General features: G+C 48.8%; 1 protein-coding gene and 1 pseudogene across 24 annotated transcripts; one reads left to right on the top strand and one right to left on the bottom strand.

Moving 5' to 3' along the window:
- The first annotated feature begins 6,534 nt into the window (after positions 1 to 6,534).
- LOC309794490 (zinc finger protein 541-like) lies at positions 6,535 to 43,070 on the top strand (annotated as a pseudogene). The gene is made up of 16 exons: positions 6,535 to 7,069; positions 17,536 to 17,940; positions 21,830 to 22,073; positions 23,727 to 25,588; positions 27,337 to 27,395; positions 27,603 to 27,762; positions 27,920 to 28,087; positions 28,980 to 29,300; positions 35,532 to 35,595; positions 36,190 to 36,332; positions 36,738 to 36,841; positions 38,081 to 38,156; positions 38,715 to 38,803; positions 42,326 to 42,466; positions 42,650 to 42,831; positions 42,949 to 43,070. The product of its transcript is annotated as a zinc finger protein 541-like (transcript).
- Positions 18,266 to 103,538, bottom strand: LOC309794496 (BRD4-interacting chromatin-remodeling complex-associated protein-like). Of its 23 annotated transcripts, none has more exons than XR_014292079.1 (7): positions 103,061 to 103,532; positions 99,987 to 100,132; positions 51,405 to 51,574; positions 51,216 to 51,316; positions 49,104 to 49,149; positions 48,955 to 48,997; positions 37,158 to 38,941 (listed from the first exon to the last, which is right to left on the bottom strand). XR_014292079.1 is itself a non-coding variant. In XM_082606059.1 (7 exons), the coding sequence occupies exons 4-7, from the start codon at positions 49,142 to 49,144 to the stop codon at positions 38,843 to 38,845; spliced, it is 252 nt and encodes an 83-aa protein (XP_082462185.1). In that variant the 5' UTR covers positions 49,145 to 49,149; positions 51,216 to 51,316; positions 100,003 to 100,132; positions 103,061 to 103,530; the 3' UTR covers positions 37,158 to 38,842. The 23 variants fall into 23 exon arrangements, 4 of the variants coding, with proteins under 4 accessions (XP_082462185.1, XP_082462184.1, XP_082462186.1 ...); XR_014292080.1 differs by having other exon boundaries at positions 100,003 to 100,132; positions 103,061 to 103,531; XM_082606059.1 differs by lacking the exon at positions 51,405 to 51,574 and adding an exon at positions 46,885 to 46,953 and having other exon boundaries at positions 100,003 to 100,132; positions 103,061 to 103,530.
- Between the last annotated feature and the right edge of the window lie 640 nt (positions 103,539 to 104,178).

The following is a 104,178-nucleotide window of genomic DNA, read 5'->3' as shown; positions in this document are numbered from 1 at the left end:
GCATTTCTAACAAGCTGTTGATGCTGCTGGTCTGGGTACCGTGCTTTGAACAGACAGGTTCTAAAGCACCCAGACCCTCTCTATCACACTGTCGTGTTCATTTCTTTCATAGCTCTCATCTCATTTTGGAGTTCAGTTGTTATCTCTTTCCTTGTTTATTGCTTGTCTTCTGCACAAGAACATAAATTCCATGAGACCAGGGAGATTGTCTGATTGTTTACTGCGGTATTCTGGCACAGAGCAGGTGTTCAATATTTGTTAAATGTTTGACTGCAGGAGACTCAAAGATAAAAAGAAATGGTGTCCATCTAGAAGATACTGAAGGGCAAATGCACTTATAAGATGATGGAGGTGTGGCAGAGTACAGCAAAGACTTGCCTAGTGTTATTTTTAATCATGGCCAATCCTAACCTTGATCATTGTTCTTTATTATTTTATGTGGCTCTTTTTACTTCTCCAACCTTATCTGACAACAATTGTGAAGCTGGAAAGGGTGTGTCTTAGTCCATTCAGGCTGCTATAGCAAATATACTACAAACTGGTGGCTTATAAACAATAAACATGTATTTCTCATAGTTCTAGAGGCTGGAAAGTCCAAGATCATGGTGCCGCCAGATTCAATGTCTGGTGATATTGCTTCCTCATGGACAGCTGGTTTTTTTTTTTTTTTTTTTTTTTTTTTTTTTTTTTTGCTATAACATCACATGGCGGAAGGGGTGAGGGAGCTCTCTAGGGTCTCTTTTAAAACGGTACTAATCCCATTCATGAGGGCTCCACCCCCATGATCTAATCGCGTCCAAACATGGATGAGCCTAGAGATTATCATACTAAGTGAAGTAAGCCAGACAGAGAAAGACAAATATACGATACTGCTTATATGTGGAGTCAATAAAAAGATACAAATGAACTTACATACAAAACAGAAAGAGACCCACAGACATAGAAAACAAACTTATGGTTACCAAAAGGGAAAGGAGAGGGATAAATCAGGAGTTTGGGATTAACATGTACACACTACTATATATAAAATAGATAATGAACAAGGACCTACTGTATAGCACAGGGAGCTATACTCAATATTTTGTAATAACCTACAAGGGAAAAGAATCTGAAGAAGAACATTTTATATATATATATATATATATATATATATATATATATATATATATATATATATATATATATATATATATCTGAATCATTTTGTTGTACACCTGAAACTAACACAACATTGTAAATCAACTATACTTCAATAAAAAAAATTTAATAAAAAATAAATTAAAAGGGCACTAATCCCATTCATGAGGGCTCTACCCCCATGATCTAATCATATCTCAAAGGCCCACCTCCTAATACCATCACATTGGGAGTTAGGTTTCAGCATATGAATTTAGGGGGGGGACAAAAACATTAAGACCTAACAAGGTGGGACAATTTCTTGGGTCTTTGTCTATAATCTCCTTTGGTGCTTAGCTTACTGGAGATATAGTAGAGACTTAGGAAATACTTGGTTGAATCATTTATTCAGTAAAATGGCTGAATGTCAAACTTAAAAATAATTTAATAGCATGGCGGTTGTTGTTTACTGTCAAGGCAAGCACCACCCAATTCTCCTTTAGTGCAATATGGCTGGCAGCTCCCCTCCCCTGCTCCCATCTGTTCAATTCATGTGAATACCCAGATACTCCCATACACAAACCTGGGGGAGAGGAAAAAGCACAGGTCCAGGAGTCAACATAGCTGCATCTGGCCCTGTTTCTGCCACTGACTTGCTGTGTAACTTTAGCCAAGTCCCTTGCCCTCTCTGGGCCTCAGTCTCCTGATCTGCGTATATTGAAAGGGTTGGACCAGATGACATCTCTGGTCCTTTCCAGTTCTACAACCTATTTCGCTTTCCTAAATTGAGGTGAGTTTTCTCTGGGGGTTTGGGGGGAATTCTGAGACTCCACCGGAGATAATGGGACATGTCTTCAGGGTGGGAGGCCCTGACCCAAGGAGCTGACCCCCCTCAGAGTCACACTGCCCCCACCCATGGGAACCAGCATTACCAGAAGAGTGCCCTGCCCTGTGGCCACCAAGTGGCACACTCACTAAGCACCAGAAGGAAGAAGGCTGCTCCAGGAGGCATCCAGGATTCAGGCACAAACACACCTCACTCCCCATCTCCTGTAGCAACTTCCACACAGCCATACTGGCCCGGCCTTCAAGGTGAGGCCTCAGTACCTTTGCTCCTGCCTTCTTCCCTGCCAGGACTGCCAGCCTCCCTCCTGGCTCTTTAACCATTCACATATGTTCAGCATATGTTAGGATTCAGTGAGGGCTTTCTTCCAAGTATTCCCATTTTCTCTTTGTGACCTCCAACACAGTGGGTCGCTGTCCTCAATCTGTGGGGCAGAAACTGAGGTTCGACTGAGGCCATATAGCTTGTGGGTTAGGCTGGGTTCAAATCCAGGTCTTTGGATCCTGACTCCTCCATTGATTCGATGAGTGTCTCTGTGCCTCAGTTTACTCATCTGGAAAACGGGGATAAGAATACTATCTGCCTCATAGGGTGCTTATAAGGATTCAAGTGAGTTAATATATGTAAAGGGCTTCAAACAGTGCCTGGCACATGGCAGAGATGCTGCTGCTTCTGATAAATATTTGATTCAGAGCTCATGCTCCTTCCACCATGGCGTGTGGTCTCTGGCAAGAGGTTAGCATCCCCAGCTTCTAAGCCTGAGCTCACGTCCTACCTCGAAACTCACCCATCAGAGCATCTCCCATGCACCAGGCCCTGCATTTGGTACCTTCACACACATGTTGCATGAATTCCTTTCATTGTAGAATTAAAATTGTAAAACATCATCTGCAGAAAATGTAATTTTATAATTTAAAATTTAATTTTAATTCACTGTTTACTTTTATTTACTACATTTTAATCAAAATTTAGTAAAAAAGGATAATCTAATCACTAACATTTAAGTTTAATGTGACTACCGAATTTTAGTTTAACTTTCATCAATAATTTAATTTTTTTTTTCTTTTTTGCCTGCGTTGAGTCTTCGTCGCTGCACGCGGACTTTTCTCTCGCTGTAGCGAGCGGGGGCTGCTCTTGGTTGCGGCGCGCAGGCTTCTCATTGCGGTGGCTTCTCTTGTTGCAGAGCACAGTCTCTAGGTGCGTGGGCTTCAGTAGTTGTGGCACGTGGGCTCAGTAGTTGTGGCTCGCGGACTCTAGAGCGCAGGCTCAGTAGTTGTGGCACACGGGCTTAGTTGCTCCGCGGCATGTGGGATCCTCCCAGACCAGGGCTCAAACCCGTGTCCCCTGCATTGAATTTCAGTCTTTAAGATATCACTAGTTTTTCCACTAATGTCCTTTTTCTGTTCCAGAATCATCCAATCCAAGTTGGTTTTTTTGTTTGTTTTTATTACAAACCTTGCTGCTTATGACTATTCTTGTGCACATCTCCTAGTGCATATGAGCAAGTTTCTCTACCGTCAATCCCTGGATTGCTGGGGCATGGGACACATCACATCTTTTATTTTATTCAATATCTTCAATTTGTACTCCACTGTGATTGTACCAAGTTTACCCATGACCAGTACTGTGAGTTCCCCTTGCTCTGCGTGATAGAAAAAAGGTACAAATTTGCCAAACTGGTGGGTGTGACCTAATATCTGTGGTTTTAATTTGCATTAAAATCTTGCTACAATTAGGCCCCTTTTCCTATGTTTCCTCTTGTAGGAAGTGCCTCTTCATATCTTTTATTTGTTCATTGGGCTGTCGCATTAACTTGTAGTCTTCTAAAATAATTTCTGAATGCTACTTTGTGTTAGGTGTTGCAAGGATCTTGTCTCTGTCCATAAAGTGATCAATGTTTGTCAAAGGACAGGAAAATGTCAGTGTCCTTCAGGAGCTTAAGTCCTGTTCTTTAAACTCTCATCTACCCATTGGCCAGGGTTCTCATTTCTTCCACCAAGAGATCACACTGCTGAAACTCAGTATTTTTTAGTGTTTGCTATATAAATGAAGAATCCCTCCTAAAACGAAGGCAGGTTTTTAATCCCTGTCTTTGCATAACCTACAAGGCCCTACATAATATGCCCCTAGTTTACGCTTTCCTTTACTCACATCGTTCTAACCACACTGGTCACTGCTGTTCAAATGGATCCCACCTCTTCCTGCCTCAGGGCCTTTGCACTTGCTCCTCCCCCAGATATTTTTATAGCTCCCTTCCTCATGGCTTTCCAGTCTCTGCTCAGTGTAACTTTGCCAGAGAGGCTTTTATTGACCTATATAAAATAGAATCCTCGGACAGTCTCTACCTTCTTTCCTTACATTTTCCAAAAAGGATAACCACATTGCATTCTAAATGTATTTGCCTGTCCCCCACTAAAGGTATGCTTGCTCTTCAGTACCAAAGCCATTAGCTGCATTGGGCTATGGAGCCTTTGAAATGTGGCTGGTCTGAACTGACATGTCCTGTAAATGTAAAATATACACCAGATTGTAAAGTCTCCCCCAAAGTAAATTATCTCATTAAAAATTTTTGTATTGATTACCTGTTGAAATAACATTTAGGGTTAAATTGTATTATTAAAGTTAATTTCACTTTTTTTTAACCTTTAAAAAATATGCCTACCAGGAAATGTAAAACTTTGTGACTGGCACTTGGGGCTTGTATTCTATTTCTACCAGACAGCGTTGCTCTAGAACATAAACCAGAGCAGGGATGTTTGACTCGTATACTGCGGTATTTCAGAACAAAACGGAAACTCCATAAACAATATTTGTTGAATGAAGGAATCCAAAAGTGGAATGCCAGTCCTTTTCCTCTCCTCTCTGCTCTACCTACTCCAGGGATCAATTTTTTAAAACATCAAAACTTTATTGGGATAGAAGTTACATGAAAGTCACCCATTTGAAGTGTAAAATACAAGGATTTTTAGTAAAGTCACCACGTTGTGCGGCCATTGCTACAACCCACTTTCAGAATATTTCCATCACCCCAATCAGATCCCCTCGAGTTTGTTTACTAGTCGATACCCATTCCCGCCCCCAGGCAACCACAAATCTGCTGTCTCCATAGGTTTTCAGTGCGTAATTTCTAAGGAATGAATTCCCTTTCTAAGTCATTCCACGGTTCAGACTTCTTGGCCGATCAGCACGCCCCCAACTTCCACCCCGGGCCATTGCTCTTCCCGGTTTCCCTCTGTCCGGCGGCACAGCTCAGGACATAGCCGGACCCACAGGTGGTTCAGGGTTTGCTTAAAGAAAGGCGGAGCAGATCGCGTCCCGCTTTGTGCTTCTGCAGCCCCACATCTTCCCAACCCACTGCCAGGAAGGCCTCGGTGGCCCCTCGGGAGCACGGGGGACTGCCTCGCTCGGCCCCACGACAATGCGAGGGCGGCCCCTACTCTCAACACCCTCCTCTGCATCGCGGGAGGTTGCAGCTCAGAGCGGCCCGCGGGGAGCCGCAGCTCCCCATGCTGCGTCTCAAGGAACAATGGCCGGAGCTGCCCGGCTCTCGGCCTCGGTGTGTGGGTCGTGGGGGGCCGGCCCCGCCCCACGCAGCTCCTTTCCCGCTGCCCCTTCACACTCTCCCGCCTTCAACCGCCCTCCTTCCAAAATGGCGACCAACCGCCTCCTTTCCCGCCCGCCACTGGTCACCTGACCACGCCAAGACCCGCCCCCCGCGGGGCCCCGCCCCTCGGCGCCGGCCTAATAGCCTCAGAGCATGCGCGGCCGGGCGGCACGCGCCGGAAGCTCGGGCGCTGCGAGGCGGCCAGCGGCCACGCACGCGCGCCTGCGCTGCGGGTGAGCGGGCAGCCCCAGGAGCGGGCCCGGCTGCGGCCGGCCGGCGGGCGGCGAAGGGGAGGCGGCGGCTGCCGGCAGGCCCGCAAGGCACGAGGCCCGGCGCGCGAGACCCCAGGGTCGGGTAAAACCCGGTTGCTGCTGCCCCTGCCCCCCTCCCCTTCCTCCCTACCCCGTCCTTTCCCGCCCCTTCCTCATTCTTCAACCCCTCCCCCCTTTTAAAATCGAATGCGTTTATATTTCTTCTTCAGGGGGGCCCAATCTCCCTTTCGAGGGGCGCAGCAGGCGCGGCGGGTGCCCCTCGCACCGCGTCACGCACCGTCTGCATCCCCGCAGCCCCTTCCCCCTTGGAGAAGACTCTCCTTAGAGGCCTGGGCCGACTTTTCTTTCCTATCCCGCCCCGCCCCCGAGGCCCCAACTGCCCCCTCACAGCTCCCCAGCTCGCGCCGCGGGCCCTACCCGACCTCCGCACTTTCTGCATGTCGGCCTTGCATTCGCCCTCTGCTTTCTAGGCCCCTGGTGCTAAAATCTCCTTTCCTTCTGAAGAGACCCCCTCCCTTTAGGGGACCCAGATTTGTTTCCTTGTAGGATCTTCCAGCAAAACCAAAGAGCCCTCCCAGACTCCTTGATTACGCCCCTCCCGCTCCTTTTAGGAGCTTCCTCTAGCAAAGAAATTATTTTTTCTTTCCCAGATTCCTCCTGCATTGAGGATCACTTTCCAGCAAAAATTCTTTCTTCCCACCAAGAGTCCCCCTGTTTGGAAGATGTTTCCACTGATAACCAACCAGCTCAGTCCTTCCATTTTCTCTCTCGTCTAATATTTATTTTTCCAACCGCCTTCCCCAACTCTCCATCGAAAACCCCTTTTCCTCACCAGTTCCACCTCTATTAGGCTTCTCCCAGCAAAGCTCTCCAGGTTCCTTCCCAAGGGAGGAAAAATACGGAAAGAAAGAAGATAACTCCTCTAACGACAAAATCCCTTTTCCTACCTAGATCTCCCCGGTTCAGTATTGCTTTCTTCTTTCTTCCCCAAATTGCCAATCTCCCCCAGTTTTACACCTGTGCCCTTGCTTTGGCGACCCAAGTTCTGATTGCCCCTGCCTTTCCACCACCTGCTTTCAGGGCAAAAGAAGTTGGATGAGTGTCCCGAATTGATTATCCAGCATTCCAGGAGGAAATATCTAATGGTCTGTCACCTGAACCCCCTTCACTGTGCGACCTAAACTGGGCCCTCCTGTTCCCTCGAGGTTCTTTCATTCACTCGCACTTCTCCTGGTGAGTTTCCTCCCTTTGCATTTGTCTGAGGACATCCACTTTGTCAGATGGATTCCTTTCTTTCGCAGAAGGGTTTCTCATCAATGCAAGGGTCTCTGTACCAATGGTGAAACCATTAGAAGTTGCTGCTTTGGGAGGTCAGATGAGGGAAAGGGTTATTTCTCGTACATGTTGACTGCTCTGTAGGAATGCAGACATTTATTCGATTGGTGTATGTGTTATCATTTATTGCAAAGAAACCCTTTTTTTCCCTCTAGCTCAGCAACTTAGATACCTGCAGGGGATGGGCAGGTAAAGGCCCAGACTGGCAAACCTAAGATTGTGTTCCCCATCTAAGCGATGCCAGCCAGTGGAAATGGCCAAGTGGAAATGTCGGGGCAGTGTTGCCAGAACTTTTACTTTCTTTTTTTTTTTTTTTCCAGAAGAAACCAGAACACTGTCTTTATGTGAAGCTTTTTGATCTTTAAATGTTGACAACCAATTTAATAAGTATTTAAAGACCTTTATTTAAATATTTAATATATTTATTAAAATTATTAAATTTTAAATTATTAAAGTATTTAAATATAAGTATTTAAAGACCTTATTAAAGACCACACCAAGGTGTGGGAGCTTGCAAAACACGTTACTGGCCACCAGTTTGGAATTTTGGTTTTAGGTTAGACACATATACACACCTATTTGGACCCATGCGGCCATGCTGGACTTTTTCTCTTCAGAGCAGCAGTTCTCAGACTTTTTTATCTTAGGACCCGTTTACACTTAAAAATTATTGAAGACCTCAGGGTATTTTTGTGCATGTGAACTGTATCTGCTGATATTTGCTGTATTAAAAGTTTAAACATAAATTTTTAAAAATTAATTCATTTAAAAATAGCAATAGTAAACCCATTATATATTAACATAATTGACATTTTAATTAAAAAACTATATTTCAGAAGATAAAAAATTTAGCAAGAATAGTGGCATCGTTTTGGGGGGTGCTGCGTTCGGTCTTTGTTGCTGTGCGCAGGCTTTTCTCTAGTTATGGTGAGCGGGGGCTGCTCTTCATTGCAGTGAACAGGCTTCTCATTGCAGTGGCTTCTCTTGTTGCAGAGCACGGGCTCTAGGCACATGGGCTTCAGTAGTTGTGGTTCACGGGTTTAGTTGCTCTGTGGCATGTGAGATCTTCCCGTACCAGGGCTCGAACCTGTGTCCCCTGCATTGTTAGGCGGATTCTTAACCACTGTGCCACCAGGGAAGTCCCGTTTTACATTTTTAGAGTGATCTGGAGTCTTATATCTGCTTCTGCATTCAGCCTTTTGAGATAAGTCCTGTAGCCCCTGGAAAGTTTCACTGAATGGGAAGGGCAGATAACATCTAAATATTGTTATGAAAATAATTTTGACCTCAGAGACTCCGTGAAAGACTCTCGAGGACCCCGGGGGTCCTCTCATTGTCCTCACTATGAAAATGTCTATTCTAGATTTTAACGATTGTCTGCATTTTCTGGTAGGAAGAGCTTGTGGAGTGAGAAACTTTGATGTCTCTTTTCCTCGTTTAGTTAATTCTATGTAAGAAGTCTCTCTGGCAAGTGCAATCATAGCCTTCTGATTCCTCTATGTCGTTCTGTTTTCCAGCATAAGCTTTATATCTGCTTTTTAAATGAGCGATCAGAGGAAATGAGTGAAACTTACGGTTAAAATTATATATTGGTTCCATGGCTAGAGGAGGAGTTTTCCTTGGTTGTTCAACTGAAGAATGTAAGTGCAGAGTATAGGGCAGGAATCCCAGCGTCAAGCGTGGAATCACAGCACAGTGAGTGGTTAAGGGTGAGGGCTTTGAAGTCAGACTTCCCAGGGTTGAATGCTAAGCTTGATTTGGGACAAGTTACTTGTGTGGACTTTATTCACCTCATCCATAAAATAGGGTCAATAATACAGTTTATGCCTCAAAGGGATGTTGTGGGGATTAAATGAAGTGATATATAAGTGATTGCAGTGATGCTTGAAACATGATAACGCTTTGGTAAATGTTTGCTGCTATTCTTAGTCTTATGATGGTGGTTATTATGGGGGCCAGGCCGGAAGGTAAGTGGGGACTGTGGGACCTGGAGGCCATTGCCCCATCCAGAGATGGCCGTTGTCCCTCACTCTATCCTATTATTACCTATCCGGGAATATCAAATCTAATCATTTTCAAGAGAAGCCAGAAAGTCATATCTCTAAGTGTAATCTCCCCATTAAAAAAAATGTTGGTGGCTGATCCAATTTTTATTTATTTTTTATTTTGGGGGTATTCAGGCAATCTTATCCAGTTTTTTTTTCTTTTCTTTTTTTTTTTTTTTGATCCAATTTTTTAAAACCCTGTGTAGGTTAAACAAAAGAAGCCTGTAGTTTACAACAATGTTTGGAGTGGGAAAATAAGGAAAGAATTGGCATCGGCGGGGTAAAAGCTGCAAGTCTCTCCTACCTCCCAGCTCCCAACAACCTGATGTTACTGAGACATGATCACTGTCTCCCTGGTAACACTGATGCACAGAGAGGAAGAGAAGGTGGCTCTTGGTGGGGAGGGGGAGGTGGCAAAGCTGACACACCAACAGGTTAGGGCTGCTCAAAGAGGAAGAGAGGTGGCCCAATGGAATCCTGTCACTCATAAGGAAAGGGATGCTGAGAGCCTTCTTTGATCAGAGTGCTGTGACCAGCAAGATGCTATAAGAAGTATAGACACATAAGGTAGAGTCAAAGTCATCCTAGAGCTTATAGTCCGTGGGAAAATAGAAGAACCTGAAAGATAATTAAAATTTGAAGCCATTCAGGATGAGTGTTACATGGATTTTCAGACAAGTGCTTATCAGAGTTCAGAGGAGGGGGAAATAATCTCAGACTTAGTTATGTTGGGAGTATTCTCTGCAGTAGAGGGGGCGTTTCGGTCTTATTTGGAAGCGTTTCATTTGGTAAAGCCGAGTGAAGAGAAGGTGGTCAAGGGCAACGGCACAAATCCGTGTCATAAATTCAGATGTCTCGAGGGGCTGGGCAGGGCATATAGATGAGCGTTATGGCCAGGCGTGAGAGGTTAGGGAGTGGTGAGGACTGTGGCAAACTGGAGAGTGCATGCTGTGTCTAAAGGCAGCTGTGGCTTCTCAGCTCCAGCCAGTTGTTGCTTTGTGGACTCAGTGTTGACAGAGCATCAGATATTTTTCCCCAGGTTTTTAAATAGAATTTGGATAACCTGATTTTCAATGCAGTGTCCCAGGTGGTAGCCACAAGCCATTTGTAGCTAACTTAATTAAAATTCAATAAAATAAAGAACTTAGTCAGTTCTTGTCAGTTGCACTAGCTGCATTTCTAGCTGCTCATTAACTGCACGTGCTGAGTGGCTGTCATTGGACAATGCAGATTTAGAACATTTCCAGCAGCTCAGAAAGTTCTTTTGGACGGTGATACTCTGTCCAAAGAAACTCTGACAGATTTTTCAACTTGGTAACTAATTGAAAAATATTGAAATTTACTGCAGGCTGAGTAAAACATTTTTATAGAACAGGTAGATATTGAAATTGTTCTCTCCCTTCCCTCCAAACAAGGCCTCAGTAAATATTATTTACCTAATTGTGGATTTATGGCTGCGGTCTAGAATCTATGGTGGGTTACTTTCCCACGAGGTTGTAGCATTTCACAGGAGAATCTCTTTCTCCTCCTACCCCACCAGTCGTGGAATGATAGGCCTTTTTATTATTTTTATTTTTATTTATTTTATTTTATTATTTTGTAGTACGCAGGCCTCTCACCGCTGTGGCCTCTTCCGTTGCGGAGCACAGGCTCGGGACGCACAGGCTCAGCGGCCATGGCTCGTGTGCCCAGCCGCTCCGTGGCATGTGGGATCCTCCCGGACTGGGGCACAAACCCGTGTCCCCTGCCTCGGCAGGCAGACTGTCAACCACTGTGCCACCAGGGAAGCCCCGATAGGCCTTTTTCAAAAGAAAAAAAAAATTTCTTTGGATCCTCAGTGTTGACTTAAACTGTTTTTTAAACAATTAAACAAGGCCTAAATGATGCTAAAATGAGGCACAAGTTCCTAAAGCTTACAGCTCTCATGCCACCATAAAGCCAGTCAATTTGCCAATCAAATAGAAACAAAGCAACCAAACTAATGTAACTCAAATTACAAACATTAATTTAATGAGAGGGCTGCTATTTTGCTGGAATTTAACGGCTTCCTTGAAACAAATACTTTGCAGACTGCCACACCGGGCCCTTTTGGGTTTAACAGCCCCTGTGGTATCTCAGATCTCCCATCCCTTTTTCAGTTTGAACTGCAGCAAAACCTCCACTTGTACCATGATGTCCACTGGCTTTAGTTGAGCCCAAAAGCATTATCATGAGCTCAGTCCACCTCTGTCCCCTTCTCATTAGCCTGCGGCAATTAAAGTAGTCCTAGTCAGCGTCAGTGGCATTAGTGCAATCATAAACAAAGCCCGGGCATTGAAACCAAATGGTCGTATTACTGGGTTACAAAGTGGTAATCCAGTAATCCAGATCTACAGATTTTCTTGTTTAGATTGTTCTCAAAACGAAAGCACAAAATTACAAAATTCTTGTAAAGAGTAGTTGGACGCTTGGGAATGTCTCCCGGGGACCAGAAACCCTGCCCTACAGGGAGTAGCGGGGAGCTCTGTGCATAGAAGGTGCTAAAACTTGTTGAATTGAATGTATCTGTTGACAGAACAAGAGCAAGTTCAGTACTGGTTGAGCGGGGGGGCGGGGGGGGTGTTGTTTTACTCTCTGGAAAAGGATGTAAATGTCAAAGCCCAGCCTTTGGACTTCTGGCGTGCCTGCCTGAGGTTGTAACCGGACCAGTTTGTTCTATGGACTGTAGGAGTATGTTGGAAGGAAGGCGATTTCGGCATTGGGGAAATCCCGAGACATAATCCTGTGTTCCACCCCGCCCCCACTGGCACCTTTTGTGTTTTCTAGTATAATTGGTGCAGTGCGGTCTACAGATTAATTTATAGGGAATCAGTATTGTGCAGCGGGTAAGAACACAAGCTCTAAAGTCAAGATACCTGGGTTTGGGCTTCCCTGGTGGCGCAGTGGTTGAGCGTCTGCCTGCCGATGCAGGGGACACGGGTTCGTGCCCCGGTCCGGGAAGATCCCACATGCCGTGGAGTGTCTGGGCCCGTGAGCCATGGCCGCTGAGCCTGTGCGTCCAGAGCCTGTGCTCCGCAACGGGAGAGGCCACAACAGTGAGAGGCCCGCGTACCGCAAAAAAAAATATACAAAAAAAAAAAATAATCTGGGTTTAAGATCTGGTTCAACTACCTGTTAGTTGTGTGGCTGTGGACAAATGATTTACCCTCTCAGAGTCCCTTTTCTTCTCTGCAAAGTGGGAGTAATGATAGAACCGACCTCGGGGTCGTTGCGAGGGGTGAGTGAATTAAGGCCCGAAGAGCACTTGGTGTGCTGCCTGACCAGGAGAAAACGCTTACAGCTTTACTTTAGAAGACGTTGCTTTATGTTCCTTTTAAGTAATGCTTTATGTTTTATATTATTTGCTTGTTTTTATAGTCGGGAGGTGAAGGAGATGGGCTCTTTTCCCCTTGGAGTGCTGGGAACACTTTAGAGCAGCACTGTAGAAGAAACTTTGGAATTGGCAGAGAAATTCACTTTGCCTTAAAATATAAACTTCTGTCATCCACATTCCCTTGTCTGCAATTTAGAATTCCCAGAAGCTCTGAAAATGCTGAGGTGGCTCAGACCTCTTTGTGGCCACACCTGAACTCACATATTGCTCGTTCCTGTCTTTATTTATTCTGTTTACTCTGAGCTGTCAGGGTTTCAATGCAGAAAGAATGATTTGGTCACCAGGTGCTGCCCTGGACCCACTGGCGGTTACTTACAGTGTGGCGTATGCATTGATTTACCTTTCTGAATCCCTCAGATTGTGAATTCTGAAACTCACTTGGGTCCCGGAGTTCTGGTACAGGATTTCAGACCTGCACTGAACTTTAATTTGAGCCCCCTCAGTAGGCTACTTAACACAGACACACAGGTGGACACATAATGTGACACTCAGACGTTACACTTGCAGCTAGTCTATTCCATTGCAACATGAAAGGTTTAAAAACAGTCGAAACCTATGGTCTAGGAAACTAGCCCAAACTCCAGTTATTCTAGGATCCACTCGATTTATCAGTGAGTCGTCAAGCGTTTATTAAATGTCTCGCTGTGGACAGAATTACGCGTGATAGCCCAGAATGGAAACAACCCGAATACTCATCAGCAGATGAATGGATGAAGAAAATGTGTTCTATCCACACAGTGGAATAGTGTTCATCCATAAAAGGGAATAAAGTGATGATATGTGCCCCAAGGGGGGGATCAAACTCGAAAATGCTATGCTTAGTGAAAGCAGCCGGACAGAAAAGGCTGCATATTGTTTGATGCCATTTATGTGAAATGGATGGCCCTCTCCATACTTTGCATATGTCATAACTTTTTGTTGAAAAACTGGACATTTTGAATATTATAATATGGTACCTCTGGGAATCAGATCTCCCCCGCACCTCCACCCCAGGCTTTGCTGTTGTCCAGTGTGGGTTCTAATTGTTTGTTCGTTTAGTGACTTCTCTAGGCTATTTTTAGAAAGACTGTATTTTTTGTCATGTGTGGTCAGTGAAGTCTCTCTTCTGAGATTTGACAGAGATTTCCTTAAGTGTCCAAAGAGACATTTGACAGAGATTTCCTTAAATATTCAAAGCAAAACAAACAAACCCCACATCAAACAACTCACAGTCTCTGCAGTTGACATCTGGGTGAGTGTTGGGACAGGCCTTCAACATTCAGCAGGCAGCTTACAGCTTACATCGGGTCTTCATTGCTGTGCGCAGGCTTTCTCTAGTTGCGGCGAGCGGGGGCTACTCTTCATTGCGGTGCACGGGCTTCTCATTGCGGTGGCTTCTCTTGTTGCGGAGTGTGGGCTCCAGGCATGCGGGCTTCAGTAGTTGTGGCACGTGGGCTCAGTAGTTGTGGCGCACGGGCTTAGTTGCTCCGTGACATGTGAGATCTTCCCGGATCAGGGATCGAACCCGTGTCCCCTGCAGCGGCAGGCGGACTCCTAACCACTGCACCACCAGGGAAGTCCAATAGCTCTTTGTTTTTTATTACTGGATAATATCCCATTATATGATGTACCGCAGTTCGTTTATGCATTCTTCTGTTGAGAGACATCTTGGTTGCTTCCAGTTTTTGGCAGTTACGAATAAAGCTGCTATAAACATTTGTATGGACATAAGTTTTCAGCTTATTGGGGTGGATACCTAGAAGTGCGATGGCTGGATGGTATGGTAAGGCCCTGTTTATGTTTAGCTTTGTAAGAAACTGCCAGTGTGGAGCCCTTTCAGAGCCCTTGTTCCCCAAAGCATCTCACTCTCCAGCTTTTCTCCCTGGCTTTCAGTGCTGTCTGTTGTCGGCCTCAGTTAATATCCTTTGCCCCAGGCTGCAGTGACTGGTTGACTGCCTTGAATGTTTTTGACAAATGCCTTCCCCATGGCCACTCTCTGCTCTGAGCAAATTCTGAGTTAGACACAACTCAGAAGGCAACTCCCAAAGGCAACACCTTTTCATTAGACCTTCAGCAGCTATTTGACAGGTCAGGACAGACAGCCTCAGTTCTTTGAGAACAAGGTCCCGTCTGCTGCCTCCCACACCAGGAACCCACAAGAGAAGGGGGGTGCTGTCTTCAGAATCACTGCTGAGCTGGAGAGTGGGGAAGCGGGGGTGGTTCATTCACCTTTCTCTTGATAAGTGTTTGCTTGGTTGCTGTAAACCTTACTATTTTCCACAGTTCAGACAAGGTAGATTGTTTTCACTGTTTCTATGCTGGCATGGGTGGGAAGTTTTTCAATTAGTAATTCAAGCTTTTTACCCTTATAGGTCTTTTCAGATAGTCTGTTTCCTCGAGTCAGTTTTGGTAATTTCTATCTTTCTAGAAATCTGTCCGTTTTTCTCTGAGTTGCCTAATTTGTTGGCATGCAGTTGTTTATAGTATTCCTTTACAATCCTTTTAATTTTGTAAGATCATGAGTGATGTCCCTTCTTTAATTTCTGATTTTAATATTTTGACTCTTTTCTCTCTTTTTCTTTTTAGGATCAGTTCTACTAGTTTACATGTTACATAGTTTATTCCTTTTGTCTGGCGGTTACGGTTAGATTCTTTGAGTGTGAATACTTAAAGTATGAAGTTAATCTTCATCTTTCTTTTTGTTTTTACTAAATGATTCAAAACCTGTGGTAGTGTTTGAGCCAAAGTCTACAAGGTACAGTCTTATGCCTTGTCTGGAAAAGTCTGTGTAGACTCTTGAATACTGGTTTTCCTGTGCATTGAGTTCTGCGCTGACTCCTGCCTTTCCTCAGTCTGCAGGTGGTGGTAGTCCTTGTCTTCTAGCCTCGTTTCTGTTGAGAAGTTGTAAATGCTCTGCCTGGTCTTCCTGGTAGTCTTTAGGGTTTTCTCTTGGTCTTTAGGGTTCTGCAGTTCTGCTTGTGTGTCGAGGAGTGAATTCATTTTTTTTTTTTGTCCTGCTCTGGCCTTGCAGTGCTTGTTCATGATTAACCATATACCTTCAAGAATCATATCTTTAAGTCTGGAGCCCTGTGTTTCCGCAGTTCTGGAAATCCCTCCGCCATCCTGAGGTACCATGTCTTCTCCATCCTCTCCTCTTCCCTTTCAGGACCCCGTTTAGGCATATGTTGGGCTTTTGCATTTGCTTCTTCATTTGTATTTTCCATTTGTTTCTCTCTCTGCACTGAATTCTGGGGGAGAATTATCTTCAGATTGCTCTGCCCGTTCATTATTTGTCTCTTCAGCACTGTTTATCTGCTGTTTAACCCTCCCAGTGAGTTTTAAATTTAAAAGTCTTTCATTTCTAGAAGTTTCATTTGTTTCTTTTAAAAAAGTCTTTGCCCCTTGTGTCTTCTTCTTTTCTCTGCTAGGTTTTGTTGTCTCTCGTCCTGTTTTGAACTAGTTCTTGTGATGCTTTTCAAGGCTTGTGTGCGGTGTTTTTCTTTCATTTATTTAGTTTTCCTGTGGATGGCTTGGCTCTTCCAGGGTCCCAGGTCTCCCTTGCCTGTGAACTCAAGTCCCTGTTTCCTTTTCCATGTGTTTGTTACAACCTCAGGTCCCAGCCTCCAGGGTAGTGCCCTTTAAGAGAAATATAATATGAGCCATGTATATAATTTAAAATTTGCAAATAGCCACATTAAAAAATAAAGAGGTAGATGAAATTAATTTTAATAACATATTACGTTTAAGCCAGTAGATCCGAAATATTCTCATTTCAACATGTAATCAATATGAGAATGAATTATTTGGGGTACTAAGTCTTCCAAATCCAGTGTATTTGACACTCACAGCAGGTCTCAATTCGGGGCCACATTTCAAGTGTGTCATCACCACATGTGACTGGTGGCCACCATATTGGATGACAGTTCCAGGCCCTGTATTGGAGTCTGACTTTCCCCTTGGGCCAACTTGTGCTCGCACCTGTGGCTTTGAGTTTCCTCATTGTTGCTGGCACTTGGGGTCTTACCTGTCTCTTGAGCTTGACTCTGTATTAAAAATGGTCTTTTCTCATATCTCTATGTGTTTATAGTTGGAGAAAGAGGTCAGTTTAGTCCACCATGTTGCCAAAATCCTTTCATTTATTCCTTACAACAATCTTTTTTTTCTTCTCCTTCTTTTTTTTTTAATTTTTATAGGAGTATAGTTGATTTACAATGTTGTGTTAGTTTCAGATGTACAGCAAAGTGAATCAGTTATACATATACATATATCAACTCTTTTTTGAGATTCGTTTCCCATATAGGCCATTACAGAGTATTGAGTAGAGTTACCTGTACTATACAGTAGGTTCTTATTAGTTATCTGTTTTATATATAGTAGTGTGTATGTCAATCCCAATCTCACAATTTATCCCTTCCCCCCACCATCCCCTGGTAAACATAAATTTGTTTTCTACATCCATGACTCTACTTCCGTTTTATAAATAAGTTCATTTGTATCCCCCTTTTTTTAGATTCCACATATAAGTGATATCATATGATATTTGTCTTTCTGTGTCTGACTTACTTCACTCAGTATGACAATCTCTAGGTCCATCCATGTTGCTGCAGATGGCATTAGTTTGTTCTCTTTTATTGCTGAGTAATATTGCATTGTATATATGTACCACATCTTCTTTATCCATTCGTCTGTTGATGGACATTTCGGTTGCTATTTCCTTACAACACTCTTATGATGGAGGTACTCTTACGCTCAGTTTACAGATGAGGAAACGAGGGCTCATGGACCTTAAGTGACTTGCCCAAGGTCATGTGGCTGTTAAGTGGCCTAGAACAAACCCCCATACAGATCTGTTTGAATTCCAAGTCCACGCTCTATCCACCATGTGTGTTGCCATCTCATAATTGTGATTCCTCCTCGTTCATTCTCAGGAAATAAACACCACCAAGAGCTCTCTCCTCCCTGACTCCTTACACAGCCTTGCTTGTCTAGAGAGTAGCTGTTGGCTGAGACCTGGTAGTGGAGAGCCATGGACCAGTGCAGCCTGGGGGACAAGGGCACCCTTCCATCCGAGATGCACCTCCCTTCGTTTCCCGAGAGCCAGGCACTCAAATGCAGTGACACCCTCAACCGGGATCTGGGGCCTGGCTCACGAGACCTGCTGTACGACGGCCTGAGCCACTTGGACCTGGAGCCCAGCCTCCTGATGCCTGACGCGCCCAGCGAGATGCTGGAGGACAACTTGGATGCCCTGTCCGTGTATTCAGGGAAGGACAGTGACTCCACGAAGCCGCTGGTGGAGTATGCAGATCCGGAATCTCAGACTGCCTTACAATAATACCCACTCTGCTTTCCCCCCAGAGTGCCAGCGGTAAGAAGCAAAAGAAGAAATGAAAGTAAAAGCGCTTTGCAGGCTGGGAAGCACTGGACAGATGGTAGTGATTTTTACCACTACTGTTAGAATACCTTCCCACAGTCCATTGATGCAGTTCTAAGTCTTTCTCTTCCGCAGCGGAGGAGCAAAGGGAGAACTAGTGGAACAGTCAGAGACGTTGGTTACATCACCTTTTGGTTTACCTTTGTTTTTAACCCACTTCATGGGTTCTTGGGTAAGTTGCTTAGAGCTCCTTCGTATTTATAATCACACCACACGCATGGAAGGCCACATCCGGAACAGCCCTGCAGAACAAATGTCAATGTTAATTGGGATCAGCAGCTCAAGAACTGTCCTGCATACTCGCTAGAATGAAAGACTGCCGAGGCCCGCACTCCACACAATGTAGACAGGCCGTTAGCCTTGTCCCCGTGTTGGAACCATGGCTAAATGTGAAATCCTAGAAACCAAGGCCATCCTTGGTATTGCAGGTGCTGGGCCAGGCCTGGTTACAGTAATTAAGGTTCTCAACCTGAACCACAGAAATTACCTAAAAATGCTGCTAGGGTGAGTACGTGTGCGTTTTGCTGGGCAGAGAAACTGTGATATTTCACCAGATTTTCATATGGGTCTGTGCCCCCCAGTGAATGTTACAAAGCATTAATCTAGTTCAATTTTTCCTAATTTGTTTTAAACTTGAGGATTTTTTTTTTGGTTACCTTATTTAAAAAAATCCACTGAACGTTAAATTTTAACTCTTTACACTTCTCTAACTTAAATTCAGATTCATACAAATGGACATGCTTATATATTTTAATTAGAAAGTGATATATATTTGTATAGAAAAGTTAGAAAATAAAGAAAAGTAATAACAATTAAAATCCCCACCATGGCTCCCACACGTGGATTTTTAAAAAACGTAGGTGAGGCCACTAGGGTACACATGGTTTTGCAGAGATGTATTAAGTGTCTAATTCATTTGAAGTTTCTAAAACTTAGTGAGTCTGCTTTCTTATATGAAGGTAGACTATTCGGTTGTCATTGTAATGGTTATTCCATTGTATTGCCGGACCATATTCTTGCCTGATAGACTGTTAGAGTGGATCTGTGAATAACTTTTCCATTGACTTTTCTCTTGGATGAGTTCTTCGCACATATTCCTCCCTGTAGGCTTGCTGGTCGGAGAACACACACAGTTTTAGAGCTTGTGCACATGCTTTCTGGGAAGAGCAAGTGGCTTCCCGGGCCAGTGACTCAATGTGCCTGTTTTTCAGTGTCCCTGCCAATTTTTTTGAAACCACATTTTGTTCTCTAGTTTAACAGTTGCTTTAATAAGCATTTAATTAATTTATTTATTTTTAGAGAAAACCTTCTGTTTGTTTATTTAGGCTGCGTTGGGTCTTCGTTGCTGCACGCGGGCTTTCTCTATTTGTGGCGAGCGGGGGCTACTCTTCTTTGCGGTGTACGGGCTCTTCACCGCGGTGGCTTCTCGTTGCAGAGCACGGGCTCTAGGTGCACGGGCTTCAGTAATTGTGGCACGTGGGCTCAGTAGTTGTGGCTTGCGGGCTGTAGAGTGCAGGCTCAGTAGTTGTGGCGCACGGGCTTAGTTGCTCCGCAGCATGTGGGATCTTCCCAGACCAGGGCTCGAACCCGTGTCCCCTGCATTGGCAGGCGGATTCTTAACCACTGTGCCACCAGGGAGGTCCTAATGAGCATTTGATTTGATTTGATTTGATTTTTATTTATTTATTTTAAATACTCATCTTTTAAAAAAATAATACTTATTATTTATTTATTTGGTTGCACCAGGTGTTAGTTGTGGCAGGCGGGCTCCCTAGTTGTGGTATGCGAACTCTTAGTTGCCACATGCATATGGGATCTAGTTCCCTGGCCAGGGATCGAACCCGGGCCCCCTGCATTGGGAGCGCGGAGTCTTATCCACTGTGCCACCAGGGAAGTCCTCTAATGAACATTTTAAAAGTAAGTTATCAAGGCAAGGACTTTCCTACATGGGAGTCCTATTTTCCCTCATTTAAACTGTTAGAATCATTCGACCACTCAACACAGCAGCTTTTCGTATGAAGAAGATGTAGACCAGACAGGTTAAGTGACAAATGGCCAGAGACAGAGTTGGGATGAGAGTCAAGGTTCCTTTCTGCTGTGTCTCTCAAGCTACATCTCAGCCACAGAGAATTAGCATTTGGGGTCCTTTAGTGCAGTATGCACGCCCTGACCTGTTGGATTCTTGGGTCCAGCCTCTGCTGCATCCTAGATGAAGGGCAGTTTTTAAACTTGCTATCACGTGAGGCAGTCTAATCCATCTTAAGGGGTAGAAAACTCTTCCATGATTCATCCATCCAATAGTTACTGTGTGCCTACGAGTACAGGAATGGGAATCCCAGGAGCTAGGAACACAGCAGCAAGCCTGCAGAGTTCTTAGGTCTTGTATCCACTGTCCTTACGTCTCTAGTGATTTAAAATCAGCTTCCCTATACTTTTTTTTACACATCTTTTTAATATAAATTTATTTATTTATTTTTGGCTGCATTGGGTCTTCGTTGCTGCATGTGGGCTTTCCCTAGTTGCAGCAAGCGGGGGCTACTTTTCGTTGCGGTTCACGGGCTTGTCATTGAGGTGGCTTCTCTTGTTGCGGAGCACGGACTCTGGGCGCGTGGGCTTCAGTAGTTGTGGCTCGTGGGCTCTAGAGCGCAGGCTCAGTAGTTGTGGCGCACGGGCTTTGCTGCTCCGCAGCATGTGGGATCTTCCTGGACCAGGGCCCGACCCCATGTCCCTTGCATTGGCAGGCGGATTCTTAATCACTGCGCCACCAGGGAAGTCCCTCTCTTTACCTTTTATTCATCAAATCTAGCTCTGCCCCTTGTAGCAAGACAGAAGCAGTGTGCTCCCTCCTCCACATCCTGGCCCTTCAGCTACTTGAAGACATCTCCCTCTCCCACATGGACATTCCCAGCCTCTTCACCTGTTCCTCTGATGAGGTGATTCGTGGAAATACCTTTTATCATTTACCCAAGAAGTACATAAACATGGAAAATTCAGATATACAGGAAAAGGAAAATTAAGTTGATCCATGATGCTACCAATGAATCCCATTCTGTTTGTTTGTATTCAAATTTATTTGTCCCTTCTAAAGACTAGATCATTCCGTTTTTCAGCAATCCTCTTGTTAGTGGCACAGCACTTAGTGGTATGGCATGAACATCCTTTCACGTCATCAGATATTTTCCTACAGTTGTATCTTAAATGCCTGAGCCATAGACCATTGAGACCAGAATACAGTCACCCACCTGCCCTCGTGTCAGTTATTAGGTGGTTTCTCACATTTCACCAGGAAAAACAATGCTGCAGTTAACTCGCTTGCAGTTCACTGCAAGATCTCCGTTAATTTGTACAGATCTGCCTTAATTTCCTTAATTAAAAACCCAGAGTGGAATTGGCTGGGAGAAAGGACTTAAACTTTTCTAAGATTTTGCATTGTGCATTTCTGGATTGCACTTGCAAGTGTGCTGTTGATGTTACTGTCATGAAGTCCTGCCTGTCGAGTCACTCTGTCCTGGAAGCACTCAGACTGTTGCTGTCCCCTCCCTTACGCCCCAAGTGTGGCTTGAAGCTTGGGTGCTGCCCTGGAGGAGTGGCCTGACCAGGGTCCCTTCTCCCCCTCACCTGGTGCTAAGCCTGGTCTTCTCTGCGAGTGAAGCTGCTGAAGTTGGGGTTCTTGGCCAACTCCCTGAGTTGGACTCGGCTGCTGAAGTTGGTGCGAGGGTGGTAGAGTGCTTCCGCCTGGGCTCCGATGTCCCCGGATGTCATAACCTGTGCTTTCTCCCTCTGTCTAGACCTGGGGCTAGGCGTGTTCAAGGTGCCCAAAGAGGCTAACGAAGGAGACAGGGCCACGTCTGGGAGCACAAGGAAAGGAAAGCGGCAGCACAGGTCCCCTCAGAACCCACTCCTGGACTGCAGCCTCTGCGGGAAGGTGTTCAGCAGCGCCAGTCCTCTCAGCAAGCACTACCTGACCCACAGCCAGGAGAGGAGACACGTGTGCAAAATGTTCAGCAAGGCCTTTAAGCGTCAGGACCACCTGTATGTAGGAGTCTGGTCGGGACGTCTATTCAGGGGGTTGCTGGGGGCTGGGCGTGTTCCTGGTTCTTTTGCATCCCCTCCCATCCACCTGCACCGCCCCCCACCGTCAGGTGTCCCAGGTGTGTGCAACCTGTTCTCCTCCCACGGCCAGTGTTTGTGGGGGGCAGGGCCTACACTGCCCTGGACAGCCCGCCCTCCCCAGCCTCCAGATTCACTCCAGTGAGGAGAATGCTGCTGCGATTTGCAGACAGGACCCTTGTGCTTTAAAAACACACTCCAGAGGCTATTTTGTCATGGAGGGAGTTTGGCTAACTCTGTAGAGAACTTTTCAGAGTCCCTGGTAGGTGTCTGAGCAGAACAGATATGCACTCCATGAGGAATATATGTTGGGATAACACCAGGGCATAAGGGGTTCTGAGATGCCTGTTTCTAGAACATGGCAATGGAGTGTTCACTCTTTTTTTTTCCGTTTTTAATTCCCCCTTTTATTAACTCAGTTTTTGTTTAAACTTGACTTTACAAAGCAGGATCAGTGCAAGAGGAGCAGAATTCCATTTGTTCTTCATGTCTTAGAAATGATAAGCTTTTCTTGCTGCCGAGGGAGGAGAGACAGACTTTCAAACTGAGAGACTGGTACGTGGGAGAGGTCGATCCCTTGCATGTTTACAGCTCGCCCAGCCTTTACTGACGCTTCGATGGATCCCGCTTTCATTGTATCCTCTCCCCTCTCGCCATTAAGGATGGGAAATGATTTACTCCTGTCACAAGCTGGTAACAGGGCTAGAAAGTGGGTCTCCAGATGCCCTCTCTGCTGCTTCCTTCAGATGGAGGCCAAGGGTCCACGTTTGGGAAAGGGTTTCATTATTTACTGGGTCCCATTGATTAGAACCATCCGGAGTAGGATTGTTGGGAACCCAGAGGGTGATTTACCCATTTGTTTATATTTATAATATATTAATGCAGATATAAGTATGATGTAAATATAATACATACTTGCATTCGTTTATGTTTGCAGAAATTATAGGCAAATTTGGCTTTTTCTTTTTCTTTTTTTTTTTTTCTGCTGTGGGGCTCCCAGGTCACTGTCTAGAGGACTCCTGTGGGAAGGCAAAGACTCTTTGTTCAAGGAAGGATCATCCCCAAGTTAGCATTTCCTCAAGTGCGTTCTCAGAACTCTGGTTCTCTGGTTCTCGGGGATGCTAAACGGGTCTATTTAAAAAAATGGTTTTGTGGGCAAATAAGTTTGAGAGACATGGAAAGTTCAACAGATCTCTCCTTATCTGCTCTGTGGCTTTTCAGTTTGCTCCTAGGAACCTCCAAGAAGTAAAGAGTGTTTTTCCCAAACTTATTTGCCAGCTGAGCCCAAGTCCTCAGGGAGCAACTCTGGAGACTGGTGTTCCTTAGGAACCCACTTTGGGGAACTCTGACTTGGCTCCCACTGATTTTTTTAATCTCAGATTAGGGGTTTGCTTAGGGGTGAGGGCAAGAGCTCCCCCTTCCAGAGGGCTTTGGCCGTAGCAGGGGTCTTTCCTCATAGGGTCTGAGCACAGTTTCTGAGTTGCGATGCTACTGCCCCCTGGGGACACACCTGGGTTCCTGCAGTTAGTGACCCTCGCCAAGACACCCACTAACTTTCTCCTCATGTGATTCCAGGACTGGGCACACGCTCACTCACCAGAAGACCAAGCCCTTTGTGTGCATTGAGCAGGGCTGCAGCAAGAGCTACAGCGACTACCACTCCCTGCACCGGCACTACGAGGTCCAGCACGGCCTGTGCATCCTCAAGGAGCCCCCCCCCCGGAGGAGGAGACCTGCGGGAACTCACCCCATACGCACGAGGTGGCAAGCCAGCCCGCACCCGCGAGCCTGTGGTCCCTGGTGTCCCCGGAAACCCCATTCCCCAGCTCCCTCTTGCCCAACCGAGACCTCCTGTCCTGTATCATGAGCAGCATCGTCTGCCAGAAGATCCCTTCTCCCGGGCCAGCCCCGGGAGGGCCTTCAGACAGCGGCGAAGGGAGGAACACGGCCTGTTCCTCCCTTCCCTCGTCAGGGTCCTCCTTCTGGGGCCCAGCCAGCACCCCGGCGGCCCCAGGAGCCCTGGGCACTGAGGTTCCCTAGGAGCCCCGTCCCCCACGGAAGGAGCCGGGCACGGACGTGTTCACAGCCATCCACTCGTGGGCAGCGGAGAACAGCGGCCCAACCCAGCTGAGCCGGAGCTGCCCCTGCTCCAGCCCCCATCATCCCTGGAGAGCTGGCCCGAGGGCGCTCCCCTGCCCGCCTGCCTGCCTCTGTTCCATAGCCAGACTGTCCCCGCCAGTTCCCAGCCATCAAGCCACAGTTTCCAGTGGCTCTGAAACCTGTCGGGCTGCCCTAAGAGCAAAGGAAACAGTATGTTTGTCGTCCACAAGCCCTCGGCAGTGTCGTCCCGGGAGGGCTCCGAGCCTGGCCCCGGGCTCAGCAGCGACTCCCCTGCGGGGGAGCCCTCACCCAGTCGGGGCACCTGTCTGGAGGCCATGCCGCCCTTCCCTCTCACGCTCCTGAAGGCACCAGGGGAGGCCGCCCTTCCCTCTCACGCTCCTGAAGGCACCAGGGGAGGCCTGGGCTTCCAAGAGGCGCAAGTTCGACTGCGACTCCTCGCGGCAGAACCCTGGTGAGCCTGTCCCCCAGGGCAGCCCAAAGTCCAGCGGCCTCCCGTCCGATGCCACTCCGCTCTTCCGGCAGCTGTTCCTGAGGTCTCAGGAGTCTCTGGTGAGCCACGAGCAGATGCAGGTGTTCCAGATGATCACCAAATCCCAGCGGATCTCCTCCCACACCCAGGTGCCGCCGCCTCCTCCCAGCTTCCCACACCCGACGGCAAGCAAATTGCCCTGAAGTCACTGCAGGGGCCGTGGCCACATTAGCCCCCGCCTATGGCGCCCACTGTTGACTTTCTCCATGCTGGCCCCGTGAACCCTGAGCCAGAGGGATCCCTAACCCGCAGTAGAAAATCCAAACCTGCTTTCCCCACAGAAGCCTCCCCCAGCAGCGTGAGCCAGGACACAAAGGGAAGACCAAAAGTGGCTGCTGCTCCACCTGCCCTCACAGTGTCGTCCCTGGACCCTCCTGGGAAGCCAGACATCTCTCTGGCCAAGCAGTTGAGATCCTCGAAAGGGACCTTGGGCCCGTGGGACATCTTCTCCCCCGGGGCCCTGCGTCAGACCCAGTTAGGAGGAGAGGAGCCATCCAGAGCCCACCTCACAGGGAAGCAGGCCCAGGCTGAGAATTGCATGGCTTCCAGGGCCACAAAAGGTGAAGAGGGCCCGGCCTGCTCCAAGGGCCGAGGATACAGGCTCATCTCTGGCAACTCCAGGGCCCAGCACTTTTCAGGCTTCCGGAAGGAGAAGGTGAAAATGGATATGTGCTGTGCGGCTTCTCCAAGCCAGGTAGCCATGGCCTCATTCTCATCGTCGGCCGGGCCTCCAGCGGATCCTCCCTGGGACTCCAAGTCCAAGCTGACGATATTCAACAGGATCCAGGTACCAGGGCCCTCTCACGGGAGCTGACCATGCGGGAGGCAGAGTCTCGTCCTTACCTGTGTCCGTGTTTCTGACTTGTCCAGGCACTGTATTTAACCTCAGCAAATCCTCAGATGCAGTTTGTTTACAGAGGGGGGAATGAAGGTCCAGAGAAGTGATGGTTCCTCCCATCACCCTCCACCCTGCAACACACACACACAAAACAGAACAGGGCTTTAGAGTTGTCAGAGACACTTTGCATCATGTTTCTTCACTAACCTTTTTCTATTTGCTTTCTTTCTGCCTTTCGCTTCCTTTTGGATTTGCCTCCTTCACTTCTTCAGAGAATGTAAAGGCAGAGCTCCTTTGCCCTTGATATTTGTACGTGAAATGCTGTGTCTATTCTGGTTGTGAATCACAGGTCCATAAGTCCGACTTGGCCCTTGCTGCAGGCCTGGCGCCGGTCCGCCCTTGTGGAGCAGCTTGGGTCCTCCCACATCGTGCCCATGAGGTCCTGGTCGCAGAGAGCTCGGCCACGTCTCTTCGTGATGTTCCGAGGTCCAGCATCCTTCCTGTCGCACCACAGCTACCTCCTCCTCTTTTTTTTTTCACAGCTTTAATATTCACGTGCCATCTAATTCGCCATCTTGAAGTGCACCATCCAGTTTGTTTACGAGGTTGTGCACCCATTGCCACTCTTTGCCAAAACACTTTCATCACCGCAGAAAGAAACCCGACACCCTTGGTTGTCACCCACAATCTCTCCATCCCTCCCAGCCCCTGGTAACCATGCATCTACCTTCTGTCTCCATGGATTTGCCTATTCTGGACACTTCATGTGATTGGAATCATAATGCTGCGTGGCCTTTTGTGTCTTTTGCTTCTTTCACTTCACATGATGTTCTCAGAGTTCCTCTGTGCTGTAGCATGGGTCAGAACTTCAGTCCTTTTTATCGCTGGTAAGTTGTTCATTGTATGGATACACCGTATTTTATTTATCCATTCATCAGCTGATAGATATGTGGGTTGTTTTCACTTCTTGGCCATTGTGATAACGCTGCTATGAACATTTGTGTACAGATTATTGTTTACACATATGTTTTCATTTCTCTTTGGAAATACCTAGGAGCGGAATTGCTGGGCTCTAGGGTAATTCTATTGGAGGAAGTGCCAGACTTTTCCAAAAAGCTGTGCTGTTTTATATCCCTACCCAGAGTGTATGAGGCCTGCAGTTTCTCTGCATCCTCACCAACACTTGTTATTGTCCAGTTGGTTCTTTTGATTACAGCCACCTTAGTGGGTGGGAAATGATAATCTTATTATGGTTTAATTTGCATTTCCCCGATGGCAAATAATCCTGAGCATCTTTTAATGTGTTTATTGGCCATTTGTATATCCTCTTCGGATAAGTGTCTCTTCAGAGTCTTTGCCCATTTTTAAATTGGGTTGTGATTTTATTTTTGAGCTGTGAGAGTTCATTATGTATCACAGATACAGAAATATACAGTCCCTTATCAGATACATGATTTGCAACTTCTTTCTCTTATTCTGTTCTTTCACTTCTTGATGATGTCCTTTGAAGCACAGAAGTTGTAAGTTTTGATGAACTCCAATACGTTTGTCTTTTGTTTGGTTTTGGAGTCATCCGAGAAACCACTGCTTACTCCAGGGTCACCAAGAATTATACCTGTGTTTTCTTCCAAGTCTTATAGTTTTCACTCTTGCATCTCATTTCTTTTATGTTGGCTCAGATGTATTTTCGTCTTCAGGGCGGAAATATCTACCGGCTCCCGCACCGGATGAAGGAGGAGAACGTGGAGGGTGGCTGGTAAGTTCCGAAGCCCCTCGGGAATCCTCTGGTGGCTTTGTTGTGCTAGCCCTGGGTGAGCGAGCTCTGGATGCTTCACTGCTGAAGGGGCGAGCACCAGGTCACAGAGAATCGGGGGCATCATCTCCATTTCTTTAGGGTTCGTCCAAATCTGTCAGAGGATCAGTGTTTGGGGACAGAGTCCCATTCTCCCTTTCTTCCCCACAGTAACCAGCACAATGGTGTTCCCACAGACTGGGCAGAGCCAAGGAGCATTTACGTCTGCAAGAATTGTAGCCAGATATTTTATACCGAGAAAGGGCTGAGCAGCCACATGTGTTTTCACAGCGACCAGTGGCCGTCACCTCGAGGGAAGCAGGAGCCGCAGGTGAAGGGGCTCGAAGCTGCCATTCATCTCAGGATGGAGCCGTCCTCCTGCGGGGAGCCTGGCTGGGGGCCGGGAGTCAGGGCTGTGCTGCTCTGGAGAGGCCCCTTTCTCCCTACGTACTGTGTCTCTTAAAGGGCTGGCTCTTCTCTGTGTGTAGGTGTGTGGCATGGAGTTTTGCAAGCCACGAAGACAGGTGCTGAGGCCGGAGGGGGACAGGCAGAGTTCCCCGAGAGCCAGGAAGTCCTTGGACAACATGACCGCCGCCCCTTTGGTGGTCCCTGTGTCGGTGCCTGTGGCTCCAGCGAACCATCCCCCGGGGAGCAAGGTGGGTGCACTTCCTTCCAGCTGCTTTCCAGCTGCCAGTGGGAGCTGTGAGAAAAGCCCCCAAATCCTGACTCCATAAGAGCTTGATTTGCGTGTTCATTCATCCATTCAACCTCCAGTGAACTTCTTTTGTGCCTGGCCCTGTGCTGGGCAGGGCTGGGGACACTGCAGCGACCACAACAGGCCTGCCTCCGTCTCCTGGGGCTCCCAGCCCAGCGGGGTAGATAGACCCATCCCCGGACACTGACGACCCAGAACGGGCCGGGCTGGGAGAGGGAGCTGTAGGAGCCCCGAGGGCACCAGAGACCCTGCCTGAGGAAGGGGGTGTTGCAGCTGAGAGCTGGAGGGTGAGGAGGGGTAAGATGGGCAGAGAGGAGGGGAGATTGCGTGGAGGTAAGAGAGAGTGTAGCAAGCTCAAGCCGTCGTCTCTTCAGCCTGTGCTGGAAGACCCCACCTGGAGAAGTCCATGCTGGACTCGGGTACGGGGTGCATGGAGCCCACTGTTTGTCTCCCAGGAGCTGCTGTCATTTTGAGGGCAACAGGTTTTCCTTTTGTCATGCTGTTGCATCCGTCTGGCCCCCACACTTTAAGTGCCAGTCACTTTAACAACGGACATGAGTTTCCAAAATGGTCTGAGTGAGGGCCTCTCCTTGCGGGGTGTGGGTGCCTGAGAAGGCCCCAGCCTCAAACATCGCCCGGCTTAGGGTCTGGAGTCTGGCTCAGGCGTGGTGGCCCTGCCCGGCTTCCTGTGCTGAGGACTCTTTGCACGGCCATGCTGGGTGTGCGTCTGGCTGGTCAGTACCCTTTCCCAGTCTCAGGCCATCTTGAGGACTGAGCTGTGGGGCCGGTGGCCTCAGGTGACCCCTGTGGTTCTGAAGTCTCTTCTTCTCCAGGGACAGGAGAAGGACGGGGAAGAGAGAGACAGGAGAGCAGCCAACACAGGAAGCGGAAGAAGCTCCCACGGCCCAAGGCACTGCTCATCCCTCCTCCGCCCTCCATGTCTGGGGAGCCGGGCCCGGGAGGATGCCGCCAGAGCTGCCTGTGCTCGCCCGTGTTCCTGGTGGACCGTCTCCTGAAGGGAGTGTCCCAGTGCCCTGCCTACACGCCGCCCCCGATGCTCAGCCCCATCCGGGAGGGCTCTGGGCTGTATTTCAACACTCTGTGTTCCACATCTGCCCGGGCCCGTCCCGACAGGCTCATCAGCGCCATGCTTGGTGAGTGAGCTTGATCACCCCATGATAGGCCTGTGGGGGGCCAGACCCCCGCCCCCTGTAGAATTCGGTCCAGCCATTCCCTCTGGCCTACGCTTGGGTCTGGTCTGGGTGTCCTGTTGCTGTTCAGAACTATCCCAGGACCATCTGGGACCAGCAGCCTTCTAGGTGCTTATAATTTTGTAGCCAGAAAGAAAATAGACGCAATTTAGCCTAACCACCATTCTGCCTGCCCTTTCGAGTAATTGTTTAAACAGCTTTATTGAGGTATAATTCACATGCCATATGAATCACCCATTTAAAGTGTACAGTGATTTTTTAGTGTATTCTTAGGATTGTACACCCATCCCACAATCTAGTTCTAGAGCATTTTCATCACCCCAGAAGATTATATCCACGAGCGGTGACACACAGGCCCTGTAGCCCCCAGCTCCTCTGCCCTGGGCAACCACCAGTCTACCAACCTACTTTTTCTATGGGTCTCCCTATTCTGGACATTTCATATACTTGGGATCATACAATATGTGCCATTCTGTGTCTAGTTTGTTCACTTAGAATAATGTTGTCAAGGTTCATCCATGTTGTACCATGCATCAGTGCTTCATTTCTTTTTATGGATGAATGATATTCCATTCTCTGGAGAGACAACATTTTATTTATCCATTCATCAGTTGAGGGGCATTTGGGTTGTTTTCGTCCTTTGGCTATTGCAAATAGTGCTGTTAAGAACATTTATGTATAAGTTGTTTTTGGACATAAGTCCTCATTTCTCTTGGGTATACAGCTCAGAGTGGAATTGCTGGGTCAAAGGGTAACTATGTCTAACCGTTTAAGGAACTGCCGGACTGTTTTCCAAAATGGCCGGGTCATTTTAAATTTCCGCCAGCATTGTATGAAAGTTCCAGTTTCTCCACATCCTTGCTAAACACTTCTTATCTGTCTTTTTCATTATAACCATCCTAGTGGGTGTAAAGTGGTAGCTCGTTGTGGGGTGTTTGTTTATTTGTTTGTTTGTTTGTTTTGCGGTACGTGGGCCTCTCAGTGTTTGTGGCCTCGCCCGTTGTGGAGCACAGGCTCCGGATGCGCAGGCTCAGCGACCATGGCTCTCGGGCCCAGCCGCACCGCAGCAAGCGGGATCCTCCCGGACCGGGGCACGAACCTGCGTCCCCTGCATCGGCAGGCGGACTCTCAACCACTGCGCCACCAGGGAAGCCCCCTCATTGTGGTTTTGATTTACATTTCCCTGATGGCTAACGATGTTGAGCATCTTTCCATGTGCTTATTATCCATTTGTATATCTTCTCGGGAGAAATGTCTGCTCAGATCCTTTGCCCATTTTTTAAATTGAATTCTTATCTTTTTATCATTGAGTTGTCTCAGTTCCTTATATAGTCTGGATGCAAGCCCCTTATCAGATATATGATTTGCAAATTCTCTCCAATTTTGTGGGTTGTCCTTTCATTTTATTTATGATATGGTTTGCAGTACACAAGTTTTTAATTTTGATGAAGTCCAACTTATTCTTAGGCCTGCGATCAATCTTTGGTGAACTTTTATATACTGTATGAGGTAGGAGTCCAAATTTATTCTTTTGCATGTATGTATCAGTTCTTCCAGCACTTGAAAATACTGTTCTTTTCTCATTGAATAGTCTTGGTACTTTGTTTTGTTTTGTTTTCTTTTGCGGTACACGGGCCTCTCACCGCTGTGGCCTCTCCCGTTGCGGGGCACAGGCTCCGGACGCGCAGGCTCAGTGGCCATGGCTCACGGACCCAGCTGCTCCGCGGCACGTGGGATCTTCCCAGACCGGGGCACAAACCCATGTCCCCTGCATCGCCAGGCAGACTCTCAACCACTGCGCCACCAGGGAAGCCCTGTCTTGGTACCTTTGTGGAAAATCAGTTGACCATAAATGATTTGAGATTTTTCTTCTTTTTTAATACAGGCATTTTACAGCTATAGATTTCCTTCTGAACATTGCTTTAGCTACATTTTGTAAGTTTTAGTATGTTGTGTTTTTATATTCATTCAGCTAAAGTATTTTCTAATTTATCATTCCACTTCTTGTTTAACACACTGACTATTAAAGAGTGTGTTGCTTAATTTTCACATATTTGTGAATTTTCCAAATTGCTGCCTTTTATTGATTTGTAATCTAATTCTCTTGTGGTCAGAGAACATACTTTGTTTCTTTTTCAATTGAATTTATTTAATTTTTTTTTTATTTGTTTGGCTGTGCTGTGTGGTTTGCAGGATCTTAGTTCCCCCACCAGGGATCGAACCCATGCCCCCTGCAGCGGAAGCGTGGAGTCCTAATGACTGGACCGCCAGGGAATTCCCTTAAATTTATTTTAAAATTTAAAACTTATTGAGGCATGTTATATGGGCTAGAATCCGGTCTGTCTTGAAGAATGTTCCATGTGAATTTGAGAAGAATGTATTCTACTGATGTTTGGTGGAATGCTGTATTTTGTCTGTTTTGTCTAGTTAGTTTCAATTTCCTTGTTGATCTTCTGCCTAGCTGCCCTATCCACTGTTGAAAGTATTGAAATCTCCAACTATTATTTTGTAATGGTTTATTTCATCCTTCAGTTCTGTCGTTTGTTGCTTGGTGTATTTTGGGGTTCTGTTTTTAGGTGTGTATATGTTTGTAATTGTCACATCTTCCTCACGGCTTGACCTTTTACCATTATGATGTGATTGTGACTTCATTTGTCATTACTACAATAATTTTATCATTATCTCTGGTAATATTTTTTTGTTTTAAAGTCTAATGTGCCTGACATCAGTATAGTCATTCCATTCTCTTTTTTGGTTGTTGTTTTCTTGGTATATATTTTTCTCTTCTTTTACTTTCAGCCTATTTGTGTCTTTGAAAATAAAGCATGTTACCTCTAGACACCATTAGTTGGATCATGTGTTTTTTTATCCAGTCTTAGAAACTCTGCCTTTTGGCTTGGTTTGTTTAATCCATTCTTGTTTACTGTTATATTGATATGGTTGCATTTACATCTGCCATTTTGCTTTCTATTTTCTATATGTTACATGTCTTTTTCTCCCTCTGTTCCTCCTTTCCTGCTTTCTTTTGTATTGTGTAACATTTTAATTCTGTTAATTTTTCACTTTTTCTTAGTCATTTCTTAGTGGTTGCTCTAGGACTTAAAATATATGTCTTATCAGAATCTGTTAGGATGTGTAATAACTCACTAACAATGAAATATAGAAACACTGCTCCTATCTAGCTCTCTTCCTTCTAACTCTTTTGCTATTATATGTGAGAGACCCAGTAATACCTTACTGGTCATGTTTCTTGCTTTATATACTTTTATTTCGTGTAAAAACACTGAGAGAATAAAGGAAAACAAGCATGATTTATAGAGGTTGTTATATTAACCTTCTTACTGACCATTTCTGATCTCTTCATTTATTCTTGTGGATTTGAGTTACTGTCTGAGGTGATATTCCTTTACTCCAATGCAGCTGTGCTCCTTGTGCAGTTACTGTCACATATATTATATTTCTATATGTTAGAGGCCCACAATACATATTGTTTTATGCAGTTATTTTTTAAGGCACTTAAGAAAAGAAAAGAAATATGTAATCATACTGATTTTTATAGTTACCCATATTTACTAGCGCTTCGCTTTTTTTTTTTTTTTTTGGTTTGAATTCAAGTTACCATCTGATGTCATTTGCTTTCAATCTGAAGGACTTCCTTTACTATTTATTTTTATTAGGGATATATAATTCACATACCATACAATTCATCCCTTTAAAGTATAGAATTCAATGGTTTTTAGTATATTCACAGAGCTGTGCAACCATCACTACCATCCGTTTTCAGAAATTTTCATCATCCCCAAAAGAAGCCCTGTACTTATTAGCAGTCCCTCCTTTCCATCCTCCCCGTCCCCAGCCATGGGTAACGACTAATCTACTTTGTCTCTATCGATGTGGCTATCCTGCATATTTCATATGAGTGGAATCATACAGTATGTGGTCCTTTATGAATGCCTTCTTTTAGTTAGCATGATGTTTTTAGGTTTCATCCAAGTTGCAGTATGTATCAGTACTTTGTTCCTTTTTGCGGGCTGAATAATATTTCACCTTTAATATTTCTTGTAAGACAGGTCTGCCAGCAACAGGTAGCCTCAGTTTTTATTTATCTGGGAGTGTCTTTATTTTACCTTCATTTTTGCAAGATAATTTGCTGAATATAAGATACTTGGTTAACACTTTTTTACTTTCAGTAATTTGAATATATTATCCCATTGCCTTGTAACCTACATCGTTTCTCTTAAAAAGTTAGCTGTTAATTTTACTGTAGTGCCCTTGTATGTAACAAATTGTTTTTCCCTTTTTGCTTTCAAGATCTTATCTTTATTTTTGCTTTCCACATTTTGCCTATGTTATGTCTGGATGTAGAGCTCTTTGTGTTTAATCTTTCTTGGAGTTTGTAGAGTTTGCTGGATATACATATTGTTTTTCATCAACGTTGGGAAATTTTCAGCCATTAATACTTTAAATATTCTGTCCCTTTCTCCCCTCTTTCTGGTACTCCCACTACATATATATTGTTGCATTTAATGACATCTCACATTTCTCTGAGGCTCTCTTCACTTTCCTATATTTTTTTCTCTCTGTTCTTCAGATTTCATAGTCTCCATTGTTCTATCTTCAGGTTTGCTGATCATTTCATCTGCCAGCTCAGATCTACTGTTGAGCCTTATTTTGGTTATTGTACTTTTTTAACCCCTGAACTATTTCCATTTGGTTCTTCTGTTTTTTGGCTGCATCGCACAGCATGCAGGATCTTACTTCCTCTACTAGGGATCACAGCCATGCCCCCTGCAGTGGAAGCGTGGAGTCTTAACCACTGGACCGCCAGGGAAGTCCACATTTGTATCTTTTTAAAAAATAATTTCCATCTCTTGATGGCATTTTCTCTTTGATGAGAAATTTTTATTTTATCTTACTTTAATTCTTTAAGCATGGGAGCCAGGGGAAGAAGAAGCCCCCATCTCCTTGGCTGCACCTACCTGGGTAGAGCTTCCTTTACAAAGAGCTGGGGGCTAGGTGGGTAAGGGAGTGGGCCATGGCTCCAGTGCCACAGACTCTCACTGTTCTTCCCGAGATTTAGTAGATTTTCTTGAATGAGTATTTCTTAAAATGCTGTATGCCTTTAGGACAACTTGCAGACTTTAGCTTACTGTTCTTTTTTTTTTAATGATTTTTGTCAGTAAATCTGTTGTTTTGCCGAGTTCCTTACTCTACTTTTTCAGAAGTCTTATCCCACTTCCATGCAATCTTTTTATTTTATTGTGATGTGAACAGTTAATCTGTGATCTGCCCTTTTAACAAATATTTAAGTGTGCAATACAGTATTGTTGACTATAGGTACAATGTTATACAGCAGATTTCTAGAGCTTGATTAATTGAAACTTTATGCCCATTGATTAGTAACCTCCCATTTCCCACTGCCCCAACCCCTGGTAACCCCTATTCCACTCTTTGATTCTATCAATATGAATTCAACTACTTTAGATACGTTATATAAGTGGAGTCATGCAGTATTTCTCTTTCTGTGACTGGCTTATGTCACTTAGTATAATGTCCTCAATGGTCATCCATGTTGTTGCATATTGCAGAATTTCTTTTTAAGGCTAAATGGTATTTCATTGTATGTTTATGTCACATTACCTTTATGTGCTCATCTGTCAGTGGACATTTAGGTTGTTTCCACATCTTGGCTATTATGAATGGTGCTGGAGTGAACATGGGAGTTCAGATATCTTTTTGAGGTCTTGACTGCAGTTCTTTTGGATGAATACCCAGAAGTGGGTTTGCTGCATGATATGGTAGTCCTACTTTTAATTTTTGAGGAAACTCCATACCATGCAATCTTTTTTTTCCAATTTTCAATTTTATATTGGATTAGAGTTGATTTACAATGTGTTAGTTTCAGGTATACAGCAAAGTGATTTTGTTATACATAATCACATATCTATTGTTTTTTAGATTCTTTTCCCATATAGGTTATTACAGAGTATTGAGTATAGTTCCCTGTGCTATACAGTAGGTCCTTTTTGATTATCTATTTTATATACAGTAGTGTGTGTATACCATGCAATCTTGAAGAGCCTGCTTTTAGCTGCTCTGGAAAGGCAGGCAAAAAGGGCCTCATGGGTCAGTTGTAGCCAGTCTCCTTGAGCCTCTTCTTTGGGCGTTTTCCAGATCACATGGACGGCTCTTTTGGCATCAGTGTGGTGAAGGACAACAGCAAGATCAGCACTGAACCGTGAGTTGGAACAGACTTAGAACCTGAGGGTCCTTGCAATGTGGGGATGCTTTTACCCTCCTTGCATTCCAGTGTCGGTTTTTCCCAAGGGAGCCTTCATCACGGGAAAGTCAGGTCTAGACCCAGAACCTCTCTAGGAGAGAAGTGGTGGATTTCTCCAGGTGTTTCCCCAATATTCCTTCTGTCCAGACATACCATAGTTGGATGTCTGCAGACAGAATGCCCAGCACCCTGGGGTTCTAGATAGAATTGGTGATGGCGCAGTGAGATACTGTTTTGTAGCTTGGATGTTACCTTGGATACAGCAGAATGCCAGGTATCAGCACATACCTCCCCTGTCCTAGACCCCAAACGCCTGAAGCCAGAAATCTGGCGATAAAGCAAATTGGAGGAAGGAAGGAAGTATCCCTCAAGAGGTCTCTGGAATACCAGAGCGTGTCTACTGGGCTGATGAGCACTCCCTGTGTCTGAGAGATGGCCAAAAGGTGGGTTCCACAGCCCTGGTGAGCAGGGCTCACCGCACATCTCTCTTGTATTTCCCATCTTGGTCACACACATATGCCTTTTATGTCCGTGTGTGTGGCCTCATTTCAGACACATCAACATAGGGAGCCAGTTTCAGGCTGAGATCCCAGAGCTCCAGGACAGATCACTGGCTGGAAGTGACGAGCATGTAGCTACTCTGGTCTGGAAGCCATGGGGAGATGTGATGACCAACCCGAAGACGCAGGATAGAGGTGACTGAGACTTTGGGGCCAGGTTCCTGAGAGCCCTCCTCCATGTCCAAGGGGTTTCTCCTCCCAGTTCTCACCTTGACCAAGAAGCAGTGATCCCCAGGCGGGGGTGGGGTGGGCAGAGCTGGCCTTCAGCGCAGGACTGCTTTGCTGTGCTGCAGTCCCTTGCCCCACCTCTCCTCTCACCCAGTAGCTGGCCAGGCCATCCAGAGCAGGTGCCAGGAGCAGGGTTTCTGCCCATCCTCCTTGTCCCTCCCTTCCCTCAGCCTGCTTGTAACAGAGAGGTGAGGGAGATGGTGACAGGAGCCCCCCACCCCATCTGTGCTGTTGGGGAGGTTTCCTCTCTGGCACTTGCTGACCCTCTGTGTCTCCTCTCCTTCTCGCTGCCGGGCTGCCTGCTGGAAACAGTGACCGAACTCTGCAACCTGGCCTGCTCCAACGTGATGCCGGGCGGGGGCACCAACCTGGAGCTCGCTCTGCACTGCCTGCATGAAGCCCAGGGCAACATCCAGGTGCGGTGCAGGCGAGGGGGGTGCTCAGAGGAGCTGTGGGAAGCTCCCTGCTCTCTTAGGGCCAGGGGCTCTAGGCGCAAGACACGTGCCTTCTACCTGGGGCTTTGCAGCTCACGAGAACCAAAGGCTGGCCACCCACCCTTCTCCCTGGTCGCTTTGGGACTGGTGGTGTCCTTTTGAACGTAGGGGAAATGCACACATACGGGCTCAATCAGTTATTTCTCTGGGGTGACAGCAGAGCACCAGGGTTCCTCCAGCGTTACCTCATCTCAGCGCAGCACTGGGGAGGCGGTGCCTAGCAGAACCAACTCAGGGCCTGCATTAATCTGGTTTATTTACTGAACATTGACTTTTGGATTAAAAATGGTGTATGCAAACCTCTGATGCAACAGAAATGCCTCTGCCTCCTCCAAGGACCCTCCTCACAACCCTGAAGTTTAGACAATGAAGAAGTCCAACTGTGTGTAGTGGGAGAGGAAGTCACGTCACCCGAGTTGGAGACCCAAGAGTCAGGGCTACATGGTGCTTTTTCTCAAGCTGAGAGGCAGTGGCTGGCACGTGGTGGGTGCTCAGCAGAGTAATCAGCACACGTTTACTGGGTCCTCCTGATACCTGGTGATGTCATGGTATCAGGCTGGGGCCAGCTCAGGGGCCCATTCTTGGTTTAATGCTCTGCTGCCACCATCTTGAAATTCTTAATAGTTTCTGAGCACAGGGCCCCGTGTTTCCATTTTGCGCGGGGTCCTGCAAACTGCATAGCGAGTCCTGACCGGGGTTATGCTGTTGAGCAAGACAAATGCCCCCTCTTTGCAGGGCTTACATTTTAGGAGAGTGAGCACATGAAATACATTTTTTAAAAGTGATAGATAATGATGAGTGCTATGAGGACCATAACATGGGGTAGGGCGGGGGCAGTGCCGCTCCAAATGCTGCTCCCTGAAGAAATAAGGAGCTTGTGCCAGAATAAGTCCACACACTGTTTCGTCATCAAGTAAATCTTGCTATGAAAAAGGTAACGTCAGCTGCACTCAACAGTCCGCTTAGTGCTGTAGGCAATGTGTCCCAAGTGGTTCACAGCTGGTGGCCAGTCCACAGACCGACCACACTTTGAGTCGCCCTGGGGTAGGGGTGGCTTTAGGGAGGGCTGCACATATTTTCTGAATGGATGAAAGAATGAAGGCGGGCCTCTACCTCACCTTCCCTCCCTCAGAGAGTTGCCCACCACTCCTCTCGTTCCAGGTTGCCCTGGAGACCCTGTTACTGAGAGGACCCCAGAAGCCACGGACTCACCCTCTCGCCAACTATCACTACACAGGTAACGAGCGTGGCTGCCCGCGTGGTTTTGGCCTGGCTGAGGCCCCTGCGAGCCAGTCACTTTCCATGGCAAGCTCTGCACGTGCCTCCCGGAGTTCTCTTGGGGCCTACACCTGCCCTCCCAGAAGGGCCCGTCCTCTCTGGGGGACTCAGTGGGTGCTGTTCTCTAGTTGGATCCAACCTTCCCCTTTCCACTGGTTCCCTCGTGGGCTCTTCCTGGCCAGAAGGGGGGTGCCAGGTTGGGGTGGGCTCAGGTTTCCCAGTTGAGCACTCCAGCCTTGGAGTCAGGCAACCAGGGGCCCACGGCTGCCCTTGGCAAGTCTCTTAACCAGAGGAAGCCTCAAGTTGCTGCACCTGTCAAGTGGGGATGGTAATAGCCCCTACCTGCTAAGGTTTTTGTGAGGATTGTGTGAGATAAAGCAAGTAAGGGGCTTAGCAGAAATCTTGGCATATAAGTGGCGCTCAGTGGCCTGAAAAAGGAGGGGAGTCTGCACTTCAGCCGTGGCTGTGGTCCCAGAAGGAGAAACAGCCTTCCTCCTCTTGGCTGTTTCTCCAATAGGTTCGGACATCTGGACCTCCATGGAGAAGAGGCTCTTTAAGAAGGCGTTCTGTGCCTACAAGAAGGACTTCTACTTGATACACAAGATGGTAAGGCGAACATGGCAGGCTGGTGTAGACAAGGCTCCTTCACACGGCCGAGGCGCTAGAACTGCAGGGCCTGTCAGGGGCGATACTCTGCTCATGCTGTGAACAGTTGACAACTGAAATGCCATTGCTTGGAACAACCTGAAACGGTACAGAAATGAATCCCATGTTCCAAATAAAGCCCTCCAGACCCCTCCCCACAATCCTACTTCTGATTGATAACCTGACAGGTATTTACTGCCCATACGGATTTTACACACCTATATGCACTTTCTCAAAAAAGGATGACATCATATACTTAATATCCTGCTGATTAATTTGTTTTTTAACTTGATGTACGCAAAATTGCACATAATCGAAGTGTAAGATTTAATGTTTTTGACATAGTTATACACTTGTAAGACCACCACCATGATCAAGATAATGAGAGTATCCTTCACCCCCAAAAGTTCCCTCCTGCCCCTTTGCAACCCTTCCTTCCTGCCACCCGGGTCCCTAGTCAACTCTTGTCTACTTTCTGTCACTCTAAATGAGTTTGCATTTTCTAGAGGTTTATATAAATGGAATAATCATACAGCATGTGATCTGCTTTGTCTGGCTTCTTACACTCAACCTAATGATTTTGAGATTCATCCATGTTGTCGTGTGTACCCATAGTTCATCCCTTTACTGTTGAGGAGTATACCACTGTGTGGACGGACCACCGTTCATTTAATCATCCACCTGTTGGTGGTTTCCCGTTACTGATGACTACAGATAAAGCTGCTCTGCACATTTACATACAAGTCTTTGTACGGACATGTACTGGGTTTTTTTTTTTGTTTTTTTTTTTTTGCGGACACGGGGTTGGGATTATAAATACCTAGGAGGGGAATGAGGGTAACTTATAGTAGATGTATGTTTAACTTTTTAAGAAACTGCCAAACTGTTTTCCAAAGTGGCTCTACCACTTCCCATTCCCACCAGCAGGTTATGAAAGGTCCAGTTGCTCCACACCCTCGTCGACACGTGGTATGCTAAGTCTCTTTAATTTTAGCCATTCTAATGAGTGTACAGTAGCATCTGACTCCATTTTCCTAATGACTAATGATGCTGAGCATCTTTGTGTTTTTTTGCTCTATGTGCACCTTCTCTGGTGAGCTGTCTGTTCATATCTTTTGCCTCTGTTTTTATTGGAGTGTCTGTGTTTTTATTGAGCTGTAGGAGTTCTTATTTTGTTCTGAACACCAGTCCTTTATCCAGATATATGCTTTGGAAATATTTTCTCCCAATATGCCATTTGTCAGTCTTCTAACAGTGTCTTTTGAAGAAAAGTTTTAAATTTTGCTTAAGCATAACTTACTAGTTTCTCTTTTATAGACTGTGCTTTTCGTGTTGTATCTAAGAAATCTTTGCCTAACCCAAAGTCACAAAGATTTCCCCCTATGTTTTCTTCTGGAGGTTTTACAGTTTTAGGTTTTATTTCTAGATTTATGATCCATTGTAAGTTTATTTTTGTATGGGGTGCGAGGTGAGTTCATTTTTGCATATGGATATTTATTCCAATACCTTTTGATGGAAAGACCATACTTTCTCCACTCAGTTGCTTTTGTACCTTTGTTAAGTATCAGTTGGCCATATATATATGCATCTACTTCTGGACCCTGTATTCTGTTCCATTGATCTGTTTGTCTTTTATTAAGCTATTCCCATACTGTCTTTATTACTGTAGCTTTATTCTAAGTCTTGAAATTAGAAAATGTTAGTCCTTCAACTTTGTTATTCTTTTTCAAAGTTATTTTTTGTATTCTACATCCTTTTTAATTCCCTATGAATTTTAGAAATAACTTGTCAATTTGAAAATAAACATTCCTGCTAGGAACTTGATTGGTACTGTTTTTGACTCTCTACGTCAACTGGGGAGAGTTGTTACCTTAACAATATTGAGTCTTCTGACTCGTGAACAGGGTATATCTCTCTATTTCAATCTTTAATTTTTCAGCAATGTTTTGAAGTTTTCAGTGTACAGTTGTTGCATACATTTTGTCAGATTTATTCCTAAGCGCTTGGTTTTTTTCTGTTTTGTTTTTGTTTTTTCTTTTGCGGTATGCGGGCCTCTCACCATTGTGGCCTCTCCCGCCGCGGAGCACAGGCTCCGGACGCGCAGGCCCAGCGGCCATGGCTCACGGGCCCCACCGCTCCATGGCACGTGGGATCCCTCCAGGACCATTGCACGAACTCGTGTCCCTTGCATCGGCAGGCGGACTCTCAACCACTGCGCCACCAGGGAAGCCCAGTACTTGTGTTTTTTATGATGTTATAGAGTTCTTTTTTATTTCAGTTTCCAATGGTTTGTTGCTACTATGTATAGAAATAAAATTGATTTTTATATTGATCTTGTGTTCTGAAATGTTGCCAAACTAACTTACTAGTTTTGGTAACTTTTTTGTGGATTCCACTGAATTTTCTACATAGACAGTCATATCATCTGTAAATAAAGACACTTTTCTTTCTTCCTTTCCAACCTGGATGCCTTTACTTTTTTTCTTGCCTTTTTGCACTCTAGAACCACCAGTACAGTATTGAGTAGAAGTGGTGAGAGTGGAAATCCTTGTGTTGTTCATGATATTTGAGGGGAAAACACTCCACCGTTAGCTGTAGGGATTTTGTAGGTATCATTTATCAGGTTGAAGAGAAGTTCCTTCTATTCCTATTGTGCTGAGAGTTTCCATCAGGAATGGACATTGGATTGTATCAAATGCTTTTTCTGCACCTATCAAGATGCTCATATGATTTCTCTTTTTTAAGTTTAATATGATGAATTACATTGATTTTCGATTGTTAAACCAACCTCACGTTTCTGGGATGAGCTCCACTTAGTCATGGTATATTCTCCTTTATATATATATATATATATATATATATATATATATATATATATATATATAGTTGGATTCTGTTCGTTAAAGTTTTGTTTAAAAATTTTCATCTATGTTCATGAGGGACATTGGTCTGTAGCCTTCTTTCCTTGTAATATCTTTGTCTGGCTTTGGTATCAGAGAAATGTTGAACTTACGGACTGAGTTGGGAAGTATTCCTTCCTCTTCAGTTTTTTGGAGGGCTCTGCCTAGCTGTCGCATAAGGCTATGAGGTATCCAACACGTAAGGACACTCTGGTTTAATTAGTCCCAGTCGGTAGTCATGTGGCTCCACATGTCGTCACAGTGAGCGTCCTCGTGTGTACCTTTGTGTGCGTTTTCCTGGAGAGAAGCCTTCTTGGGCCAGCCTTGTTGCTCAGAGCGTGCAGAGCTTAGATGGTGTTGACTCTGGTGGCTTCTCTCTGAACTCCTTCATCCCCAGGAGGACTTTGTGATTCTCTGTCTCCCGTAGCAGTGGAGCATACCAAGCCGTAGGGGAGACACGTTTCAGGAGGGCTTTCAAAAAGTGGCGGCTGGCCCCATGGGGAGGGGATTTAGGGCGTCAAGGCCATTCTCACTGCTACTCCTGAGGCACTGTCCTTAGTCGGCTTCTGTCTTCCTCCACTAGGTCCAGACAAAAACAGTAGCCCAGTGTGTCGAGTTCTACTACACGCAGAAGAAAATGATCAAGTTTGACTGCGGCCGAGCCCCAGTGCCGGAAAAGAGGGTCAAGAGAGAGCTGGGTGAAGCAGACAGGACAGAAGCGAAGGTAGAGGGTCTCGGGATAGGGCTTCAGGAGTTCAGCACGGATCTGGATGCCCGGTGCCCATCCAAGCTGGGTGGCGGTGGGGGGGTGCACCCCGCGACGTCTGGACGCTCTGGACACCTGCTTCTCCCTTAGAAGGGCGGCGGGGCGGTCAGCACCCTTTCATCACCTCTGCCCCCTGTGCAGGTCACTCGTAGCCCTTGGAGGAAACCCAGCCACCGCCCAACCCCCGAATTACAGAGGACTACTGAGAGTTACAGGAGGGAGTCCATCCCCAACTCCAGCCCAAACACCGGCTCGAAGCGGACCCCTGAGCTGCCGGGGAGCAGCAAGGGCCAGGGCTTCTTTCCCTGCCAGAAGTGTGAGAGGTACCGCCCTTTCCTTAGATGCTCCCACACCGCCTGCCCTCAGCCCTCTGGGGTGCCCCCCTCAGGGCTACCCGCCTCCCCCTGCTCTGACCCCTGTGTCCTCTGGTGCCTCCTCAGGGTGTTTGGCAAGATCAAGGGTCGGAATGCCCACATGAAGTGGCACCGGCTTCAGGACCACGTGGATCCCACCGCCAGGGCAAGGGGGCCCATGGAGCCCTTCCAACTGTAGGAGGAGGAGGGCGAGCTAGGGGCTGGCATCGGCCCTCTGCGTGGGCAGCTAGTTGGGATGGGCACCTCCAGCCCTGTTGCGTCTCCTTTGTTGTTTCTGTACGTTTTCCCTTGTATATAGTATTAAATTTGTTTCTTAAGAAGCTGTCTTCTGGCTTCCCTGCCTGTTGATCCAGCGAAGGCTTTTGAGCCCCTGCTGCTCCCAGAAGCCACAGTGACTGAGTCCCTGCTCTGGAGGACCCTCATACATTAATGCAGCCAGCATTTATCAAGCACCTGCTGTAGCTGTGCCAGACAATGCCCAGTCCACGTGATGGGGACATAGTGATGGAGGGACAGGCCCCTCCCCTCACAGAGCTTACATTTTAGGAGCGGGAAGGTAGGAGTGATAAAGCAGCAAAAAGGTGAGTTTAGATATCTATAGTGCATATGCTTTGGGCCGTAATAACAGAGGAGTCAGCGTAGGTTTAAGCTCTCAGGACACGTGGTGGTGCCAGTGGCTCCACGGTGAAGTCCAGGCCTGCCAGCAGTGGCCAGCGTCTGCAAGTCGGCTGCAGCAGCAGCAGCAAGAATCCCCTCTTGTACACAGAGCACCCAAACCTTCGGAGGGTGCAGGGCAGAGAGCAGCTCCCTCCCTTCCTTGTTCCCCTTTTTAAAAGTGAGGAAAGCTTGTAGCAGCGCCCAACAGAACGCCCCTCACGTCTCCTCGGCCAGAACTGTAGCCCGTGCTCTTTCTGAACTGATCCGTGGCAGTGGAAAGGGAAGTGGCCACCGTTATCCCGGACCCTCAAGATTTGTCTCCAGGGCAAAAGCGTAAGTTGTGTTCCCCCCTGGTTTTCCCCAGTTCCAGGACTGGGGAGAACCAGTGTGTTCCCTCAAATTTGTTGTCACCCGATCCAAACTGGAATCCCATTTGCCAGGAAAAGAAGAGGAAGCAGAAACAGCCACTGGGGAGTCAGACCTTGTGTCTACCACAAAGCGACATGAGGAAAGTACAGCAGGGGGCCAAGTCCGAGGGAGTGACAGGGAGTGGCAGACGCTGGCAGGTGGATGGCGCGGGGGTGGGAAGCCACACTGAGGAGGCTGCTGAGGCTGAGACCCACTTCCAGGCCACGGTGCGGCAAAGCACAGACTCTGCCACGGGAACCAGGGGAGGTTGTGCAAAGCTCTAGCTGCTGTGAGGGTGCCGTGGGCGGCAAGACAGGAATCCTGGAGAGTAGCTGGAAGGCTCTCAGCGGAGATGGTGGCCTGGGCTGGAGTAGCAGTGAAGAGGCCAGAAGCGCAAGGATTAGGGATCATGTTAGAAGTAGATTCAGACATGCTGATGGGTCACACATCACAGGGAGAGCTGGTAAGGAAAAGGACAGATCGAGGTTGGCAGGGCAGGTTGGGGTTTGAGCAACTGAGTAGATGCTGTTAACTGAGATGAGGAAGAGGGACACCTCAGAGGATTGATGGCTTAAAGGCGTGACTGTGTCTGTAACTGTGTGCTGCCTTCGGAGGGACTGGCTAGGGGAGCAGGGCAAACGCTGGTGTCAGGAGGCTTCACAGAAGGGCCAGGTTTCAGCTCAGTCCATCTGAAAAGACGGGGAGGGAGGAGGAGCAGAGGAGGAAGTTGAGTTGGAAGCGGTGCGGGCACTTTGGTTGGGGAAAGGACTCTGGCATCAGATGAACCAGAATCTACAGCCTGGCTCTTCTTCCTTCTTTGCCACCTTGGGCAAGTCATTTGCCCTGTTTGAGTCTCAGTTTTCTCATTCTGTAACTGGGATGGAAAATGCCTACCCACATATATCTGGTTGGTTTGTTTTTAATGCCCTTTAACTTTTTCTTGTTGTTGTTGTTTTGCTGTGTTGGGTCTTCGTTTCTGTGCGATTGCTTTCTTTAGTTGCGGCGAGCGGGGGCCACTCTTCATTGCGGTGCGCGGACCTCTCACCGTCACGGCCTCTCGTTGCGGAGCACAAGCTCCAGACGCGCAGGCTCAGTAGTTGTGGCTCACGGGCCTAGTTGCTCTGCGACATGTGGGATCTTCCCAGACCAGGGCCCTGCATCGGCAGGCAGACTCCCAACCACTGCACCACCAAGGAAGTCCCGAACCTGATGTTTCTTAAATGCTTTCCGGGATGGCAATCCAGGACACGAGTGTGTAATCTATACATGCATTTTAGAGCAAATATTCCACAAGTAATAATTATGCCAAGGGCATGGAAAACCCACTGATACTTGACCAGGCGATGGATCAAAACCTGTAGTTCGGGGGCTTCCCTGGTGGCACAGTGGTTAAGAATTGCCTGCCAATGCAGGGGACACGGGTTCGAGCCCTGGTCCGGGAAGATCCCACATGCCGCGGAGCAACTAAGCCCATGCGCCACTAGTGAGCCTGCGCTCTAGCGCCCGCAAGCCACAACTACTGAAGCCCGCACGCCTAGAGCCCATGCTCTGCAACAAGAGAAGCCACTGCAACCAGAAGCCCGCGCACTGCAACGAAGAGTAGCCCCCACTCGCCGCAACTAGAGAAAGCCCACGCACAGCAATGAAGACCCAGCGCAGCCAAAAATAAATAAATAAAATAAATAAAATTAAAAAAAAATAACACCACCTGTAGTTTGAAGGATTCTGAGTTAATCCTAGTGGAGGGCTCAGAGCAGTACGTGGCTCTTGGCTGGCACGCGAGAAACATCATCTATCGTTGTTACCGTCATTATTACTGTCCATGTTGTCGTTAATAACAGCTCAGTGAGGTGGGCACTGCTCCCTCCTTGCCTCCCAGACCGGGGAAAGGGGTCACCCTGCTGCTGAGTGGAGGGCAGTGCCTGGCAGGATGGGGCTCCGGCTCAGCCCCCAACCAAGGACCAGGCAGTTCTGAGTTCCTAACCGCTAAATGGCCATAACCAAACCCGCCTCCTAGGACAGTCGTGACGTTCACTGACGTCACGTACAGGAGGTGCCGAGAACCTGACCAGGGACGTTATGGGCATTAAGAGGACGGCACGGGTAAGAATAATACACATTGTTACTCTTCCGTAAATGTAATAACATGAACATAATGTGTATTTGTTGGGTTCTGGATTTAGTCATTTATATTATGCCAGATAAATTATTTGGAATGTTACTGTGGTTGTTGTGAGGACTAAATGAAAATTACTGTAAAGGGCCTGGCATATGATAGGTATTTGGTAACTGATAGTTATGTTAATGAAGACGGAGGAGGGGGGAGTGGGAGGGAGAGAGAAGAGGGGGGAGGAGGAAAAAGGAGGGGGAGGGATGGGGAGCGAAGCGGGGAGGGGAGAGGCCACACAAGAGGAAGAAGAGGGAGGGACGACTGGCACTGAGTAATGGGCCCGGCACACAGTAGGTGCTCAATAAAAGTCCACTGTGTTCCCCGCTCTGGGCTTTGCTCATCACCCCTGCCTTCATCTTCCAGGTGGACACTGAGGTCCACAACAGTCGATCCCCTTCCCCCAGGTCACACACCCCACCCATGGCTGGGCCGGGACAGGACCCCCCAGCGCCCCCGCCCTGCCCACTGTGAACTCCAGAGCCAGCCTCTGCCTCTGTTCCAGCTCTGTAGCAGCTGCCCTCCAAGGCCAGGGACTCAGGACCACACCTCCTTCTCTGAGGGGCCGGAGGGCACAGCTGGGGGTCCAGCAGCTCCGGCCTCACCTCCACCCCACACTGCTCCTCAGTGACTGCCCCCTGCCCCCCTCCCGGCAAAGTGCCTCAGGGGACGAGTGCGACCCCTTCTCCCCTCCCCCACTGGCTGCCACCACAGGCGACTTGGGTGATGCCTGGAGCCCACGGCCTTCCCCGAGCCCCCGGGCCACTTACCCCAGGACCTTCATAGAAGGCACTTCGACGGGCCTCCCCGGGATTATCCAGGAGCTCATCACTGTCAAGCTGCACCAAGACCCGCCCCCACCCAAGGTCAAAGGTCAGCTGGGCAGTGGGCCGGCCCACCTCTAGAACAAAAACCAATTGAGGGTTACATGGGACAAAAAGACAAAGACGAGGTGGGGGGGTTGCGGGGGGAGATTCGAGGGGTACAGGAAACTCCGCCTCCAGAAAAGTCGCCCCAAAGAAAGGGGCTTGGCTGCAAGATTAAAATGTGAGGCAACCCCAGCACTGAGTCCGAGCCTCTCCTGACATGCCTGCCTTGAACTCTAGAATCCTGCCTCCGTGGCTTTGCTCAAGCGTCTTTGGTAACACATCTGGCAGGGCCTGTCACATTTGTCACCTCCTCCCGACAACTGTCCGTCCCTTCCTACTAAGTCACTCCTTCCACTGCCCAGCCCAAGCACCCGGCACGCCCTGCCACCCGGGCGCCTAACGTGCGTGCTGTTCCCGTGTCTGGGAGCACAGGGACCTGTCTCGTTCCTGCAGACATAGGCAATGTCTACAACAGGCCCTAAGCGCCCAATGAATGGCTGTCCACAGCCAAGCCTCCCCAGTTTCTCTGTCCAGCTGATCTTTTTCCAGAACCCCAGACTGCTATATCCAATAGCCGCCCTTGGACTTCTGGCATCCACCTCGAACTCCCAGTCTCAGAGAACGGTACCACCACCCACTCAGCTGCTCAGGTCAAGTCCAGGAGGCATTCTGGATGCTCTTTCTTCCTCACCGTCTAAGCCACCAGCAAGTCTAGTGATCCTGCCTCCCAGACAGATCCCAGAGCCAGCGTCTGGTACCTCCTCCCGTGCCTGCCCTGGGGCCCAGGCCACCAACTTCTGCTCCGCACTCGCCTCCGCTCCACAGATTATTTGATACATCCCCTCTCAAGGAGCTGAGCTCCGTCCCCTCCCTGTGAGTGTGGGCGGGCTTAGTGACTCGCTTCTAGCAAATGCAGTATGACGGAAGTGACAGTGTGCGACTTTGGAGACTAGGTCATAAAAGGCACTGAGCTTCCTCCTGGCTCTCTCCCTTGGGCCACTTGCTCTGGGGGAACCAGCTGCCATGCTGTGAGGACACTCAAGCAATCCTAGGGGGAGGCCCACATGGTGAGGAGCTGAGGCCTCCAGCCAACTGCCACGGCAGTGAGTCACTGTGGAGGCACATCCTCCAGCCCCAGACAAGCCCTCAGATGACAGTGGCTCCAGGCAACATCCTGACTGCTACTCAGGGGAGACACTGAGCTAGACACCCAGCTAAGCACTCCCCAGTTCCTGACCCTCAGAAACTGAGAGCTCTAACAAATGTTGTTTTAAGTCACTAAGTGATGGGATAACTTGTTATGCAGCTGTGGGTGACTGATACAGCTCCTCATGGCTCAACAGACATCCACTCTCCCCCACTTTGTTCCATTCCCTGGAGGGCAAACGGAATGTGGCATTCTCCTGCTTAATAACCCGTCAGAACTGCCTGTCACGTTCAGAATAAAGTCTGAACTCCTCGATCAAGTCCTCCAAGCCCTTCATGACCTGGTGATTTTTGTCCACTCCAGTCTTACCACCTTCTAGTTTCCCCTTCATTCCGGCCCCACTGGCCTTCTTTCTCAAACTTTCCAACCTTCCTACCTGTCCTTCCCCTGCCCAGAGCGCCATGGGCACCTCCCTTTGATCCTTCAGCTTCACACCAGCTAGAGAAGAAGCCCCTGCTTCCGCCTCCCATTCATTTTCTTTTAAACCTCTTTTGTTGTGCAAGTGACATTATTATTTCTTATGCTGCTCTGCATGGTGCTTTCCACCATCACCTTTATTAGCTCTCGGTTGCTTTGTTTACCAAGGAAATGTGTATGGAGTGAGGGCAGGGATTTGCCATCTCTTTCACTCTCTGCCATAACCCTGGGGCCTGGCTCATGGAAGGCAAGGGGCAGATGTCTACTGAATCAGCGGGGAGTGTCTCTCAGCTCCCAATTCCACAGGCCCCTGCCCTGGGGATGCTTCTCCCTGCCCCAGCACTCACCTTCTCAGATCCATGTAAGAAGTCACTGAGGGCCTGAGGGTCACTGAAAGAGAGAAGGGGAGAGACATTTGAGGACATGAGGGACAGGGGAGGGGAGGGAGAGGGTGGGGGAGGGTGGGGTGGGGTGGGGTGGGGAGCCCATTACTCACCAAATCACGTCTAGTAAGCATCTCCCATCCTCATCATCCATCGCCACTGGACGGGGCAGGGCGGGAAGAGGGCAAGGGAGACAAGTTAGATGTCGGCAGCGTGCCAGGACCCTCCCTGCAAGGACCATTCCCTGGGGCCAAGACCCCTGGAGGGGTCAGGCTTTCTGTCCCCTTAAGTCTAGGGGCATGGGTAGGGGTGGGGCAGGTGCCCTCCGTACCAGAGCCTCCTGATCAGAGACAGACAGCTGCCTTTTCCTCCTCCCTCTCTCTCCCCAGCGTCTGATGACGATGGTGATGACATCAACCCAGACTGAGTCCTGATCACATGCAGGCCCCGTGCTAAGTGCTTCACACACATGTATCTCATTTAATCCCCACAGTATCCCTCGAGGTGGGTCCTGCCACCCCCGCTTTGCAGATGAGTAAAAGGAAGAGCTGAGACCATGGTTCTCTGTCTCCCAGCTAGCAGGTGGCAGAGCCAGCCCTGAACCCACAAGTCTGGCCCCAAGCCTGTGCTCCTGTCCTACACGTGACTGGGTGAAAGAGGGAGGGAGGGGAGGCGGCATGAAGGGGCCCAGGCTCTGGGTCCCCCTGGAAGACACATGCAGCGTGGTTCTCAAGGAAGGGAACAGAGAGGGAGAGGGGCCAGGAGGGCAGGCGCTCTGAGTCAGAGGAACCGCCAGAGCCGGGCCGAGCCTGTCAGAATGATGAGGATGAGGACGGCTAACATTTGGCTCCTGCTTACCATGTGCCAGGCACTGTCCCAAGCGTTTCACAAATGTTAGCTTGTTCAGCCCCCATGGGAAAGGGATGCCGTGTGCCCCAGTTTACAAGTGAGAAAACAAGTTCTCTGTTTGCCCATCCACCCCCGCGCCAACCACCACTGCTCCAGACATCCTACCAAGCTTCCACGCACCCATCTTTACAAACTTCCACCCAACCGCCCATCTTTCTTGTCTTCCAAACACACAAACTGACGCGTCCTTCCATCCGCTCCTCCTTTTTACTGTTTTGGGCCGCACTGAGAGGCTTGCGGGATCTCAGTTCTCCGATCAGGGACTGAACCCGGGCCCGGGCAGGGAAAGCACTGAGTCCTAACCACTGGACCGCCAGGGAAGTCCCCATCCGCCTATCCTTCCATCAGCCCACGCATCCTTCCCTCCCAACCACGCAGACAGAACACGATGAGAAATCACACACAATCCCGGTCCAGGGCCATGGAGTTGTTACCCTCTCTTTTTCTTCTTGGTAGGGGGAGGGGGATGGTCCCGAACTCACTGAGGACATGGTGACTGTCGTGCCCCCCCCCCCCAGCTGGGTCACCATCCCTAACCCTCAATAGCATTCTCTGAACTTCCTGATCACCACTACAGCCCCTATTACCCTCGACGGCTCTGTGACGTAAAGAATCTCAGGGAGGGAACCCATATGGTTATTTCAGGGGCTCCTCTGGACAGTACCCTGGAGAGTCTGATGAAAACAAAGGACCCTCTTGCCAGAAACATGCATGTGGGCCAGAAATGTTACACGTTCTTTCCCAGGGGAAGTGTGTCATGGGACACACACACACACACACGTATGCACACACGTACACACTTCACGGGCCCTGGGTTAACAAGCCCAGTCTAGAACAGAAACACATGGCTCCGGAGCCTCACACACCCATCACGCTCGCCTCTAGAGCTGGCCCCGGGGACTGTCCCCAGAGAGGCCCTTCCAAGGCTCTTGCTGCATCCGTGCGGCAAGATAACACACTCTCTCTGGCTTCATATCTCCGCCCACACCCACTGTCTTCCCATGTCACCAGCTCTGTGGCCTACGAGCCCCTGCCCTTCCCAACCAGCCTAAGGTGGGCAAGGCCTGGCCAGGGAATGACAAGGCAGGATCTGCAGAGAATCTGGAGAAGACGGAAAGGGGGGAGGGAGATCCTGCCTGCAGATGGCATGGAGGTTGGGGGGGAATGGCCCGAAGGACCCAGGGGGCCCAGGCTGGAGAGGGCGGGGCTGAAGGATGTGGCTGAGCCAGGCTCTTCCAAGAAGGAACGTCCCTTCCGGGGAGGTGGACGGGAGACCACGGCCCCTCCGGGAATGAGCAGGATGCTTGGCTGGTTACCTGCGCTACAAACGAATCATGAAGGGAAGGAGGGGGCGTCCACTCCAGCTCTACGCAGGGCCCCCAGCTGGGGATGTGGGGAGGGTCCTTTTGGGGGCCAGCTGTGGAGAGAGAATGAGAGAGAGGCTGTGAGTGAGACAGTCAGTGAAAGGGAGAAAGATGTAGCCAGAGAGACGAGAGGTCAAATACCAGTTTAAAACCACAGGAAAGGGGCTTCCCTGGTGGTGCAGTGGTTGAGAGTCCGCCTGCCGATGCAGGGCACGTGGGTTCGTGCCCCGGTCTGGGAAGATCCCACATGCCGTGGAACGGCTGGGCCCATGAACCATGGCCGCTGAGCCTGCGCGTCCGGAGCCTGTGCTCTGCAAGGGGAGAGGCCACAACAGTGGGAGGCCCGCATACCGCAAAAAAAAAAACAACAAAACAAAAACCCACAGGAAACAACACTGTACATTATCACATATATATATGCAGACACACTGCACTATATCTACATACAGTGTGTGTACATATATATATATATATTCACACACACACACATCATGCAATAGTATATAACATTATATGATATAATCCATCAGCACTTCAATCTAGCAAACTACAGTCAGGTCTCATCATCTGAGGTGCTTATGTCCTATAAGGTCACCGTGAATTTGCGATTATGGCCGCTGAGCCGCAGCCCCTGGGGAAAGACAGGGTTAGCTTCCTGCCAGCCTCTGGTCCCATTCTCATCAACCCATCAATATATCCCCTTGGCTTATGTGTGTTTCTGTTTAAAGGCACCTTGTTTGGGACTTCCCTGGTGGCGCAGTGGTTGAGAGTCCGCCTGCCAATGCAGGGGACACGGGTTTGAGCCCTGGTCCGGGAAGATCCCGCATGCCGTGGAGCAACAGAGCCCGTGCGCTACAACTACTGAGCCTGCGCGCCTAGAGCCCGTGCTCCGCAACAGGAGAAGCCACCGCAATGAGAAGCCCGCGCACCACGAGAGTAGCCCCTGCTCGTCGCAACTAGAGAAATCCCACGCACAGCAACGAAGACCCAACTCAGCCATAAATAATAAATAAATAAATAAATTTATTTTAAAAATAATTTAAAAAAACAATAAAGACACCCTGTTTAACATAAACGGTTGATTCGCTCACACCGAGCTCAAGGCCCACAGCGCTGTAACTCATGCCTGAGGGCAGGTCACCTCACACGCGCGATCTCTCCAGAGCACATCGCAGCCTTCCTGTGCTTATGGACAGTGGGCGGCCCTTCAGCCCTACACGGGAGGGGCCGGGTTTAACAGCAAAACCACCCACAAAAAGCACAAAAGTGCAAAACAACAGGGCGCTAAAGAGGATGCTTCTTTATAGCTCTCGAGCTGAACAGAGAGGCAGAGGGTCGCCGCGTTCAACCTCAGCTGGTAGCACGTGCATCGGGAGACTCAAGATAGACTCACGGCTCTGCACACGTCTGCAAGTGACCAGGAAAGCGCCGTGAGTACTGATTTGGCGGTTAACAATGTTAGCAAACAGGCGGATTCACAAATATGGAATCCACGAATAACAAGGATTGACCTGATGACAGTAATGATGGTGGCTGTGATGACGATGATGATGGCTGCTGGTTTGAAGTACTCTGCACGTATCAGCCTGTTCACCGTCTTTGAATCCCTATGAAGCAGGTGCTTTTCGCAGCCCCATTCCACAGATGAGGAAGGCGAGGCTCAGAACGGTGAGCCATACGCCCTATATCCCTCCAGTGGTCAGTGGTCAGGCTGGGGTCTGAGCCAAGGTCGGCTGACTCCAGAGTCCCCGCCCTTAACCACTATCCCACAGACGGTCCTCTCGTCATATTGTTTCTCTTTTAAATGTGAAGCCAACACGCCACAGGGTCAAGATAAGACGAAGCTGGGTGACAGCCTTTGTTAGCATTTTGTGAATGCCTGGGATAGCTCAGATCCAAAAAAGCGATAAAGCGAGCAGATGGAAGAGAGAGCAGGAACGAGAGCTGCTTCTCCTTTTTATGGAGAGCCCCAGGCCCTGGAAAGAGCTAGAAAGCATCTGTCACAAGACCCTGGAACACGGGATCCTGGCCCATCTAGATTCCAGGTGCACTGCCCTGGACCAGGGTGATCACAAGCGCCCAAGGTGGCTTTGGGAGCGCCGCCAGCTCCATGTGGGTTCCCCCCTCCTCCATGCCCCAAGCTTTGGGTGTGGCCCAAGTTCTGTAAACGTCGGACCAGAAGTAGAGCCAGGAGGTGGGTGTCTCCTGAACAGGGCTCTCCAAAGGGGATCTGCGGGTGAATGTCCAGTGGGAGGCTCCAGCCTGTGAGAATCTGTTATCCATGTGTTTTCATTCAGATGCTAACAGCAGAGCAATGGACGAGGGGGACTTTCCGGGGAGAGGGCAAGGTTCTGCATGGTGATGGGGTGTCTGTTACATGGGGGTTTAAAAATTCACAGCTCAGGTTTCTGTATGTCAACACATATCAATTCAACCATGTTAATTTTACCTTTAAAAAACTGTACAAAACAGGGCTTCCCTGGTGGCGCAGAGAGTCCGCCTGTCGATGCACGGGACGCGGGTTCGTGCCCCGGGCCGGGAAGATCCCACATACCGCGGAGCGCCTAGGCCTGTGAGCCATGGCCGCTGAGCCTGTGCTCCGCAACGGGAGAGGCCACAACAGTGAGAGGCCCGCGTACCGCAAAAAAAAAAAAAAAAAAAAAAACCAAAACCGTACAAAATAAATAATCAGCATAGAGTTGTAGTGGGGGAGGAGAGCTAACAGACATGGCAAATGTTGGTAACTGTTAGAGCTGGATGATGGCTACCTGGGGGCTCAGTACACCGTTCTAGTTAATGTACATCTTCTCGAAAGTTTCCATAATAAAAAGAAAACCATTTGTCAATGATCAGCAGGTCCGGGGTTCCTCTGAGATGGGTCCCCTGTTCAGGTGCCAGGGTTGGCATCTATGTCGCCTATCAGGTTGATGCCAAGAGGCCCAGCATGGGGTTACAGTTTGGGGTTGGAGTCAGCAGTTCAAATCTCCACTTCCCCACACGTGGGCTGAAGTCGGGCAAGTGACTTCACCGCTCTAGGCTTCAGTGCCCTCATCTGTAAAATGGGCACAATCATAGTCCTTATTTTCACGTATGGCAGTGGAGAGGCTCTTAGGCCTTTAATCCTCTGGTGTAGTAAAGTATTTTGTAAGCGATAGATACTGTTACACAATCATTTTAGCTGCCATTGTGAATCTTACCTAGTGGGGCAACTCCCAAAGCTTTCTGGCCACAGCACAGTCAGGTTGGACAAAAGTCCCCAGGCCCCAGCTTTTCCACCTGGTGCCTTTTGTCACATTTGGCCCTTGAGCACATTTTGAAGGGTTTACACCCAAGGCAATAGAAATGAAAGCAAAAATAAACAAATGGGACCTAATCAAACTTATATGCTTTTGCACAGTAAGGGAAACCAGAAACAAAAGGAAAAGACAACCTATAGCCTGGGAGAAGATACTTGCAAATGATGTGACTGACAAGGGCTTAATTTCCAAAATATACAGACAGCTCATACAACTCAATAACAACAAAACAAACAACCCAATCAAAAAGTGGGCAGAACACCTGAATAGTCATTTCTCCAAAGAAGACATACAAATGGTCAACAGGCACATGAAAAGATGCTCAACATTGCTAATTATCAGAGAAATGCAAATCAAAACTACAATGAGGTATCACCTCACACCAGTCAGAATGCCATCATCAAAAAGTCTACAAATAATAAATGCTGGAGACAGTGTGGAGAAAGGGGAACCTTCCTGCACTGTTGGTGGGAATGGAAATTGGTGCAGCCAATATGGAGAACAGCATGGAGGCTCCTTAAAAAACTAAAAATGGAGTTACCATATGGAAGGGTTTACATATCATTTGATTATGCACGTGGTCCGACTTCAACTGCCAGGTACCAGGTCTCCTTGGGTCCTTCCAAACCCCTGTTGTTACCCCATTTGTCAGGTGAGATAAACGAGGCTAAATAGAGTGGTGAATGGGAAACCATGCGCCACACACAACCAGTGATACGTGCCCCCTACCCACTCATGCACAGGGCTACCCAGGAGCCTGCAGCTCTCAACCCGGCAGACAGAGGGAGCCTTGAAAGACACAAATGAACCCACTGAGAGTGGAAAGACAGAATTTGAATGCTGTCTGGATATCTGATGATACTAAGAAATTGTGATGAAGATTCTAGGTATAACAATGGCATAGTGTTTTTGTTTTTCTGCTTTTTTTCCTTTAGAGTTCTTACCTTTTAGTAATACATCCTAAAATACATAGGGGTGAAGTGATCAAATGTCTGTGATTTACTGCAAAATAATCCAGTTCTGGGAGGTCAGGGGCATACTGACCTGCGCTGTCCAATACGGAAGCCACTAGCCATGTGTGACTACGCGCATTTAAGTTCAAGCTAATGAAATGAAATTAGGGCAAATGACTTGAGTAGCTATTTGTCCAAAGAAGATATACAAATGGCCATAAGCACAGGAAAAGATGATCCACACCACCAATCATTAGGGAAATGCAATCAAAACCACAGATGCCGCCCCACCCCCATTAGAAGGGCTACTATCAAAAAACCAAAAATTAACAAGTCTTGCCGAGGACCTGGAGAAACTGGAACCCTGGTGCTCTGTTAGTTAGTGGAAATGTAAAATGTTGCAGCTGCTGTGAAAAACACTTGGGCGGTTCCTCAAAAAATTAAAAATAGAATTAGCATATGACCCAGCAAGTCCACTTCTGGATATATACACAAAAGAATTGAAAGCAGGCTCTTGAAGACAGATTTATACACCCACGATCACAGCAACACTATTCACAAGAGCCAAAAGGTAGAAACAACCCAAGTGTCCATCAACAGATGACTGGATAAGCCAAATGTGCTGTCTATTTACAATGGAATAGCATTCAGGGAGGAAATTCTGAAACACGCAACAGCATGGATGACCTTAAGCTAGGTGAAGTGAGCCAGTGACAAAAAGACAAAGATACCATCTGATGCCACTTATGACGGAGAGACAGGAAGTAGAATGGCAGCTGCCAGGGACTGGGGGCAGGGGAGGAGAAACCGGGAGTTATTGTTTAGTGGGTGCAGAGTTTCAGTTCTGCAAGATGCTACAAGTTCTGGAGAAGGATGGGGGTGAAGGTTGCACAACTATGCAAACGCACTTACTGTCGCTGAATCGTACACTTCGAAATGGCTGAGATGGTAGGTTGTGTTATGTATATTTTACTGCAATAAACACATGGGAAAAAAAGGGGGACAAGGAGGAATGTGAAAGTTTTAAATAAAAAAGATTTACCTTAAGAGTGTAAAGGAAATTAAACATTTAGTTTGCGGTCACGGTGGCGACATTTCGTGGGCTTGACAGCCACACGTGGCTGCTGGCTACCACACAGGACACCGCAGATCTAGAATATTCCCACGGTGGCAGAAAGCTCTCTTGGACAGCGCTGGTCTGTCAGAGTGGCGGAAAACTGAAAATTGGCAAAGAGTTGGTTGATGGGGTCCATGTTTTACTATTCTACTTTGTGCACGTTTGCAGTTTTCCAAATTGAAAATTTTTTATTTTGAAAATACTTGAACATCAAAAAATCATACGTCTCTCTGATTTTTTGTCGTCTGTCTCCCCCACCAAAATGTCAACCCCCCCCCCGCCCCGAGGACAGGGATTTTGTCTGTTTTGTTCCCTGTGGGACACCCAGAGCCTGCACAGAGCATGGCACATGGTAGGGGGTCACTAAATATTTGTGGGGTGAACAAATGAATTTGCACAGGTGGTTAAACAAACCCAATCATTCGTTCAAAGAGCAGCCTGGTGAGAAGGGCATTTACTAATTGCCCGCTCTGTGTCCAGCATGGGGGAGAGCTGAGGATACCGTAACGAACAAAAGCAGACCCAGTCCTTGACTTTGGGCAAGATCAGGACTAGTGGTTCTCAACCAGGGGTGACATTAGACGCCCCTCTCCTTCCTCGACACACACATACTCAAAAAGCTTTTGAAAAAGTGACCGGGGAGGTGGGGGACACACAATTAGCATGCAAAGCTGCAACCCCAAATTACGCACAGGGGAGCGGACGCCTTGCGCTCCTTCAGAGCAGAAGCTTTAAAAGCCATCGCACGGTTCTGCCCAAGTCCTGGCATGACAATGGGTACGTGGACAGAGCCACAGCCAATGCACGAAGCTCGGACACACGAGCGAGAGAGGAGCCTTTGCTGCTGTCAGCTGCTGAGATCTAGGGCTCACTCATTACTGCAAAGCACTCAGCCGAAGCTGGCTGATACATCTAGGAAGAGCCTACCCTGCCCCAGTGCTTCCTTGGTATCAGGCCCTGTGCTAACCCCACACCTATTGATTCCTCCCAGGCCCCGGGGAGGCAGGAGGAACATTTCCCACAGCGCAGGAAACTGAGGCTCCCAGGGGTCAGGACACTTGCCCCAAACCACACTGTGAGGCCAGAATTTGAACTCAGACCCTGTGATTCTGAAGAACCTCCTTCTCCACCACTGGGCTATCAAAAGCACGAAAAGATGGGCTTGCGAAACCACAACCAGCTCAAGAGAACAGCCAGGATGCAACAATGACCAAGTGTCCTTCCAGAAAATCCTGTGAATTCCTCCGGCACTTGGAATGCCATCGGAGTTTTGCGTTGTCATCAGGAGTTGTGCAGAAGCCAGGCTGCTGAGCAGGATACAGAATTAAAAGTCCCCGCAGGGCCTCCCTGGTGGCGCAGTGGTTGAGAGTCCGCCTGCCGATGCAGGGGATACGGGTTCGTGCCCCGGTCTGGGAGGATCCCATATGCCGCGGAGCGGCTGGGCCCGTGAGCCATGGCCGCTGGGCCTGCGCATCCGGAGCCTGTGCTCCGCAACGGGGGAGGCCACAACAGTGAGAGGCCCGCATACCGCAAAAAAAAAAAAAAAAAGTCCCCGCAAAGCTCCAGAAACAGGCTAATTTTAATTTAGATTTAATTTAATGCTAGTAACCCTCAGGTTATTTGCAAGTCATAAAAATCAAAGTCGACGGGACACTACCATTTGCTCATGGGAAGTGATAGGTGAAGAGGATGTGGCAAAGTCTAGCTGTTGCTTTTCCAAACACCATTTCCCCACCCCTCCTCGCCTTGCTCACAGAAGCCTGATGCTGCTCGGGGTAACCCCTGCCAATTCCAAGATGTAAACAAACGCTGTTCTGAGTCAGTCAGTCTTTTTCCAACTATGGGTCATGCCTTTGAGGGTTGTGAAATCCAATTAGCAGGTTGTGACAAGGAATTTTGTTTTAAGTTAAAGAGTATGGGGTCAAATGGAATGGGATAGAATAGGAAATATTCAAAGGCATCACACAGGGTAAGCAAAAGGATCAGTTTGTGATACTCGTTTCAATTTTGTGTGTCTCTGTGTGTACATATTTCCGACTGTGGGTTGTGGCCAAAATAGCTTTAAAATAATTGGACGAGGCCAGTGGCACTGCTCTCCCCTTTATCAGCCATTCACTTTCCCAGGCTTCCTAGCAGCTAGGCTAGCCATAGTTTTGCAAATAAGTAAAAGCCAAAGTGTACAGAGTTGGGTTCTGCTCAATGAATCTTTTGGGGAAGACAGAATTTGGGAAAGGTTTTCTTCCAGAATATAAAGACAGAGCTTCTCTAGGGAGAAAGTCTTTTGCTTCCTGCTTCCAGCTTTGAATACAGTTGAGAAGACTGGAGCTGTGGCAGCTATTTTGCAATCATGAGGCAATAAATCTGAGGCTGGTAAGCCCACCTACGGAGGATAACTGATGAGAGGAGAGAAAAAGACTAGGTTCTTAACACTCCTCATGGGTTGCCTGCCTCCAGACTTCTTAATCCTTACAGTTTAAGCCACTGTTAGGTTTTCCGTTATTTGCAGTCAAACACAACCTGACACAAACGAGTTGGCATTTCTACACATCTTTGCAGCCCATCACAAGGACTCTCAAAGCCTTCCGTGGGTCAAGGACTGTACTCTGTGAATCCGCTGATTGAGAAGAGAGGCCCAGCAAAATGGGAGAGGGCTGATGGCAAGGGGATCTGGAAAAAAGACCACTGGGGCCAAAAACTCTTCTTCTCCCTAGTCCCACTGTTTACAGCTCCTCCTATTTATTATCCAACCCTTGAACTTGGGCTGGCCTTCTGACTGGCCTTGGCCAACAGAATGTGGTGGAAGTGATGGTGTGCGTTTCTGAGCCTACTCTTTGCCCAGCTGCCATGTGACAAAGTCCAGGCTAGCCTTTCGGAGGACAAGAGACACATGCCCATCACCTCTATCATCCCAGCTCACAGCCAGCCAAGCCCTAGAAGCAGAGCTGCCTAGCTGACCTACAGCTGACCACACCCAGGTAAGACAGAAGTAACCAGAGGTACCCAAGGCCAAATTCTAACCAGTGGAACCACAGTTTTGTTTTAATCCACTGTGGCGCATCGTGTTTTCCAAACATGGCTGAAATAATGTCTACAACCTCCCATGATCTACCAAGGTGGGATCTTGCCAGTCCCCTTGAATTGAGGAAACTTTGTGACTACTTCAACCAGGACAGTGCAACAGAAGTGCCACTATGTGACTTCTGAAGCTAGGTCATAAAAGTCAACTCAGTTTCTGCCATGTCCACCAGGACATTGACCCTGGAAGCCCTAAGCCACCTTAATAGAATTCTTACCGCTCTGAGGCCACCATGCTATGGGGAAGCCTAAGCTAGACACATGGAGAGACCATGAGTAGATGCTCTGGTTGATGGTCTTATCTTCAAGTCATCCCAGCCCAGGTGCCATGCATGGCATATGAACAAGCCCTCAGCCCCCAGCCTGCGAGTCTTCCCAGCCAAGACTGCAGACATCATGGAGCAGAGACCCACTATGTCAAATTCCATGTCAAATTCTTGGCCCATAAAACCTGTGAGCATAATACAGTTGTTCCATTAAGCTGCTACATTTTGGGGTAATCTGTTAAACAGCAACAGTAACCAGAACAGCCTCTCAACTTGGGGGTTATTTGTTATGTGGCAGCAGCTAGCTGATACAGCCCTCTCTAGAGACTAAGTACCAACTTTGACCTCACACCTCTGACTCACCCAACTCTTTCTTTTTTTTTTTTTTTTAATTAATTCATTTATTTTTGGCTGCATTGGGTCTTCATTGCTGCGTGCAGGCATTCTCTAGTTGCGGCGACGGGGGCTCTTCTTTGTTGTGGTGCACGTGCTTCTCACTGTGGTGGCTTCTCTTGTTGCGGGGCATGGGCTCTAGGTGCATGGGCTTCAGTAGTTGTGGCATGCAGGCTCAGTAGTTGTGGCTCACGGGCTCTAGAGCGCAGGCTCATTAGTTGTGGCACATGGGTTTAGCTGCTCCGCAGCATGTGGGATCTTCCCGGACCGGGGATTGAACCCATGTTCCCTGCATTGGCAGGTGGATTCTTAACCACTGTGCCACCAGGGAAGTCCCTCACCCAAGTCTTACCCATTCCACCTCCCAAATCTCTCCACTTTATCTCTTCCTCTCCATGACCACTATTCCTGCCCAGATCCAGGCCTCACCATCTCTCTTTTCATCTATCCATCCACCCAGACTTTTGGGGAGAGAGAAAGAAAGAGCTCTTTGGAGAGCAATTAAAATCGACACCACCTTTATGTTCAGCGACCTTTAGAGTTCTAAAATCACTGAATTAGTTTAACAACATAAAAGCGTGCCCTATAAAACTTGGATTGCTCATAAAGCAACTGGTGTCTAGCTCCTAAAAGCCTTGTTTACACAGGTAGTCACACACTAGAAATGTTTGGTATGTTCTCTCTTTCCCTTTTTGCCATTCACCGCTGTTCTAAATGAAGCTATAAAGCCACAGACTTGCCAAGAAAATCAGGCATCTGAAAAGGTTTTTGAATTTTTTCTTAATACTAGTGTGTAAAAAACAGGGGGGAAACTCTGAGGAGTGAAACAGGTAACGGGGTGGGGTGAAGGGAACAAAAGCAGCGATTACACTGACCAGACACAGGGCTGCCCAGGGCATCAAGCAGAAGAGAACACTTCAAGTTCAGGAAAAAATGGAGTTAAGAGAAGCGAAGGGGAAAGAAAAGCCCCTACAACATTCCACACATGCTTTAGACCACTTGTTCCTAAACGTGGGCAGGCACCAGAATCACCTGGAAGGCTTTTAAAAGAAAGAATGAAAGAATGGACTTCAGAATCAGCAGGTTGGGGGCAGGGGCGGGGGGTGCTGAAAATTTGCATTTCTAACAAGTTCCCAGGTGATGCTGATGCTGCTGGTCCAAGGACCACTGCTCTAGAAGCTTTTGTCTCTTTAGTTTTCCTTCTGGGGCTCTTGCTCTTGCATAGAACACAAGCCACCAGTTCCTAGCCAGTGCCCAGGCCCCTGACAATGTGGCCTCGCAGGGTCCCCTCCGAGGCTCAGGAGGGTCCAACAGCCAGTCTCAGTCTGATATCCTTTTAAACAGAACTTGGATTTGGTTCCATTCAGCAATGTACCCTCCTAAGAGGACGACTCACAGTGAGTACAGGCCTTTTGCCCCTTTGCCAGAGACTTCCTTTCTCAGCCTCCTTTGCAGCCAAGTGTGGACATGGGAAGATGTTTACATTTGGATAAAAAAGACAGAACCTTACATTGGGAAGATTATTTGCCCCTACTCTTTCCTGCTTGAGAGAATGATGTGAAGCATGGTGACAATGGCCAGTGCTACAGCAGCCATTTTGCACTCCTGAGGGGGAAGGCCCAGTGAATCAGAGACAGACCCAGCATCCTGGCAATATTGAGCTGCCAACTATGCCTGGAATGGCCTTCAACTAGATGTGTTGTTCCAGAAGAGAACTAAAAGCCTGAATTAACTAAGGTTAAACATACACCTACTCTATGACCCAGAAATTCCACTTCAAGGAATTGACTTAATGGATGTGAAAAGTATGTCTACAAAAACATTTGTACAGAAGTTTTCATAGCAGCATTATTCACAAAAGCCCCAAATTGGAAACAGCACAGTGTCCATCGACTGGTAGATGGAGAAACAAACTATGTTATATCCACGCACTTGAATACAGCTTGATAATGAAAGGGAATAAACTACTGATACACGCAAGGTCATGGATGAATCTCAAATCCACCATGCTGAGGAAAGGAAGCCAGACACAAAAGACCATTCACTGTGCGATCCCCTTGAAGTAAAGTTCTAGTGAAAGTGATGGGGAAAAAAATCGGAGGTGTGATTGCCTTAAGCGAGCAGCAGGAGGGGGAGAGGGCTAAGTACTGACTAGGAAGGTCCACGAGGAAATCTTCTGGGATGATGGAAATGGTCTGTAGCTAGATCTGGGTGATGGTTACATAGGTAATATTGGCCAAAATTCATCAAGCAGTGCACTTAAGGTTTGTGCCTTTTATTATACTTACTTTGTATCCCAGTAAAGCACAGCTTAAAAAAACAAAAAACAAAAAAACCCTACACAATCCATTCTTGTTATTCGTGGTAGTTATGTTCGACAAAGTTGCCACAAACACTGAATTAGAGAATAAGGAACTATTGCTCCTGGGGGAAATACAGGTTCTTATGAGCCTCTGGTCCCAACATTTTCATCAACTGATCAATACATAACCTTGTTTTTACATGTGTTTCTGTTTAAAGACGCCTGATTTAATATATACGGCTGATTCATTCGCAGTAAACCCATAACCAACGGCGCTGTAACTCACACCTGAACGAAGCTCATCTGAGACACATCACAGCCTTCTGGAACTTAGGAACACTAGCCAACACTTCAGCACAATGTTTGCGGGGCATTTTAAACAGCTAAACCAGCAACCAAAAGCCCCCAAATGTGAAAAACGTGGCACTAAACAGACCAAGAAAAAGCCACTTGGCTACAGTAAGAGCTGAAACAAGAAGACAGAGGGTCGCCCTGGTTGATCTCAGCTGGGAACAGGCACACAGCACAACTCAAATTTTTCACTTGCTCTGCACATGTCTGTAAATGACTGGGAAAGCACCCGGTGTGCTGATCTGGGGGTTACAAAGAAATTTTAGCAGGTAGATGAATTCACAAATATGGCATGTGGGAATGAGAATCAACAGTACAGGGAAATATTGGTCAAGATTATAGCACACTTATTTACCCTTTACCTGGAGATTTCACTCATGGTCTGATCCTACAGGTACAACCTGATATATCCAAAATTATACATTTAGGAGGTTTTTAGGGCAAGGTGTGTGTCTACCAGCGAGATATTGGAAGTAATCCACTGGCCATCACTGGAAAACAGGTTAAATAAACTGGGTCCATCTAAATGGGAATACTATGCAGCTGTAAAAAAGAATGAAGAATACAAATGGCCAGCTATATGGGAAAAGAATCTGAAAAACAATACATATATGTACATATATAACTGAATCACTTTGCTGTATACCTGAAATTAACACAACATTGTAAATCAACTATACTCCAACGTAAAATTTTTAAAAAAAATTTTTTTAAAGAATACAAACGGCCAACAAGCCCATGAAGAGATGCTCAACATCAATAGCCACCAGGGAAATGCAAATCAAAACCACAAGTGGATGGGCTTCCCTGGTGGCGCAGTGGTTGAGAGTCTGCCTGCTGATGCAGGGGACACGGGTTCGTGCCCCGGTCTGGGAAGACCCCACATGTCACGGAGCGGCTGGGCCTGTGAACCATGGCCGCTGCGCCTGCACGTCCGCAACGGGAGAGGTCACAACAGTGAGAGGCCCGTGTACCGCAAAAAAAAAAAAAAAAAAAAAAAAAACCCACAAGTGGAGACTGCTTCACCCACTAGGATGGCTACAATCAAAAAGACAGACAATAATCAGTGCTGGTGAGGATGTGTAGAAATCAGAACACTCATACACTGCTGGTGGGAATGGAAAATGGCGGGGCCTCAGTGGAAAGTAGTCTGGGAAACTCCCCAAACAGTTAAACACTGTTACCATGTGACCCAGCAATATCACTCCTACATATAGACCCAAGAGAAATGAATACATGCATTCACACAAAAACCTGTATACAAATGTCCATAGCAGCATTATTCATAATAGCCAAAAGGTTGAAATAACCCAAATGTCCACCAACGGATGCATGGATCCACAAAACGTGGTCTCTCAATTTGGTGGGATATTACTCAGACATCAAAAGGAATGAGGTACTGATATACCACAGTACAACATGGATGATCCTTGAAAGCATCATGCTGAGTGAACGAAGCCAGACACAAAGGACCATATATTGTATGATCCCATTTTATGAACTGTCCAGAATAGACAAATCCACAGAGACAGAAAGATTAGTGGTTGCCAGAGGCTGTGGAGAGGGAGGAATTTGAAGTGGCTGTTCTTGGGCACAAAATTTTGGGGGGGGGGTGATAAAATTGTTCTGAAACTAGATAGTGGTGATGGTTGCACATTATAGAATCTTGAATATATAACCTGTGAATCTACTAGAAAGTGCTGAATTGTACACTTTAGATGGGTGAATTTCATGGTATGTGAATTATATGTTAATAAAGATGCTATTTTTTAAAAAGGAACAAGGATGTTCTCCATATACTGACAGAGAAAGTTCTCCACGACTATTGTTCTGTGCGAAAGTAAAATGCAGAACAGTGTATAAAACGTTACCATCTGCTTAAAGACAGTAGGGAGGAGATACAAGAATATATATTCTAGTAAATCAACTATACATCTACTTAAAAAAAAAAGACTATATATCCTAAATGCCTTTCTAGGTCTAAAGAACTTCCAGAAGGATCTCTACAGCACTAAACCCACTTATGAACTAGGAGGGGGACCCAGCAGATGGGACAAAGATGGGACGGAGACACTCCGCTGCAAATGTTTCAAAAATAGCTTTTGGTTTTTTATAATTTGTTTTTTGTTTTGGGGGGTTTTTTTTTGGCCATGCCCCGAGGCTTGTGGGATCTTTGTTCCCTGACCAGGGATTGAACACGGGCCACAGCAGTGAAGGCTCCAAGTCCTAACCACTGGACCACCAGGGAATTCCCCAAAAAGTACATTTTAAAAAATGTGTTAAAAAAAATAAGAGGACAGTTTCCACCATCACTCATCAGCGTAAACTGTTACTTGCAGCCGAATGCACACAAACTAAAAAGCTATTCAGTGGTAAAAGGAAGAACTGGGATTTGAACCCAGACTTCGGGACACCAAATCCTTGGACAGCCTTCCAGGACTCCCCACTGCCTCAACTCCAGTGTCCATGAAAATGCTGGGAAACTGGGCATCTGCTGGCACGACCTCCCTTCCCTCTACCCTTCCCCGGCAGAAATTCTTTTCTTCCTGAACTTGTCAGGAGCCTTCCCTAATCATGGCCCGATTTCTCTCACATGATGCTTGAGGCAGAACCACTGGGGAGTCCTGAGAAGTGGGAGCCTGAGGTCTACCCCACGAGGGCCAGGGAGCTGGGTGGGCAGGTCCTGAGCCAGCCATGGGTTTGTGGTCCTGGTTTCAAGATGTCACACTTCATCCTGTTTCTTAACAAATGCCCCCCCACCCTCCTCCAGGGCTTACTTACAAGCAGCAACGTCCGTCTAACCCTGTCTGTGCTCACCGTCTGGAGGGCTGCAGGGGAGTGGCTAACCGGCCTCCAGCTTCCTCTCGGGTCCCTTCTAAACTCAGCTCCCCACTCGGGCCAAAGAGGTCCATTTGATTTGAGGTCACGTGGTTTCCCCTTCCCAGGACTCTCCACTGCCCCACTCAACAAAACAGTGCTGGGGAGACAGCGGCAAGGACAACAGACATCCCTACTCTTCCTGGTGACGTTCTAGGGCAGGAGTCAGATGACAAACAGAGAACAGAGACATGGTGCCGAGAGGAGGAAAGCAAGAAGGCGGGAGAAAGGTGCTGTGGGGAGGGGGCGGGGAGGGCTCCGGGTGCATTTTTAGTGAAAGTGGTTGGGGCGGCCTCATAGAGAAAGGGGAGTCTGAGTTGATGTGCAGGAGGTAAGGGAAGGAGTGATTCAGACACCCAGGGAAGGGTGGTCCAGGAAGAAGGAACAGCAGATGCAAAGGTCCTGTGGCAGAAACATGCTGGGGTTGCTTGAGCAACAGCAAGGAGGTGAAGCGGGGTTGAGGAGACGATCAGGGTCAGCCACAGAGGGCCTGGTGGGCCGTGGTGAGGACTCGGGCTTTTATTCTGGGTGAGTCCAGGGACGTGACCTGACTTGGGTTTTCACAGGATCCCTCCGGCTGCTGAGTGGAGAAAGAATTGCACGAGGCAAGGATGGGAGCAGGGAGCCCAGAGAGGTGGCAATGGTGGCAGGGGAAGAGGCGAAAAGTGGTTGGAGTCTGGATTTGATGGCAAAGCAATAGGGCCTGCAGACGGATTGACCAGGAGGTAGGAGGTGTAGGGGAAAGAGCAGAGTCAAGGGCCCGCTGGAATTTGAGCCGGACAGCAGGGCAGAGCAGCTAAAAGTGGGCAGCCAGGCAGGATGTGAAGTGCACACGCACCCTTACACCAGCTCTCCTGGTTGATCAAGCAGCTGCTCCAGCTAAGGCCATTTCTCGCTAAGGTATTCTGATGGTCCCAAAGCTACTAATTATGTTATTAGGAGAGGGGTTGGCCTCCCACCCAGGACAAAGCAGGGAGGGCTGCTGCTCAGAGCCTCAGAGACAGAGAAAACTAGCTGAGATATGCAAGGCCTTCAAATCTTCCTCACCCAGCAGCTCTTTGTGTGTCTTGTTTCAGAATCTGGCCTTTCCCCAAAGTCTAAACTGAGATTGGCAGTTTACATCTGACTTTGAATCCTTAAACCATCTGGGGCTATATGGTGTAAGGTAGGGATCCCATTTCATCTCTTTCCAAATGAATGACTGGTTTTTGGTCCCCAGCTTGGTTTATTAAGTCTCTCCCTTCCCCATCAATGTGACCACTGGCCACTTTGGCCTCAGACCACATGTCCATATCTTGCCTGGCTCTCATCCTGGGCTCTCTGTTCTTTTCCATTGGTAAAATGTCAATTTCTATTTATTCCCTAATCTCGGAGATGAAACATATTCAGCTGGACGGGTAATCAATATATGCATTGATGCTGGGCAGAAGGTGATGGATAGTCCAGGCAGCAAGGTGCCTCAGAAGGGTACAAGGTCCCCAAAGCAGAGACCGTGATGTCCCTTTGCTTGACAATACATTCTCGAGTAACTTCACTTATATATCACGTTATCAACTTTTAATGAAACTATCTTCACAAGAAGAGACAGAAGGCATAAGAAAGTACTAACAAAGAAACCAAAACGTTACAAATCATAATCTACAGACACAAAAGGTCACATATCGTATGATGCCATTTCTAAGAAATGTCCAGAAAAGGTAAATCCATAGAGACAGAAAGCAAATTAGTGGTTGCCAGGGGCTGGGGGGAGGAGAAACAAAGAGAAACTGCTTAATGGGTATAGGGTTTCCTTTTGGGCAAACGAAATTATCCTAGATAGGTGGGTTGGCAGGAAACTAGATAGAGGTGATGGTTGCATAACATTATTAGCGTACTAAAAGCCACTGAACTGTGCACTTTAAAATGGTTAACTTTTTAAAATTGAAGTATAGTTGATTTACAATGTTGTGTTAGTTGCAGGTGTACAGCAAAGTGATTCAGATATATATATATATATATATATACATATAATTTTTCAGTTGCTTTTTCCCTTATAGGTTATTACAAAATATTGAGTATAGTTCCCTGTGCTACAAAGTAGGTCCTTGTTGTTTATCTCTTTTATATATAGTAGTGTGTATCTGTTAATCCCAAACTCCTAATTTATCCCTTCCCCCTCAAAATGGTTAATTTTTATGCTATGTGAATGTTATCTCAAAGAAAGAAAACACAGTTAATGTAAGCAGAAAATAAAGACGATGGTCCCATTCCTATTGTAAGCTGTTCCTATTGTAAGCTCTTTTTAAGCCACATTAAAAAGTAAAGTCAGGGACTTCCCTGGTGGCGCAGTGGTTAAGAATCCGCCTGCCAATGCAGGGGACTCGGGTTTGAGCCCTGGTCTGGGAAGATCCCACATGCCACGGAGCAACTAAGCCTGTGTGCCACAACTACTGAGCCTGCGCTCTAGAGCCTGCGAGCCGCAACTACTGAGCCCACGTGCCACAACCACTGAAGCCCGTGTGCCTAGAGCCCGTGCTCCGCAGCAAGAGAAGCCACTGCAATGAGAAGCCCGCGCACTGCAAGGAAGAGTAGCCCCCGCTCGCCGCAACTAGAGAAAGCCTGCGCAGCAACGAAGACCCAACGCAGCCAAAAATAAAGAAAAAAGAAAAAAAAAAAAAAGGAAAATCAGTGATGTTTTCAACAGAACTGGCAAAAAGCTGACTGAAACTTTAATTATCAAGAACATCATTCAAAATAGAGCCTTTAGGTTTTATCATTAGTAATGACTATTGATAAATATAATGCTATGTAAAATGTTTGATTTTTAAAAATCTTCCTCACCTGTTTTTAATCTACTTTTTATGTATTTTTTTATAATGTACCAAAGTGGAGTCATGTACGTATACAGTTTATAAAAAACAGGTGACGGTTAAGGCCTGGACTTTGGAGCCAGACCTTCTGGGTTCAAATGCCACTTAATTGATGTGTGACCTCAGGCGAGTCACTTCAGTCTCCCTTTCCCTATAGTTTCTTTCTCTATAAAATGGGATTAAAAGTAGTGCCCACCTCAGAGGGTTGTGAGGATTAAAACGAATGGATGCATGTAAATAGATATGCATTAGGCACATGCTTACCATTTTTACTGCCACGAGTGTAGAATCACAAGTATTATGGCCTCCGCCAGGCGATCAAGGTCAACATCAGCCATGATAAGTCAAGGGCATAGTATGTACCTTTGATGTGATAAGATGGGAAGGGCACTTTATCTCTGTGGTCTTCCTCCCAAACCCCCTAACCCCTTATCGAATCACGAGAAAGACATCAGACTAATCCCGAGAGAGGCACATTCTCCAAAATCCCTGGCCAGTTGTGCCCCAAAATGTCGAGGTCATCAGCAGTAAGGAAAGTCTGAGAAACTGTCACAGCCAAGAGAGGTCTAAGGAGACATGAGGACGCAGTGTAATGTGGTGTGCTGGGTGGAGTCCTGGAACAGAAAAAGGACATTAGGGGGAAACTAAGGAAATCTGAATCAATTCTGGAGTTGGGTTCATAGTGATGTTGGTTTTTCTCTGTGACAAACATCAACCAGGTTCTGTCCCCTCTGTCCCCCTGATTCTGCCCTGGTTCTCCTACAATCTCATCCCCACATGGTGACCAAAGGGATCATGTTAGAATGCAAGTCCGCTCACACGTCCCTCCTCTGCTCGGAGCTCTCCCATGGCTCCTGCCTCACTCTGAATCAAAGTCCAAGTTCTTACTGTGACCATCTGCCCCCATCCCACCTCTGCCCTCACCTCTCACCCTCTCTCCCTCCTTCACTCCCCTCCACCCACACCAGCCTGCTCCACATTCCTCCAATGCACCAGGCACACACCTGCCTCAGGACCTTGGCACCAGATCGGTGAGGCTCAACCTGATTCTGTTGGCAGTCGTGATCCCCACCCCCTCACCCAGCACTTCCACCTCCCTCTCCTGCTTTGCTTTACTTCAAAGCTCCGATTACTAGCTCACGTGTGACTCTGATTTGTCTTATCTATTGCCTGGCTCTGCAAGGAGGAGCGGGTGAGCCCAGGTTTCGGTCTGTTTTGTTCCCTCTGTGTAAACATGGACTGAATGACAAGGGGGACCGTTCTCCGTGGTCACAGCTGATTCTGAACAGAGTAGGTGTGTGACCAGGTTTGGGGGTGGGCGTGGTGGGCAGGGGGGGCACATCACAGGCTGACCAGGGAACCATCGGGCAGGGCTCACAGTGGGGGACCGGCCACTGGGATGAGAGCAAGGCCCAGGGGCCCAGAGGGAACCTGTCAGGGGCAGATGGGAGAGGAGGTGAAAGGTCACAGGTGGGGGAGGGGTGGAATTGGGCCCCACCACAGAAAGCTGCTCAGAGAAGGGAGAACTGAGCAGAGGTGCTGATGGGGCCGATGCCATAGAGAACGTCTCAGAGACAGACTCGGAGAGAGAGAGGAGGTGGGCGCATCTTCCCAGGACAGTGGGGGGATGCTCCACAGGACTTACCCACCCGCCCCACCCTGCACACCAACCCAGGAGGCAAATTAAGCCAATCAGTCTACACCAGTGGCTCCTGCCCCAAATGCCAGGAGCCACCCCAATATGGAAGACAATAAAAACTCCAGGCAAGTGTGCAGAATGTGTACAGACACCACCCGGATGAACCCTGTCAAGCTGGTTAGGAACCCTCCACAGGGACAGGATGCCCAGACAACACCCGCATCCCCACCGACATCGTGGACGGCTCGTTCACAGGTGCTGTGGAAGAGAACATCTCTCAAGTCCACAGAGCAAGAGCTAAAGAACCAACAACAGCAGCAGGGACTGCCATGATGGCTTTCAGCCCTCACTCAGAAAGGAGGGTTCTAGAACATGCGATGGGGGGGCACACCTCCGTCAAGAAGGGAGGGGAGTCTACAGACAATTTCTACCTGGCATCACACAGAGCCTGCGGCTACTCTAAGTCCACCCTTATGAATAATGGGGCAGATGTAGAACATTCTAGAATGTTCACAGCACCCTTGAACTGGAAACAACCCAGATGTCCATCAACGGAAGAATGCACGAATACGCTGCGGTCCATCACATAATGGAATACTACACAGCAACGAAAAAGGAACAAACTACTGGTATGTACAACATGGAATCATCACACCAACATCGTGTTGAGTGAAAGAAAACACCACTGTACGGTTTCATGTGTAAAGTACACACCCACTTTTAACTATGGAGTTAGAATCAGGATGGCGGTTCCCTGGGGGTCGGAGGGGTGGGGGGCAGATGGAGGGGCCAGAAAGGGTTGGGGCATCTTTTGGCAGGAGGTCATGTTCTGGGCGTTTTTTGTGTGTTTTGTTTTTAAATCTGGGAGCCAGTTACATGGGTGTGGCCAATGTGCAAAAAATTCATCCAACTGGACATTTATGATGTGTGCTCTTTTCTCCATGTTGTAATTCAACAACAAGTTCCCCCAAAGGGGGAGAAGACAGAAGAATACAAAAGAATAACTGTCTTCCTCATCTACTACTGGTAGAATGTAACATGGTGTGATCGCGTGGGAAACAGTCTGGCAGCTCCTCGAAGGGTTAAACAGAGTTACCCTATGACCCAGCAATTCCACTCCTGGGTACATTACCCAGGAAACATGAAAATATGTATGCACTGAAAAACATGTACACAAATGTTCACAGCAGCATTATTCATAATGGCCAAAAGGTAAAAGCAATCCAAATGCCCATTAACTGATGGATGGAGAAACAAAATGTGGTCCATCCACACAACGGAATATTACTCAGCCACGAAAAGGAATGAAGCACTGACACATGCTACAGCATGGATGAACAGAGAAACCATCATGCCAAGTGAAAGAAGCCAGGCACAAAAGACCACATATTATATGATTCTCTTTATATGAAATGCCCAGAATAGACAAATCCATAGAGACAGAAAGTACATCAGTGGTTGCCAGGCCTGGGATGGATGGGAGTGGCGGGGGTGGGTGATGGCTCAGGGGCACAGTGTTTATTTTGGGGGTGATGAAAATGTTTTAAATTGAAATGGTGATGGTTACACATCTCTGCGAATGTACCATAAACCAGAGTCGTACATTTTAAATGGCTGAATTGTATGATACGTGAACTGAAGCTCAATAAAGCTATTTAAAAACAAAGTAACTGTGAGAGCGTTAGTTGATCATTGCTAGGCGGAAGACACGTTTTCTACTCTTCTGTATGAACCCTCTATTTCAAAATTAAAAAAAAAAGAAAACTAGCAAACATGTACTGACCACACCCAGGCACCTGATTATTCCCATTTTACAGAATGAAAATTGAGGCAACACCCCCCGAGCATGCCCCAGGTCACAGAGTAGGTCTGCCTGGAAGCCGGGCTTTTGGTTGTTAAGTGGCTGGGTCCTCCCGATACCCTGCTGGTTCTAGGGGGCAGAAGCATGAGAGACTGCTTTTGGGGTGTGGCTGGGACAGACCTTCCAGCCCTCTCCCCTGTGCATTTGCTTCAGCAAATGCCTCCTACTGCTTTGCTGAAATCATTCCTTCCTTCAATTCAAAAATCAATAAATATTTCCCGAACCCACATTATGCCTGAATTTCTTCAGCGGCCTCCTCAACAGTCTCCCCACCCCCACTCCCAGTCTAGAGATCTGGTTTGATCCTGAGTCACCTCCTGTCCCTCCTCTGCCCTGAATCCGAGCAGAGTTCTTGTTTCACTCGGAGTCAAAGCAAACTCCTCACTGAGGCCCACCAGGCCACATAGGAACTGGCCCTGCTCCCACTGCCCCCATTCCCTGCCCTCCCTCCTTTTTCCACTCAGCTCCAGCGACATGGGCCTCCTCAACTTTCTTCTCCCTTGCCTGTCTGTCCAGGGCCACCTGGCAGGGGACTGTTCCCAGTTTCTTTTGGGGGGGAATGAAAATGTTCAAAAATTGATTGTGGTGATGGTCGTACAACTCTGTGAATATACGAAGAGCCACTGGTGAAATGGAGGGTATACGAATTACATCCCATAAAGCCATTTAAAGAGAAGCACCAGAGGAGGCATAAGGTGGGAACGGGGATGCCTGGGTGCTTGCAGAAGAGACAGGGTGGTCTTGAGAGGTATCTGAATTGGGATGTAGGCTGGTGGGGGGAGTCACCACAGCGGCACATCAGCTGGGGGGCCTCAGTTAGCTGCCCGCCACTTGGAAAGCCAGCAGGATCTCTGAAAAGACCCCAGTGTAGTGACTTTGTCAACTTTACAGAACACACCTACTGCAAATAACAAGAATGGACTCACATGTTGTGAGAAAATGTTCACAACACATATATCAGACCAGGACATATATTCAGAAATACTACAACACAATAAGAAGACCAACAACCCAATTTAAAAATGAGCGAAAGGAGACCTACAAATGGCGCATAAGCCAATGAGATATTCGACATCTTTAGTCAGGAGGGAAATTTCAATTAAGACCATAGTGACACCACTACATACCCATCTGAAAATTTATAAGACTGATAACAGCAAGTGGTGGTGAGGATGTGGAGCAACTGGAACTCTTATGCACGGCTGGGGGTGATGTTAAATGTTCCGGGCACTTTGGAAAATGGCTTGACAGTTTCTAATAAAGTTAAACGTATCCTCATCCAACCCAGCCATTCCACGCCTAGGTCTCTACCCAAGAGAAAGGATGGCATATGTCACACAATGATTAGTACCCGAATGTTCACAGCAGCTTCATGTGTGATGGCCAAACACTGGCAACAGCCCAAAGGTGCACCCACAGCCGAAAGGATAAACACATCGCAATGTATTATATCTGCACAATGGAATTACTGCACAGCAACAAACAAAAAGGAACGTACCACTAAGATGTGCAACATAGATGAACCTCAAAATCACTGTGCTGGGTGGCAGGAGCCAGACACCAAAGAATACAGGCTGTGTGATTCTACTTACATCAAACGCTAGAAAATGTTCTGTGCCTTGACTGGGAAGGCGGTTACACAATAGTACTGATTTGTCAAAATGCAACCAATAAGTACCCTTAAAATGGATGCATCACTTGGGGGGAGGGATAAATTAGGAATTTGGGATTAACAGATACACACTACTATATATAAAATAGATACACAAGAAGGACCTACCGTATAGCACAGGGAACTACGCTCAGTATCTTGTAAGAATCTATAATGGAAAAGAATCTGAAAAAGAATATATATATATGGGGCTTCCCTGGTGGCGCAGTGGTGAAGAATCCGCCTGCCAATGCAGGGGACACAGGTCGAGCCCTGGTCTGGGAAGATCCCACATGCCACGAAGCAACTAAGCCTGTGTGGCACAACTTCTGAACCTGTGGTCTAGAGCCCACGAGGCACAACTACTGAAGCCAGTGAGCCACAACTACTGAAGCCCGCGCGCCTAGAGCCTGTGCCCCGCAACAAGAGAAGTCACCACAATGAGAAGCCCGCGCGCAGCAACAAAGACCCAATGCGGCCAAAAATAAATAAACAAATGAATGAATGAATGAATAAATAAATAAAAGAATATACATATGTACAACTGAATCACTTTGCTGTACACCTGAAACATGGTAAATCAACTACACTTCAATTTGAAAAATTAAATTAAAAACATTTTTAAATGGATGTATCACATTAAATATAAATTATATCTTAATGAAGTTCATTACAAAACAAAAACAAAAACAGGCTCCAACTCCAGACTGCCTGGTTCAAACTGTGGCTCCACAAGTTACCAGCTGTGAATTGGGGCAAGTATCTTCACTTCCCTGCCTCAGGACCTTTGCACTTGCTGTTCTCTGTCAGGAACACCCTTCCTGCAGATAGCTACGGGGCTTCCAGCTCACCTTCTTCAGGTCTTTGCTCAAATGTCACATTTTCAGCGAGGGCAGGTTAAAATGACCACTCGCACCACCAGCCCTCTCCACCCACTTTCCCTTTTGCTCCACTGCATTCAGTACCTTCTGATGAGTCCTATCATGGGTCTCCCCCACCAGCCAGCCAGTCCCCAGACAGCGGGGATTTTTGTCTTGTTCATGCTATATCCTCCCTCCTAGAATAGTGCCTGGCACACAATAGGCACTTAGTAAATAACTGCTGAATAAGTGAGCTAAGGGATACATGCTACTCCCATTTGGGGATGTGAATTGCAAAATGCCCAATAAGTATCTAGTCAAGGAAAGAAGGAGAAAGCACAAGGGAAGATGGAAAGAAATGGGCTTCACCACTAACCTCAAGGATCTGAAGCTCAGAGAGGCAAAGGCACTGGCCCCAAGTCACACAGCAAGGAAGGGGTGGAGCTTGGGTCCCCACTGGGCAGGCTGACACCACCAACTACCTACACTGCACACTGCACGCTGCCCCAGAGAAGGGCATGAGCCCAGACTACCATGAAGCCCAGATTTCCTCCCCTGAATGACAGGCAGCAAGAAGGACTGGCGGTCTCTGTACACAAAGACTACTCAGTCAAGACAGAGAAAGCAGGGGCAGAGAAAACAGGCAGGGAAGAGGGAAGGAGAGTGTTTCGGGGAAAATTAAAGACAAGCCAGTGAAAACCAGTGGTCCCATCCGCCAAGTGGAAACAGAGATGAGAATTTAGATGCACACCCCCACCCCATTTAAAGATGTTCAACATCATTAGCCATTAGAGAAATGCAAGTCAAAACCATAATGGGGGGTTTCCCTGGTGGCGCACTGGTTAAGAATCCACCTGCCAATGCAGGGGACACGGGCTCGAGCCCTGGTCCAGGAAGATCCCACATACCGCGGAGCTACTGAGCCTGTGCGCCACGACTACTGAGTTTGCACTCTAGAGCCCACGTGCCACAACTACTGAAGCCCACGTACCTAGAGCCCGTGCTCCGCAATAAGAGAAGCCACCGCAGTGAGAAGACTGCGCACCGCGACGAAGAGTAGCCCCCGCTCACCGCAACTAGAGAAAGCCCATGCGCAGCGACAAAGACCCAATGCAGCCAAAAATACATTTAAAAAATTTTAAAAACAAAACATAATGGGATACCACCTCACACCCAGTAGGATGGTTATGTTAGAAAAGAGATATTGGAATCCTCATGCATTACTGGTGGGAAAGTAAACTGGTGCAGCCGCTGGGGGAAAAGGTCTGGCAGTACCTCAATACCTGAACACAGAATTATCATTTAACCCAGGAATTCCACTCCTAGGTATAGACCCAAGAGAATTAACATACATCCACACAAAGACTTGTGCACAAATGCCCATACCAGCGTATTCACAAGAGACAAAAAAGTGGCAACAACCCAAATGTCTATCAATGGATAAATAAAACCTGGTATATTCATATAATAGAACATTAATCAGCCAGGAAAAAGAATGAAGCACTGATCCATGCTACGACATGGACGAACCTTGAAAACATTATACTCAGTGAAAGATGCCAAGTACAAAAGGCCACACACATACTGGATGATTCCATTCATGTGAAATGTCCAGACAGGCAAATCTATGGAAACAGAAAGTAGATTAATGGTGATCACGGGCTTGTAGTGGGGAAGGAGGGCTGGGGGAAATGAGGAGATTTCTCATGGAAATGGGATTTCTTTTGAGGGTGATGAAAATATTCTAGAATCAGATAACGGTGATGGTTGTACAACCTTGTAAATATACTAAAAACCACTGAACTGTATACTTTCAAACTGAATTTTATGGCATGTGAATTACATCTCCATAAAAAAAAGTAATTAAAAAAAGCACATCCCTTGATGATACCAAATGACCATAATTTTTACTAGGTTTGACAATGTCATTGTGGCTATGTAAGAAAATGCTTAGTTTTGCTTTTTAAATACACACTTGAGTTTGTAGAATTAAAATGACAGGAGATCTGGGATTTGCTTTAAAATATTGATACTTCAACAGCAACAAAAAAGATATCGATACAAGCAAGTGTGGCCAGATCTCCATCTATGGAACCTGGGGATAAGTAAGGAGGGTTCATTATGCAGTTCTCTCTAATTTTGTATACAGTTGGAATTTTTCATTAATAAATTTTATTTTCTTCTGCACACCCTTTGCCCCAGCAATTCCACCTCTGGGCTTTTAACTTACACGGTACGCACATTGCTTGCATTCATGCAAATCAACAGTGGTACACACGGTACCTCACTGTAGTCTTGTTTGTGATAGCCTAGAACTAACCTAAGTGTCCAGCAGATGGGGACTGCTTCAGCAAGCTAGGGCCCTCCAATGGAATAAATACCATGCAGCTGAGAAAGACACAGAACTTGACAAGTTAGAACCTCCAGGATATATCATTAAAAGCTAAAGGCAAAGGGCAGAACAGTGTTAGAATAACTTGTCATTAGTGCCTTAAAAAATGGGGGGAGGTGGGGCATGAAGAGAGACGGAGGGAGGGAAGGAGGGGGAAGGAGAGAGAGAGAGAGAGAGAGAGAGAGAGAGAGGGAGAGATGCTTACACATGCACAGAATGTCTGTTTGAAAAGAGGCCCCCAAACAATAACCATTTACCTCTGGGAAGAGGATATGGGTACAGATAGCTGGGAGGTGGGAGAGGGAGGGAGACTCTTGACTAGAAATCTCTGATATTATTCGAGTTTTCTACTTGGGTGCGTTGTTCCTATTTAAAAAAAAGAAAAAAAAATTTTTTTAAGCCCCAAAGAAAAGCTGTTTCCTACATGTGGCCCTGTCCCCACACATCTCCCCTGGGGCTGGATTAGAAGGATCAGGTTGTCCCCTCTGTTCCCTCCCAGGGGTGGGAGGCCAGGCAGGGCTGAGGCGTTCCTGCTGGGAGAGCAGAACCGCCCTGTGGGACTGCCCAGGGCTCCCTGGAAAAGATTTCCAGACTCCTAAGCCCTGGGCTGAGGCCGGGGGAGGAGGAGATACAACACAAGAAGAACAGGAAGACTAGGAAGAGAAAGGAAAAGAGGAAGGGGAGGCGGGGAGGGAGAGAGGGAAAGGGAAGCCTGTGTACCTGTAAGCACACAAAGGAAGAACAGGCCTGGGCAGGGGGTGGCTGGAAATGCCATCTTCCACCTCAACTGAAGAAATAGCCACCAAGTAGCTTTATTCATAGTTGACAAAAAGTGGAAACAACCCAAATGTCCACCAATTGACAAGCGGATAAACCAGATGCGGTACATTTGTACAACAGAATATTATTCAGCCATGAAAAGGAATGAAGCACTGATCCATGCTACAACATGGATGAACCTTGGAAACAATACATGAAATGAAAGCAGCCAGACGCAAAAGACCACATCTTGCACGATTCCATTTGTACGAATGTTCAGAAAAGGCAAATCCCCAAAGACAAAGTAAATTAATGGTTGCCAGGGATTAGAGGAAAATATACAGGGTTTCCTTTTGAGTGAAATTGTTCTAGAACTAGATTGTGAGGATGGTTGCACAACTCTGTAAATGTACTAAAACCCACTGAGTTGTACGCTTAAAGGGGAGAAATTAATGGCATGCAAATATCTCAATGTTTAAAAAGAAAGAAAAAAAGGAATGAAGCTCTGACACATGCTACAACATGGATGAACCTTGAAAACACACTGCATGAAAGCCAGACCCAAAAGGCCGCATAGTGTAGGGTTCTATTTATAGAAAATGTCCACAACAGGCAAATTCATGAGACAGAAAGCAGGTTAGGGGTTGCCAGGGGCTGGATGGAAGGGGGAATGGGGAGCAACTGTTAAGGAGACGGGGTTTCCATTTGGGGGGATGAAAATGTTCTGGAACTAGATTGTGGGGATGGCTGCACAACTCTGCGGATGTACCAGAAAACCACTGAACTGTATGCTTTAAATGGGGGAATTTTATGGTATGTGAATTATATCTCAGTAAAGCTGCTCAAAATTTTAAGCAAGCAAAAACGGAAGGAAGGGAGGAAGGGAGGGAGGGAGAGAGGGAGGGAGGGAGGGAGGAAGGAACTGGTCACATGGCCCATCCCCACCCCCACCCCCACCTGGACCATGACTCCCAACCTGTACTTACCAGGCTGCACATCCTCCCAGAACATGTTCCCTCAGCACGGCCCCCGCCCCTCAAACGCATGGGGCAGCGCCGGGACCCCCGCCTCCAGCCCTGGATGAATTTCCTGGGTGCCCTCCATGACCCAGGTGGGACACCCCCAGCACGGCCCTGGGTCACTTCCCTCTGTACCCACTACTGGCCCTGGGATGGGGGCGCCACGTGTGAGAGGTGAGTGTGAAGCTTTAGCCTCTCATTCCATCCACCACACCCCGCCCCCCAACCCCACCAAAGCCAAAAATGGGCAAGAAAACACAGAAACCACAGAGGCATGTGAAATGTGCTGGGTTTGTAGAATTTTCTAAGTGTGACAAGTGCTGATTTCGGAGGCAGAAATACCTTTATACTTCAAAACACAAAACCAAGCAAACATAGAAACCTTTAGACTTCAACAAAAAGTGAAAACACACACACACATAGCAAGTCAGGCCAGAGGGACCTGAGGGAACCCCCCCTCTGCCCCGCCACGCTCTGCGGTGCCTTGGGAGATTAAGTTGGTTAGGAGGTGAGATTTAGCACTGTTATTTCAGCAGGGGGGACAGAAAAACCCACACAGTTCCTAAGCGATTCTTTTTTTTTTTTTCTAAGCGATTCTTTTATGAAATAATAATCTATAGACATATGTTCTCACGTCAAGCAACCAAGCTATTGATTCCACAGAATTCCTGGGAACAGCTTTCCCAGCTCGGTTCTCTCCCTCCCACCCGACCCCCACCCAGACCCTCTCTTACAACACCTGGTGGACAATTCACCTTCCCAAAATGCTGATGAGCGGAAGCTGCTTTCCCACTGGGCAGGGAGAAAAAACCACAAAACCAAAACATGTGCATTCATTCACTCAACAAATATTCAGTGAACACCCACTATGCCCCAGGCCCTGGGAGACCCCTCATAGAGCTAAATTCTCCTGGAAGAAGCAAACCATAAATTGGTAAACAAAGTCATCTACGACGTGATATTGGCTAGTGGCAAGTGGCCAGAAGGAGCTCAAAAAGCAGGCATGATGGGGAAGGGGAGGCTTTAGTTTTAAAACAGGGTGGTCAATACATGTGACACTGAAGCAGAGACTGAAATGAAGGGAGCCGTGCAAATAGATGCGGGAAAAGCATCCCAGGCTGAGGGAACAGTGAGTGCAAAGGCCCCAAGGCAGGAATGTGCCTGACAGGCACCAAGAACAACTAGATCACTGTGAGGTGGGGGGAGGGCGCTGGGAAGGACATCAGAGAAGTAGCTGGGGCGGGGGGGTCGGGGGGGCAGTAAGCACGGGAAGCCAGTAGATTTTGTCCTAAGTGTTCTAACCTTCCAGAGTTGCCCCAATGCCTCCAACACGCTTCTGGAACTGGGCTTGGGACACATGGGGAACTGAGGTGGTACGCTCTCAGGAGCGTAGAAGTTGCCCATAGGGTTCCTCACATTTCTACTTTCATTTTCAGCGCTTTTCAAATTGTGAGTTGGAAAATTTGAGCAGTGATGAAATCAGTATAGTGAGTCTCAACCATCACTGAAACAAATGAAGGAAAAAGAACAGAGTAAAATTGAAAAAACAGATTGAATGACTCAAAGGTGGTTTAGCTAAGTATTCCACAAAACTTTGTTTCAGGTGTGTGTGTGTGTGTGTGTGTATCTCTCCTGGATCATGGTGTGAAATATATATGTCTTATCAGAGACTGCAGGTCCAAAGGTCAGGAAAACAGCTAATCCAGATGCCTCCTCCCATAGATCTGAGACCTTCCCACTCATTCCACTGGCCACCCAGGGCATCTACAAATACACACCCACTATGGTGAAGACTGCTCTATGTTTCTCCCAACCATTTTCTTTCCCTGGACTACATTTCCCAGCATCCCTTGTAGCTGGGTGTGGTCACATGACTGAATTCTGGCCAACAGAATGTACTTGGAAGTGACATTCACATTCCTACTTTCCAGGCCTGGCACAAAAGACATCCCTCCACACTTCTTCATCTAAAGTGGACTCCACAGACTTAGGGAGGGCAAAGACACTCTAGGGAAGAAGTCTGGTTCTCTCAATGAGTTCACATGAGGCTGCCCCACCAGAAACACCCTCACTGGTCTATAACACGTGTGAGAAAAATGCTTGGAAGCCATTTAGTACACTGAAGCCACTCAGAAGAAAGGGCTTATTTGTTACAGCAGCTAGCATGACCTGTGCTAACTTACACACCCCCCAAACGAAGGTTGGTTAACTCAGCAGCCTGCTGAACGCAGAATCTTTTGCTGAAGTTCCAGAGAGGAGAGGAGAGGAAACTGAGTCTCTGGACGCCTCACAGTACAACAGGTGTGCCCAACTCAGAAAAGCCTAGTGAAGCATCAGGGTCACGTCCAAGGCCAGAGATTTAGCATCCACAAAATGTGTTCTAAGCCACGCCAAGTTCATATTTTGAAAAGAAACATAAGCTCCATGGGAATTCCCTGGCGGTCCAGTGGTTAGGACTCAGCGCTTTCACTGCCTGGGGGGGCCCAGGTTCAATCCCTGGTCGGGGAACTAAAATCCCGCAAGCTGCGTGGCGTGGTCCAGAAAAAAAAAGAAAAGAAAAGAAACATAAGCTCAATGATGAAGGATCCAAGTTGCATCTCGAGCCCAAGACCACACCAATAACAAAGCCCCCATTTAGAAATCGCCATTACCATACACGGGGTACCGGGCTTCCATGACAACCACGCACGGTGGGTACCTCTATCCCTACCTTACCGATGAGGAAAGCTGAAGCCTACAGCTAACCTGACGACAGGAACTGCGGTTCACCACAGGCCACCACAGTGCTTAATTCTACATGACCCTGGAGGTGGGGGCCTGGAATAGATCAATGAGGGTGAGGACGCTGCCTGCCTCATCTACCACAGTGCCCGGCACATGGCAGGAATGCAGGAAATATGTATGTTCATGTCGCATTCATGAACGAACAGCTGCTCTTCTCCCCTTTTACAGATGAGGCAATGAGGCCCAGAGAGGACAAGTCACTGACTCAAGGTTACCCAGCAAATGAGGGAACCACATTTCGGGCAAAGCTCAGACCTCCACCACCCCCAAAGCACGCACTGTGTCTCTTCTGCCGGCCTGTTCCCTAGTGTCCCTCACACTCACCCAGGGCCTGATCACACCAGCTTTTAAGCCTCGGGGCCCTTTTGCTGCTCTTCCCAACTTCCTCTCCTCTCCCCGATTAACACACTTTCTTTTGGCTCATTCACATCCTCCCGGGTTCCTCATTCACGAAATATCCAGCCATTCAGCAATTAAGGCTTGGGATATGTGCTGCGTGCCAGGCTCTGTTCTAGAAGCTGGAGGGATAGCTGTGAACAAAACAAAGATCCCTGTTCACGTGGAGCTTACATTTTTGAGGAGAGTAAGGAGGGAAACAAAGAAAGAACAATATAACAGATTATACTAAGTATTTACAAATATTTAATTTACATGTATTTAGCTTTTATTTATTGAATAAATATTTAATAGATATTAGAATATATGTCATGTATAGAATTATCTATCATATTTAAAATACAAATGTTATAAAAGATTAGGACATGTAAAATCAATATAAATGTAAAACAAATATTATGTCAGAAGTTGCTAAGTGCTGTGGAGGAAAAGCAACGAAAAGGAAGGACAAGGTATTTGTAATTTTAACTAGAGTAATAAAGGCAGGCTTGATTGAGGAGGGGAGGGAGGGAATCATGGAGCAGAGGAATAGCAAGTGCAAAGGCCCTGAGGTGGATACGTGTCTGAGTCAAGGAAGGAGGCCAGTGAGGCTGAAGCGGAGTGAGTAAGGGGGAGAGTAGTTAGTGGGAGATGAGGTTAGATAGATAGATAGAAAGCCAGGGGTCAGATCATGAACTAAAAATAATATCAGTTAAAAGGCAGAAACGACCCACGTGCCCATCACCTGAGGGGTGTAGAAACAAAATGCGGTACAGCCACACACTGGATGTATTATTCAGTCTTGGAAAGGAATGAAATTCTGATACATGCTACATTAGCAATGAACCTTGGCAACATTATGCTAAGTGAAATAACTCAGACTCAAAAGGACAAATATGGTATGATTCCATTTACATGAGACCATACGGGACCTCCCTGGCGGTCCAGTGGATAAGACTCTGTGCTTCCACTGCAGGGGGCACGGGTTCCATCCCTGGCCGGGAAGCTAAGATCCCACATGCCGCAGGGTGCAGCCAAAAGATTAAAAAAATTTAAAAAATTTTTAAATGAGGTGCATAAAATAGGCAAATTCATGGAAACAGAAAGTAGATGAGAGGTTACGAGGGGCTGGTGGGAGGGGAGAACAGGGAGTTATTGTTCCATGGGTACTGAGTTTCTGTTTGGAATGACGAAAAAGTTCTGGAAGTGGATACAGATGATGGCTGCACAACACCATAAACGTACTTAGTGCCACTGAACTGGACACTTAAAAATGGTGAAAATGGTCAATGTTATTATGGTATGCACATTTTCCCACAATTAAAAAGCAATAACAGGACTTCCCTAGTGGCGCAGTGGTTAAGAATCCGCCTGCCAATGCAGGGGACACGGGTTTGAGCCCTGGTCCAGCAAGATCCCACATGCCGCGGAGCAACTAAGCCCGTGTGCCACAACTACTGAGCCTGTGCTCTAGAGCCCGTAAGACACAACTACTGAGCCCGTGTGCCGCAACTACTGAAGCCCGTGCGCCTAGAGCCCGTGCTCCACAACAGAAGCCACCGCAATGAGAAGCCTGTGCACCGCAACAAAGAGTGGCCCCCGCTCGCTGCAACTAGAGAAAGCCCACACGCAGCAACAAAGACCCAACACAGCCAAAAATAAATGAATAAAATAAAAAAATAATAAAAAAATATCCTAGCAGTTAAATATCTATTTAAAAAAAAAAGCAACAGCTAACATGTTGCATTAGACGTATCAGGCACTGTCCTCAAAGCTTTACGTATGTTCATTCATTCACCCCTCCGACAGCCCAATAGGGGAGGTGCCTTCTAAACCAGTGCTGCCCCCCAGAAAGGCAATGCAAGCCACATATGTCATTCTAAATTTTCTAGTGGAAAGAAGAGGTGAATTTAACGTATGTTAATTTCAAGAATACATTTTATGTAATATGATATATACAAACACGATCATTTCAACGTGTCATCAACATAAAAATAGTATTAATGGGGAACTGACTTTTTCCCCCTTCCTTCGAAGTCTTTGAAATCCAGTGTGTTTGTTTTTTTTTTTTTAACACTTACACTCACCCAGTGGTTAGTGCATTGGTGAGCGGAGTTCTTGGGCGAGCACGGGAGGGCTCTGAGCAGAGAAGGGCCCTGAGCTGACTCAGGTTACAACAGGGTCTGGTTGGCTGAGTGAGGGAAATAGCCAGTGGGGGGCAGGGGATGGAGGGAGCCCCAGGAGGAGGAGACTGAGATGGTCCAGGCAGGAGGTGATGGTGGCTGGACCGGGGTGGGCGCAGCCGGGGTGGGGAGACAGGCCAGACGGTGGAGATCTTCCACAAGCAGAGCTCACAGGCTACACTGCTGGACTGACGGGGTGCAGAAGACAGAAGGATAAGGGGCATCCACACAGCAATGTGACTAAAAAGGGCTTAAGATGGTAAGTTTTATGTCATGCGTTGTTTATCACAATAAGAAAAATTAAAATCGGGAGTTCCCTGGCGGTCCAGTGCTTAGGACTTGGCGTTTTCACTGCTGCAGCCTGGGTCTGATCCCAGGTTGGGGAACTAAGATCCCGCAAGCTGAGCAGCACCCATAAATAAATAAGTCAATAAAATTTAAAAAGAGAGAGGAAAAAAAAGAGTCAAGGATGATGCCAAAGTACCTGACCCAGGCCACTGGGAGGATGAACCGAGATGGTGACAAACTGGAGGGGGCAGGCTTTACTTTTGTTTGTTTGCTTGGGGGGTGGGGGTGAGGGGTCCGATGTGTTAAGTTTGAGGTGCCTCTGAGACAACCCAGTGGAGGGCTCGGCAGAGCGGGACGGGCTGGAGACAAAAGTGAATAAAATCTGCCCTTAATTCCACTCCTGCCCATTTCTAGGGCCTGGCTTCTCTCTTGGTTCCCTTGACACAGTGTCCAGCTGCGCAGGAGCATCCTGTCACAGGGCAGGCCCCAGTCTGGCCCATCATCACGTTCCCCCTTCCTCCCTCATCACCAGTCACAGCGCAACACAGCCTCCAGGCTCCCAGCTTTCAGGGAACAGGCTTCCAGAAACCTCCCTGCCCACTCCTACCACCCACCCGGCTTCCTCGCCTTTGGAGCCCATGAAGGCCCGATGCGGCTGCTTGTTCCGCATCGTCTAGCAAGGAGCGCGGAATCTGAATAGTAAACACCATCCAACGTCACCAAACAGTACAGGCAACACGCACCCTGGGGGGTGGGCAAGCGCGAGACAGAATATATATTCTAAGGGGTCCAAGAGCCTTTATTCGAAACCTTTGAGGGGAGATGCTTTCCGAAAAGCAGATTCTTTTCCAGACTTTGCCAGGTGCTGGGATGCGCAGCTGTCTATGGCGGAACACCCACAACCAGCTCTGAGACGCCACCCAGTAATCAAACACTAATATTTCTGCAGCCAAATGTATGAATATTCACATGGAGAGCAAAGACAGACTACGAATAGCTTGGCTTCGGGTCAGGTCCTGCTGCCTGTTGAGTCACAGCGGGCGAGCTGCCCTCATCATCACTGATGGAGGTGGTGTCACTGTGATAGCACGCCTTGCTCCCGGGTTGATCTAAGAAGGGAAGAGTCTTTGTGCTAAGCCCAAGGCTCCCCCAAGGCCTGGAAGCAGGGAGCCCCTGAGCTCAGGCCAGACACACCTGGCTTCAAATCCCTGCTCTGCGATTTCCTGACCCTGAGCAACCGACCTCATTTCTCCAGGGGTCTCAGTCCTGGGGGGGCAGGTCTGGAAGGATCTGGCTGTCGCCTGTAAGCCTTAAATCAACAACAATGACAACAGCAGCAGCAGCAATAATAATAATAGTGGCTAACCTTCATGGAACCCTACTCTGGTCCAGGAGGCCCCTGCGCTCCATGTGGTGACCGTCTCATTGCCTGACCCTCATCACTCTCCTGAGAAGCAGCTTCTACTGTTATGTATCCTCTTTTAACAGAGGCCTGGCGCAGCTGGCCTGAAGAAGGAGACAGCTGGGGCTCCAAGTCCAAGTCTATCTGCCACAGGGCCTAAACATGTCCAAAGCATGGATCATGCCTGTCCCTAGGTCAGGCCGCCCCGTCCGATACTGATCCCCTCCCAGGGGGGATAAGTTAGCCAAACAACAACCGTGTGCTGTCTGCTTCCTGCTGAACCCTCCCAGACAAGCCCCAAGGGGGAGGTGCTATTATTTTACTCCTTAGCTGTACCTCGATATGTCCCACATGGATGGGGGGCCCACACACGCAGTCTCTCCAGGCCAATACACTCCACTTCTTGGTCCAGCCAGAGCTCACACCAGGGCTGTGCCAGGCCTCCTTCTGCCACCTAGAATAGCCTCTGGCCTCTCCTTTTTTGGTTCCTCTGAAAGCTTCACCTTCCTTTGAGCTCAGAGGCCACTCCAGAGACTGCCCTGCGTTTCCAGGACCAAGAGTTATTTAAGTAGCAGGACTTGGGCTGATTCTCGCCAGCATCTCTAGGGCCTGGCACCAAGCAGTCACTCGGTAAATTCTGGCTGCTCTTTGCAAGGGATGAGAACAGTGAGGCCTTTCTGGAATGCCATTTGCCAGGGCCTCCTCAAACCTCAGCACACGCTTCCCTTGGCCTTAGCAAGTCCTCTTCCAGGAATCTGGCCAGTAGAAACGCTCCTGCACAAGCAACTGCAGATGTGGATACAAAAATGCCAGGTCGGGTCACTCCCCTGCTCAAAAGCCTGCCATGGCTCCCATCTCACTCAGGAGCAGAGCCCAGGTCCTGGTCAAAGACGCAGAATGGAAACTCCAGAGTAGTAAAGAGGTAGCATGAATCAGCTCCTAATGGAGATAAGATGGAAGGCCAAATTACTCAATTAATCTAAAGGAGGCAGGAAACGAGAGAATAAGGAACAAAGAACACCAGAGATAAACCAAAAATGAACAGTAAGATAGAAGATTTCAATGCAGCCACATCAGTAATGAGGGCAAATACGAACGGTCTAACCCTGCACCGTCCACTCAGAGAGGCCTCATGTGACTGCCCAGCCCTGGGAACGGAGCTAGTCCAATAAGATGTTCTGAGTGGAAAATACACACTGGATTTCAAAAACTCAGTGCGGGATGGAAGGCGGAAAACAGTGTACAACACGTGTTGGCGAGGATGTGGAGAAATCGGAACCCTTGTGCATTACTCGTGGGAATGTGAAATGGTGCAGCCACCGTGGACAACAGTGATTCCTCAAAAAGTTAAAAAGAGGGCTTCCCTGGTGGCACAGTGGTTGAGAGCCGCCTGCCAATGCAGGAGACACGGGTTTGTGTCCCGGTCCGGGAAGATCCCACATGCCGCGGGGCGGCTGGGCCCGTGAGCCATGGCCGCTGGGCCTGCGCGTCCGGAACCTGTGCTCCGCAACCGGAGAGGCCACAACAGTGAGAGGCCCGTGTACCGCAAAACAAACAAACAAAAAAAAGTTAAAAAGAGAATTACCAGATGACCAAGCGACTCCATTCCTAGGTGTATATCCAAAAGCACTGAAGGCAGACTCAGATTCTTGTATGCCAATGTTTATAGCAGCACTATTCACAATATCCAAAAGGTGGAAATAACCCAAGTGTCTGTCTACTATTGGATGGATAAACACAGTGTGGGCTATTCAGACAATGGAATAGTATTCGGCCTTAAAAAGGAAGGAAATTCTGATAGATGCTACGAATGTGATGACTATCCTTGAAGACATTACGGTAAGTGAAATAAGCCAGACACAGAAGGATAAATACTGTATGATTCCACTTATATGAGGAAGAAGTGGTCAAATTCATAGAGAAAGAAAGTAGAATGGAGGTTACCAGTAGGTGGTGGGAGAGGGGGATGGGGAATTATTGTTTAAGGGGCACAGAGTTTCTGTATGCAAGGATGAACAAGTTCTGGAAATGGAGAGTGGTGACGGTTACACAACATTGCAAATATACATAATGCCACTGAATTGTGCACTTAAGAATGGTGAAAATGGGAAATTTTAGGTCACGTGCATTTTACCACAATAAAAAAGACTGTAAGATATCTCATTAGTGACTTCTAGACTGATTACGTGTTGAAATAATAGTATTCTGTATATAACAGGTTGCATAAAATATATTCACATTAATTTTCCCTATTTCTTTCTCCTGTGGCTACTAGAAAATTTTAAGTAACGTATAAGTGGCTAGGGTTTTCTTACTGGACAGCACTGGTCTCGACATTCCAATCATCAAAAGGACATAGACTATTTGCTGTCTGCAAGAGACACACTTTAAATGTAAGCACACTTTAAATATAAAGACATATATAGGCTCGCAGTCAAAGTTCGAACCAAAAAAAAAAAAAAATCCATAGAGTAGAGGTTAAATAAATTATGGAATACTCCTCCTCCTTTAGTTTGCTAGAAGAATGGGTTCTGGGGGGAGGGGTGGGGGACGGACGAATTGGGAGTTTGGGATTAGCAGATGCAAACTATTATATACAGAATGGATAAACAACAAGGTCCTGGGACTTCCCTGGCGGTCCAGTGGTTAAGACTCTGTGCTTCCAATGCAGGGGATGTGGGTTTGATCCCGGGTTGGGGAACTAAGATCCCACGTGCGGCACAGTGCAGCCACACACACAAAAAAAACTTAAAAAACAAATGAACAAACAAACAAAAACAACAACAACAAAAAAAACAAGCTCTTGGGGACTTCCCTAGTGGTCCAGTGGTTAAGAATCTGCTGTCCAGTGCAGAGGACGTGGGTTCGATCCCTGGTCAGGGAGCTAGGATCCCACATGCCTTGGGGCAACTAAGCCCGCACACCACACCTAAGCCCGCGTGCGCGGCAACTACTGAGCCCACGTGCTCTGGAGCCCACGTGCCACAACTGGAGAGAGAGGCCCATGCACCACAGTGAAGAGCTCATGTGCCACAACTAAGACCCGACAAAGCCAAAAAGTAATTAATTAATTAATTAATTAAATATTAAAAAAAAAACAAGGTCCTACTGTATAGCACAAGGAACTGTATTCAATATTCTGTAATAAACCACAATGGAAAAGACTATGAAAAAGAATGTAAATATATATGTATAACTGAATCACTTTGCTGTACAGCAGAAATTAACACAACATTGTAAATCAACTATACTTCAATTAAAAAAAAAAGAGTGGAGCTCTAGATTGCTGCCATGGAAATAATTCTAAGACACTTGTTCAAGTTAAAAAGCAAGCTGTAGAATAATTCATATGGTACGTGTGAGCAAGAGGAAAAAAATGTATGCACAGAATAGAGGGGTAGAAAGAATGCACCCAAACTCCTCACATAGGGCTCCTCTGGAGAGGGCAGGACAAGGGGACAGTGAAAAGACTTTCATAGTGTTATATATGACTTTTTTCCGTGTCGAATTAATTCATACAGATCTGCCCTCAAACTGGCAAACCCCAAAGAGTTAAGGAACCTGATCTTAGCCTCCGCATCCAGTGCAGGGCCCTTGAAGCAACTCGGAAATCGTCCGGAAACCACTCTACCCCTTGCTACTCAAAGGAGCGGCCTCAGTGTCCCCTGGGAGCCTGCTAGAAATGCAGAGTCTCACGCCTGCCACAGACCCGCTGAATCAGACCCCGCATTTGAACAGGCTCCCCAAGGGATTCGTGTGCACGTTCAAGTTTGAGAAACTGTTGATCTGCAACACAGCCCAATCCGTCTGCACAGACTTAGTAGGTACAGACTAAAGGCTGGTCAGTGATAATAATAGCAGCCAGCACTTACAACGGGCTTATTAAGTGCCAGGTGGTGGTACCTTATCTCAATGAAACGCCACAGACATCCCACCATGTCCCAGATCATCTCGATCTACAACCCCATATCTGCAATTCCAACCTCCAAAAATCTCTAAAAACCATCCCTTTGTTTTCCCCTTTACTCACTGTGGGGCAAAAGCTAACCTGCAATGACTATCCTTATGTATCCTTCTTAGTGTAGAACAGCCACAGATATATTAGCAGCAGGAATAGTATTTGCTGCAGAAATCTTTAGCCTATTTGGGGAAGGGGAGCTGCCCTGCCTGGCTGAGGGCTGTTCCACCTCACTGCAGCCTGCGCTGTGGTCTGAAATATTCTGAATGTTGACACACCTCGGAAGCTGCTTACTGCCATAAATTTGCAGCACATCTGTTGACATGTGACGTCATCTATGAAACCTCCGAGAGGAAGGCATCAGGCCCCCCCCCCTCGCTGATGGGGAAACTGAGGCTGCGAGAGGTGGTGGGCCCCTGCTCCAAGTCCCGCAGCTGCCTCCAGGCCAGATCTGCCTCCGGGGTCCTGACCCCTTCCTTGCAGGTCTCCCTGTCAGTCACCCACCGGGGTTCCCTCACAAACTCACAAACACATCCGAGGAAGCTGGGGGCGCCACAGTTATGTTAATGAAGACACCACGGAGGGTAAAAAGGGAAAGAGGAGGGTGGGACGGCACCCTGCTGAGCCGGGGCCTCCACTGGCTAAGCTGAGACCCAAGCTGGATCCCAGGGCAAAAAGCGGAGTGGAGGGGGGCGGGGCAAAGGCAACTTCCTGACTGTGGGCTTTCAGTCCTGGTCCCTGTAACAAGCAAACAGTGAGGCTTTATGGCTAAAAGCCTGGGCTTTGGGGCCAGACTGCGACCCCCAGGGTGGGGTGGGGGATCCCCAGTATACCCTTTAGCAGATGTGTGACTCTGGGCAAGTCACTTAACCGCCCAGTGCCTCAGTTTCCTCATCTGTAAAATGGGGATGCTCACTGCACCTACCTCCTAAGGTCCTAACGTGAGTAACTGAGTCAGGACTTGTGAGGGCCCTAGACTGGTGCCCATGGCCGTGTGGGCTGTTATTATTATTCTTGCTACGGTCATGAGCTGTGGAAAGCTCCTAACTGGATCCACAACACCCCTGAAATCCTCCGCCAAAGGTTGCGATGTAGAGTCAAGCATGCGTTTCTCTGGGGGAAAGGTCGGAGGCCTCCGAGCAGGTTCCCCAAAGGACCTGAGCCCTCCTTCCCCCACACTAAGGACCACCTCGTGCTCTTAAGACCTTGTCCTGGAAAAGATAAAAGGCGGCTGCCTCTCCCAGCTGGGGCAGGACGGCCAAAGCTCTCGCCCTCCCAACAGCTGGCAATACCACCGGCCTCCCCCGCTCCCGCCCCCCACCTCCTGCCACCCCCTCCTGTCTCCAAGCAGCTTTGCACTGGCCTCCTGAACTCCTTCCCAACTGCACAAACATCTTTCTTCTGCCTTCACACCCCTCTCTTCCTCACCTCCTGACCTGTAAGGAAGCTTCACTCTTGAGCCCAACCCACCACCCCACCTCCTCCCTCTTCTTCTAGAATCTTCCTTTGCTCCTTTCCTTTTCTCTAAGCCTGCTCAGATCCTAAAACTCTCTAAGCCTGGTCCCTCACTCATGCAGTGAATACTGAGTCTGGATGCATTCCCAGTCAGGTCCGGGGGATGAATCCTCACACAGAAGCAAACCGCATGACATGGAGAAAGTTGGACAGGGGCGTCAAGGAAGGCTTCCCAGAGGAGGCGGTATTTAAGCAGAGGCCTGCAGGACAGGACGAGGAGCCCAGAGACAGGAAGGAATGGGAGAAGGTCATGGCAAGTAGAGGCAAGGGCAAAGGTGGGGAGGCAGGAACAAGCTGGGTGTGGGAAGCAAGCAAGGTGAAAGGGCAGGAGATGAGGTCAGGGAGATAAGCCCAGGCCAGACTAATGGGGCTCTGTGGGGGGAGGTGAGATTAGACTTTCACCTGAGGGCACTAGGGAGCCATGAAGGGTAGCAGGATTTTTTTTTCCAATCTCTGGCTGCCAAGAGCTCCATCTGCCTGCCTTCTGTCCGTCCATCTGTCCATCCATCCATCCATCCACGAAGCCATCCTTCTCTCATGACTCCTCACCATATTCCAGTCTGGCTTCCGCCCCTACATACCCATCAAACCCAGGAAACCTTTGCTTCCACAACAGCCTCATCCAACCCAGGAAGCCTGTCCTCAGGTCCATGGAAGTTAAACCTTTCTAAAAACTCTCCCCCTTTGTTCCTGAGAAGCTGATCCTGCCTTATCCTGCTCCTCCTCCCTTTCTCTGTTTTGGCCAAAGAAGCTCCCACCCCTCCCTACACGTGGGTGGCCCGCCTAAGCTGACTCTCCACCCTCTCCTGTCCTCTCCCTGGGGAATCATCCCCATCCCTGGGACTTCAGTGATCACTCCATGTCACCGTCTCTCACTCATGATGCCTCCAGTTCATTCATTCATTCCGTCTGCACCTCACCACCAGCCGAGAGGGTGCTGGAGCTTTACTCTCTGGGGTTTGTGTTCCCCAAACTATAGACACCACTACAGCATCTCAAGAAAGGGCACCTGCATCCACTCAGTTGCTCAGGCCAGTGACTTTGGATCATCCTGGACTCCCTCCTTCCCTTACCTCCCATCAACAAAACCAAAGCACCCCAGATCTCAGCCCCAGTGTCCTGGGTCCTCTTTCCCCGTGAAGCTTCAACTGGCCTTTGTGCAAAGCATCCCAGGTTTCTCTCTGCTAGAAATGGCATGGAGCCCAAAGCCTGCCCCCAGAAGCCCTCTCCTCCAGGAAGCCTGCCCTGATGCACCAACATACCCCACAAGCAATGCCTCCTCCTGGCCTTCACCAGCCCGGCTGACACTCCTGAGACACTGATCTCACCTTGCAGGGAGGATGGGTGTGTTTTGGGTTTACCCCCCTCCCCTGTCCCGAGTGCAGAGCTCTGAGGCCCGGCACAAGGGAGGCCTGCTATGTGGGTCTGAATTAACCAGTACAATGCGCCTGGATTCACATCCCTGCTGTGCCAGCAGCTAGCTGTGTAACCTTGGACAAGGCACCTCACCTCCCACTGTAACTGGGAAAGGAAGACAACCCAGGGGTCTGGCCCTTGGGAAAATTCTAAGCAAACCATGAAAACTGCACCGCACGGAGTCCCACAGCCAGGAGAAGCAACAGACAAGATGCACAAGTAGCAACACAGGAGGCCTGAGAGTGGGTGTTGGGCGACAAAGACTCAGAAAGAGAAATGCAGCAGGATCCTCTGTAGAAAGCAAAAATCCACCACACAAAGCAAACAATTTGCCAGGGCACAGAACAATTTGCCAGGGCACTGGGCCAGGGAAGGAAATGAGAATACAAGGGAATCTTATACAGATAGATATATATAGATATATATATATACACATATGCACTTGCATATATGTGTATATAATATATACATTTACTACATGCCTATTATACTGCTAAGTTTAAATTTACCACTAAATTATTACATAAAGTATAATAATATGTAACATATATTAATGTATGTGTGTGGGTATATATATTTTACTGTTCATTTGCTTAAAGCAGACTTCTGTTAGGAACTCCCTTAAATAAATCTCCCTATTCTGCTACAGAGTCTGGCCGGGGGCTCTTCAGGCCCAGAAGTTGGCTCAGTGTCCCCTGTGACCAATGCACACACGACTCCCTGCCCCTTAAAGGTCGCAAAGAAAAAATAGGACTGTGGAAGGGGGACGGGCTCGGGGACGGGCAAGGGCTGGGCAGATGTCAGGGAATTCTGCTGGTCCAGCTAAGGAGACAGAAATCTGACAAAGGAAAACAGCTCCTCACGGAACAGCTTTGAGACTTTAGGTGGCAAAGCACAGGCAGCCCGGAAGGGCCACAGAAACCAGAGGCAAAGACGGAGCAGAAGTTTCCCGGACATTTTTATCAACTTCGAGACCTGAGTCTTTGCCCATTTTAGCATCTCTGTAAAAGGAGGCGTAACTTACAGCAAATGGCTTGTGTGAACACAGCATGTGTGGCTTCCAGTCCTGGCTGAACTGAGGAGGGCAGCACCTGAGCGCCCCCCTCCAGCCTCAGTCTCCCTGCTGAGCAGTGGGCAGTCCTGACCTGTTCCATGGGCCCTGATTCACTCCGTCTCTGAAGACACTGAGGGAGCGAGTACTGGGCAGTGGGGAGGTGGCTAGGGCAGGATGGGCAATGTCCATGGACCAAGTGTCAAGTGCAGTTGGGAGACCCATGGCTGCCTGTCCTGGGTGAGGGGCCTGCTGGTGGAGCTTTGCCACTGCAGGCAGAGCCCTGCAGCTTTGAGGGCTGGGCTTCCTGAGCCAAGGAGCCACTCAGGGGTCGGGCTTCATAAAAGTGGTGGGGGGATGGGCCCGGGGGGGGGGGCGGGCAATGAAGGCAGCTGAGCCTGGCTGGGGGCCTCTCGGGCCCTACCCACCAGGACTCCCAGGAGATGCGTGGCACCCCGAGATTGGCATTTTTGGTGCTTTGGAAGCAGGTGGGTCACACTTTTTAAGAAACAGAATAGCGACCGCAAGCACAGGCTCTCTGCTCCCTTTCTCCATGCCTGTGACATGTCCATCCTTCAGTCAGTCAGTGAGTCAGGCAACAAACATTACACGATTCCTACTGCACACCAAGAGCTGAGAACACGGGGCACATCATTTCCCTCCTTCTGTAGTTTATAGAATCTAGTGAGAAAGCCAGGCCTGAAGAAAAACTCACGGGACACCTACATCCCAATGGGGCTACGAGGGGTGGAGCAGTGAAATGGGAGAGCGTCCCTAGGCCGGAGGCTGAGGCTGGGAAGGGCACCCAGGGGAGGGACAAATGGGATGATGAGACTTCAAGGGGGGCGGGGGGGCAGATTTCTCTCTCCCGAGAGAAAGGAGGTAAAGCCTTCCCAAGGACTCCTGCTCAGTGATAAAAAGGCTAAATCTCAAAACAGTGATGCTGAGCTGAGGTGCTCAACCCAAAGGACCACACACGTCTGCGAGATTCAAGAAGAGGCAAGGCAGATCCACAACAGGATAAACGAGCAGCGGGCCAGTGACCCGCTGCTCTGGGAGGGGGTGTTGACGGTGAAGGGGCACAAAGGAACTTTTTGGCTGTGATGCGAACGCTCTGGATCTCGATGGGGTGTGGATTACACACGCTGCTATGGTTTGGCAACACGCATGGAGAAGCACCCTTAATCTGTGTATTTCATTGTATGCCAATTACACTCAATGAGAGGTTGGGGGAGAAATACATACACACATACACACACACACACAAAACTTTCTGTGAAAGGGGATGCATGGGGGCTTCCCTGGTGGCGCAGTGGTTGAGAGTCTGCCTGCCGATGCAGGGGATGCGGGTTCGTGCCTCGGTCCGGGAGGATCCCATGTGCCACGGAGCGCCTGGGCCTGTGAGCCATGGCCGCTGAGCCGGCGCGTCCGGAGCCTGTGCTCCGCAACGGGAGAGGCCGCAGCAGTGAGAGGCCCATGTACCGCCAAAAAAAACCAAAAAACAAAAAACGGGGGATGCATGTCCACAAAAGCGGGAGGGCACTGGGCATGTTCTGGGGAGAGAAGTGAGGCCACCGTGGCCAGGGCCTGCTAGGCCGAGGGGAGCCTGGCCTGAGAGGGTAAAGAGCTGAGAACTCTTCCGGGGGCCCCCGTCACCTAGCCTGGAGGGCTTGGTGTTCGAAGATGGGTGAGGTGCCTTGAAGGACAGGAGGGAGGTTACAATCTAGCCACCCGCCACAATCATCCCGTGAGCATCTGCGAGCAACAGCCTGCCCAGTACCACATATTGGACGAGAGGCAGGGCGGCATCCATCCTCTGGAAAGGGGGCTCCAGGCACCTTCGATCTGCAGGTGTCCTGGAGGAATGGACCGCCCTTCACCTCCAAGCTGCGGAGGCCACCGGGGCTCCCTCCAGGGCCCCAGGGGTCATTAACGAGGGTCCCACAGCCATAGAGATGGTCCTCCCTCACTCTGCACCCAAGACTGCCAGGATGGGACATAGGGGACACAGGAGGCTGGGGGGGGGGTGGTTACCTAGAAGCCAACAGCCCCCTCCAGCCCCTCGAAGGACAAGAAACACTTTGAAGGAGAATTATAGAGGATGGAGTGAGCAAAAGCGGGGGATTAAGGCAGCCAGGCCTGGTCAGGGGCTCCAGGGATATAACCCTTCCTCTGACCCTCTTACCCCTGGAAGGAGCGTTTGGTTACAGCCTCCACGGAAGTGATAACTAACTACAGTGACAATGGTGACTGCTACCTTCTGCAGAGCGCTTACTCTGAGCCAGGCACTTGCAAAACACTTTTCCACTCAGGACCTGATTTAACTGATGCAAAAGCTCTTGAAAGAAGCATCAATTTATTATTCCTGTACTTCTGGTTCTCTAATCTGGAATTAGAGAAAGGAAGTAACTTGCCCCCAAGTCACAAGGTTAGAAGGGGCAGAAAGAGGACTCGAACCCGGGCGGCTGACCCAGTAACCCCTCACTGCCGGGGTCATCTGTCCATCCCCCTGCCACTGGCCCACCTTCTCTGACTGTGATTTCTGCACAGAATATCAGAACCCACATCCAGGCATAAATCCCCAAGCCCGTGTGATCAGAAACAGCCACCAAGGTGCAAAGCCTGGGCTGGCCAAGACAGGATGGGAACACAGATCAAGGACAACCTGACCAAAGTTTACGGCCTGCAGCCTCGATTTCCCCAATCTATGAAATGGGCCTAATGTCTCTTCCAGCACAGAACAGGATAGAACCCGGAGGTGATGAAACAGATTCTGGATACCAAAAATAATAACACCATTAGTAACGATAATGATACAATTGAACTGATATGCTATCTGGAATTTGCTTAAATGTACTCCAGCAGAAAAGGGAAAAGAAAGTGCAGGGTGGCGCCGGGGGGGGGGGGGGGGGGGCGGGAGGAGGGATCAGCGGAAAATTGGTGAAGCTGGCGATGGGTACACAGGGGTTGATTATTTTATTCTCTCAACTCTTGGTAGGTACTTTAAAATTTCCATGATAAAAAATTTAAATAATAACAAGCAAAGTGAATTTTCACCGCACTCCTGCAAGCCGGGGTCTGTCTTAAAAGCTTTCTACATCTTCACTCATTTAAGCTTCACAAAGACCCCATGAGTTCTGTTACAGATGAGGAAACTGAGGCCCAAAGGGTATTTGATTGCCTTGGAACCTTCCCTCTGATTAAAATGCCAACATTGACTGCCCGGGGTTTTAGGGGAAGGAGGCAAGGACGCAGGTATCTAATTCCACAGGAGATTTCTCTCCATCATCATCATCATCATCATCACCACCATCATGACCATCATCACCACCAACACCATCACCACCACCACCACCACCACCATCACAGCCACGGACATTTTCTGAGCACTTGTGACATGTCAGGCACTGTGTTAAGCACTGAACATCCGTGAGCACACAGGTAGGTCTCCCATCACAGCCGTTCTTCCAGATGAGGAAAGCGAGACCCAGAGCAGGACAGCCCTGTCTGTCCCCAGGGCCATGCCGCCGCAGCAGCCTGCCCTGTGCCCTCCGCTGCTGTGCGGTTTAGAATGCCAACAGTGTTCCCTATGTGCCTTTCAGGAAGACAATGGAGAGCTTTCAGAGTGGCGAAGTCAGCGTGGGGCCCACAGGAGAACAGTAACCATAGTGAAAATAACAGCAACATCAGATGCTCCTTCCCGAACAGCTACTGCACGCCCGGCTGGGGAGGGCAGTGCCTCCTTCGGCCCTCACAGCCCACCTGCCAGGGAGCCATCATGGGCCCATTTTACAGACAAGGAAATCGAGACCCAGAAAAGGATCGCTTGCCCAAGGTCACGCTGCAGGTAAGTGCAAAAGCCAGCATTCCCTCCCCTGCCTGCCAGTAAGGGGGCTCACAGCCCAGAATTAAGGGGCTCCTCACCCCAGGAGACAGAACTGCCATAGAATGACAGATGACACCTCCACCGAATGACTCAGCTAGGCTACCCATGCACCTTGATGGGTATTATTTAATCCTCACGACAACCTTTCCAAAAGTAGGTACTGAGGTGAACCCATTTAACAGAGGGGACAACTCAGGCCCAGAGCCAGCAAGCCCCCTGCCTGCATCCATTCAGCCAGCAAGCGGCAGAGCCGGGATTCGAATCAACAGAGCCCCCACCCTTGACCTCTACACCAAGTGGCAAGCACAGGGTGCAGGCCACAGGCAGGAAGGAAGGGGCAAGGAGGTCACAAGAGGCAAAGACAATGGATGGATGGGTGGGATGACTTGAACAGGAGGGGAAACGATTTCCTTCAAGATACAGCTCCACAGGTGCCTCCCAAGAGTGACCGAATGACAAACCGCAGGCTCTTGAACCAGCAATCCCGCCTCCAGGAGTTCACCCCGCTGGCATACCCACTTCCCAGTAAGACAAATGGATGCATGCCCTCTGGCTCTGCACGCTGAAACTTTAGGAAACACCTCCATATCCGTGTTGAGTCAAGGAGGATTTGCCCACACTGAGGAATACAATGCACCTGAGAAAAAGCCAAAGAAACGCCTCCATGTATTGTGCACATCTCCCAGGGAGATGAAGTGAAAAAAGCAACGTGCACAACGACGGGAAGAGGGGGCTACCATCTGTGCAAAATAAATATTTTTTAAGACATACACAGGTATATAAATGTGTGCGCACAGAACATCAGGATTGAGGAGGTGCTCTGGGGAGGCGAGTTGGGGGACCAGGGATGCCCCGGAGGGTAAAGGGGGAGACTTACTATGTTTGAGGTTTTGAATTTGTCCCATGTGGATGTATCACTTAGAAAAAAAGAGAAAGAGAGAAAGAAGCTGCTTCCCCCTTGGAGCCTTTGCAAACCACCCAGACAGAAGGCATCAAAGTCCCCCAGCAGCCTTGAAGACAACACTTCTCTCGAGCCTTCTCCCGGATCGGGTCCCAGTATCATAACTGGGCCCCAGGTCTGTGGCACACAGTAGGCCCTCAGGAAGTTTAATCGGGAACAATTACAGACAGACAGGCCCTCTCTCCAGCTTCTCCTGCCAACAGATCCCCCGCCACCATGAATACCTGCAAACTCAGGACACAAAACTGTCGCCAAACGAGAAATGTCTTAGAAAACCTTCTCTTTTCCCGTTGGGGGATCTTGCATGCCACTGAGACACAAAGGCTTCAGTCAATGGGGATAAAACTCTATTGGTGGTACCCCAGGCAGGGGAGAAGTCTAGGGAAGGAAGGAGGAGGGAATCCTTGGGGACCAGTCAACCAAACATTTCCCATGTGTCTCTAGTGTGACACAGTCTACGCTGGGGAGCCAACTGAGACAGGCCCTCCGCCCTCAGAGAGTGGGGACAAACTTGGATATGACCTGGTGAAAAAGGGGGGCAAGTCATTCTGATTGGTGGGAGAGCATTTTACATCATGGACGTAAAACAGGCAACTTGCTGTTTCCACTAAGAGTCAGGGAGCCTGGTGGGGGAAAGACCCCGAAGAGACAGAGGTGAGAGAACCATGCTGCCCCCCCACCTCATCCCTGCAGGGCGGGAGAGGGAGAAAGGCAGCCCCTCACTGCTTTCCAGGCCCAGGCCAGCTAGAAAGGAATGCCATGTTTTCCTGTTTCCAATTAACTTCCCCCCACCAGCAGCCCTCCGCATTCTTGAGACCAGGAATCAAGACAGCCACGGGGGAGAGCTGGGAGAGCAGGCAGGAACTCTGAGGGTGGCTGGGCCTGGGGCTCAAAGGTGACCCCCCCAGGACCCCGGGGTACCCACACCACACCCCAGGACCCTCCTGCCAGGCCCCCTAGCCTTGGTGCTGACCCCTGGACCCTTTCACAGCCTCTCAGAGGGGAGAGGGGGAAGACCCCACATCCCCAGGGAAGGTTGGGGAAGGCCCCTGAGGCCTCTGGGAAGGAAGCGGGCAAAAAAGGGGGGCGGAGCATAGGCCTGTCACTCTTGGGCCTCACATTTCCCCCCTTTTCCACTGCCACCCTGCCCCCCCAAAATCAGTTCCAACTTTCAGGAAGCACTCACCCTAGAGAGACCTACAGCCCCTCCCCTCCTGCCCCCACCCCACAGGAATTATGATTACTTATGATGCCTGTCACCTCAGGAAGGTATTTGCAGGGTGTCCCTCAAAGTGTTAGCTTCTCTCCAATCACACCCCGGTCCCTGAAGTCTGGGCTGGAGTCCCCTCTCAGCCATGGAACAGGTTTCCGCTGGACTCAGTTTCCTCATCTGTAAAATAACAAGATCGCCCGTATTGCCCCCCTCACTGGGTAAGCTGGGCCCTCCCCAGCCCTTCCTCCTCCTCCCCCCCGCCCCCCCCCCGCCACCAAATGTGTATTTGGCACCAGTAAGTGCTGAAGGGGTGGGGTCCCAGAGAGCTGGAGATGGAGGGTCACCAAAGCAGAACTCCTTACTTACTGCCTGCCCTCACCCACCACCACAGGGAATTCCTCCAAGGCAGATGCTTTTTGCCATTCACCCTAAAATACCCAGCACCCAACTTTCCTCCCCACCCTACAGGCCTGCCATATCCCCGTATGCTGAAGGAGAAATAAAAATAACACGCTTGGATAAAACTTTCAGTCACCGCAAGGTCAGTTAAGGAAGCTCTACTGATCCCCACCTGCAGATGAGGAAACTGAGGACTAGTGAGTTGAATCTAGTGCCTGAGGTTACAGAGTGGGACAGGGAGTCTGCCACCCAGGCCCAGGGGAGAACGGACAGGGGAGTTCTCTGCCAGCTACATCATGGCGCCACGGAGGGTCACAGGGCAGAGCGATGACGAAGGTCCCTGGCAGCTCAGATTCCCGCCCAGCGGGGCTGAGTCCCAGCTCAGATGGAAGAGGAAGAGGATGACAGAGGGGCCACCGACCAAGTGCCCCCCAAACCCCAGACAGCGAGGCCTGGGGCCCCCCTTCTCCTGACTCCACACCTCCAATCCTCAGCTCCTGCAGGCAAACGCTCTGCTCCAGCCACAGGTGAAAGCATCCTGCCCTCAGCCCAGCTTCCAGATGCTCCTTACTCCTTCCCCAAACGATCACTCGGGGGGCTGGGGGCTGGGGGGGATTCGGAGGCTCCTTCCTGGTATTATCTACATTTGAGACTCAACTGAAGTCAAAGGGACAAATTGCCAAAGAGGGGTACAGGAGAACCTAAGAGTTTTGAGCTGAGTTGGAAAAACTTGAGACGGTTACAGATTGGGGCTGTGTGACCCCGGGCAAGTCACTTAGCTTCTCTGAGCCTCCATTAGCTTGTCTGCAAAATGGGAATCACATAACTGACCCAACTTCCTCCTCGGGTGGGGGCCAGTGGGTAGCGCACCTGACAGTAGCCAATCCCTAATGCTCTCTGGGTAGGAGATGTTATTTCCACCTTCCAGGAGTGGGGGAGCTCTGGGGGAGGGGGGCTGTAGCTAAGCACACCCCTTAAGTCTCACTGGACGCTGGCACATGGGAAGGGGGTGACTCCTCAGCTGTCCTCCTCCCCTGTTCTCCCACCACCCTAGCAGGTCGGCGTTGACTGAGGCCCCCATCCCCACCTCAGGCGAGGGGAGAGGTGTGAAAGCACAGAGCACTTCTCAGAAATCTCAGGCCGTGAAGTCTGGGGGTGTTTCTAAAAACTGTTTCCCCGACAAGCGCCCTGGGAAAGGAGGTGTGAGGGAAAAGCAAACCCTCAATACATCCCCAGATCTAGACTATCGGAGGGCTGTGTGACAAAAGGGGCTGCCTGTCCGGGCAGAAGGCCGAGCACGGGCAGGAGCCCCGGTCCGCGTACACCAGAGGGCTGGGACCTGTCACCCCGGCCTCCGGGGAGAGCTGACACAGCGGCCTCTGACCCCACCTCCCGGGAAGTTCAGCTGCTCAGAACCACAAAGCAAAACAAAGGCGTGCGGAGAGGAAGGAGCCGCCGTGCCTTCCAATCACCGCTGCCTCCCGAGCCCGCCCGCGGCTGCTCGCCCCGCTCGCCGCTGGCCTCGGACCAAGGCCTGGGCAGACCGCGGTCCCTGCTCTCCCCGCGGCCGCCCGTGACAGGAGCCGGAGAAGCAGCCGAGGGGCAGCGAGGGATGGGAAAACCAGATGGCTCCATCCCTCCGCCCTCCTGCTCCATCCCTCCCTCCGGGGGCCCGCGGCCCGGCCGCCCTCCGCAGGGGTCCGGGGAGGCCTCAGGCCCGGCTCGTCCGGGCTCACCACAGGGAAAGGGCTGCCTTTGGCTAAAGGTCAACACCCGAGCGCGGTGCCCGGGCTGGGCCTGGTGCCTCCCATTGCTAGGCCGAGGGGGTGGAGATGGGGGGCCGCCCCAAATCTCGCAGGTGACAGGGGTAAGGCTCACCTCCCTCTCCCCCCACCCCCCGTAGCGGCCCCCTCCGGGAACAACCAGCTAGCGGGGGCGGGGGTCAACTCCTTTCATTGCTGGGGGGTGGGGGACCAAGTCAACTCCTTTCATTGTTTCGGGGCAGTGGGGAGGAGGAGACCCAGTGGCTTCCTTCCGCATCCATCCCTCCCCAGCAGGCCGGAGGCCCCGTTTCTCTCCGGCACCCCCGGAGGGATCTGAGAAGGGAGCGCAGGGGACGGGCGAGAGGGGGAGACGAAGGCTCGCCAGCTCCAGCCGGGAAACCACCATCCGCTGCCCCATTGCCCTCTTCTTCCCCAAAAGGCAGGGAGCAGGGCGAGGGCGAGGGGAGGGGAGGGGAGGGGAGGGGAGGGGAGGGGAGGGGAGGGGAGGCCCCCCCGCCCGGGGGAGGGGGTCTCCCCACCCCTCCCCCCGTGGGACGTTAGGTCTCGTTTTTCCGCCGCTCCATTGTATCCCCGGCAGCCGGCGGGAGGGCCGGGGAGGCACCGGGCGCCGGGTTTGGGCAGGGGAGCCCGGGGTGGGGGGGGGGTCCCCACAGAATCGGGGCGGCGCTGATGGAGAGACGCGCGGGGTGAGGGGGGGCTGCCGGGGGTGGTGGGCGCCGAACAGAAAAACAGGCAGCGGGCGATGCGCCCCGGTTGGGGGGCTAAGTGTGTGAGTGTCGGGGGAGTGGGTTCGGCCCCGGCTCCGGCTCCTCGCCGCCAACCCCCACTCCCCCCTCGCTTTTGCGCCCTGTCACAGCCCCGACTCGCAGATAGAGAGAGTTAAGAGATTTAAAGAGAAATTGCTACATTGTGAGAAACTCACCCTGATGTTTGAGCAGCCGTCGACGCGGGCTCTCCGAGACGGCCCCGCACGGGCTGCAAAGGGAGGACCCAGAAGGGGCCGAACGGCCGGGCCGGTCAGCGCACTGCCTGATCGCATGGCGGCCGCCCGGCAGCCTCCGCCAGGCCCCTGCCGCCGCCCCGCGCCGCGGACCGGGCGCCCCGGACAGGCGCCCGCTCCGGGCGGGACCCCTCGGGTTTGCAAAAAAAAAAAAAAAAAAAAAGAAAAATATTTTTTAATTACGTGCAAAAGAAAAAAAAAACCTTGCAGGTTTTGTGTTCCGCACCCCCCTTTCCTCCTCCTCCTCCTCCTCCTCCCTCCGCCCTCGCCGAGGGACGGGCTTGGGGGAGGCCCCGCCCCGCGACTCAGCAAACCAGCTTCGGCTCTGGGCTTCGAGCTGCGGGCCCGCGAACGAATGGGAGGCTACGAACGCCCCGGGAGGGTGACCTCCGCTCCGGCACCGCCCCCTCCCCAGCCCTAGTCCCGGGGGTTCGGGGGCGTGCTTTCCCAGGCTACTGTGGAGTCTGCCGGCTGCATCGAGCGATGCTCCGGATTAGGGGGAAAGGCTAAAGGGATTCGCCCTCCCGTATCCCGGGCGCCCAGCCCGTCTGGGGAGCGGGCGCGGTGCGCGCTGGGCGCGCCCCGACGCGGGGGATGGTCGCCGGGCGGGAGGACGCGACCAGGGGGAGCGCCGAAGGTTCGAAAAGGTAGCGAGAGTCGCGGCTGGAGGAGAGGGGAAGCCCCGCAGGTGGAATCGCGAAGGAGCCGGGAGTCGGAGCCAAAAGGGTGGAAGGCGCGGGGGCGGGGGGTGCTTTGGGGCTACTGGCCGGGACTCCGAACGCGGCTCGCTCACTCACCTCAGTCGGTCTTTTGAGCTGCTACGCCCCGGGGAGGGCGCCGGGGACGTGGGTCCGACCTGTCTTAGAGCCTCCTCGAGGCCTCTGGGGCCGCGCAGATGGGACTCCCAGAAGCCCCGGGACGCCTCGGTGGTGTTGGGTCTGTTTCCGCCCCGCGGGGCCGTGTACGCCTTGCGGGCGTGACACTTCGATTAGCGCGTTCGTTCAGGGAACGCTTGCTGAGCGCCTGCTGTGTGCCCTGCG

Source organism: Mesoplodon mirus, assembly GCF_964341445.2.
Source record: "Mesoplodon mirus genome assembly, chromosome: 19".
Classification (NCBI taxonomy): Eukaryota; Metazoa; Chordata; class Mammalia; order Artiodactyla; family Ziphiidae; genus Mesoplodon; species Mesoplodon mirus.
Note: the sequence above shows the minus strand (reverse complement) of the source record. Positions and strands in the feature narration are given on the sequence as shown.

Excerpts from the sequence above, each read along its gene's own strand:
- LOC309794496 (XM_082606060.1), bottom strand. The coding sequence starts at position 49,144 with ATGGATGATGAGGATGGGAGATGCTTACTAGACGTGATTTG. Across the intron at positions 48,998-49,103 it reads TGCTTACTAGACGTGATTTG|TGACCCTCAGGCCCTCAGTG; the intron begins GTGAGTAATGGG and ends TCTCTCTTTCAG. Across the intron at positions 46,954-48,954 it reads TCTTACATGGATCTGAGAAG|CTTGACAGTGATGAGCTCCT; the intron begins GTGAGTGCTGGG and ends GTCTTGGTGCAG.